This window comes from Bufo bufo, chromosome 1 (genome assembly GCF_905171765.1).
Source record: "Bufo bufo chromosome 1, aBufBuf1.1, whole genome shotgun sequence".
Classification (NCBI taxonomy): domain Eukaryota; kingdom Metazoa; phylum Chordata; class Amphibia; order Anura; family Bufonidae; genus Bufo; species Bufo bufo.
Window position 1 is genome coordinate 388,507,428 of NC_053389.1, and position 144,179 is coordinate 388,651,606.

General features: G+C 44.6%; 1 long non-coding RNA gene across 1 annotated transcript; it reads left to right on the top strand.

Annotated features, from left to right (window-relative positions):
• The first annotated feature begins 137,694 nt into the window (after positions 1-137,694).
• On the top strand, positions 137,695-139,247 carry LOC120987311. Its single transcript, XR_005775984.1, has 3 exons — positions 137,695-137,804; positions 139,055-139,060; positions 139,238-139,247. It is a non-coding gene; the product is annotated as an uncharacterized LOC120987311 (long non-coding RNA).
• The last annotated feature ends 4,932 nt before the right edge of the window (positions 139,248-144,179 follow it).

Sequence of the window (144,179 nt, forward strand, 5' to 3'; positions counted from 1 at the left end):
TCTTGGGATTCTCTAAAAATAATAAAAGGTCGTCCGCGAAAAGGGCATGCTTTATGGTGACATTACCAATTTTTATACCCTCTATGTCATTGGTCTGGGCTAATTTTCGGGAAAGCGGCTCAATGGCTAGGTTAAATAGCAGGGGGGATAACGGACACCCCTGCCTGGTTCCTTTACGTAATGCGAAGGGAGGGGAAACAAATCCCGGAGTGTGGACTCTAGCTTTCGGGTCAGTATATAGGGCAGTTAAGTATTGACAAATGGGCCAGTTATTCCCATGTTTTCCATCACGCCGCCCATCCATCCCCAGTCAACGTTATCGAAAGCTTTCTCAGCATCTATTGCTACCATTGCTGGGGATGGATGTGCACCCGGATGCATTTTAATCTCCTCTAAGACCCCCAACACCTTGCGAATATTAGTGACCCCTGCCCTGCCTTGGACAAATCCCACTTGACTGGGGGAGATTAGTTTAGGAAGTATAGACGCTAACCTATCTGCCAGAATTTTAGATGCTAACTTTATATCCACATTAATGAGCGAGATTGAACGGTATGAGGAAGCTAGGGTGGGGTCCTTGCCTGGCGTTGGCAGGACTTTGATATGAGCAGTGTTTGTATATGTCAGAATAATTTTCCCCTGCATATAGCCGGTGTAAATGTTCAAAAGAGTGGGGGCTATGTCATGAGCTAGTATGCGATAGAATTCTCCTGTGAACCCGTCTGCGCCTGGAGCCTTCCCTAAGGTGAGAGATTTAATCGTTCGTAACACCTCCTCCGTAGTTATAGGAGAATTAAGCATGAACCTATCTTCCTACGTTATCTTTGAAAGTCTAACGTCCCCTAACCACTCCTGAACTCCTCTATTTTGGCACCCTGAAGTATCATATAATTTAGTATAAAAATCTTGCAGAATCCTATTTATCACCTTGGGATGTGAACACATTTTGCCTGCGCTATCTAGGAGACTGTGTATGAGAGTCTGCCCCCTCTGCCCCTCAGCTAGTCTAGATAAAAGCGTCCCCGCTTTATTTCCGTACCTAAACAAGTGTGCCTCCCATTTAGATTGTGTTAGCTGTTCCCATTGGAGAAACCATGACTCGTACGTCTGCTTTGCTTGACGCCATTTTTGTTGCGAGATTGGATTGGGATTGCTCTGGAAAGCTGAGTACGCTGCTCTCAACTCATCACTAAGTTGCATCAGTTTTGTTCTAGTTGTCCGCTTTTTTCTATACATATACGCCATGACTTTTCCCCTGACAACAGCCTTCCCTGCGTCCCACAGCAATTGGGGGTCTGAGGTATCCTTATTATCTTGCTGATATTCCAGCCACCATCCATGGAGCATGTCACAGAAATTTTCATCCTTCACTAGGCACGTTGGGAACCTCCACAAAAAATCTGATCCCCTCGGTATTCCATCCTGGAATAAAATCGAGATAGGAGCATGATCAGAGATCACCATATCTTCAATTCTCGATTCTGTGAAACGCCCCAAGGAGTCCCTGTCTGCTAGAATGTAGTCGATACGGGACCACGATTTATGGGCTGCAGAGAAAAAGGTGAACTCCCTTCCCTCTGGATGAGCCAGGCGCCAGGTATCTACAAGATTCGCATCAGCCAGAAGTCGCGTTAAGTTTGTGTCCACCCCTCCTCTCCTACTAGACATGATTGAATCTCTTTTCCTGTCTTCAACTTGGCTAACTACGGTGTTCATATCTCCACCCACTACTCTTAATGCTACAGGATCCTTGGATAACCGTTGTCTCAGGGCATCAAAAAAAATTGCATTCAAATCATTTGGCCCATGTACATTATAAATGCTTAAGTCCCCCTTCACTGAAGTAAGATGTAGGTGTGACACTCGCCCTCTCTCATCATGGTCATGATTTAATACCGTATATGGTAGGCCTTTTTTCAATAAGGTGAGGACACCTGCCTTTTTCCCTTTGGCCTCTGACCTGAAAATCTCCCCTACCCACATCTTCCTCATGCGACAGAAATCCTGAGCTGTTAGATGCGTCTCCTGTAATAGTGCTATATCAACCCTTAATCTTTTAAGGTGCCTCAAAATCATCATGCGTTTACCCGGTGATCTCAACCCTTTTATGTTCCAGGATACGATTTTCAGTGCACTAGCCATTAGAAAGCAAATCTACGTGTTTGTTATAAATCCCCACGAATCCGAAGTGTACACCTCCCAGACTTTTAAAAAATCCACAATTTCGCAGTTTTAACAATGCGGTTTTGCAGTAGAAGGATATCGTAATACATGCAGACAGTCTTTAAGCAGTTTTAACAGTTCCTTGGCCCAATAGAAGCAATAAACAGTTGGGGCTCATTCACAATAGGCAATCCACAATAAAGCAGGGTTTTGCAGGTTTTGTTCTCACTTTTGCCAATTTCAATTATTACTCACGGTTATGTCGTCCCTGGGCAGGCCCGCATAAGTGAAAAGGAGATCGGCACAAGAATTCTCTGGGGCACACTCTGGTGTAAGGGACACAGGCCATTTGGTGGTTTGAGGTGCCCTTGGTGGTGTGTATTAATGTGCCTATGGCAAGGTCCCTTGTAGTCGTGACGCCAGTACCTTTTGTATGGAGGTACAACCATTTACTATAGTGTTAATAGAGGAACTTGAGTCTGAGGCAAGCAGGATGGAACTCAAAATGAACTTTACTGAAGATTACATTTGATAACAATGCATCGGAAGCATTTAAAGGGATTCTGTCATGACATTTTAGGCCTATAACCTAAACATATGGCCAGGTCCGTCCAAATAGCATGAATCCGAAACTGTCCTTATTAAATGTGCCTGTGGCTCTATTAGCACATAAAACAGGTTTTTATAACCTGTCATTCACCTACCTAAGGTGTCCAAGGGGACGTCGCTTCATACAGGGTGCACGGCTGCAGCCATCTCCGTCTGGTGCCCAGCGCCGCCTTCCCAGTTGAAATCGCCGCCTTCCTCACCTCAGCCCCGCCTCCGCAATCGTCCGGTCCCTCAGGTTATGCCTAGTGCGCAAGCGCGGGATCTGGCATAGGGACCGGACAATTGCGGGGCTGAGGTGAGGAAGGCGGCGATTTCAACTGGGAAGGCGGCGCTGGACACCAGACGGAGGCTGAACTGGCTAGGCCTGAGCTGAACTATATATATGGGTGGTATTATCACCCCCTAGTGGTAAGCTCAGTGTGAATGCATTCTAATACACCTGTTAGCAGGGATTATGCATAAGGACACAATGCAGAATAAAAACAGGCTATATAAGGTATTATAAGTACAATACAACAACTTTGCATTACCCATGAGGGCAGGGCCGGACTGGCCTGCCGGGATACTGGGAAATTTCCCGGTAGGCCGGCAGGCCTGAGTGCCGCAAGGCCGCGGCCCTGGTGACAAGTGGGGGGGCGACCGCGGCTGGCGGCAGGGCAGAGCAGGAGATGAGCGCCTCCATTGTGGAAGCGCTCATCTCCATAGTCATCTGTATTGCCGTCCTCAGGACGGCAATACAGATGCCTGTGCTGCGGCAGAGGAGGGAGAGGTGTGTCCCCTCCTGTTCCTCTGATAGGCTGCCGGCCTTGTACTGGCAGCCTATCAGAGGCCGGTGCAGGCGGCGCGATGACGTCATTGCGTCGCCTGAGCCGTATAGCGAGGGACACAGGCCGGAAGAGGCGGCCTGCATGACCATCGCATCACATCGCTGGAGGTAAGTATAAGTGTTTTCTTTTTTTTTTATATATAGGTACAATACTGGGCTGGCACATGATAAGGGGGGACTACTGGGCTGGGCTCGCACATGATAAGGAGGGCTACTGGGCTGGCACATGATAAGGGGGGACTACTGGGCTGGCACATGATAAGGGGGGACTACTGGGCTGGCACATGATAAGGGGGGACTACTGGGCTGGCACATGATAAGGGGGGACTACTGGGCTGGCACATGATAAGGGGGGACTACTGGGCTGGCACATGATAAGGGGGGACTACTGGGCTGGCACATGATAAGGGGGACTACTGGGCGGGCACATGATAAGGGGGACTACTGGCACATGATAAGGGGGGCTACTGGCACATGATAAGGGGGACTACTGTCACATAAGGGGGGCTACTGGCACATAAGGGGGGCTACTGGCACATAAGGGGCGGCTACTGGCACATAAGGAGGCTACTGGCACATGAGAAGGGGGTGCTACTGGCACATGATAAGGGGGGACTACTGGCACATGAAAGGGGGGGCCACTGACACATGATATGGGGGGGCTACTGGCACATGATATGGGGGGCTACTGGCACATGATATGGGGCACTCTGGCTACTGGCACATGATATGGGGGCACTCTGGCTATTGGCACATGATATGGGGGGCTCTGGCTACTGGCACATGATGGTGGGGGGGCTCTGGCTACTGGCACATGATTGGGGGCATCTATGGGGGCACATCTTACTGGCAGATTATTGGGGGGCACTATAGGGGCATCTACTGAGGCTAAAAATAAGGGGTATTTTATATGGGGTACTATGGGGAAGGGGGGGAGGAGCACTATGGGGGTCATCTACGGGGGCACTGAGAAGGGGTATTTTATATTGGCACATTATGGGAACATTAGCTCAACTGGGGGCATTACAAAGGGGTATGTTTTGCACATTATAAGGAGAATTATTACTACTGGGGGGGCATTATGGTGGGCTTTATTACTCCCCCATGGTATGACCCCCTAGTAGCAGCACCAGCCTCTCCCTTCTCTGCTATCCCTCTGCCCCTTCTCCAAATCCTTATTATGAAATCTTTCTCATTAGGATAAAACACAACATCAGCTCCGCCGAGCCCCCGGCCAAAGTGTTGAAGTGGCGTCCGAGATCCCCAAGGGCCAAGTCAAGTAATTGTACGTTTTTATGGGGGTTCTACAAAAGAGCTATAGTGGGGCAAAGTTCATATTCGTGTTTACACACGTGTTTTAAAATGAATGCTTTCTCCTATTATAAACAAGTAAATAATGACGCAATGCTGTGGGGCTGGTATGCAACTTTTTCCAGGGCTGGTTTTTATCCCCAGTCCGGCCCTGCATGAGGGTAGTGGGATGCTGCAAACACACTTACGCAACCCCGGCCACCAAAATCTGCGAGAGATGAGATCGACAGTCGATCTGCTCCCAGGGTACCCAGCAAGCACCATACAGTGATGTTCCCCGAGCACCTTGTGACGTAATTCGGAGGGAACAAACAGGAGGACAAGAGTCCGGAGCATCCTCCTGTGCCTCCAACACCCTGGCCTCGAGATCAGGATAAAGAGCGGATATGACTACTACCCCTTCAGATAAAATGGGACTAGGGTCATTAAACTCACCATCCCCCCAGGAAAGCTATGCGACAAAGCATCCGCCTTGACGTTCTTAACCACAGGGCGGTAAGTGGTGATGAAGTTAAATCTGGTAAAAAACAATGATCATCTAGCCTGCTTTGGGTTCAGTCGCTTAGCCGCCCCCAGGTAGGCCAGATTCTTGTGATACGTAATTACAGTAATAGGATGAATTGCTCCTTCCAACCAATGATGCTATTCCTCGAACACCAACTTAATGGCCAGCAATTCTCTATTCTCCACATCATAATTCCTTTCAGCAGTCAAGAGTTTTTTAGAGAAAAATGCACATGGGCGCCATTTACTGGTTGAAGGACCCTGCGACAAGATTGCTCCTACCCCTACCTCAGACGCGTCAACGTCAATAAATGGCTGAGACACGTCTAGTTGCACCAGAATAGGGGCCGAAGCAAAACATTCTTTCACAGCAGAAAAGGCCTATAATGCTGCATCAGGCCAGATAGAAATATCAGCACCCTTCCTAGTCATGTCTGTTAAAGGTTTAACCACCGATGAATAGTTCAAGATAAATTTACGGTAGTAGTTGGTAAACCCCAAAAACCGCATAGGCGCTTTCAGATTTTAGGGTTGAATCCAGTCCAACACGCCACCCACGGACCTTCTCGTGATCCATATGAAAACCTGAGGATGAGAGCAGGTAACCCAGAAATTGTACTTCCTGTACAGTAAATACACACTTTTCCATCTTAGCATACAAATTATTCTCTCTTAGGATCTGTAACACCTGTCTCACATGATCCTGATGAGTCTCCATATTAGGCGAATAAATTTGTATGTTATCAATGTATACAACGACAAACCTCCCCACCAGATGATGAAAGATGTAATTGACATAGTGCTGAAAAACCACAGGAGCATTGTTTAACCCAAAGGGGCATGACCAGGTTTTCAAAATGACCCTCAGGGGTATTAAATGCGGTCTTCCACTGATCCCCCTCCTTGACCCTTACCAGATTATATGCCCCCCCAGATCCAATTTAGAGAACACCTTGGCACCGACAATCTGACTAAAAAAATCTGGAATCAAAGGAAGGGGGTAAGGGTCAAGGACGGTAATACGATTGAGCTCACGGAAGTCCAGGCATGGTCTCAGGGTACCATCCTTTTTCTTTACAAAGTAAAACCTAGTAGCCCCTGGAGACTTGGATGGTTAATATGTCCCTTTGCCAAACTCTCGGTGATATACTCATGCAAGACCTTCCTTTCGGGTTCCGAAAGATTATATAACTGAGATTTGGGCAATTTAGCTCCGGGAATAAGATTGACAGAACAGTCATACTCCCGGTGCGGAGGCAACTCCTGATTGCCACTCTCAGAAAACACATAGAAAATTCAGAAATGAACAAGGGTACAGATTTAGTGGTAATCAAAGAGAACGATGCATTAAGATAGTTGTCCATGCAAAAATCACTCCAATCGAGAGTCTGTCTCGCTTGCCAGTCAATGGTAGGGTTATGTTTGCTTAACCATGGTAGACCTAACACCAACGGAGCAGGCAGACCCTCCAACACATAACAGGAGATAGATTCCTGATGAAAATCACCCAATCTTAAATGAATGTCATTCACTACCTGCGATAGGCATTTTTGGGTGAGAGGTGCTGAGTCAATTGCAAAGACAGAAATCTTTTTCTCTAATGCATTAGTAGTCAACCCGTGAATGCGAACAATCAACTTAACTCCTCCCCTACTGTCGATAAATGCTTTGATTTTCACAGTTTTGGGCTCTAGCGCCACCCTGGCAGACAGGAGAAAACGGGTACTACCAGTAAAAGGCAAAAGTAGGTTTTCTTGCTCCCCACCCACACCACCAATAGTAATTTGGTGATTAAACGTCTTTTTCTTTTTGTTTACACCTTGATGCTGCAAGTACGGACAAATATACATGACCCAAGCTTTTGTCAGTAGTTCCAGGAGTAGCTCCTTCTAACTGCATAGGCTTATAACAAGGCGCAACCACCAGTGTCTCTTCACCATAAGTGTCAAAGGAAGCAGTACCCTTGTTGTACAGCACGTCCTAAAGGTGAGGACCCCTAGATCTCTCCCTCAGGGTCTATCAAGACGTACAGCAAGGGACATAGATGCTTCCAATGACTCAGGATTTTCATGAAAAACCAACGCGTCCTGCAGCCTCTCAGAGAGACCCTGACAGAATTGCCTACGGAGAGCAGGATTGTTCCACTCTGTATTGGTAGCCTATCTCCTAAATTCAGAGCAATAGGTCTCCACCACCGGAACCAGCAGCCTGGGGACTCTGAATCTGCAAGACCATCGCGCGGAGGTCTGCTACCTCCAAAGTCAGATTCTGCAGCTGTTCGACCAGTGCATACATAGTATCCATAGCTGCACAGATCAGATATGGATAATGTCACGGATGTAATAGGGGAGAACACCAAAATACAACAATAAGGAAGGGGAAAGACACTAGGCCTCACCGCTAGGGAAGAAAAAGGGTCACCACCTATAAAACCCTGCTCCTGGCCCTATCTCCTATCCATATGGGCACCTCTAGATGGCAGAGATGCCATACACAGGAACCTAGGAAACCCTGGTGACCCTCGGATGCCCTAAAGGTAATGATAGGGCAGAGACAACCCTGCTGAATAAACCAGCTTCTTGCCTAGTAAACAACCGGGGGGGGGATACAAAACACAACAAGCGGAACACTTTACTTCTGAGGATGATGGATGAACAGGACTTCAACAAGAACTACACTCCAGCATTTCCAAAACCAAATGAAGCTTTCCAGAGCAAGGAGTGGTGGGTAAAGTCAGACTAAATAGGGGGGAGGTAAAGCTCAAATGATGCACACCTGAATAGGATGTGTGGACATACCAGCAACACACAGACAAAGAAAAACCAAAAGAGGCTGTAAGATCACTCATGTGCAGCCAGTCTTTCAGACCTTCTAACACATGTCACAGGTGTGACATTATGGTAGGGTGGTAATATTCAGTCATAATATGGTGGCTATGCTAAATGTTAAATTTAACAAAAAATGGAGTGGCTCTACTGCTCCGTAGGGTGGAGAGGTGCTCAATATCTAGGTGTAAACTCCAAACACCAGAAAGTAAAAGATTCAAATAATATTGGAGATATGGCACTCAATATCTGGAAATTTTGCTCAAAACAAGTCACTTTATTGATACAATATAATACTTAAAATGTCATACAAAGTACGTAGTTTGTACAGAAATTAAATAACATAATGATAAAAAGTCACAATCGACAATATAAAATCACTTATAGTGTATATATAAACACACATCAGACAGCAAATGGGTACTTGTCTGTAATCTGATTGAATAGGTCCAGAAGGTTAAATTCTCAACACTAGAGCACTAAATATATTTGTTGCTCAATAGTTTTCAATAAGAAATGTCACCATTGATTCGGTATAAATCACCGATTATTATTATTGTAGTGCAGTCGCAGGATTTTCTGATTGAATAATAGAAGTTATTCCGAATATGTATATATCACAGTTCATGAAACTTATCGGATTAAAGTTCAGAAAATGTTAGCTCTAGGTGGCGTCCCACCCTTTTATCAAGCTATTTCGATCCCTTACCTCCACTTCTCAATGCGGTTTTTTTCAATCACCGTTTCCTCAACGTCCCAAATATTCGATTTCTCCTTACTTGTAAATCAGAATGTCTCACTCTGAGGAGTTTTCGAACTTGATGTAGGACGAGTTTATCACTTAGGAGGTTCTTGGTAGGGGAGGTGTAGCTGTAGATCTCCTTGCGTACGCCAAAATGGTGGTAATGTGGGGTCCAGGTTCCTCCCAGACGCGTTTCGAAGTCCCAAGGGGTGCTGACTTCTTCCTCAGTGGTGACCTGGCTCCCCCTAAACCACCTCTTTTTATACCATCTTTGTTAATTGGTTCCAAATATCCCAAAAATCAGTCCTGGATCACAATCCAGGTACCATAGTGACAAAATCTGGTCTGGATTATTACAATGTACTATATTCAAAAATGGAATATTTTAATGATAAAATAAATTCAATCAGCAATATAGCTCCCACATTTCTTCCATCAGTATAATACATCAAAATCTTACTATTTTTGAAAAAAACGCATATGCGGTAATGATGCGGTTTCCATGCGTTTTTTTTTTTTTTTTTTTTTTTTTTTCAGAAAAGCTGCTGAAATTACATCCTTAGTCATTTACCTAAGGGATTTAATGTTATTTGCTTCCTTACTCTCATTATTCACAATAACATGATTTAAAATACATAAATGAATATAAAAAATATTTAATTGATAAAAAATGTAACAAATAAGTGCACCTTCGCATATTTTTCAAACTGACACAGTCTAGCATGGAGGACTGTTGTCAGATTAGATGAACACGAGATTGTGGCTGAAAGGGCGGTGGGTGCCGTCCACCAAGGCACGGTCAGATGTACGTAATTAATATACCATCTGACCATGTGTCGGTGGAAGGCAACCACCCCAGGCTTTAATCTACTACAAGAAGCCAAAGATTTCTAACTCTGCATTTAATCCATGTGGTATAAGGGTGTCCAGTTCAAAAATCCATCTCGATTCTATTCTGGACATTTTCTCCACATGGTTACCTCCTCTCCAATCTACTTCCACTTTCTCTATCGCTGCAAAACATAGATCTGTTTGTTGACCATGATGTTCTTTGAAATGTTTTGACAGTGGGTGGTCCATGTGGCCTTTCCTGATATTGTTGAGATGTTCTGCAATTCTTTTCTTTAATGTTCTTTTTGTCCTTCCCACATAGATTTTATTGCATGGACAACTTATTATATAAATAACACTTGTAGTATTACATGTGAGGTATTCTTTTATTTTATGTCTGAGTTGGTTAGTCGGGGATATTATTTCCTGTGTCTTTCGTGGGAACTTGGTCGATCGGCAGTTGATACAGGTGCCACATCTATAGAAACCTTTGATATCTAACATTGCCTGTATCGTGGGTTTGTTGATTTTCTCCTTTTTTATTGTAGGGGCTACCTTTAATCCTAAATTGGGGGCCTTACTGTACACAATATGTGGTGTGATCGGGATCAATGAGCCTATCAATCTATCTTCTTTAAGAAAATGCCAATGTTTTTTAATTATATGTTGTATTTTTCGGTATTGGGCATTAAAGGGTAAGACCATTCTCATAGTCCCCTCATCTTTATTTTTCTTTTTCACTTTAGTTGGATTGAAGAAGGATTTTCTGTCTAATTCTCTCACCTTATTTAGTGATGAGTCTACTAAAATTTCTGGGTATTCTCTAGTTACAAATTGTTCCTTCATTTTACATGCTTCCTCTTCAAATTGCTCTTCTTTAGTGCAATTACGTTTTATGCGTCGGAACTGTCCATATGGTATATTTAGCAACCATCTAGGTAGATGTCCGCTGGTATAGGGGATCATACTGTTTTTCGCAACCTCCTTCAGAAAAGTATTACAAATTACTTTCTCTCCTTCAATTTGAATATTTAAATCCAAGAATTCGATGTTTCCATCATATATCTTGGATGAAAGATGTATATTTCTGTCATTCCTGTTTAATCCATCTATGAAGGAGGCTAGCGAACTAGTGTCTCCATTCCATACTAAAATAATGTCGTCAATATACCTATACCATAGCACCAGGTCCGTCCCCAGTCGCGATAAAAAAATACCACCTCAAAAATCCTGTGGAGAGATCAGTGACGGTCACACAAGAATATACCCACACGGATTTAAAAAAGAAATCTAAGAAGTATCCTTTACAGGAATTAAGTCAGGAAATCATTGCTTTTCGTCAATCAGTTGAATATGATCTAAGAAAGATCAAAAACAATAATAGGGGATGCAATATTTCGAATCAGGAAATAAAAGCTATAAAGGAACTACAAATGAAAGAAAAAATAGTGATTAGATCGGCAGATAAGGGAGGAGCCATTGTTATTTGGGGTGAGGAAGATTACAACAAGGAATGTCTTAAACAATTGGAGGATGAGAGTACATATATGAGAGTAAAAGTTGATCCGACTAAAGTCTATCAAGAGGAGTTGAAACAATTGTGTGAAAGAGGACTCTCCCAAAATATAATAAATAAACAAGAGTATGAATTCATATGTGACACACAGGCAAGAATGCCAATGTTTTACTGTCTGCCGAAGTTACATAAGAACCCAACACAACCACCCGGCCGACCCATAATTTCCGGAATTGGTTCAATCACAAGTAATTTGTCAAAATATATTGACACCCATCTTCAGCCGACAGTAAAAAATATGAAAACTTACATCCGAGATACGACACAAGTTATAGACATTCTAGAGAAGTTAAAATTTGACCCCAAGTGGACAATGTGCACATTAGATGTACGGTCATTATACACAATTATTGACCACCAACAAGGGACGATAGCTATGAAGGATCAATTATTAATGGAAGGTAGACTCAAAAAAGAACAGATAAGCTTCCTAGAAGAAAGTGTTAATTTCATTCTGTCTCATAATTATTTTTGTTTTGGCTCAAGTTTTTATGTGCAAAAGTGCGGTACTGCCATGGGCGCCAGGTTCGCCCCCAGTTATGCGAACCTCTTCATGGCAGATTGGGAGGAGAGGTGTGTTTTATCGCGACTGGGGACGGACCTGGTGCTATGGTATAGGTATATTGACGACATTATTTTAGTATGGAATGGAGACACTAGTTCGCTAGCCTCCTTCATAGATGGATTAAACAGGAATGACAGAAATATACATCTTTCATCCAAGATATATGATGGAAACATCGAATTCTTGGATTTAAATATTCAAATTGAAGGAGAGAAAGTAATTTGTAATACTTTTCTGAAGGAGGTTGCGAAAAACAGTATGATCCCCTATACCAGCGGACATCTACCTAGATGGTTGCTAAATATACCATATGGACAGTTCCGACGCATAAAACGTAATTGCACTAAAGAAGAGCAATTTGAAGAGGAAGCATGTAAAATGAAGGAACAATTTGTAACTAGAGAATACCCAGAAATTTTAGTAGACTCATCACTAAATAAGGTGAGAGAATTAGACAGAAAATCCTTCTTCAATCCAACTAAAGTGAAAAAGAAAAATAAAGATGAGGGGACTATGAGAATGGTCTTACCCTTTAATGCCCAATACCGAAAAATACAACATATAATTAAAAAACATTGGCATTTTCTTAAAGAAGATAGATTGATAGGCTCATTGATCCCGATCACACCACATATTGTGTACAGTAAGGCCCCCAATTTAGGATTAAAGGTAGCCCCTACAATAAAAAAGGAGAAAATCAACAAACCCACGATACAGGCAATGTTAGATATCAAAGGTTTCTATAGATGTGGCACCTGTATCAACTGCCGATCGACCAAGTTCCCACGAAAGACACAGGAAATAATATCCCCGACTAACCAACTCAGACATAAAATAAAAGAATACCTCACATGTAATACTACAAGTGTTATTTATATAATAAGTTGTCCATGCAATAAAATCTATGTGGGAAGGACAAAAAGAACATTAAAGAAAAGAATTGCAGAACATCTCAACAATATCAGGAAAGGCCACATGGACCACCCACTGTCAAAACATTTCAAAGAACATCATGGTCAACAAACAGATCTATGTTTTGCAGCGATAGAGAAAGTGGAAGTAGATTGGAGAGGAGGTAACCATGTGGAGAAAATGTCCAGAATAGAATCGAGATGGATTTTTGAACTGGACACCCTTATACCACATGGATTAAATGCAGAGTTAGAAATCTTTGGCTTCTTGTAGTAGATTAAAGCCTGGGGTGGTTGCCTTCCACCGACACATGGTCAGATGGTATATTAATTACGTACATCTGACCGTGCCTTGGTGGACGGCACCCACCGCCCTTTCAGCCACAATCTCGTGTTCATCTAATCTGACAACAGTCCTCCATGCTAGACTGTGTCAGTTTGAAAAATATGCGAAGGTGCACTTATTTGTTACATTTTTTATCAATTAAATATTTTTTATATTCATTTATGTATTTTAAATCATGTTATTGTGAATAATGAGAGTAAGGAAGCAAATAACATTAAATCCCTTAGGTAAATGACTAAGGATGTAATTTCAGCAGCTTTTCTGAAAAAAAAAAAAAAAAAAAAAAAAAAAACGCATGGAAACCGCATCATTACCGCATATGCGTTTTTTTCAAAAATAGTAAGATTTTGATGTATTATACTGATGGAAGAAATGTGGGAGCTATATTGCTGATTGAATTTATTTTATCATTAAAATATTCCATTTTTGAATATAGTACATTGTAATAATCCAGACCAGATTTTGTCACTATGGTACCTGGATTGTGATCCAGGACTGATTTTTGGGATATTTGGAACCAATTAACAAAGATGGTATAAAAAGAGGTGGTTTAGGGGGAGCCAGGTCACCACTGAGGAAGAAGTCAGCACCCCTTGGGACTTCGAAACGCGTCTGGGAGGAACCTGGACCCCACATTACCACCATTTTGGCGTACGCAAGGAGATCTACAGCTACACCTCCCCTACCAAGAACCTCCTAAGTGATAAACTCGTCCTACATCAAGTTCGAAAACTCCTCAGAGTGAGACATTCTGATTTACAAGTAAGGAGAAATCGAATATTTGGGACGTTGAGGAAACGGTGATTGAAAAAAACCGCATTGAGAAGTGGAGGTAAGGGATCGAAATAGCTTGATAAAAGGGTGGGACGCCACCTAGAGCTAACATTTTCTGAACTTTAATCCGATAAGTTTCATGAACTGTGATATATACATATTCGGAATAACTTCTATTATTCAATCAGAAAATCCTGCGACTGCACTACAATAATAATAATCGGTGATTTATACCGAATCAATGGTGACATTTCTTATTGAAAACTATTGAGCAACAAATATATTTAGTGCTCTAGTGTTGAGAATTTAACCTTCTGGACCTATTCAATCAGATTACAGACAAGTACCCATTTGCTGTCTGATGTGTGTTTATATATACACTATAAGTGATTTTATATTGTCGATTGTGACTTTTTATCATTATGTTATTTAATTTCTGTACAAACTACGTACTTTGTATGACATTTTAAGTATTATATTGTATCAATAAAGTGACTTGTTTTGAGCAAAATTTCCAGATATTGAGTGCCATATCTCCAATATTATTTGAATCCTATGCTAAATGTTTAATTGCAATTACAAAAGTATTCAGATCCAGATGCTGGTTTGAAAACTGAAGAATATATTTTGTTAGACAACTCACTTAATTGAATGATGGAATTAGGACCCACATTAAATCCTTGGGGTCTGTGCAGTCATGTCTAGAGGAATAATGATATGACTGTTCGTCACCTTTGCTCATGGTTCTCTGCACTCACCTAGCATGTTTTCCAGGATCTGTACAAATCCACATAAGAAAATATTAGGATCCTGAATGTCATGCTGAGCTGCTGCAAGTAATGGAATCGTAATGAAGCAATTTCATCGTTAATGAGGTGGATGCTTGGAGATGGGGTGGAGGCCACAGTTTAAGCAAGTCAAGGTTATATTCATACATCTCCTTCTAATGACAAGGGATGGGAAAGAACTGTGACTTCTCACTGTATTAAATGGTTTTATATTATTCATGATGAGAAACCTATTACATTTCATATCACGGTAATGGCAGCAATAGGGACATTTAAATAGTGCAGATGATAGACAATTTCCAGAAAATGGCCTCAAGTTGTTTTTATTGTGACAGATTTCATATTGCTGTGGACATGTATACTTTTATGACATGAAACCTGATTCCCAAAGGTTTGGTCAGTATTTTACATCAGTATTTGTAAGCCAAAACCAGTAGGTTAAGGACACACAGACAGGGGCGTAGCTATAGGCTCATTGGCCCTGGTGCAAGAATTCAGTTTGGGCCCCCCCTACCCTCAATACCATTTCCTAACACCACCAGACCCCTGCACGCCCACCGTGCCCATGCCCATATTGATGATGATGATATAGCTGCCGCATGTGCTGGGATCAGTCTATGGCCGAATGCACATGGCCGTGAACGGTCCGTGGTATCCCGGACTGGATTCCTGCTGACAGCAGGAGCGCACTGACGCCGTGCACTTCATGCCGCCACTGTACTACAGTAATACACTTGTATAGATCATACGACTGTATTACTGTAGTGCAGCGGCGGCATGAAGCGCACGGCGTCATAGCAACCAATGACGCCGTGCGCTCCTGCTGTCAGCAGGAATCCAGGCCGGGATACCACGGACCGTTTACATAGTTCTTAATTTTCCTTCACTTATCCTTTCAGTTTGCTTCATCATATGCCAGCAGGGCTATTAACATCGCCGCCAAGCCCGCCATTATTGCTCACACAGGGCTGGTCAGCACTGGAAATATGGGATTGCAACTGCAACCCCTATGGATGCAGTGACTGTCACCATATTGCCGTGAGTGACTGATGATATAGCTGCCGCTTGTGCTGGAATCATAAGTCACTCACGGAAATATGGTGACAGTCACTGCTCCCATAGGTGTTGCAGTTGCAATCCCATATTTCCAGTGCTGACCAGCCCTGTGTGAGCAATAATGGCGGGCTTGGCGGCGATGTTAATAACCCTGCTGGCATATGATGAAGCATTGATGATGATATGGCTGCCGCTTGTGCTATGAATGTGATGTTCTATGGGCCATAGACCATCACATGATTTATAGGACTCTGCTGTGACATCTACCAGTACTTGTAGGATAGCAGTAGTGGGTCCTCTTACTTGCAGAGCTTGCTTGCAGCTGCACATGTGGCTAGAACGGTGCTAGTAAGAGGACCCACTACTGCTATCCTATGTGATGCTAGTGTAAGTACCCAACTGCCAGAGCAGAGACTGTCTCCGAGTCTCTGCCAGTCACGTCGCCGCGGCCGCCCTCACCTCACTCACTCGGGCGGCACGCATCTTCTCCTCCGCCAGTACTCCCAGACTTCTCCTCCACTTCCGGCCAGTACTGCCAGACGGGACCACTCCCTCTCCACGGCTGCACGCACGGCTCTGCCTCCGCCCCCCCTGTGAAGTTAGCCGCGGGCAAGTACTGTAAATCAGGGGCCAGGGCTTCACTCCGTCTTGTCTGGGGGGCCCCTGCGACCGCTGCGACCCCTATAGCTACGCCACTGCACACAGATATTCAGTTTAACTTTTTCTCTGTAACTTATGCTCTTGGTTTTGGATTTGAAATATTAACACAAATTACTGACCAGAATATGGCCTTAGTAGTCTAAAATAAACATATAAATAACACATCATCAGGTAAGTGCCAAGGCCCCTTGAAACCACAAGTTAGTAGAGGTGCCAATAGTCAGACCTCCACTGATCTGACAATCAACCTTAGGGTAGCCCATCAATGTTCTGAACCTGGAAAACCCCACTTAAGGCCTCATGCACACAAATGTATGTATTTTGCAGTCCGCAAAAAACGGATCAGCAAAAAATACGGATGGCGTCCATGTGCATTCCGTATTTTGCGGAACTGAAAAGCTGGCCCCTTATCCTTGTACTATCCTTGTCCATAATGCGGACAACAATTGGACGTTAGATTTTTTTTGCGGAACGGAAATACGGACATGCGGAAACGGAATGCACACAGAGTAACTTCAGTTTTTTCTCCGGAATGAATAATTCTGCATACGGTCCACAAAAAAAACGGAACGGACACGGAAAGAAAATACGTTCATGTGCATAAGGTCTAAGGATGCAGCCAAGTTACTTAAGGGTTTTCCAGGGCTTGGAGATTGATCAATTTCAGATCATTGGGGGTCTGACACCAAAAATATTATAAAATATTGGGGATCATTTTGTTGGATGCGTCATTACAGATGTGGTCATTTATCTTTCTAACCAATTAGATGAAATGGATACTACTGATAGCGGCATTTAAAGGGTTAAACTTCTGAAACTGGTTTAATCTATTTCAGATCCTGGCAGTGAGACAGCGATGTCAGCTGCTCTAGAGCCTGTACCATCACTGCGCCCTAACAGTATGGCAGCTCTCGCTAACTCGCTGCTAGAAGTAAGTACTGCACAGTGCCAGAACACAACAGTACACGGTGTAGTGGTATTTCTTGGGTTACGGCAGCTGATACTCCCATTCAGGTGACTATCCAATACCTTTCTCCCAGAAAACCTCTTGAAGTAGTATGATTCAAGCAGAAAAACAAAACAGAATTACAGCTTTATATACCGTAATTCCTGGAAATAGGTATATGTTTCTATTAGTGTAATTTTCTCCTCATAGTGGTAATGCTCAATCAGGTAATGCTAATTACCCAGGCTTCACAATTAAATACTGAATGGTTTACTTATCAAGCTGGAAAGTGGTTATTTAAGCATAATAACTATTTAACAGATACTGGCTATTAACCAAAACAGGAAGCAAGCTCATTAAGTGTAACAGCCGTAGAAAAATGGAGTCAGATCAGTACTTTGGTTACAGGGGTATAGCTAAGCTGGCTACTGTGGCATGACGGTGCTAGAGAGAGGGTGCCAGGGTGCTTAGATACAGGACTAGAGCATTAAAATGAACCTTTGCTATGCTCCAGCATGTTTTCTTGTCATCACCCACAATCTGTTGCCACATTTTCTAGGGACAGAAACTAAAAGAGATACAATGTGAGTAGGGCAGCAATTCCAGGAGAGGGGGATACAATTGGGGTGATAGTAGTGAGAATGGTGGCTGTCACAGTTAGGCCCTCTGGTGCTCCCCTCAGCCTTTGGGGCACACTGATGGTGGTTCAGGGTGCCCTTGATGGTGATTAATTGCGAGGTGTAAGGCAAGGTCCCTTGGCAGCCAATGATGATATGGCAGCACAGTGTGTCGGTGCAGGCAATAATGACACCAGATTAACAGTTAAATGATTCTTTACTGAAAAATCAATATGCATGGACTGACAGTTCTTACACAAGATTCAATTTCCACATATCCATAGCGGCAGACCATGTGACTGCTATGGGGCCCAGGGCAAGAGGGGGCCCAGTCGTAGTTGGGATTATCTCCTCTTCTACTGGAGAAAACTTGGTCAGGACTCTACCCTCTAAAGGAACAACTTATAGCAAATGAGCCATAAAAATGTCCCAAGGGTCTTTGAAAAGGGTTTAGGCAGAAACCCTTCTGTCCTGGGGGGAGGGGGGTGCCTGGTTTGATCCTTGCTGTGGGGCCCTTACTTCTCTATGTACGCCACTGTATTTCAATATAGTAATTGACCCCCTTAAACTTTTTTTATTTGTGTATTGTTGTGTTTGTCTTTCTTTTGGAAAATTTGGTGTGAACCAAATGACTTCATTGGTTCAGCATTTTTTTGCAAGCTGTATTTAAATGTATGGGGTAATTACAGAAATGTTGGCTAAATGAGGATCCCATGGGAGAAAAAGGCAGAAAAAGCACACTACACCAACATACCTGATACAGTTTAGATTAGTCTTAAATACGATGGAAAAAAGGCCTGTTTTATACAGAACATGCTCCATCGGATGTAGTATATATGTAGCTTTTCTCCCATAGAAGCATTGTTTGGAGTCAAATAGCATCCCCCCACAGCATCATAGCATAGAGAGGCATGGTAATCCTCCTTGCCATGTAAATAACTCCTTACAGGAGTTTTCCAGTATTACTATGGTTTTTAACTGCTTAACGCCAAATTATATAAATGTACTTCATTAGCTTTAAGGGGTTGTATAGAGCAGGTTCACATGCGGAGCTCACTTCATACACTACGGGTTCTGGCTGTATAAGGGTCTTTCGAACAAGCAAGTTTTCCATCCAGATGCGATGCTTTTAGCTAGAGATGAGCATAGTTTTGAAAAATTTAATTTGGCAGCTGCGCTCAAGTTCCACAAGAAATTTGATTAGTTACGAATGAATTCATTATGAATCACTATAAATCAGGTATATCCAGGCCACTCTGCCTTAGGGTATGGCCACATGGAGGGGCCGTGCTGTGGGCAGGTTGCGGCCATGTTGCGGTGAAGAACATCGTGGACAATTAGCCCGCAGCTTTCATTTATTAATGAAGACCGCACTGTTTAGTCGGTCTTTATTGTTAATGGCCGCACGGCACCTTTAATGCATCTTTAAACAGGGGCTGTACCCATTTCTCCAACCCCAGCGCTCTCCTGCCCTACAGATGGGAGCCCTTCTTCTGCCATCTGCTTTTCCTCCTTTTCCACATCATCTAATATCAATGAGAATATGTCATCAGGAACATCCAGCTCCTCTCTCTGCATTTTGCTGACTTTTCTAGGACAAGGAGACTTTGAAGGATGATTTTGAAGTAAAGCCAGCAAAAGATGAGGATGGTCATCATTAACCCTTTCCCGACATGTGACGTAACATTACGTCACATGTGGAGTCTTTAAAGAGCCGGAGTGTGCATGCAGCAGATAGAGATGGCCTTGCGGTTCGCCTGGCGGTTGTTTTGCGGCGAACTTTGCGTGTTCGTGATTTGCCGAACATACGAACATATGGAGAAATTTGCGCCCGCCATATTCTTTTACATTATGAAGAACTTTGACCCATGACACATCCATCAGGTGGTACAGGACAGCCAATTAAGACGTTTCAGCACATGGACATACCCCCTACCTTATAAATAAACCTGATCTGGGCACCATTTTACATTCAGTGTTTTGCCAGTGTAGGGATAGGTTGCTGTGTTGAGCAGGGACAGGCTGTTAGGGACACCAAATGCTAGCTAATAGGGCCACAAAAGTCATTTTAAGGACTGGTATAGGTGTGCTATCGATAGGTGTAATATACTGAGGGGTGTAATATACTTATAATATACTTTCATAATGAGTCAAAAACACATAGATCTATATAGTGATCACCTGGAAGTCTGGGGTCTAGGGGCTTACTAGGGCCATTTTTATGTAGGGTAAGGTTCCGGACGCGGTCGCTCTTATCAGTGCGGGTGGTCTATGGTTAGGCTATCAGGGCCAGAATAGCACCTCCCTGTAGGGCAATATCAGGGACAGTTCTTTGCCCATCCTGTCCTTCAATACCCCATCATCATCTAACCCAGGGATAGATGGTTTTTGCTTTCCCTCCGGGATTCATGGATGTGCACTGGAACCCCCCGGATTGTGGTAGGACATATGGTTTCTGATTTGGTGCTGCCGAGCACCTGATTTAGTGCCGCCGGGCACTTTTTATTGCCTACACATCTATGCTTTTTGCTTAGCTTTAATAATTTTATTTATTTTAATTTTGAGGGATATCTTTTCCATTCACACGTCTGCAAAATGAGTCCGCATCCGTTCCGCAACTTTGCAGAACGGGTGCAGACCCATTAATTTTCAATAGAGCCGGAATGTGCTGTCCGCATCCGCATCTGTGCTTCCGTTTCCGTTAAAAAATAGAACATGTCCTATTCTTGTCCGCAATTGCAGACAAGATTAGGCATTTTCTATTATAGTGCCGGCGATGTGCGGTCCGCAAATTCAGGAAGGCACATTGCCGGTGTCCATGTTTTGCGGGTCCGCAAAACACTTACGGACGTGTGAATGGACCCTCATAGTAAAATTATTGAAGGTTACGTTTTATCTTTATGTATATTCTAATGGATTGCCTTCCTTGTACAATGTTATAATATACTTTCTATGTAAGAAAGTATATTATAGTGCATTTGTATTGTGCGGCAGTTGTGTGCGGTTCTGCTGTGATACTGCAGCTATACAGAGGGACAAGCGTTATTGCAACAAATAATTTCTACTGGTGTGATATACCAGTCGTCCCCCAAAAAAACGGATTGAAGCAGGGGTGTTATATACCAATATACTTTCTTTATAGTGCATTTGGGTACAGTATAGTGCATTTGCGCATGCGCGTACGCGAAAATTATATTGCCGATATTTCACATTGAAAAAAATAATGAATGGAGATCGAGGCACATGCTCCGATTCATTTCTATGGGGAAAACGGCAATAGCCGAGCCAGCGCTCAGCTATTTTCGGCAGCCCCATAGAAATGAATAGAGGGCAGCTGCGCATGCGCAGTGCGCCGTCCTTCACTTTTGGGGCTCCGTTCTCGATATAGGTGGAGGTCCCAGCGGTGGGACCCGCACCTATAGGACAATGGGGTCATATCCTAGCGATATGCCCCCATTGTCTGAGATGAGAAAACCCCTTTAATCATTTTCAGCAACACTGTCCCTAGCACATGAGGACTTGCCACGTCTCTCCCTATGCTCAGCTCAAAGGACAATGGTGGAGACCAAGGGTTTTATAGGGCTGTGACATCACAGGGGATGGCTATCTGCGGATTGGCTGGCTGCACAGCATTATGGGTCATTTTGTGTTCCCGGGCTTGTCTCCTCTACACTTTGATTCGCTTTGAAACACATGCAGCCGCTATTTTTGGAAAACCTGATTCTTTACCATGAAATATGAGGAAATTCGGATTCATTGCAAATTGAAGTTTTCCTAAACTTCAGACCAAATTCCGCTTCGAATGCTTTGCTTCACTCAACACTACTTGTAGTGAATGCATAACATCTGGACTGAATCCTAACCCATTAATTTCAATGGGTCTGAGCACATGAGCATTGTTTTTTGTGCATCATCTCTGCGTTTAGGAAAAATAGCATGTTCTGTATTCTGTGTTTTTCCATAGAAGTTAATGGGGCTTGCATGAAAAATGCAAGGCATCCAGATCCAATGCGTTCTTTACTGATGATTGCTAGGAGATGTAGACTGTTATTCTTCCGTTTTTCTTCATGTATGTGAAAAACCCATCAAAACTGATTGCATGCACGTGGAAAAAAATGCACATACTAAACGCAATCGCAGACAAAACTGAAAGAACTTGCTTGCAAAACCATTAGTTTTTTCCTGAACAGATCCTGACACAATCCGTATTGCTTGTGTGAAAAAGGCCTAATACAGCTGATACCCACTGGCAGTATCCAGAAACAGATGACTCCTATCATGGTTATTTAACACCTCAGATGCTGATGTCAATTGCGACCACGGCATCAGTGGGAATAGACAGAAGGAGGGGGTTCCCTCTGTCCTCCGATCGATGATCTGGCATCATCCCAGTTTTCATCATTTTAATTTTTTTAAAGAAAAGTCTCAGATCACGTCCCTCTTGAAGCTTCAGGTCTTGCTGTAACTTTAGCATATTAAGGTAATTACTCTACCATGCTTCTGAGCAATGTCAGTGCTGACAGTAGATAAATTACTAGCCCTAGAGGCATTTATTTCAGTTCTTCTTGCACAAGGCAGGGACTATTTTTCTTACTGTTATTTTTATCCTCCACCTTTATGCACTCCACCTTCATGATCTTCATTATGTATGATTAGTCACCAAGTTATTCCAATTTTAAAAGTAAAATAGGATATATTGAATGTGGGAATACTACATAGCATATGTAGTCTAGTACTGTATGTAAATTCATACTTGCAGTGTCCATTAACACAGGGTACAACTTCATGCATGTTTGAGGGCTTAGTACAACTTACTGTGTCTGCACTCTGTAGACTCATGGATGCACTAAATTATTGTCTATGTCTGCTATAATGATGCAAAGTAGGTTCTGATTTCTTGCTTTGTAACACCCTAACACTTGTCTCACACAATGGTTTTACATATGCATCTTAGAGTCAGCATTGCAGATGCAAAACCTGGATGCCTTGTAGTTCTGCAACAGATGTAAAACATCATATGGTGATCAGAGTTCGACTGTTGAGTTGACAAATGGAGTGGAACGCAGTCGGTGTGGACCCACTGTGTCATGAATGGATTTGGCTAGGGATTACCCCTAAGAGAGTTATCTAAGTAGCCCCCTCGTTTCAGCCTTCACCACCTCTTGGAATAGTCTCTGTTGAGTGACTGATGACCCAGGCAGGTCAAGGGACACTGGTGCCTGGCACCAAAGGAAAAAATCAGAATCTTCGTCAGTGGATAAGCCCAGGCTGAAGTTGGGTAGAGTTTTTTTCAATTCATTAAACAAACCAAAGATCAGGGCAGGCGGTACAGGTCAGTATGGTTAACAGGCAGTGGTTAGGCACAGAAGATTGGACAACATTAGACACACCTTTGCAGTTACTAGATAAAGAACATTTTGCTCAGTCTCCCTCCTATAGGGGAAGGCACATTAAATTAACATGAAAGGCTAGCCATGGGCTGGGAGCATGCATACTGGGCCTTCAAGAGCTTGAGGGAGTGCACTGCACATGCTCTATGGGCATAGATAACTGCAGACAAGAGGGAAAGAGGCTGCAGAAGGCTAATGTGGAGGGGATAGAGCTAACAGTACTCTGCCACTCTGGGAAAGAGCAGGGAGATGCCAGTGAGTATGAGCTTCTGGGGAACAGAAGGACAAGTGGGCATTTCGGCAGCCATACTCACTGGTAGCATTGAGATACTGGCAGGTATGGACCATCAGCATTACATGGTGGACATGTCAATCTGGACAAGCAGCTGAATATGAGCATAGCGCAATCTAGTAGATGTTTCTGGGATTCAATCAAAATGTGTACGCTGAATTTAGTCATAATTATGGGAAAAAGAGACCGGCATACATGGCTGTTGCACAGAAAAAAGTAGCTTTTTCAGTTGCTCCAATAATAGTCACCCCCCTTTACTCAATAACCGTTTCTGCCAATGTGACCCATGCAAGATTCCTTGGCTTCAATGGTCTGCTCAGTCTGTGACCTGCGAGGTAGCTGTCCCTAATAAATTACTAAGCCAATGCAGAAAGACTTTAATTATATTCAGTATCATTAATGTATAAACCCATCTACTCAGGTGGAGAGAGCGGAGTTTGTTAATTATTAAATTATGATTTATATTCTTCAGTTCATTCTGGAGTATTTAAGGCATCTTATTAAAGAAATTAAGAAGTGAGATGAAAGAACTAGTTAATTATGTTTTAATAGCTTAGATTTATTACTGGAGCTACACCCATTATTCCTTAAATTGAAGAGAATCTATCATACAAATATAATTATGGTATCAATGTATTAAACACATCCATTTATTTTAAACCATTTAGTACATAAATTGTTGTTTTCAACTTTTATATGGGAGGGATAGGCAGAACACACCAGTTAGGCTCTCTTCATACCTCATTTGAGCCTTCCGTTGGAGGATCTTCTGATGTATATGGATGGCTGCAATGTAATGTATATGCATAAAGTAGCATCAATCACACATAGGAACACATAGTTAAAAAAGTCAATTATACTTTTCCATACAATAAAAAGTAATATGCAATGCATGTTGACACAGTGTATGATAAAAGGACATTGTTTGTTTTATTATTTTATTTTTTATTGTATTATTAATTATTACATAACAACATCAGGGTACGCAGACCCTAAAACATTATCACTGAGAAATTGGATATACATAATCCAAAACAGAGCCACTAAACAATGTCACTTACAAAAGAGATCTAGTGACCTCTAAACAATGTCACATATTAATGGGGTACACTCCAGCACATCAATAGAGCATTAATAGAGTTAAAAGTCAGCTTAAAAATCATGTGAAAAACTGAAAAAAGAAAAGACATGAATTGTAAGTTCTCTCCCCCACCCGCCTGAGTAATTGTGCAATTCTCATCCAATTACCCATTAGGGGGCATCCTTTCATGGATCTCTCTGCCCATTTCTGATATCAATCTCCTGTAGGAGCAACCTACCCAGTCTCCCCCTCATCTGCTCCACCAGATACCACTCTGTCAAAGAGAGAGGCTGCATTATATGTTGTATTTCTGAGTCTGACATATATGTAGCAATAAAACTTCTCAATTTCTGAAAAAGTCTCTTTGCATGTCTATCTTTGGATCGCATTGTATCTGAGTACTCAATATGCAACAATTTTTTAGTTGTTCCACAATAGTGGATATTGTAGGCATCTCCGTTTGCAGCCATGTCTGCAATATACATCTTTTGGTCACCATGCAGATCGAGTGGAACAGACGGGGCAGAGACCTCCCCAATCCCTCCCCCTCCTTAAAATGAAATAGAAAAAGTTGGAGGAGTAATTCTACCCTCTGCCCCCATATCTCTCTAACCATCCTCGCCACCCTCTCCGAGAGCTGCTTGCTCTTCGGACATGTCCAGAGCCCATGATATAGGTCGGTGTAGCTTTTGCCACATTCAGGGCAATTTGTTATACGGTCAGGTCTATCTGGATGTGGGGGTATATTAAAACCAAAGATGGCTCTGTGTATAATTCTTAATTGTGTATCTCTCCAAGCTTCATTTAGAATATGACTTCTCACCCGCATCCATCCTTTTTGTATTTTCTGATTTATATTCCCATCTCCTATTTGTTCAGCCCAATTTTTTAATTCCCACTGCCTTTCACTTTGGGTTCTTTCCTTTTGCATTCTATAATAAATAGAAGAGACTGACACCTTACCCTCTCCCAGTTCCAGATTTGTATCTAGGATGCTCTGGTTCACTTCTTTGTGCACTACTACTAGATTCAATATTAAAGCTGCTTTAACCTGGGCAATTTGAATATTCTGGAAGTGGCGTAAAGTAAATTTAGCTATCAGCTCCTCACCACAGAGCCATCTGGGTTCCGAGTCATGAAGCAGATGTCTGACTTGTCTGATACCTTTAGATTTCCACTCTGCAAAGAGGCTATTGGTATGTCCCTGCATGAACTCCGGATTATTCCACAGCGGAAGATGTTTAGATATTCTATAAGAAAACCAGTACCATCTCCTCAGTATTCTCCACGTTGCTTTTATATCTTTTATAAGTATAGACTGCTTGATCCACACAGGAATGCACTGCAATCTAACATGTAAGAGTGCCACTAAGGACCAAGGAGCACAGAAACATCTTTCCAAGGACAAAGCCGAGTAATGACTGGCCCCATTAATCCAATCTGTTATATGTCTGGAAAGGCTACCCCACACTGCTCCCTTGAAGCCATGTTTGTGTAATTTAATTCTTGGACGTCTCGCATGCCAAAGAAACACTGTAAAGGCTTTTGTTAACTTATTGACATCAGTATGCTTGAACAGTAAAAGAATGGTCTGCAGGGGGTATAACAATTTGAACATGGACATAATTTTGAGTAGATGACTGCGCCCCATTAATGATAGTGGGAGGTCATGCCACTGTTGCAGTTCTCTCAGAATTTTGGCAATCAATGGAGCATAATTTAGTCTATATATTGACTCCAAGGTATTTCTTATTTTTATTCCCAGATGGGTAATATAGGAACTAGCTACCGGTATTCCCTCCACATCTGTGACTTGTCCCCCATGGTGTTTAATCTGCATGAAAAGTACTTAACTTTTTGTATAATTGATTCGTAATCCTGAAAAGGACCCGAATTTTGGGCCCTTAATGCGTGCATCACTTTGGCCATATCCTTAATAGGGTCTGCCATGAATAATACTATATCATCAGCAAATAGTGCTAGCCGCATTGTCTGCTTACCCACTGCCATTCCTTCAAAGATATCTGACGAGTCCAAGTATCTGGCCAGTAGCTCTATTGCCAGATCAAACAGCAATGGGGACATTGGGCATCCTTTTCTGGTACCCTTCTGTAAGGGAAAAGGGTCAGATAGACACCCCGCAGTACATATCCTAGCCTCAGGTTTCATGTATAATCCTTTAAGAAAGATTCAGAATAGACTTTTAAAACCCATGGTGTCCAAGACCAGATCTAACCATTTCCAACTGACATTGTTAAACGCCTTTTCAGCATCTAATGTTACAATAGCTGAGTTTATCCCCAGATAGGCAGGTGATCTAGTGACCGACAGCACCAGCAGTACCTTGCGAATATTAGTGACTGTCTATCTACCCTTAATAAAACCCACCTGTCTAGAGGAGACCAGCGTGGGAAGAATATCTGCTAGCCTATTGGCCAGTAAATTGGAAAGTATTTTCAGATCCTGATTTATCAGTGAGATTGGCCTATATGAAGATGGGTCTTCAGGATCTTTCCCCTCCTTGTGTATCTTGAAGGCTGTAACATTCAGATAGTCTGTTCCCTTCTACAATGGAAGTGAATAAAGTGGTGAGTACTGGGACTATCTTAGCACTCATTGCTTTATAAAAGTCAGAAGAATATCCATCTGGACGTGGAGCCTTTCCGGACGGTATAGTTGCCTTGATCTCCATTGCTGTTATTGGGGCATTTAGAGAAGCAAGCAGTTCATCAGTAATCTTAGGCAAAGACAGTGTATCCAAGAATGCTCGTCCCTCTCTTTCATCCCCCCCTCTAAGTAAAACCTAGCCATATAGTCCCTCAGTATACAGTTTATATGTTTGGGTCTGTGCTTCTTGGTCCTATCCCCCTCCTCATACGGTTAATACCCCTCACAAGCAAAGCCAGTAATTTCCCCGATTTATGTCCAAACTTATGTAACTCAGCTTCAAGTCTAGCACTCCCTATACTTTCCTTCCTGTCGGCTCATATGTCAAAGTCTCTCTGGGCCGAAACCCATTTCTCTTTAGTGACCTGGGTCTGAGGCGAGAAAAAGTCCACATACGCCGTTCTCAAAATATTACTTACCTTCTCAAAATTCCCTCTTGTTAGCTTCTTTATAGATGAAACATATGCCATTAGGCGCCCTCTCAGGACAGCTTTTGCTGTTTCCCAAAACAGTGTGGGTGCGTGAATATGTTCCCTGTTACAATCAACATATTTCATCCACCATCCCTGCATTATCTTGATAAAGTCCTCATCCTGCAACAGAAAATTTGAGAATCTCTATATAAAATCTCCCCCTCTAGGGTGCTGATCTTCAATATCGAGAAGCAGAGGAGCATGGTTTGATACAACCATATCACCAATAGCTATAGCTGCTACTCTCTTGAGAGCCGCTGGAGACAAGAATATATAGTCTTTGCATGCGAGTAATGTGTAAATTCCCGCCCCTGGGGATGATGTAATCGCCAGCTATCTCTTAGGGACAGTGTAGTTACAAAGTCTGCTAAACTATCCTGATTACCCTTAGTTCTGTCATACCTTCTATCTTCCTGCGCATTCATAACTAGATTAAAGTCTCCAACGACTATTTCGGTTTGCTGCATGTCCTGTAGTATTCTGGGGCATAGAATATCTAGAAATCCTTTCTGACCTTGATTTGGGACATATACATTATATAAACTGAAATCCCCAAAAGGCCCTGAAATATGTTACCGCACCATCCTCCCTGCACCATCTGCCTTCACTGAGTGTGCAACATGAGAAAGGTGCCATCCTATGAGTATCAGTACCCCCTACTTTCTATCTTCCGCTGCGGAACCATATACTGATCCAACCCACATCTTTTCCATTCTATGGTAGTCTTCCTTTGGAAGATGGGTCTCCGGCAGAAGTGCAACATCTGCCTTTATGTCTCAAGACTTTCATGCGCTTGTTAATGGAGATCCGCCGAATAAGATCCGCCTATCAGCAAGGCGTTGCCTCCCAGCGCAGCAACTCCCCTGCAACTCAGTACCCATGACATGCTACAGTGACACCCCAAAACATGAAAAAACTAAAACTAAAAAAAACATGGAAAAACACCAACTTAGGCCTCATGCACACGACCGTTGTTTGGGTCCGCATTCACTTCAATGGGGCCGTAAAAGATGCGGACAGCACTCTGTGTGCTGTCCGCATCTGTGGCTCCGTTCCGTGGCCCTGCTACAAAAATATAACATGTCCTATTCTTGTCTGCGCTTTGCAGACAATAATAGGCATTTATATTGCCGGCGCCCATTCCGTTCCGCAAATTGCGGAAGGCAACAGGGGCGGCTTCCGTTTTTTGCGAACCGCAAAAAACAGAACGGTCGTGTGCATGAGGCCTTAGACATATCTTTAGACATGACTTTCTTTTTTCTGGTATTCGAAGCAGAACCTCGCCACATCAGTGGTAAAGTGACAAATGTTACCTCCTTAATTGGAACTTAAAAAAGTGTCCATATGACCTTCCAATGTAGAGTCTCTGTTTACTAGAACCTCATGGATATTTTCCTCCAATTAGACTGCAGGTGAAAGAGTGATATCACTTTCCTCTGGAATTTTTAAGGGGTTTCCCATTGAGAGGGTAACATAGTAACATAGTAACATAGTACATAAGGCCGAAAAAAGACATCTGTCCATCCAGTTCGGCCTGTTATCCTGCAAGTTGATCCAGAGGAAGGCAAAAAACCCTGTGAGGTAGAAGCCAATTTTCTCCACTTTAGGGGAATAAAAAATTTCTTCCCGACTCCAATCAGAATAACTCCCTGGATCAACGACCCCTCTCTAGTAGCTATAGCCTGTAATATTATTACGCTCTAGAAACACATCCAGGCCCCTCTTGAATTCCTTTATTGTACTCACCATCACCACCTCCTCAGGCAGAGAGTTCCATAGTCTCACTGCTCTTACCGTAAAGAATCCTCTTCTATGTTTGTGTACAAACCTTCTTTCCTCCAGACGCAGAGGATGTCCCCTCATCACAGTCACAGTCCTGGGGATAAATAGCTGATGGGATAGATCTCTGTACTGACCCCTGATATATTTATACATATTAATTAGATCTCCCCTCAGTCGTCTGTTTTCTAAAGTGAATAACCCTAATTTTGATAATCTTTCAGGGTACTGTAGTTGCCCCATTCCAGTTATTACTTTAGTTGCCCTCCTCTGAACCCTCTCTAGCTCTGCTATGTCTGCCTTGTTTACAGGAGCCCAGAACTGTACACAGTACTCCATGTGTGGTCTGACTAGCGATTTGTAAAGTGGTAGGACTATGTTCATATCACGGGAATCTATGCCCCTTTTGATGCAACCCATTATCTTGTTGGCCTTGGCAGCAGCTGCCTGACACTGGTTTTTGCTGTTTAGTTTGCTGTTTATTAAAATTCCTAGATCCTTTTCCATGTCAGTGTTACCGAGTGTTTTACCATTTAGTATGTACGGGTGACTTGCATTTTTCCTTCCCATGTGCATAACCTTACATTTATCAGTGTTAAACCTCATCTGCCACTTATCTGCCCAAGCCTCCAATCTATCCAGATCCCTCTGTAGTAGTATACTGTCCTCTTCAGTGTTAATTACTTTACACAGTTTAGTGTCATCTGCGAAAATTGATACTTTACTATGCAAGCCTTCTACAAGATCATTAATAAATATATTGAAGAGAATAGGGCCCAATACTGACCCCTGAGGTACCCCACTAGTGACAGTGACCCAATCTGAATGAGTACCGTTAATAACCACCCTCTGTTTTCTATCACTCAGCCAGTTACTTACCCACATACAGATGTTTTCTCCCAGTCCGAGCATTCTCATTTTATATACTAACCTTTTATGCGGTACAGTGTCAAATGCTTTGGAGAAGTCCAGATATACGACATCCATTGATTCGCCGCTGTCAAGTCTAGAACTTACCTCCTCATAGAAACTGATTAAATTAGTTTGACATGACCGATCCCTCACGAAGCCATGCTGATATGGCGTTATTTGCTTATTTCCGTTGAGATGCTCTAAGATAGCATCTCTCAGAAAACCTTCAAACAGTTTACCCACAACAGATGTTAAACTTACCGGCCTATAGTTTCCAGGCTCTGTTTTTGGCCCCTTTTTGAATATTGGCACCACATATGCCACGCGCCAATCCTGTGGGACATTCCCTGTCAGTATAGAGTCTGCAAATATCAGAAATAAGGGTCTGGCTATGACATTACTTAATTCCTTTAGGATACGGGGGTGTATGCCATCCGGTCCTGGCGATTTGTCTATTTTAATCTTTTTAAGCCGCTGATGTACTTCTTCCTGGGTCAGACAGGACACTTTTAATGGGGAATTTATTTTTGCATTCTGCATGTCATCTGACAATTTATTTTCCTCAGTGAATACATTGGAGAAAAAAATATTTAGCAGCTTTGCTTTCTCCTCGTCGCTCTCTGCGACTCCCCCCTCATTACTCTTTAAAGGGCCAACACCTTCAGCTTTATACTTTTTAACATTTATATAATTGAAGAACATTTTAGGGTTGGTTTTACTCTCTTTCGCAATTAATCTCTCGGTCTCTAGTTTGGCCGCTTTTATTTGTTTTTTACATGTTCTATTTTTTTCCTTATAGTTTTTCAGTGCTTCCGTGCAACCCTCCTGTTTTAGTGTTTTATATGCTTTCTTTTTGTCATTTATTGCTTTCTTTACAGTTCTATTTATCCACATTGGTTTCTTTTTGTTCCTTAACCTTTTATTACCATACGGTATGTACCTCTGACAATGAGTTTTTAGGATGTTTTTAAAGATATCCCATTTTGTGTCTGTATTTGTGAGGACTTTGTCCCAGTTAGTTTGGCCTATGGCCTCTCTTAGTTGGCTAAATTTAGCTTTTTTGAAGTTTGGTATTTTTGTTCCTCCCTGTAGAAACACTCTTTTGAATGATAATTGGAAGGTTATTACTTTATGGTCACTATTTCCCAGGTGTCCCCCGACCTGCACGTCTGTTGTTCTGTCAGGTCTATTGGTTAATACTAAGTCCAGTATGGCCGTCCCTCTAGTCGGGTCCTGAACCAGTTGGGAGAGGTAATTGTCTTTGGTTATAGCCACGAACCTGTTTCCCTTATGAGATATACAAGTTTCAGTTTCCCAGTCTATATCTGGGTAGTTGAAGTCCCCCATAATAACCACCTCATTATGATTTGCCGCCTCGTCTATCTCGTTTAGTAGTAGATTTTCTGTGGACTCTGGTATATTAGGTGGTTTATAGTAAACTCCTATTAGTAATTTATTGTTGTTTTTAGCTCCATGTATCTCTACCCATAGTGACTCCACATGTTCATGTCCCTCACTTATATCTTCTCGGACTGTGGGATTTAGACAGGACTTTATATAAAGGCAGACCCCTCCCCCTCTCCGGTTTTGACGATCCTTTCTAAACAGACTGTAACCTTGTACATTAACCGCCCAGTCATAGCTATCATCCAGCCATGTCTCAGTTATTCCCACTATGTCATAGTCCTCCTCACACATCACTAATTCCAGTTCACCAGTTTTATTAGTCAGACTTCTGGCATTAGTATACATACATTTGAGAGGTTTATGTATATGTTTTACCCTACACCTTTCCTTCTGAATTGTTCTAGTCCCTCCTTCCATTCCTCCCCCATTCTTATTACCTTGCCCCCGGTCTCTATCTGCACTATCTTCCCCTCCTATAACGTAATTACCCTCCCCCCCAGTCCCTAGTTTAAACACTCCTCCAACCTTCTAGCCATCTTTCTCCCCAGCAAAGCTGCCCCTTCCCCATTGAGGTGCAGCCCGTCCCTACGATAGAGCCTGTTGCCGATAGAAAAATCGGCCCAGTTCTCCAGGAACCCAAACCCCTCCATCCTACACCAGTTCTTGAGCCACTTGTTAATCTCCCTAATCTCCCATTGCCTTTCTTGTGTGGCTCGTGGTACAGGCAGTATTTCGGAAAATACTACCTTAGAGGTCCTTGCCCTCAGCTTTTGACCTAAATCCCTGAAATCCTTTTTAAGTACTCTCCACCTACCTCTAACTTTGTCATTGGTTCCGATATGGACCATGACCGCTGGATCGTCTCCAGCCCCTCCCAGTAATCTGTCAACCCGATCCGCGATGTGTCGAACTCTAGCGCCAGGAAGACAGCACACTGTTCGGCGATCACGGTCTTTGTGACAGATTTCCCTATCTGTTCCCCTAATAATGGAGTCTCCCACTACCAGCACCTGTCTGGCCTGCCCTGCTCTCCTGGTTCCCTGCTTACTGGAGCTGACATTCCCCTGACTGGCAGAGGAAGTGTCTGGCTGCAGCAGTGCCGTCCCCGGACTGACATCCCCCTCATCTGCCAAACGTGCAAACTTGTTGGGGTGTGTCAGATCAGGGCTAGCCTCCCTGGCACTCTTCCCTCTACCCCGCTTTCTAACTTTTACCCAGCTAGCTACCTCACTTTCCTCAGCCTCCTCTCTGTCACCCTCCCCCTCATCTACCCCAAAGAGTGCTTGCTCGGTGAGAAGCAAACTCTTTTGCAAATTATCAATGCCTCTCAGTGTTGCAACTTGCCCATTTAGAGACTCGATCTGCGATTCCAAACGGGTAATTTGCTCACATCTAGAACAAAGATATACACCCTCGAACGGCTGTTCTAGGACTGCATACATCATGCAAGATGTGCACTGGACTGCGTTGTAAATTGTGCAACACATACTAAATGGGGATTACAACAGTAAAAAAGTAAAACAGTATAAATGATTTAGATTTAGACCCTGTCTGCTGTAGTTGAAGGACCACGTAAAATTAAGCCAACAACACACAAGGAAATTATATCCAACCTTAGTTTCCAAACTCCTTTTCTTAAACACCTTATTTTTTAACTCCACTTAATAAGAAGCCACTTAGTAGAGCAAGCCTCAGAAAGAGCAGGCTCTGAAGAGTATAAGTGGCTCAATTTATAGCACCTGGTTGCCCCAGGCACTCGCCTTAATTAAGCAAAAAAAAAAAAAAAAAAAAAAAAAAAATTTTAAATGCAAGTACAAAAATACAAACACTTAACTTTCAATGATCTCTGCTGCAATCCACACTCAGCCACCTGCAATCACTCCCACAAAACCACACACAGCTCTAGAACACCTTATTTTTTAACTCCACTTAATAAGAAGCCACTTAGTAGAGCAAGCCTCAGAAAGAGCAGGCTCTGAAGAGTATAAGTGGCTCAATTTATAGCACCTGGTTGCCCCAGGCACTCGCCTTAATTAAGCAGAGAAAAAAAAAAAAAAAAAAACAATTTTAAATGCAAGTACAAAAATACAAACACTTAACTTTCAATGATCTCTGCTGCAATACACACTCAGCCACCTGCAATCACTCCCACAAAACCACACACAGCTCTAGAACACCTTATTTTTTAACTCCACTTAATAAGAAGCCACTTAGTAGAGCAAGCCTCAGAAAGAGCAGGCTCTGAAGAGTATAAGTGGCTCAATTTATAGCACCTGGTTGCCCCAGGCACTCGGCTTAATTAAGCAGAGAAAAAAAAAAAAAAAAAAATTTTAAATGCAAGTACAAAAATACAAACACTTAACTTTCAATGATCTCTGCTGCAATCCACACTCAGCCACCTGCAATCACTCCCACAAAACCACACACAGCTCTAGAACACCTTATTTTTTAACTCCACTTAATAAGAAGCCACTTAGTAGAGCAAGCCTCAGAAAGAGCAGGCTCTGAAGAGTATAAGTGGCTCAATTTATAGCACCTGGTTGCCCCAGGCACTCGCCTTAATTAAGCAGAGAAAAAAAAAAAAAAAAAAAAAAAACAATTTTAAATGCAAGTACAAAAATACAAACACTTAACTTTCAATGATCTCTGCTGCAATCCACACTCAGCCACCTGCAATCACTCCCACAAAACCACACACAGCTCTAGAACACCTTATTTTTTAACTCCACTTAATAAGAAGCTACTTAGTAGAGCAAGCCTCAGAAAGAGCAGGGTGTTGTGCTTTTGGCGACCTCTGAGACTTGGGTGGCGACCTTAAAGGGACACAGCTCCATTCCCGACGCCTAGATGTCATATCAGTGGGAGTTGTTGTGGTTCAGAAGTCCCTTCTTCACTTTCTCTGCCTTCTGGGAGCAGTAAATAGGCCCCTGCTTCTCTGGGTCTTCAAACTGTCAGAATGATCCATCCTGCTGCCGGATTTTCAATATGGCAGGATAAGCGAGTTGAAATCAAATCCCTTTCTTATGCAATCCCGAGCAAACAACACTAAAAGCTCTGCCCTTTCTTGTGACCTCCACCGAGTAGTCAGCAAATAGTAGCACTTTGACTCCTCTCAAGATCAGGCGCTCCCGCCACACTCTATGCGCTCTTAGTATGTCTTCCTTATCTGAATAGTCCAAGTACTTGCCTTGGCCTTTGATTTATATTTGTAGGGGCCTTTGTAGGTAGTTCTCTCGGGGGCCCCACACTTTCCTCCTATCCAATAGACCCAGGGCCTGGTGCAGTTCATATTCAAACAAATGGCGGAGATCTTTCTGCGGCACTGATTCATGCACTCCTACCAATCTCAAGTTGCTTCTGCAAGACCTATTCTCCACATTGTCAACCTGGTCACTTAGCCCGTTAGCTAGCTGGAACAGATCATGAAGTTTGGTTGTGACTTCACCAGGGGCATAGCTAAAGGTTCATGGGCCCTGAGTTCAGCTTGGGCCCCCCTTCCATCATTGCTTTGTGGCCAGGGGCAGGGAAGCACATTGCCTTCCTGCTGCCTGAGGCAAAAATTGAAACTGCACCCCCACCATGCCAAATTCTTGACCTAACATCTTCCCTCCAGCCAGCATGCACCTTCTATAAAGCAGGTGTCTTCTCATGTGGTACAAGGGTCTTTGGGGCCCCTCAGGCTCCTGGGCCCGGCTACCTCTGCACCCCCTATAGCTACGCCCCTGACTTCAGCAGAGTCCTCCATCATGCACGCCACACACTGTTCCACTTCTGATAGCCTATGCTTATGAAGCTCAATCTCCTCCCGCAACTTATTTAGCGCTGTTTGCACTGTTAATGAAAAGGACGCAATAATGTCCGACGCTCTTTTGCCACCTCTATGGCTAGTTGTCGTACATATACATTTCCCCCTCCTTTGTCAAATAAGTCCACCTGCGAGTCCGCTTGTCTGTTTTCCAGTGTGTCACTTTCTCTGTGCTGTGGAGTGAAAGGTGGATTGTGCCATCTTGGAAAGCGGGGGGCCTTTATGTCAGTAACTCGGCCCAAGGAGATAGATTTCTGCTCTGGATTAAATAACGCTCCACTCACAGGAGCCGGTAATTTTTGCAGTAATCTTCCGTCAATACAGGAGGATGTAGCGGAACGGGCTGCACTGTGATTAGCGGCGAGGAGCTGGTGTCCAGGGCCGGCATCAGAACCCGGCATACCCGGGGCCCACTGTAAGTTAGGGGGCCCACTCGTTTCCACGGCGCGGCTCCTTTAAAATTTTTACATACTGACTTGTGCAGCACTGCTGCTTGCTGCCCTCTCGCGGTCTCTCCCGGCTGAGCTTCTGTGCGCGTACGCGCCGTGCGGCACGTGAGTACAGTTGGGCACGCCGCACAACAGGCAGCGCACAGACTCTCAGCCTTACAGCCAGGACTCGTCTCGGAGGACACAGGGGGCGGAGCTGATCAGCAGGCGCAGCTGCAGCCTGCAGAAGAAGATTCAGGGCATCATAGCCGATAGCCGAGCGGAGCCCAAGAGGAAACCTTGAGGCTGGAGCAGCAGCTGGAGTTGTTCTATTAGAATTCAGGTCAGGTGAACTACAGTCTACACAGTAATGTGGGGCTATATGTGTAAAACCCAAAAATAAAGCCAAGCCAAGAGAGGACAATTACCATGTATTGCAACTTGCTCAGCTCAATAAGCACTCATCCCTGTAAAACACAATAAACTCCTATAAGAAAATACCAGAACGCATGAAATCAATTATACAGTTTATTGGCAAAAATGTATAAGAGGAAATTTTCCTCTTATGAATTTTTGCCAAAGTGTATTATTGATTATTATTTTCTTATAGGAGTTTATGTTTTAGGCCTCATGCATACGGCCCATGTGCACTCCACATCACACATGCGGACCCATTCACTTGAATGGGTCCGCAATCACAGAGATGCGGAACGAAAGCATGGATCGGAACCCCACGGAAGCACTATGGAGTGCTTCCTTGGCGTTTCTGGCCGTGCCTTTGCACCGCAAAAAATATAGAATATGTTGTATTTTTTGTGGGTGGGATGGATCACGTACCCATTAAAGCTGAATGGGTCCCAATCCGTCCCGGCCGCCGCACGGATATTGCCCGTGCATTGGGGACCACAAATTGCGGTCTCCAATGTACGGAACGGATGCATAACGGCAGTGTGCATGAGGCCTAAGGCATTGCTTAGACTCCATCCCACAGTCTAGCCAGTGCCTAATGGGTTACAGTTTAGACCACCTTCTGGTACATGTTGATAATTCCCTTTTAAACCCCAGTCCATGTCCCATCAGTACTGGGAATCAGTGGGAGTCATATTAGAAGGCAACAAAAGGTTGGAGCATAATTAAAGGTGGAATTCCCTTTTAATGTCCCCTAAAGGTGGCCACACATTAGATAGAAGTTGGTTGACGATTGCACAGGTGTCTGTCCATATGCATGTCTCTGTGTGTGTGTGTCCGTCCGTCCGTCCCTGTGTGTGTCCGTCCCTGTGTGTGTGTGTCCGTCCCTGTGTGTGTCCGTGTGTCTGTCCTTGTGTGTGTGTGTCCATCCCTGTGTGTGTGTCCGTCCCTGTGTGTGTGTATCTGTTCCTGTGTGTATTTGACTGTCCCGGTGTGTGTCCTTGTGTATATGTGTCTTTCCCGCTGTGTATGTCTCTCTCCCTCTGTGTGTGTGTGTCTCTCCCTCAGTGTGTGTGTGTGTCTCTCCGTGTGTGTCTCTCCCTCAGTGTGTGTGTCTCTCCGTGTGTGCCTCTCCCTCAGTGTGTGTGTCTCTCCGTGTGTGTCTCTCCCCCTGTGTGTGTGTGTCTCTCCCTGTGTGTGTGTGTCTCTCCCTGTGTGTGTGTCTCTCCCTGTGTGTGGGTGTCTCTCCCTCTGTATGTGTGTCACCATCACCATGCCCACTGTGTTCCTTTCTCTTGACACAGCTGCATCAGGACATTCTGTGCGGGGCAAGAAGAAAAGGAGGAGGCAGCGCCGCCAGCATGGAGTCCGTGGCAGAGACACAGGGAGGCACACTAAGGACGTAGGTAACACTACCACATAATCTACACTAGTGTTATCTGTGGCTTTACATAGGACTGCAGGTAACACTACCACATTATTAGCACCAATGTCATCTGTGGGTTTAAATAGGACTGCAGGTAACACTACTACCTTTTCTGTACTCAGATAGCCATGACTGCGTTATCTGTGCTGTTACATAGGACTGCAGGTGATATCTACAATATTATCTGTCCTCAGAGAGTTATCACTGTGTAAGGGGGCCCACTGAGACTTTATCGCCCAAGGGCCCACATGAACCTGGAGCCGGCCCTGCTGGTGTCCCTGCGTCCTCACATACCAATGCCGGAACCGGAAGTTCAAGGACATTGTTTTGACCTACACTGGATGAATTGTACTCTAAGGATGCATTCAGTTTATGTGCCATGAGATTTCCTGGTGCATAAGCTAACAATGTCCCAGATTTACTATATCCTATAAAATGGTGGGAGAGAAGGGATGCAAATTAGCTCTTAACAAGCTCTGCCTCTAATATATATATCTATAAAATGGTGTAACCCTAGACAGGCTGTCTAGATCTCAACCAGATTATCACAGGGGCTCAGGCTGGATGATAAATGTGGTACAGGGATAGACACTTTTCTCCAACAATTTTTTTATTTTATTTGTATGACAGAATTGTGGAAAAGTTTTGCATATTAAGCCACTCCTCTTCAAGTCAGAAAAAAGTATAAAAACCCTTGTCGGGCCAAATTTGATCCAATTTGTGACACTTTTTAGACAGATTCTAGGTTCAGACTGTCGAATATCTTCAATATAAAAAGAATCTTCATATAAAAGAGAGGATCAAAAAAATTTTTTATAAAAATTATATGATCCTTCAGGCAGACATTATCGCCTCTGAGTTCTTTTATCGAGTATCTTAATTTGATTTGTGCAAGCAGTGAAACAAAGGCACAATTGTCTATGCAAAAATATATATGTAGTTTATTATACACAATACAAAACAAAGAATATAAAATCAATACAATTGCAAAGACAAACAATGAAGCTGTAAAATAATACCCAAAATATGCCACACGGTGGTGCTAACACACCCCTATCTCACCAGCACAGTACAACTTACAGTATTTATAATAAAATGCAAAAGCTATACTTTTAACAAACAGACCAATGATTTATATACCAGGAGAAACTTAGGATCTTCTGTTTACCAAACAGGCTATAACATTACACAGATTATACAGTAGGAATAAATGTTATCCCTTGACTCTGTTTCCCTATGACCAATCAAAAATATATGATAATAATATGATAAAATATCCAGCTCGGCAATCAGACTATGGAAAATAACTTTCCAAGGGTTTAGTCCTCTTTTCAAATAATATCAGATCTCCCATTAGCAATATGCATCTTTGCTAAGAGAATAATCAGCATTATGGAGGCACCTAACACTATATATTCCCACAGTATCGGGACTTTTGGCTATATACCGAGATAAATATCTTATTAATATCACGAGCAGTAAGCACAGTATACTTTACCGGGTCAGAGGTAGACAGAGTTTCAGATGGGACCAGTTCTCAAGAACCTTTCTAGTAGCCAAAAAATAATCCAAGTTTCTTTTGGTATAATTTTCTTGTGGTCAGTTTCCTTTGTGAGCTTTTCTTTTGGTTTTTGTGAGTGAGCCCCTGATGCTCTGCACACAAGTAATTATTCCCCACATTATCTAAGAATCACCCTCTTCTGGATTAGGGATTTCCAATCAGGTAAGGTAATGATGTCATATTAACCCTTAATATACTAGATGGGATGCTGCCCATCTGACCCCAGATCGCACTGTTGTACTGCAGATGAATATCACAACCTTAAACACTAATTCTAAATACTTAATAATACGTTCACATGACCTTCTTAACCTTTCCAATATACATCAGTAAGGAAGGTCTCTTCCTGACACTTTTAATTACCCATAACCTAGACTTGTTTTAGTCACTGTCTTCTTCTATCTTTTTGAATATATATTAACGGATAACGGTACAATGGCCTTGTTACTCGGCATCGGGACTTGTATACTTTACTTGTCCACATGGATGAATAACTACCGTCTGAAATAACATTTAACTCTTCTCAGAAATCCAATTATCAGAAACTTACTTCAGTGTTTCTGTATCTTCTACAGAATACATTCTAAATGACACATACATGTTACAATGTTTATATAAATCGATATATTGTTACACATAAATAACACATTATATGAATCATTGGTTAAAATATGTTGCAAATCTAAATATACCATACAGAAATATATGGAATATAATTATGAATATATGAATTGGACCTTACACAGCGGATGTGTCTTAAGGATATAAATTCTTATCTTGTCATGGCTTAGCCATGAAACAAACATTGTTCCCTTCAGACAGACATGTCTGGAGAAGCCAGTATATTCCTTATAGATAAACTCATATCTTTAAGCAATAACCTGATTCTTATATAAATTGAACTTGCCATGGACTCATCTTGGCCTCTTCAGCGACATAACAGAACTTTGGTTCAAGCTGATTTCATTCTAAGGGCTCTTTCACACTTGCGTTCTTTTCTTCTGGCATAGAGTTCCGTCGTCGGGGCTCTATGCCGGAAGAATCCTGATCAGGATTATCCCCATGCATTCTGAATGGAGAGAAATCTGTTCAGGATGCATCAGGATGCATCAGGATGCATCAGGATGCCTTCAGTTCCGGAACGGAACGTTTTTTGGCCGGAGAAAATACCTCAGCATGCTGCGCTTTTTGCTCCGGCCGAAAATCCGGAACACTTGCCGCAAGGCCGGATCCGGAATTAATGCCCATTGAAAGGCATTAATCCGGATCCGGCCTTAAGCTAAACGTCGTTTCGGCGCATTGCCGGATCCGACGTTTAGCTTTTTCTGAATGGTTACCATGGCTGCCAAGACGCTAAAGTCCTGTCAGCCATGGTAAAGTGTAGTGGGGAGCAGGGGAGCAGTATACTTATCGTCTGTGCGGCTCCCCGGGCGCTCCAGAGTGACGTCAGGGCGCCCCACGCTCATGGATGACGTGATCGCATGGACACGTCATCCATGCGCATGGGGCGCTCTGACGTCATTCTGGAGCGCCCCGGGAGCCGCACGGACTGTAAGTATACTGCTCCCCCGCTCCCCACTACTACTATGGCAACCAGGACTTTAATAGGGTCCTGGGTGCCATAGTAACACTAAAAACATTTTGAAGACGGATCCGTCTTCAAATGCTTTCAGTTCACTTGCGTTTTTCCGGATCCGGCGTGTAATTCCGGCAAATGGAGTACACGCTGGATCCGGACAACGCAAGTGTGAAAGAGGCCTTAAAGGCAATGAACATTCATTTTGGCTATAATATCATTAGATAATACTGTATACTTATGAAAATGCACAAAAAGACACATTAGCAAATCTGGTACAAAGTGTGAATATAGGCTTACAAAGATTGAATATTTCAAAAGTATCTAATTGTCAAGTATATATTTTTTTTTACTGGGTAGTGTAGTGCACGATGATCTACTATTCTGGCCATAAAAGGACAATGGAATCCTAATAGAAAAGAACTAATGAAATCATAGCATATCCTAAGATATTAACTAAAAAGATGATTATCCTTTATGTTTATAACATCATAATATTCTGCAATGCTTAATACAGAGATGTCATGTAACAATCATCAATTACTCTATCTATGTATCTATCCATGTATTAAAGATTTTTGTGTCCGATTCAGTGAAAGTTTCAAAAAATGTGATTTGTGTCCAACTCAATTTTACTCAAATCAAATATGCTCCAATTGGCCTAAAAATTGGTATATGAGACTTTTTTTAAATTGTTTTTTAAAAGTTTCGCTCCCCCTCTCCTCCTTTAAGTTATTTAATGCAATGACTGCAATAGTAAATAATGTCAGAGTGATGCTGACATATATATAATAGCTATACGTAAATGCATGGTTGATTCTGTTAACAAACTTGTTTAAAAACACACTATAACGATGCATGTGTTGCTTTTTTCATATAGAAACCTTCCAAAATTGTCCCTTATTGGAGGAAGATGGTGTTTAAAAACACACATTGTTATCAGAAAAAAACAGGGGCTTGTTGGGACCAAGCATCCAAAAATTATTTTTTAACAGGAACAGATCACTGCCCCTGTTTACACACATACGTTAATTTCATAATTTCGTAAGTGGCTAGTCCTGCATCAGTGTCCAAAAATTATGCTTTAACGAGGGCAGACAGCCTGCCCGCATTTATACACATACAAGTGTTAATTGTCGGGAGCAGTTGCAGTACAGTGTGGATGTAGAAAAGGTCAGGTGTGTAAAGGTAATAGTGGCAGCAATAGTAGCACCAGCAGTAGCAGAACAGCATGGAACAGACGAGGCAGTAACATGTGCGCACCTGTGTTAGAGTATTATTAGTCATAGTGGTGGCAGCTGTGTAGCGGTAATGGTAGTGGCGTGGTAAAAAGAATCTACCCAACTAGGAGGGGGCAGTGAAGACAGATATAATGCAAGTAAAAGGTTTTTCTGGAGTTGCAAGGAGAAGGAGCAGGAAGAATGTTGTAACTCCTGGCTCCAAGGCACAGCATCAGGCTCAAAGGTGACATCCACAGCATCCTGCTGTGATTGAGAGGAGGAGTGAGTCATCCATTCCACAATCTCATCCTCTTTGTCCTCAATAATAATGTGGTACCTATTGGCAGAGAGGGAGAACTGTTGCCTGCTGCTACTACTAGTACTACTAGCTGCATGGCTGGTGTTGCTACTGCTGTTTGGACTGCTACCCACATTCTGACTCTCGGATGATGAGTCATGTGTTTTTCATTTTGCTGTTTACCTTCTACCACACATTTTATTATGAAACCTATCAAATAAAGTCATGGGTTTGGTAAACAGATTACTAAAAAAAATGCAAGTGTTTTTCTGTAATTTAATCACAGAGGTGGGTAATAATGCAGTTTTTGCAGTATAATGTCTTTAAACTACATGGTAGATGCAGTAATGCATTCACTAACATGAGTAATGAAATTTTTGTAGTAAAATATGAATGAACTACACTGTCTGTTGCAGCAATGTGTTCCATAACATGGGTATAAGAATGCAATTTTTGCAGTAAAATGTCTTTGAACTACATGCAGTGTCCCCACTGCAAGTGGTTAAAGCACTCATGTCATTACATTACATAGGTTGTGAATGGAGACGGAGGTTCCTTAGTGGTTGGGCACTGTCCCTTCCTCTATAGGAATTCATAGAGTCTAAGTCTAATGTGAGCTGCAGACCAGTAAAGAGCTAGGGAGTAGTGCTGAACCAGGGAATCCTTTACCCTGTGGTTCATCCGAGCAAAAAGTGACAATTCATATGTCAGCCCCTGGAGGATTGCAGAGAACTTTGACAGAAAGGTAAATTATTTCAAGGTGACAGACATCTCGCCATGGGGTGGAGTGTTAAGCTTACAGTAGAAAGGACAGAAAAGATCCTCTGGTCAGAGATTGTTTTCCACTGAGGATTCAGGGGTATCTGAATATATCCACAGACAGAGGTAGTGCGCCTCTTAAGCTAAGAAAGGAAAGTTTGTGCAGACTATAAGTAAAGGAACCCAGCCCTCCATCTTCCATACACAGCCTTGGGGATTGTAGGTGCCAGACTGTATTGGATGAATACAGTATTTGCGTAAACATCATGTTCTTATGCTCCTGAAGAAGGGGACTTGCTATTGTCCCTGAAACGCATCAAGATTATTTAAAATCTAATCCTCCATTGAAGTCCCTTTCTACATCATTGGGATACTGAGGTTTACCATACTTTCAAGGAGTGGGTACAAGTGTCTTGAGCTTATCTTGCCCCCCACCCTCCCTGCTGAAGTAAGTCACCTTCTACATTTTTTATTTTACTGTTATGTATGATTGCCATTCCTCACCACTATATGATACTCAATTGAATCACTGTACCGACGGTTATTGGCGCTCCTAGCATATCTTTTACACTTTTATTTTCGGTTTTTACGGCATTTCACCCTTTTTTAGGTTAAATTGACTTTTCAGGTAGCAGCCTATACCAATCGCACTACCAATAGCAGTTTTTTAATCTTTCTATAAGAATTTCTTCTTTTCATTATTATTGGATATCTTAATAGTTCTCTGGCGCTTCCACATTTCCTGCCCCCCACCCTTATTTCTCTTCCCTTGTTTTTCCCTGGTGGCGACCCTAATTTTTATTCCTTTTTTCAATTTGATACGAGGAGGAAAGAAGTGCCTGTAGAGATCAGAGACGGGATTGTGTAGAGGCATAGAGAAGGGTACAAAAGAATTTCTGCTGCACTGAAAGTTTCCAAAAGCACAGTGGCCTCCATAATTTTTAAATGGAAAAAGTCTGGAACAACTAGGACTATTCATAGTGCTGGCTGCCTCACCAAACTATGTAATTGGGGAAGAAGGTCCTTGGTAAGAGAGGTGACCAAGAACCCAATGGTCACTCTAGCTGAGCTCCGAAGATCCTGTGTGCAGATGGGAGAAATTTCCAGAAGGTCAATGCTGCACTCCACCAATCTGAGCAATGGCCCCCATCCAACCTAACAGAGCTTGAGAGAATCTGCAGAGAAAAAGGGCATAAAGTCCCCAAATTCAGGTGTGCAAACTTTCTGATATCATAACCAAGAAGACTGGAGGCTGTAATCGCTACTAAAGGTGCTTCAACTAAGTACCGAGTAAAGGGTCTGAATACTTATGTCAAAGAATATTTTAGTTTGTCCTTTTCAATAAATTAGCAAAGATTTTGAACATTCTGTTTTCTCATTATGGGGTATTGAGTGGAGAATGATGGGAAAAGCTTGATTTTTTATTATTATTTTAGGCCGCAACATAACAAAATGTGAAAAAAGTGAAAAAGTCTGAAGAATATCTTAAATCTCTCTATGTATATATCAGTGTATCTGCTGCAAGCCCAAGATGAGCGTAGCGGAGGATGGAAGTGGTAATGGCTCTGGCAACGACATAAATTACAGTGGCAATCCTCTAGGGCCAGGGCTGATGTCTGATGGTAGTTGGGGTGTCCTTGTTTTTAAGCATTTTGTAAGGGTGTGTCACGGAACCATGAACCAGACGTACAACAAGAGATAAGTGAAAATAAGAAGGCTTTATTGCAAATCAAGCTATAAAGCAAAAGTCCAAACGGATGGTGAAACCGAAGCAGAGTCTTTGCGTAGCCAGAGGTCAGGAAACCGGAAGGGTAGTCAGACGAAGCCAGGATCAGGAACCAGCAGGGTAGTCAGACGAAACCAGGATCAGGAACCAGAAGCAGCAGCAGTCTTAGAAGCATGTGAACACAGGAGGACCAAGCAAGGAACTGACGCCACAGACCTCCTGTATATATGAGCTAGGCATCCAGCTCCTCCCAGTGGGAAGGAGGAGCCGCGGGGTGGAAGGCTACAAGAAACCCAGAAACCAAGATGGCCGCCAGCACATGTCAAACGAGGGAGAACAGCATGAAGGTAAGACCATGACAGTACCTCCCCCTCAAGGGCCCCTCCTCCGCGGAGCAAAAAACGGTTTCTGAGGGAAGCGTGCGTGGAAGGCTCGGAGCAAGGCAGGAGCATGGACATCTGCGGAGGGAACCCAGGAACGCTCCTCTGGACCATAACCACGCCAATGGACCAAAAACTGCACCCGACCGCGGACCAGGCGTGAGTCCAGGATATTGCACACCTCATACTCCTCATGATTGCCCACTTGGACCGGACGAGGCCGAGGAACCAAGGAAGTGAAACGATTACACACCAGTGGCTTCAACAGGGAGACATGAAACACGTTGGAGATCCGCATGCCAGGAGGAAGCGCAAGGGCATAGGCTACCGGGTTTACCCTGCGAAGCACTCGGAAGGGACCAACAAAGCGAGGAGCCAGCTTGGGAGTGGGCACTCGAAGGTTGAGGTTGCGGGTGGACAACCATACACGGTCTCCGACCTGGTAGGAAGGAGCAGGCGCTCGTCTGCGATCAGCCTGGAGTTTCTGGCGCTGCGCAGAGACCTCAATGGACTTCTGGATCTGTACCCAAGAAGCACGTAGGACGGAAAGGTGATCCTCCACAGCAGGAATATCCTGGGGAGAGAATACCTCCGGTAAGACTGCAGGTTGGAACCCATAATTGGCCAAGAAGGGAGACGTCCCAGAGGAAGAGTTCACCGCCGTGTTCCTGGCAAACTCAGCCCAAGGCAGGAGGTCAACCCAATTGTCTTGGTGATCAGAGACATAGCAACGAAGGAATTGCTCCAAGGCCTGATTGGATCGTTCTGCGGCCCCATTGGACTGAGGGTGGTAGGCCGAGGAGAAGGAGAGATGAATCCCCAACTGGGAGCAAAAGGCGCGCCAGAACCTGGACACAAACTGACTCCCCCGATCCGACACAATCTCCTTGGGCAAACCGTGCAACCGGAAGACCTCCCTGGCAAAAATCGTGGCCAACTCTTGTGCAGAGGGTAACTTCTTGAGAGGAACACAGTGGCACATTTTGGAAAACCGATCCACAATCATGAGAATGACCGTATGGCCTCGGGATGCAGGGAGGTCCACAATGAAATCCATCCCCAGGTGTGACCATGGGCGCTCCCCGGTAGCTATGGGTTGCAGAAGCCCCAACGGAAGGTGCCGAGGGGACTTACTCTGGGCACAAACGGAGCATGCCGCTACATATGCGGCGATGTCGGAACGTAGGGAAGGCCACCAGAACAGACGTGAAACAGCCCAGGACAGCTGATTCTTTCCAGGATGCCCCGCGGTCTTGGAGTTATGGTAGGTTCGCAACAACCGAGTGCGCAACTCCTCAGGCACAAAACATCTGCCGTTGGGTCTCCCAGAGGGAGCACCAGATTGAGCCGCCAAAATCTGCTCACCCAGAGGAGAGGTCAGGCTGGTGCGAATGGCGGCCAAGATCTGATTCGGAGGTATGACCGAGGTCGGAATCGACTCCTCCCTGGACAGCTCGGAGTACTGCCGTGATAAGGCATCCGCCCTGATGTTCTTGGAACCGGGTAGGTAGGAGACCACGTAATTAAAACGTGACAAGAACAGAGCCCATCTGGCCTGACGTGGTGTCAATCTCTTGGCCTCAGAAAGGTAGGTCAGATTCTTGTGGTCCGTCAGGATGAGAACCGGAACCACCGAACCCTCGAGCAAGTGCCTCCATTCTTTAAGGGCCTGCACGATGGCCAATAACTCCCTGTCACCAATCTGATAGTTGCACTCCGCGGGAGACAGTTTCCGGGAGTAAAACCCACAAGGAAGCAGAGGACCCTCTGGTGTTCTACGCTGAGACAGAAGGGCGCCTACTCCCGTCTCAGACGCGTCCACCTCGAGGACAAAGGGCAACCCAGGGTTGGGATGCGACAGAATGGGAGCCGACACAAAGGCGGATTTTAGGGTCTCAAAAGCTCGGATGGCTTCGAGCGGCCAGACCTGGGAATTACTGCCCTTCCTGGTTAGATCCGTGAGAGGCTTGGCCAGCATGGAAAAGTCCCTGATGAACTTCCGATAATAATTGGCGAAGCCCAAAAAGCGCTGCAGGGAACGAAGACCACTGGGCTGGGGCCACTGTAAGACAGCCGAAACCTTCTCAGGATCCATGGAGAACCCCTCAGCGGAAATGATGTACCCTAAGAAGGTTACCTGGGATCGGTGAAATTCGCATTTCTCAAGCTTACCGAACAGCTTGTTCTCTCGTAACCGTTGCAACACTCGTCTGACATCCAGAATGTGGGCCTCCATGGATTCAGAATATACCAAGATGTCATCCAAATAGACCACCACACACTGCTGCAACAGGTCACGGAAAACATCGTTGATGAATTCCTGAAAGACTGCGGGCGCATTGCACAACCCAAAGGGCATAACCAAGGATTCATAATGACCGGTCCTGGTGTTAAATGCGGTCTTCCACTCATCGCCCGCCTTGATCCTTACCAGGTTATATGCCGCCCTCAGGTCGAGTTTGGTAAAGACCGTGGCCCCTTTAAGGCAATCGAACAGCTCGGAAATCAAGGGTATCAGGTAAGCGTTCTTGATCGTGATGCGATTGAGACCCCTGTAATCGATGCAAGGCCTCAACTCACCGCCCTTCTTTTTCACAAAGAAAAATCCAGCCCCTGCCGGGGACGAGGATTTGCGAATGTGTCCGCGTGAATGCGCCTCCCTCACGTACTCCTCCATGGCCTCATTCTCCGCTACAGACAGTGGATAGACCTTGCCACGAGGAGGAACGGCACCAGATTGTAACTCTATGGCACAATCGTATGGGCGGTGCGGAGGTAGGGCAACCGCACGCACCTTATCGAATACATCCCGGTACTCCTCGTATTCAGGAGGCAACAGAGAGTCCGAGGAAGTACACAGCAACTTGGCAGGCCCATGGATGCAACTAGCCCCACACTGCGGTGACCACGAGAGGATCTCGGCCGATCTCCAATCGAAAGTCGGATTATGCTTCTGGAGCCAGGGGTACCCCAAGACCACCGAGTAGTGTGGAGACGAAATAACCTGGAGGCAGACCGACTCTCTGTGAACGGCACCAATGGCTATCCCCACTGGAAGGGTCTCATGAGTCACGTGTGGCGGCAGAAGGGGTCTGCCGTCTATCGCCTCAAGAGCCAGTGGGGAACCTCGAGCTTGCAGAGGAATGGAATTGGCGGCAGCGAACATACTATCAATGAACAAACCACCAGCACCAGAGTCCACCAACGCCTGGGTCGTCACCGAGCCCCCGACCCAGGAGAGGACAACAGTGATCAGTGGTTTGTCAACACGGAAAACCGGGGACGAGGAGACTCCACCCAAGATCTGCCCCCGACAGGATCTCAGGTACGAGCGTTTTCCCGGACGGTTCGGACATGCCAACCGAAAATGCCCACCGAGACCACAGTACATGCATCGGCCCTCGCGTCTCCGGAGTGCCCTCTCCCCCTCGGACAGGCGAGCAAACCCCAGCTGCATGGGTTCACCCCCAGACAAGTCATCCCCAGGAGGCGTGGGAGGAGAGGGAGGCACGGGTGGGATAGCAAACGTAGGCGCCAATCTGTTAGAAGACCTCCGCAGGCTCTCCTTAAAGGAAGGTCTCTCCCTGAGTCTGGTGTCAATCAAAATCAGGAAAGAAATAAGAGCCTCGAGCTCCACTGGTAGGTCCTTAGCTGCAACCTCATCCTTCAAGGCATCCGAGAGACCATGAGAGAAAGCAGCGACCAGAGCCTCATTATTCCAGCCCACCTCTGCTGCCAGGGTACGAAACTCAATGGCGTATTCGGCTACGGATCGTGAACCCTGTCTGATGGACATAAGGAGCTTCGCAGCAGAGGCAGCACGAGCCGGCACATCGAATACCTTCCGAAGAGAAGCAATGAAACCAGAAAACTCGGCAACCACCGGATCGTTGTTCTCCCATAAAGGGCTGGCCCAGGCCAAGGCCTTGTCTGCGAGCAGCGAGATCAAGAAGCCCACCTTTGATCTCTCAGTAGGAAAGGCATGTGGCAGCAACTCGAAATAAATGCCCACCTGGTTAAGGAAACCTCGGCACTGAGTTGGCTCTCCCCCAAAGCGCTGTGGAAGAGGGGCAGAACCGGACATACCCCGAAACACCTCAGGAGCAACAACAGGTGTCGGGGTAGACTCTGGCGCAACAACCGGAGCGGCAGTAGGAGCGAAATGAGCCGTGCGTTCAAGCAGGGTTTGCAACGCCACAGCGAACCGACCCAACAGGTGATCCTGCTGATCAAGTCTGGCAACCAGCGTGGGTAGCGAGGATGGCCCTGTACCGTCAGAATTCATGGCTTGGTCCTAATGTCACGGAACCATGAACCAGACGTACAACAAGAGATAAGTGAAAATAAGAAGGCTTTATTGCAAATCAAGCTATAAAGCAAAAGTCCAAACGGATGGTGAAACCGAAGCAGAGTCTTTGCGTAGCCAGAGGTCAGGAAACCGGAAGGGTAGTCAGACGAAGCCAGGATCAGGAACCAGCAGGGTAGTCAGACGAAACCAGGATCAGGAACCAGAAGCAGCAGCAGTCTTAGAAGCATGTGAACACAGGAGGACCAAGCAAGGAACTGACGCCACAGACCTCCTGTATATATGAGCTAGGCATCCAGCTCCTCCCAGTGGGAAGGAGGAGCCGCGGGGTGGAAGGCTACAAGAAACCCAGAAACCAAGATGGCCGCCAGCACATGTCAAACGAGGGAGAACAGCAAGAAGGTAAGACCATGACAGGGTGCAAGGCAGGAGGTGTAGGTGCTGTCGTTGGCGAATGGTGCAGGAGCCAGTAACCAGGCCATTGGTAAAAAGTAAATAAGTCTGTCTTTACTAAAGTGAAGAATGGGAGTTGTAGTACATCCAACGGTATTAAAGCACAGTTCCAAATAAATCACAGTTTATCACAGTATAGTTTATCTATCTATCTATCTATCTATCTACTTCTAGCTCACATCTCTCACATTAATGGTTATCTCCTGGTGCTATAAACGTATATAGATTACATCTTTTATCTGCTGCGTGCAGTGTCATTTTGTTTGTACACTGCCATCTTTACTATTTTATTTTTGCTTAATGAGCAAAATGGAGCTGTGCTCATGATGAATGGGCTGGCGTGGATGTCGAGCACTTTGGACTGCAATGATTGATCTGCTCTGGCTTTGTAGCTGCAATGTAATTAGAGGAAAACTGAAAAGAACACAAGTAAAGTCTACTTCAATATGTATCCGTCTAAATAAGACTTTTCTTTCCGTCAAATACCAGTTTATTAAAATCATATGCAACTACCAAAGAAATGACCTAGAACTGGGTTGTAACAGAATTGATTAAAAGCAGAATAAATTATAAAGCAAATAACTCACCATATTGTTACCTGTGATGGACTAGTATAAGAGGTCAGGGGTCATGAGGTTTATGTACCCTTTCACGACCTTGTTCTAATGGCACACTTTTCTTTCTGAATTTCATTACATCGCCTTGCAGAAAATAATAAAGGTTTCATCAACTCTTTACCCCTCAGGCAAATCATTCTGAACATGCTTTCCACGTTGACTCACATAATTATGCATATGACAAATCTGTAGATTTTATGGTAGAGGGAAAGGGAAAATGGAATGATATTCTGATATTGAGGTCTGAGGCTATTTTTGGCCATGGTGCATCATTACATACTTAAAATAAAAATCTTGAACTGCATTTTGGAACTAACATTTTTTGATCTCCCCAACTATATATTTGTATAATTATTGTAGGGCTATGACTATTGGTCCTGAATTGGAATATATTGATTAATGATTAATCATGGTTTACAAGTAATATTCTGTCAAACCATGCAGTGGAATACTGTGAAAGTATATTATACTGCACTGGGGTATTTGGTTCTGCCATTGCAATATATTGTGCTGCACTGTGGTATTTGGTTCTGCTGGGCCAGTATATTGTGCTGTACTGTGATATTTGGTTCTGCTGGGCCAGTATATTGTGCTGCACTATGGTATTTGGTTCTGCTGGGCCAGTATATTGTGCTGCACTGTGGTTTTTGGTTCTGTTGGGGCAGTATATTGTGCTGCACTGTGGTTTTTGGTTCTGCTGGGCCAGTATATTGTGCTGTACTGTGATATTTGGTTCTGCTGGGCCAGTATATTGTGCTGCACTGTGGTTTTTGGTTCTGTTGGGCCAGTATATTGTGCTGCACTGTGGTTTTTGGTTCTGTTGGGGCAGTATATTGTGCTGCACTGTGGTTTTTGGTGCTGCTGGGGCATTATATCATGCTGCTATGTGGTATTTGGTTCTGCTGAGGCAGTATTTTGTTCTGCACTGTGTTATTTGGTTCTGCTATGGTGGTAAATAGTGGTATTTGGTTCTGCTGCAGAACCAAATACCACAGTACAAAGCAAAATACCTCCACAGAAGCTGCCTCTCTGTGGTTGCCAACGCCATCTCTCACATTCTAGCCTACTCCTTCAGTTGTCTATAATCAAAAACACGTCAAAGCACAGAGCCGGTCCTACTAATAACATGCTGCCTGGTCATACAGGAGAATAAAGCACCACCTGCCCTCCTGTGCCTAGTGAGAGGTACTGTCCTGAGCGTATCCTGGTAATACAACAATTTTGCCTCCCTTTCGGCATTAGAAAAACATTCTTCCATTTTACTTTGATAGTCAGCATGCATTTTGCCTTGCCACCAACTCCTCCTCCATTGGTAGTTTCTGATCTTTATACTCTACCGCTTCCTCATTCATGGGACTTAGGCTACTTTCACACCTGCAATCAGGTGTCCGCTCGTGAGCTCCGTTTGAAGGAGCTCACGAGCGGTCCTGAACGCAGCCGCCCGGCCGCAATGCATTCTCAATGGAGGCGGATCCACTGAGAATGCATCCGCCTGCCAGCGCTCAGCCTCCGCTCCGCTCAGTGAGCAGACACCTGAACGCTGCTTGCAGCGTTCGGGTGTCCGCCTGGCCGTGCGGAGGCGAGCGGATCCGTCCAGACTTACAATGTAAGTCAATGGGGACGGATCCGCTTGAAGATGACACCATATGGCTCAATCTTCAAGCGGATCCGTTCCCCATTGACTTACAATGTAAAGTCTGAACGGATCCGCTCAGGCTACTTTCATACTTAGAAAATTTTCTAAGTTTTAATGCAGACGGATCCGTTCTGAACGGATGCGAACGTCTGCATTATCGGAGCGGATCCGTCTGATGAAACATCAGACGGATCCGCTCCGAACGCTAGTGTGAAAGTAGCCTTAGTCTGTAAGTGTCGCCAACAGCTACCAGACATCAAGCTAGATGTGAAAGCTGTTCTTCTTCCATCGTCCCTTGTTGCATAAGAATGAGCGTTTACTCTAATATAAATATTGAGGAGAGGTGACATCGTTGATGCATCTCTTATCCCTTCCTAAATCTGGTGGACTTTTTGAATAGCCTGAGTATGCAACATGCATCCCTGATGATTTGTCTCTGCCTGAGCTGCATATGGAAGGTGGAATTTCAAGGAATTTTCTACTTGATAGAGATTAGCAAATGATTTTCTGTATTGCTTCTTTCGCCCAGGCTCATCAGTTCTAGGACAGCATGTCAACACTTTAGTTTACACATATGAAAGGAGGGAGCAGAAGTGAAAGCAATGCTCTGCCCTGTTTCTGTTGGGGGAAGGAGGATGCCCATTAAGGAGGACATGGAGGAGGTGGATAAGAGCCCAATACGGGTTTCAAAAATGTGGAGGTGTTAAAAGGACCTGACCTCATTACTGTAGTGCTTCATCAAGGAGGATTTCATCCTTCCCAATTGAAAGATTGAAATCTGTGTCTAATCAACAGCATTTCAGCAACAAAATCAAAGACAAAAATGCACAATGTTTTGTTTTTTATTTTTCTGCAGATTGCAAGCAGAAATGCTAGATTTTCTGATGCAGAAATTCTGCAGCTAATCAGTCACATGTGTACCTACCCTTCAACAATTTAGGTTAAGACCTAGAACTTGTGGACAATTTTCAGCAATGTATTGAGGACAAAACAATTTTAAACAATTTAACAATTAAACATAGTACAGTACAATGTACATTAAGTCAAGCCAGGAGTGCACCTAGCTTTTCTGCTGTCTGGGGCGAAAACTGAAATGGAGCCCCCCTCTCCCCCATGCAAATTCTCAATCCAGATCCTCCCGCTAAATACATATTAAGATAAACATTACTTACAGTCTTTTCTTCACCTTCTCCATTTAGACCAGACTCTCATGCCCAATTATTTTAGCACTGTCTCGTCTCTGCAGGGTTTGCCACACATGCATCATGGGTTCTTAATTTTTTCTCCATTCTTTCTCCCCTAGTGCCCCAACAGTGTTACACTGCTATCAACCCCAATATTGTTGTAATTCTCAATGCGCCTAAATACTATACTACAGAAATAATAGTAATAGGGCTCCCCAAAGTCTCACCAATACTAATTATCTCTTCCAGAGAGCCTTTATTAGTAATAGTGATAATTCTCCCCAAGGGTGCCCAATTAATAGTACTGCCTTCCTATTATGTCCTATAATAATGTCCCCACAATACCCCCAGTACTAATACTGCAGTTATGATGCCTCCCTGTAGAACCCTCAATACCCCTTGTAATTATAATACCCTTCCTACAGTGCACCCAGTAATTTTAATGGCCCCAGTAGTGCCACCAGTATTTAGAATGCCCACCGTAATGCGCTACCCTGTATTTATGATGCTCCCAGTGGTGCCACCAATGTTAATAATGCCCCAGTGGTGCCCCCAGTATTTATATAGGCCCTTGTAATGCACCCAGTATTTATAATGGCCAGCCCTATAGTGCACCCAGCAGGGGCATTGCTAGGGTCTCAAAAGATCTGGGGCCCAATCCCCAATGAATATGGCCCAGTTCTCTAAGTCGACCCTCCCCCCGCACACCGCATTTTACTGTATTTGCTTTACAGCAGCACATACCTGTCCCATCCAGTGCCTCCCAGGTGACGTCTCCTCTGATGTAGATCTTCTTCTTTTGGTCCTGACAACTTCTCTCAGCCGCCTCATCTCTGCAGAGTGTGACACACAGACATCTTAGCTTCCTCACATTTCTATCATCATCCCCCAACCTGGAGTCCCCACAGTGTTATCCTGCTGCTCGCTGTGATCCCCAATACCCCAAAATACTATCCTGAAGGAAAATGAGTGCCCCCATAGTAATAGTGCTCTTCATAGTCCCACCAATAGTAATTCCCTTCTAAAATGCTCTCATTAGTAATACTGCCTCCTACAGTGCCCCCAACAGTGATAATGCTCCCCAAGAATGCCCCATTAGTAATACTGCCCCCTACAGTGATAATGCTCCCCAAGAATACCCCCATTAGTAATACTGCTCCCTACAGTGCCCCCAACTGTGATAACGCTCCCCAACAGTGCCCCAATTAGTAGAAAAGTCCTCCAGTATTAATAATACCCTCACAAAGACCCTAGTAGAAATAAGGCCCCCCTATTGTTCCTCCAGTGGTAATAAAGCTATCTACAGACCCCTCAGTAGTAATAAGGCCCCCCATAGTGCTTTTAGTAGAAATAAGGCGGATCTCTAAGTCCCTCCTATAGAGCCCCAGTAGTAATAAGAACTCCTAATGTCCCCTGGATTTATAATACCCCTACAGTTCCCCCAGTATTTGTACTGCCCCCTACTGTTATAATGGTCACCCTGAAGTGCCCCCAGTATTTATAATGCCCCCTGTAGTTTTATTCCTCCCTCCATCATACAGTCCCATGTAAATAACATCACACCATCTCTTCTGCCCCTCCAAAATGCAGTCCTATGTAAATAACATCACACCATCTCTACAGCCCCCTCCAATATACAGTCCCATGTAAATAACATCCCTCTCTATCTACAGCCCCCTTCAAAATACAGTCCCATGTAAATAACATCACCTCCTTCCCAGCCACCTTCAACATACCGTTCCATGTAAATAATATCAGCCCCTCCCCATCCGCCTTCAACATGCAATCCCATGTAAATATCACCCCCTCAACAGTCGGTCCCATGTAAATAACATCACTCCCTCCCACAGCAGCCATCAACATACAATCCCATGTAAATAACATCGTTGCCTCCCCCAGTCCCCTCTAAAATACAGTCCCATGTACATAACATCACTCCCTTCCACAGCCGTCTCCAACATACAGTCCCATGTAAATAACATCACTCCCTCCCACAGCCGCCATCAACATACAGATCCATGTAAATAACATCACTTCCTCCCCCAGCCCCCTCTGACATACAGTCCTATGTAAACATCACTTCCTTCCACAGCCACCTCCAACATACAGTCCCATGCAAATAACATCACCCTGACCCAGCCCCCTCCACATACAGTCCCATGTAAATAACATCACTCCCTCCCACAGCCGCCATCAACATACAGTTCCATGTAAATACCATAACTGCCTCCTCCAGCCCCCTCTGACATACAGTCCCATGTAAACAGCCGCCTCCAACATACAGTCCCATGTAAATAACATCACCCTGCCCCAGCCCCCTCCAACATACAGTCCCATGTAAATAACATCACTCCCTCCCACAGCCACCATCAACATACAGTCCCATATAAATAACATCACCCTGCCCCAGCCCCCTCCAACATACCGTCCCATGTAAATAACATCACCATGACCCAGCCCCCTCCAACATACAGTCCCATGTAAATAACATCACTCCCTCCCCCAGCCACCTCCAACACACAGTTCCATGTAAATAACATCCCTCCCTTCAGCCCTAACATACAGTAACAGTTAAATGACCACAACTCTCAGTATTTTTCTGCCTCTCCCTTCACTTACCTCTCCTTATGTAGCAGAGGTTACCACAGCTTCTTATCCTCTTCACTGCCATCCTCTACTACAGTGTTCATTTTAGGACAAGGTAAGATATCATAGTCAAATATCATAATAATGCCAGTGTGATACCTGACCCATATAGATGAAGAAAATTCTTCAAGTTGCTGTCTGAAGCTATAGCTCAGTGGTTTAGATGCCTTCTCACATGCAGTGTTTTTGGGTTCAAAACCGTTATCAGTTTTTAAAAATAATTTACATTTTATTGAGCCCTAGAACAAAGACAAATTCAAGTGATGTGTCACCCTGATGTCTGACTCTTCTCTTCTCACTAGTCAGTATCAATATTGCAATGACTTTTAGGTTCATTGTACTTTTAATTTGTTCAATTACATAGATGAAGAAAACCCTTCAAGTTGCTGTCTGAAGCTATAGCTCAGTGGTTTAGTTGCTTGCCTCACATGCAGTGTTCTTGGGTTCAAAACCTCTATCAGTCTTTAATTTTTTTTTTACATTTTATTGAGCCCTAGAAAAGAGACTTTTAAGTTTAATGTGTATTTGTCTTTTGAATCACATAGCTAGAGAAAATCACTACCTGAGTCTACTTTTACACTGGCGTTTTGGCTTTCCATTTGTGAGATCTATTCAGGGCTCTCACAAGCGGTCCAAAATCAGTTTGCATTCTAATGCATTCTGAATGGAAATGGATCCGCTCAGAATGTATCAGTTTGCATCAGTTCAGTCTCCATTCCGCTTTGGAGGCGGACACCAAAACGCTGCTTGCAACGTTTTGGTGTCCGTCTGCTGAGACTGAGCCAAACGGATCTGTTCTGGCACACAATGTAAGTCAATGGGGACAGATCCGTTTTCACTGACACAATCTGGCACAATAGAAAACGGATCTGTCCTCCATTGACTTTCAATGGTGTTCAAGACGGATCCGTCTTGGCTATGTTAAAGATAATACAAACGGATCCGTTCTGAATGGATGCAGACGGATGTATTATCTGAACGGATCCGTCCATGACGGATCAGCACAAAACGCGAGTGTGAAAGTAGCCTAACAATATGAAAACTTGTAGTTTACTGGTGGGTTGTCTGACTCTCAGGCAGTGTCCTAGGGTTTAAAACTAGGGATGAGCGAATCGACTTCAGATGAAACATCCGAAGTCAATTCGCATAAAACGTATGCAAAAGCTCCGTACAGTATTAGAATGTATTGGCTCAGATGAGCCGAAGTTATTACTTTGCGAAGTCTCGCGTGACTTTGCATAATAACTTCATAGATTCATTTTTACTGTAAAAAGCCATACCCTGAACTCGGGTTCGATTCCAAGGTACGTGATTGAGCATATTAAAAGTACAATGAACTTAAAAGTCATTGCAACGCTGATGCTGACGTTGACTAGTGAGAAGAGAAGAGTCAGACGTTAGGGTCACACATCACTTGAATTTGTCTCTTTTCTAAGGCTCAATAAAATGTAAAACATTTTTAAAGACTGATAAGGGTTTTGAACCCAAGAACACTGCATGTGAGTCAAGCATCTAAACCACTGAGCTATAGCTTCAGACAACAACTTGAAGAATTTTCTTCATGTATGTGAGTGAGCATATTAAAAGAACAATGAACCAAAAAGTCATTGCGACGCTGACGCTGACTAGTCAGAATATCAAAGTCAGGCTCAGGTGTCAGAGTCAGGTGTCAGGGTCAGGTGTCACACTGGCCTTATTCTGATACTTGACTATGATATCTGACCATGTCCTAAAATGAACACTGTACTCTCCTGCACTCGTCACATAACTGTGACATCATCGCAGGTCCTTCTCAACCACTGCATGTTTTACTTGGTCACATGATGTCATCACACGTCCTTCAGTTCTTCCAATGCATTAGATTAAATTGTATTGCCGTCCTGAGGATGGCAATACAGTTGTATCTAGCAGGCAGGCAGGACATTTGGGGCCTGGGACAAAACATCAGGGTCCTAGGCCTCGAATGTTTTAACCTAGCAACGCCCCTGGCCCCCAGTATTTCTAATTGCCCCAAGTAATTAGCATTGTCCCTTCTTTAGTGTTCAAGTATTTAGCATAGGCTCTCTTTAGTGTCCCTAGTATTTAGCATGACCTCTCTTTAGTGTCCCCAGTATTTAGCATAGGGTGGCCACTGGCTACTTGCAGAACCACAAAAAGGAGGACATCACACCCCGAAAAGGAGGACATCATACAAGGGACAGTGGGGCACAATAGTTCAATACTACAGCATGCACAATACTACATTATACAGATACTATTATGAACAGAATATAAACATTCTATCTACCAGCATGGTCCATATCACTATATACAAGAAGATGTATAACTTATACCAGATGTCCATATATAATTATATACAGGAGGTACCTAGGTTATACCAACATGCTCCATATCACTGTATACAAGAAGATGTATAACGTATACCAGCTGTACATATATAATTATATACAGGAGATACCCAGGTTATGCCAGAATGGTTCATATCACTATATACAAGAAGATGTACCACTTACAATTGCAAGAAAAAGTATGTGAACCCTTTGGAATGATATGGATTTCTGCACAAATTGGTCATAAAATGTGATCTGATCTTCATCTAAGTCACAATAGACAATCACAGTCTGCTTAAACTAATAACACACAAAGAATTAAATGCTACCATGTTTTTATTGAACACACCATGTAAACATTCAGAGTGCAGGTGGAAAAAGTATGTGAACCCCTAGACTAATGACATCTCCAATAGCTAATTGTAGTGAGTTGTCAGCCAACTGGAGTCCAATCAATGAGATGAGATTGGAGGTGTTGGTTACAGCTGCCCTGCCCTACAAAAAACACACACCAGTTCTGGGTTTGCTTTTCACAAGAAGCATTGCCTGATGTGAATGATGCCTCGCACAAAAGAGCTCTCAGAAGACCTACGATTAAGAATTGTTGACTTGCATAAAGCTGGAAAGGGATATAAAAGTATCTCCAAAAGACTTGCTGTTCATCAGTCCACGGTAAGACAAATTGTCTATAAATGGAGAAAGTTCAGCACTGCTGATACTCTCCCTAGGAGTGGCCGTCCTGTAAAGATGACTGCAAGAGCACAGCGCAGACTGCTCAATGAGGTGAAGAAGAATCCTAGAGTGTCAGCTAAAGACTTACAAAAGTCTCTGGCATATGCTAACATCCCTGTTAGCGAATCTACGATACGTAAAACACTAAACAAGAATGGATTTCATGGGAGGATACCACAGAGGAAGCCACTGCTGTCCAAAAAAAAACATTGCTGCACATTTACAGTTTGCACAAGAGCACCTGGATGTTCCACAGCAGTACTGACAAAATATTCTGTGGACAGATGAAACCAAAGTTGAGTTGTTTGGAAGAAACACACAACACTATATGTGGAGAAAAAGAGGCACCAGGGCTGGTGCAAGAATTTTTGCCACCCTAGGCAAAAGCTAATTTTGCCGCCCCCTTGACTCCTCCCATTGATCTGCCCCTTTATATATCATTGATAATACACGCATCAGCTGCTGCAGAACCTCTTTGAACTCAATGTCTGTTCATCAATGATGGACATTTACCTCACAGCCCCTATTCAAAAAGAAGTTCTGCAGCAGCTTCTAGAGCATACCACAGCCGCTGCAGAACCTCTTTTTGAAGAGGGCCTGGGAGCTAAATGTCCATCACTGATGAACAGACTACAGACATAAAGCTCAAAGAGGTTCTGCAGCAGCTGAGGCTTGTATTAGTAGGTCTCGGAGCTGTGCTGGGAATATAATTGATAATACACGCCTCAGCTGCTGCAGAACATCTTTTGGAAGACGAATTGTGAGATAAATGTCTGATGAACAGACACAAAGCTAAAAGAGGTTCTGCAGCAGCTGAGCCATGCATTATGAGATGTGGAGGCAACGTGACTTATAAGGAAGGAGGGGGGCGAGTAATGGAGGCGGGACCAGGGGTAAGGATCAGGGCGGTGCAACTCTTCACAGGGCAGGAGGGGGGAGGCAGTTAGGAGTGGAACGTTCCTCTGGTGAGAGAGAAAGGAAGACCAGGCAGACGGGCTGGGCGTGGTTTGTCATCAGTGGGCGTCTCTGATTTCTCACCAAAGCCTTTAGTGTGGAATTGAGGAGGCGTGGTCTCAGTTGTTGAGGTAGGCGTGTTTCCAGTGTCATACGAAGCAGTGGTAAGTGTTGGGAATGACGGGGGCGTGTCTGCTGAGAGTGGACAGGGTGTGGTTTTGTTGGCGGCGAGGGGAGGAAGAAGGCACCACTTGCAGGAACCGCAAAGGGGGAGGAGGTAGGAGAATGTGCTGAAGGAGGGGAGAGAGGAAAAAAAAAAAGACAATGGAGCTTGTGTGCGGCTTCGGGAGATTAAAGCTGCCGCCGAGCATCAGAGCGGAGAGCGGCGCCCCCAGCAAGAGTGCGCTCTACGCGGTGGCCTACTTTGCTTATGGGTGGCGCCGGCCCTGAGAGGCACAGCACTCCAACATCAAAACCTCATCTCAACTGTGAAGTATGGTGGTGGGGGCATCATGGTTTGAGGCTGCTTTGCTGCGTCAGGGCCTGGACGGATTGCTATCATCGAAGGAAAAATGAATTCCCAAGTTTATCAAGACATTTTGCAGGAGAACTTAAGGCCATCTGTCCACCAGCTGAAGCTCAACAGAAGATGGGTGTTGCAACGGGACAACAACCCAAAACATAGAAGTAAATCAACAACAGAATGGCTTAAAAGAAGAAAATACGCCTTCTGGAGTGGCCCAGTTAGAGTCCTGACCTCAACCCGATTGAGATGCTGTGGCATGATCTCAAGAAAGCGATTTACACCAGACATCCCAAGAATATTGCTGAACTGAAACAGTTCTGTAAAGCGGAATGGTCAAGAATTACTCCTGACCGTTGTGCACGTCTGATCTGCAACCACAGGAAACGTTTGGTTGAAGTTATTGCTGCCAAAGGAGGATCAACCAGTTATTAAATCCAAGGGTTTTTCCACCTGCACTATGAATGTTTATATGGTGTGTTCAATAAAAACATGGTAACATTTAATTATTTGTGTGTTATTAGTTTAAGCCAGTGTTTCCCAACCAGTGTGCCTCCAGCTGTTGCAAAACTACAACTCCCAGCATGCCCGCACAGCCAAAGGCTGTCCGGGCATGCTGGGAGTTGTAGTTTTGCAACATCTGGAGGCACACTGGTTGGGAAACACTGGTTTAAGCAGACTGTGATTGTCTATTGTTGTGACTTAGATGAATATCAGATCACATTTTATGACCAATTTGTGCAGAAATCCATATCATTCCAAAGGGTTCACATACTTTTTCTTACAACTGTATACCTGCTGTACATATATAATTATATACAGGAGATACCTAGGTTATACCAGCATGGTCCATATCACTATATACAAGAAGATGTATAACTTATACCAGCTGTACATGTATAATTATATACAGGAGATACCTAGGTTATACCAGCATGCTCCACATCACTGTATACAAGAAGTTGTACAACTTATACTAGCTGTACATATATAATTATATACATGAGATGTCCAGGTTATACCAGCATGCTCCATATAACTATATTGAAGAATATGTTATACGGTATAACATCTTGTATATAGTGATATGGACCATGCTGGTATAACCTGGGTATCTTCTGTATATAATTGTATACGTACAGCTGGTATAAGTTATATATCTTCTGATACCAGAAGAGGACAGATGTATAACTTATACCAGTTCATATACAGTTGCAGGAAAAAGTATGTGAACCCTTTGGAATGATATGGATTTCTGCACAAATTGGTCATAAAATGGGATCTGATCTTCATCTAAGTCACAACAATAGACAATCACAGTCTGCTTAAACTAATAACACACAAAGAATTAAATGTTACCATGTTTTTATTGAACACACCATGTAAACATTCACAGTGCAGGTGGAAAAAGTATGTGAACCCTTGGATTTAATAACTGGTTGAACCTCCTTTGGCAGCAATAACTTCAACCAAACGTTTTCTGTAGTTGCAGATCAGACGTGCACAACGGTCAGGAGTAATTCTTGACCATTCCTCTTTACAGAACGGTTTCAGTTCAGCAATATTCTTGGGATGTCTGGTGTGAATCGCTTTCTTGAGGTCATGCCACAGCATCTCAATCGGGTTGAGGTCAGGACTCTGACTGGGCCACTCCAGAAGGCGTATTTTCTTCTGTTTAAGCCATTCTGTTGTTGATTTACTTCTATGCTTTGGGTCGTTGTCCTGTTGCAACACCCATCTTCTGTTGAGCTCCAGCTGGTGGACAGATGGCATTAAGTTCTCCTGCAAAATGTCTTGATAAACTTGGGAATTCATTTTTCCTTCGATGATGGCAATCCGTCCAGGCCCTGATGCAGCAAAGCAGCCCCAAACCATGATGCCCCCACCACTATACTTCACAGTTGGGATGAGGTTTTGATGTTGGTGTGCTGTGCCTCTTTTTCTCCACACATAGTGTTGTGTGTTTCTTCCAAACAACTCAACTTTGGTTTCATCTGACCACAGAATATTTTGCCAGTACTGCTGTGGAACATCTAGGTGCTCTTGGGGAAACTGTAAACGTGCAGCAATGGTTTTTTTGGACAGCAGTGGCTTCCTCTGTGGTATCCTCCCATGAAATCCATTCTTGTTTAGTGTTTTACGTATCGTAGATTCGCTAACAGGGATGTTAGCATATGTCAGAGACTTTTGTAAGTCTTTAGCTGACACTCTAGGATTCTTCTTCACCTCATTGAACAGTCTGCGCTGTGCTCTTGCAGTCATCGTTACAGGACGGCCACTCCTAGAGAGAGTAGCAGCAGTGCTGAACTATCTCCATTTATAGACAATTTGTCTTACCATGGACTGATGAACACTAAGGCTTTTGGAGATACTTTTATAACCCTTTCCAGCTTCATGCAAGTCAACAATTCTCAATTGTAGGTCTTCTGAGAGCTCTTTTGTGCGAGGCATCATTTACATCAGGCAATGCTTCTTGTGAAAAGCAAACCCAGAACTGGTGTGTGTTTTTTATAGGGCAGGGCAGCTGTAACCAACACCTCCAATCTCATCTCATTGATTGGACTCCAGTTGGCTGACACCTCACTCCAATTAGCTCTTGGAGATGTCATTAGTCTAGGGGTTTACATACTTTTTCCACCTGAACTGTGAATGTTTACATGGTGTGTTCAATAAAAACATGGTAACATTTAATTCTTTGTGTGTTAGTTTAAGCAGACTGTGATTGTCTATTGTTGTGACTTAGATGAAGATCAGATCACATTTTATGACCAATTTGTGCAGAAATCCATATCATTCCAAAGGGTTCACATACTTTTTCTTGCAACTGTACATAATCATATACAGAAGATACCAAGGCCAGATGGTAACTTGTAGCAATACCTGGGCCTAATGCCTTGTGGACTGTCTGTATAGATTGGCTGCTGTGCTGGCTCAGGCTGAATCAACTTGCTGAAAGCAGCCTGAATGCTGGAGGCAGGTTGGGCTCAGTGTGAGGCTGGCTGAGTCAAGGGAGGCTGGCTGAACTGAGTGCCTGAGAGTGCTGCTGCCTGGACCTGGCTGGCTAGCGAGGGTGGTTTCAACAGTCGGGTGAGTGTCTGAGAGTGACTGAGTGCGTGTACACTGTACTGTAGTCTGCACAGACACTGTAGATGGAGACTGAGCAATGCACTACATGACAAGACAGACACATGCCTCTGATACACAAGACAATTTTCATTAATGGTAGAAAAATTGCAGCAAGTTTTTTGGAAATAAATACAGGCCCAATTGGATGTCACCTGAGAGCAACCAAACCATATACTGCTATTGACACAATAAAATATTCTTATTTGCTCACTTATAAATGGTGGAAAAATTGCTACAGTTTTTTTGGGAAATAAACACAGGCCCAAGTGGATGTCTCCTGAATATGACTAGAGATGAGCGAACTTCTGTTTTAAGTTCGGCGTTTAAAGTTCGGCTTCCGGTTAGCGGAGGATCCCGATATGGATTCCGAATTCCGTTGTGGTCCGTGGTAGCGGAATCAATAATGGTCATTATTGATTCTGCTACCACGGACCACAACGGAATTCGGAATCCATATCGGGATCCTCCGCTAACCGGAAGCCGAACTTTAGACGCCGAACTTAAAACAGAAGTTCGCTCATCTCTAAATATGACCAAACTATACACTGTTATTGATGCAATAAAATACGATTAGTTGTGCACTTATAAATAGTATAATAATTGCAAAATTTTATTTTTTAATACAGGTCTACGTGGATGTCCCCTGAGTATCATGAAATCATACAATGCAATTGATGCATTAAAATATGCGTATTAGAGCACTTTAGAAACTAGAATAAAACAGGTTTTTGGGAAACAGAAGGCATAATTGGACGTCCCCTGTGTGTGACAAAAATGTACGCTATCACTCTGCTAAAATACACTTATTGCATACATATAAGCTTCGAAGCTTTGCAACAGGTTTTTGTAAAGACAGCGAAATACATCATATGATGGTGATACTGGAAAATATACCTACTGCCCAAATGAAATGCAAAAGTTTTGAACAGGTTTTTGGACATAAAAGTCTTTTTGAGAGCTCATCTCTTGTACAGTGAAGTTATGTGTTATTAGTTATTAGTTGTATGAAGTTACGAACAGCCCTGCCCCTGGCTACAGACACACATTACACTAACTGCCCCAATCCTGTCAATAATGACTTTCAAACTAATAATTTCGGGAATGCCACCAGATGTAAGTCAGTGTTCAGCTCTTTAAATAATCCTTGAGACATGACTCACAATATCTGTAAAAGAAAAATTGCAGACTTTCTAGGGGGAGTCGCCAGATAAGGCTAGGATGTTGTTGGACTCATGTTGTGAATATGATGATGAGTCAGGCTGACTGCAAAGCATTGTGGACAAGTCTGCTGACCAGGGCCGTACCCAGGTTCATGTGATCCTCTGTCTTCATCTTCACTGCCATGTTTCATTCACTCGTGTACTGAATTTTAAATGTGAAATGGCAGGTGCCGTTTTGTATAATTAGTCTGAAGCAAATCACCAAAACTTATAAGTTTTTTGGGGGTGAAATTTGTGATGAATCTGGTTCATTTAGAATCGATTAGCTCATCTCTAATGTCAAGTTAATAATAAAAATGCGCTGGCTACTTTAGAACTACTTTGGACATACTGGGCCTCATCTGTCTTGGCCCTACATATGTATCTTTCAGTGTTTTCTATTGTTATTATAATTGTATAGTTATAATGTACAGTTGTGGCTAAAAGTTTTGAGAATGACAAAAATATTAGTTTTCACAAAGTTTGCTGCTAAACTGCTTTTAGATCTTTGTTTCAGTTGTTTCTGTGATGTAGTGAAATATAATTACACGCACTTCATAGGTTTCAAAGGCTTTTATCGACAATTACATGACATTTATGCAAAGAGTCAGTATTTGCAGTGTTGGCCCTTCTTTTTCAGGACCTCTGCAATTCGACTGGGCATGCTCTCAATCAACTTCTGGGCCAATTCCTGACTGATAGCAACCCATTCTTTCATAATCACTTCTTGGAGTTTGTCAGAATTAGAGGGTTTTTATTTGTTCACCCGCCTCTTGAGGATTGACCACAAGTTCTCAATGGGATTAAGATCTGGGGAGTTTCCAGGCCATGGTCCCAAAATGTCAACGTTTTGGTCCCTGAGCCACTTAGTTATCACTTTTGCCTTATGGCACGGTGCTCCATCGTGCTAGAAAATGCATTGTTCTTCACCAAACTGTTGTTGGATTGTTGGAAGAAGTTGCTGTTGGAGGGTGTTTTGGTACCATTCTTTATTCATGGCTGTGTTTTTGGGCAAAATTGTGAGTGAGCCCACTCCCTTGGATGAGAAGCAACCCCACACATGAATGGTCTCAGGATGCTTTACTGTTGGCATGACACAGGACTGATGGTAGCGCTCACCTTTTCTTCTCCGGACAAGCCTTTTTCCAGATGCCCCAAACAATCGGAAAGAGGCTTCATCGGAGAATATGACTTTGCCCCAGTCCTCAGCAGTCCATTCACCATACTTTTTGCAGAAGATCAAGCTGTCCCTGATGTTTTTTTTGGAGAGAAGTGGCTTCTTTGCTGCCCTTCTTGACACCAGGCCATCTTCCAAAAGTCTTCGTCTCACTGTGCGTGCAGATGCGCTCACACCTGCCTGCTTCCATTCCTGAGCAAGCTCTGCACTGGTGGCACTCCGATCCCGCAGCTGAATCCTCTTTAGGAGACGATTCTGGCGCTTGCTGGACTTTATTGGACGCCCTGAAGCCTTCTTAACAAGAATTTAACCTCTTTCCTTGAAGTTCTTGATGATCCTATAAATTGCTGATTGAGGTGCAATCTTAGTAGCCACAATATCCTTGCCTGTGAAGCCATTTTTATGCAACGCAATGATGGCTGCACGCGTTTCTTTGCAGGTCACCATGGTTAAGAATGGAAGAACAATGATTTCAAGCATCACCCTCCTTTTAACATGTCAAGTCTGCCATTTTAACCCAATCAGCCTGACATAATGATCTCCAGCCTTGTGCTCGTCAACATTCTCACCTGAGTTAACAAGACGATTACTGAAATTATCTCAGCAGGTCCTTTAACCACCTCCGGACCGCTGTACGCACAGACGCGTCCTGGAGGTGGTTGATTCATTCCGCCTGGACGCATATACGCGTCATCTCGCGAGACGCGAGATTTCCTGTGAACGCGCGCACACAGGCGCGCGCGCTCACAGGAACGGAAGGTAAGAGAGTTGATCTCCAGCCTGCCAGCGGCGATCGTTTGCTGGCAGGCTGGAGATGTGTTTTTTTTTAACCCTAACAGGTATATTAGACGCTGTTTTGATAACAGCGTCTAATATACCTGCTACCTGGTCCTCTGGTGGTCCCCTTTGTTTGGATCGACCACCAGAGGACACAGGTAGCTCAGTAAAGTCCCACCAAGCACCACTACACTACACTACACCCCCCCCCCGTCACTTATTAACCCCTTATTCACCCTTGATCACCCCTGATCACCCCATATAGACTCCCTGATCACCCCCCTGTCATTGATTACCCCCCTGTCATTGATCAACCCCCTGTAAAGCTCCATTCAGACGTCCGCATGATTTTTACGGATCCACTGATAGATGGATCGGATCCGCAAAACGCATCCGGACGTCTGAATGAAGCCTTACAGGGGCGTGATCAATGACTGTGGTTATCACCCCATATAGACTCCCTGATCACCCCCCTGTCATTGATTACACCCCTGTCATTGATTACCCCCCTGTAAAGCTCCATTCAGACGTCCGCATGATTTTTACGGATCCACTGATAGATGGATCCGATCAGCAAAACGCATCCGGACGTCTGAATGAAGCTTTACAGGGGCATGATCAATGACTGTGGTGATCACCCCATATAGACTCCCTGATCACCCCCCTGTAAAGCTCCATTCAGATGTCCGCATGATTTTTACGGATGCACTGATAGATGGATCCGATCCGCAAAACGCATCCGGACGTCTGAATGAAGCTTTACAGGGGCATGATCATTGACTGTGGTGATCACCCCATATAGACTCCCTGATCACCCCCCTGTAAAGCTCCATTCAGATGTCCGCATGATTTTTACGGATGCACTGATAGATGGATCCGATCCGCAAAACGCATCCGGACGTCTGAATGAAGCTTTACAGGGGCATGATCAATGACTGTGGTGATCACCCCATATAGACTCCCTGATCACCCCCCTGTAAAGCTCCATTCAGATGTCCGCATGATTTTTACGGATGCACTGATAGATGGATCCGATCCGCAAAACGCATCCGGACGTCTGAATGAAGCTTTACAGGGGCATGATCAATGACTGTGGTGATCACCCCATATAGACTCCCTGATCACCCCCCTGTAAAGCTCCATTCAGATGTCCGCATGATTTTTACGGATGCACTGATAGATGGAGCCGATCCGCAAAACGCATCCGGACGTCTGAATGAAGCTTTACAGGGGCATGATCAATGACTGTGGTGATCACCCCATATAGACTCCCTGATCACCCCCCTGTAAAGCTCCATTCAGATGTCCGCATGATTTTTACGGATGCACTGATAGATGGATCCGATCCGCAAAACGCATCCGGACGTCTGAATGAAGCCTTACAGGGGCGTGATCAATGACTGTGGTTATTACCCCATATAGACTCCCTGATCACCCCCCTGTCATTGATTACACCCCTGTCATTGATCACCCCCCTGTAAAGCTCCATTCAGATGTCCGCATGATTTTTACGGATGCACTGATAGATGGATCGGATCCGCAAAACGCATCCGGACGTCTGAATGAAGCCTTACAGGGGCGTGATCAATGACTGTGGTGATCACCCCATATAGACTCCCTGATCACCCCCCTGTCATTGATCACCCCCCCTGTCATTGATCACCCCCCCTGTCATTGATCACCCTCTGTAAGGCTCCATTCAGACATTTTTTTGGCCCAAGTTAGCGGAATTTTTATTTATTTTTCTTACAAAGTCTCATATTCCACTAACTTGTGTCAAAAAATAAAATCTCACATGAACTCACCATACCCCTCACGGAATCCAAATGCGTAAAATTTTTTAGACATGTATATTCCAGACTTCTTCTCACGCTTTAGGGCCCCTAGAATGCCAGGGCAGTATAAATACCCCACATGTGACCCCATTTCGGAAAGAAGACACCCCCAGGTATTCCGTGAGGGGCATATTGAGTCCATGAAAGATTGAAATTTTTGTCCCAAGTTAGCGGAACGGGAGACTTTGTGAGAAAAAAATAAAAAATATCAATTTCCGCTAACTTGTGCCAAAAAAAAAAAATTTCTATGAACTCGCCATGCCCCTCATTGAATACCTTGGGGTGTCTTCTTTCCAAAATGGGGTCACATGTGGGGTATTTATACTGCCCTGGCATTCTAGGGGCCCCAAAGCGTGAGAAGAAGTCTGGTATCCAAATGTCTAAAAATGCCCTCCTAAAAGGAATTTGGGCACCTTTGCGCATCTAGGCTGCAAAAAAGTGTCACACATATGGTATCGCCGTACACAGGAGAAGTTGGGGAATGTGTTTTGGGGTGTCATTTTACATATACCCATGCTGGGTGAGAGAAATATCTTGGTCAAATGCCAACTTTGTATAAAAAAATGGGAAAAGTTGTCTTTTGCCAAGATATTTCTCTCACCCAGCAAGGGTATATGTAAAATGACACCCCAAAACACATTCCCCAACTTCTCCTGAATACGGCGATACCACATGTGTGACACTTTTTTGCAGCCTAGGTGGGCAAAGGGGCCCATATTCCAAAGAGCACCTTTCGGATTTCACAGGTCATTTACCTACTTACCACACATTAGGGCCCCTGGAAAATGCCAGGGCAGTATAACTACCCCACAAGTGACCCCATTTTGGAAAGAAGACACCCCAAGGTATTCCGTGAGGGGCATGGCGAGTTCCTAGAATTTTTTATTTTTTGTCACAAGTTAGTGGAAAATGCTGATTTTTTATTTTTTTTTTATTTTTTTTATACAAAGTCTCATATTCCACTAACTTGTGACAAAAAATAAAAACTTCCATGAACTCACTATGCCCATCAGCGAATACCTTGGGGTCTCTTCTTTCCAAAATGGGGTCACTTGTGGGGTAGTTATACTGCCCTGGCATTCTAGGGGCCCAAATGTGTGGTAAGGAGTTTGAAATCAAATTCTGTAAAAAATGACCTGTGAAATCCGAAAGGTGCTCTTTGGAATATGGGCCCCTTTGCCCACCTAGGCTGCAAAAAAGTGTCACACATCTGGTATTGCCGTACTCAGGAGAAGGTGGGGAATGTGTTTTGGGGTGTCATTTTACATATACCCATGCTGGGTGAGAGAAATATCTTGGCAAACGACAACTTTTCCCATTTTTTTATACAAAGTTGGCATTTGACCAAGATATTTATCTCACCCAGCATGGGTATATGTAAAAAGACACCCCAAAACACATTCCTCAACTTCTCCTGAATACAGAGATACCAGATGTGTGACACTTTTTTGCAGCCTAGGTGGGCAAAGGGGCCCATATTCCAAAGAGCACCTTTCGGATTTCACAGGTCAATTTTTACAGAATTTGATTTCAAACTCCTTACCACACATTTGGGCCCCTAGAATGCCAGGGCAGTATAACTACCCCACAAGTGACCCCATTTTGGAAAGAAGAGACCCCAAGGTATTCGCTGATGGGCATAGTGAGTTCATGGAAGTTTTTATTTTTTGTCACAAGTTAGTGGAATATGAGACTTTGTATGAAAAAAAAAAAAAAAAAAAAAAATCATCATTTTCCACTAACTTGTGACAAAAAATAAAAAATTCTAGGAACTCGCCATGCCCCTCACGGAATACCTTGGGGTGTCTTCTTTCCAAAATGGGGTCACTTGTGGGGTAGTTATACTGCCCTGGCATTCTAGGGGCCCAAATGTGTGGTAAGGAGTTTGAAATCAAATTCAGTAAAAAATGACGAGTGAAATCCGAAAGGTGCTCTTTGGAATATGGGCCCCTTTGCCCACCTAGGCTGCAAAAAAGTGTCACACATCTGGTATCTCCGTACTCAGGAGAAGGTGGGGAATGTGTTTTGGGGTGTCATTTTATATATACCCATGCTGGGTGAGAGAAATATCTTGGCAAAAGACAACTTTTCCCATTTTTTTATACAAAGTTGTCATTTGACCAAGATATTTATCTCACCCAGCATGGGTATATGTAAAAAGACACCCCAAAACACATTCCTCAACTTCTCCTGAGTACGGCAATACCAGATGTGTGACACTTTTTTGCAGCCTAGGTGGGCAAAGGGGCCCATATTCCAAAGAGCACCTTTCGGATTTCACAGGTCATTTTTTACTGAATTTGATTTCAAACTCCTTACCACACATTTGGGCCCCTAGAATGCCAGGGCAGTATAACTACCCCACAAGTGACCCCATTTTGGAAAGAAGAGACCCCAAGGTATTCGCTGATGGGCATAGTGAGTTCATGGAAGTTTTTATTTTTTGTCACAAGTTAGTGGAATATGAGACTTTGTAAGAAAAAAAAATAAATAAAAAAAAAATCATCATTTTCCGCTAACTTGTGAGAAAAAATAAAAAGTTCTATGAACTCACTATGCCCATCAGCGAATACCTTAGGGTGTGTACTTTCAGAAATGGGGTCATTTGTGGGGTGTTTGTACTGTCTGGGCATTGTAGAACCTCAGGAAACATGACAGGTGCTCAGAAAGTCAGAGATGCTTCAAAAAGCGGAAATTCACATTTTTGTACCATAGTTTGTAAACGCTATAACTTTTACCCAAACCATTTTTTTTCTACCCAAACATTTTTTTTTTATCAAAGACATGTAGAACTATAAATTTAGAGCAAAATTTCTATATGGATGTCGTTTTTTTTGCAAAATTTTACAACTGAAAGTGAAAAATGTCATTTTTTTGCAAAAAAATCGTTAAATTTCGATTAATAACAAAAAAAGTAAAAATGTCAGCAGCAATGAAATACCACCAAATGAAAGCTCTATTAGTGAGAAGAAAAGGAGGTAAAATTCATTTGGGTGGTAAGTTGCATGACCGAGCAATAAACGGTGAAAGTAGTGTAGGTCAGAAGTGTAAAAAGTGGCCTGGTCTTTCAGGGTGTTTAAGCACTGGGGGCTGAGGTGGTTAATGACAGCAATGAAATGCAGTGGAAAGGTTTTTTTGGGATTAAGTTAATTTTCATGGCAAAGGAGGACTATGCAATTAATCTGATCACTCTTCATAACATTCTGGAGTATATGCAAATTGCTATTATAAAAACTTAAGCAGCAACTTTTCCAATTTCCAATATTTATGTAATTCGCAAAACTTTTGGCCACGACTGCCATTTTCATAACTAAAATTCAAAAGCCAAATTAGGCAGAAAATTGACAGTTTTTGAGATTTATTAAACAAAAAGTATTTTGTTACAGCAAGATAAGAAATAGTGCTAAGGACAAGTATAAAAGACAAACGGGGATTCGGTATATGATGTCATTGTAGGCGAAACCTTGGGATCTAGTGATCACCAGTCAGTGTGGTTTAATATAAGAACTGTGAAAGAGTCCCACCACACAAAAACAAAAGTTTTAGATTTTAGAAAAACAGACTTTTCAAAAATGAAATTAGTCATAAATGAGTCCTTATCAGACTGGAACGGATTACATGGAGTCCAGGAGAAATGGGACTACTTAAAAGGTGCATTATTGAAGGCAACAGAAAATTGCATTAGACTTGTCTTGATTAGGCAGAGAGAGGCCAAGCAAGTTATAAGAACTTCTAAAGCGCAGGCAGAAGAAAAACTAGCTCAGTCTATGAAAAAAGGGGATAAGACATTCTTCAGATATATAAATGAAAAAAGGAAATTAAAACAAGGAATAACTAAATTAAAAACAAAGGACGGAAGGTATGTAGAAGAGAATAAAGGGCTAGCCGACTGCCTTAATGAATACTTCTGTTCAGTTTTTACAAAAGAAAAAGGAGAAGGACCTCCACTAGAAAGAATGACTAATAAATCGTTTGATGCATGTATCTTTACAGAGGAAGATGTTCTAAGTTTGCTGTCTAAGGTGAACACAAATAAGTCACAGGGGCCTGATGAGATACACCCAAAATTATTAAAAGAGCTTAGTGGTGAGCTGGCAAAACCGCTAACAAATTTATTTAACCAATCATTAGTAACAGGAGTCGTCCCGGAAGATTGGAAATTGGCAAATGTCGTGCCCATTCACAAGAAAGGTAGTAGGGAGGAATCGAGCAACTATAGACCAGTGAGTCTGACATCAATAGTAGGCAAATTAATGGAAACCCTATTAAAGGATAGGATTGTGGAACATCTAAAATCCCATGGATTGCAAGATGAAAAACAACATGGGTTTACTTCAGGGAGATCATGTCAAACAAATCTTATAGATTTTTTTGACTGGGTGAATAAAATAATAGACGGTGGAGGTGCAGTAGACATCGCATATCTAGATTTTAGTAAGGCTTTTGACACTGTCCCACATAGAAGACTTATCAATAAACTGCAGTCATTGAGCATGGACTCCCATATTGTTGAGTGGATTAGGCAGTGGCTGAGTGACAGACAACAGAGGGTTGTAGTCAATGGAGAACATTCAAAACAAGGTCATGTTACCAGTGGGGTTCCACAGGGATCTGTACTGGGACCGATTTTGTTTAATATCTTCATAAGTGATATTGCAAAAGGCCTCGCTGGTAAGGTTTGTCTTTTTGCTGATGACACAAAGATATGTAACAGGGTTGATGTTCCTGGAGGGAAACGCCAAATGGAAAAGGATTTAGGAAAACTAGAAGAATGGTCAGAACTCTGGAAACTGAAATTTAATGTGGATAAGTGCAAGATAATGCACCTGGGGCGTAAAAACCCAAGGGCAGAATATAGAATATTTGACACAGTCCTGACCTCAGTATCTGAGGAAAGGGATTTAGGAGTAATTATTTCAGAAGACTTAAAGGTGGGAAGACAATGTAATAGAGCAGCACGAAATGCCAGCAGAATGCTTGGATGTATAGGGAGAGGTATAAGCAGTAGAAAGAGTGAAGTGCTTATGCCGCTGTACAGAACACTGGTGAGACCTCACTTGGAGTATTGTGCGCAGTACTGGAGGCCATATCTCCAGAAGGATATAGATACTTTGGAGAGAGTTCAGAGAAGAGCTACTAAACTAGTACATGGATTGCAGGATAAAACTTACCAGGAAAGGTTAAAGGACCTTAATATGTATAGCTTGGAAGAAAGAAGAGACAGAGGGGATATGATAGAAACTTTTAAATACATAAAGGGAATCAACTCGGTAAAGGAAGAGAGCATATTTAAAAGAAGAAAAACTACCACAAGAGGACACAGTTTTAAATTAGAGGGGCAAAGGTTTAAAAGTAATATAAGAAAGTATTACTTTACTGAGAGAGTAGTGGATGCATGGAATAGCCTTCCTGCAGAAGTGGTAGCTGCAAATACAGTGAAGGGGTTTAAGCATGCATGGGATAGGCATAAGGCCATCCTTCATATAAGATCGGGCCGGGGGCTATCCATAGTATTCAGTATATTGGGCAGACTAGATGGGCCAAATGGTTCTTATCTGCCGACACATTCTATGTTCTATGTTTCTATGTTAAAAAGAAAGGAACCAAGGAGTGCTCTAGTATGTGACACTGCGGGTCATGTATTATTAGTGCTGTTTTTATTACAGTTTTGTTTTAATTGTGGTGCTTGTAACTCTACAGCACATTTTCATTGAATGTGGCTATTAATATTAATTTCAGCATTTCCTTTCTGTAGCCAATGTCTTTTTTCAATGCTATAATCTAATTCTGGTTCCAGGTTCACATCTTAGCTCATCTATTACTTTACCAAATGTTCTAGTACATGTTCTAAGCAAAAACAAGGGTTCCATCAGTTCCCTACTCCTCGGCAATGTATATGTAATGTAAATGTTGTACACCTGCTTAACCAGTTCATCAAGAGAGTCCTATATCAGAAGCCTGTCTTAGGCACCATGTAGGTGTCCGTGTCCATATTTCAGTCCGCAAACAACGGATCCTCAAAATATAGATACCTTCCATGTTCAGTCTCTCTCGCATCATTAGAAATGACTATTTGGCACGAACAAGCGGGTGTGAACCCACTGTGCCACGTAGACTTTTCCAAGGGGAACACCAGGTCGCTACCTCTTGAGGAGGATAGGCACACGAGGCAGCTGGTCCAGGCGGACCAGGAGGTACCTGAGAAAGGTACCAGAATTACAGGCATTGTCAGCAGGCGTTACCAGGAGCAACAGTGCAGGACCGAAGGATGAACACAGGAACACAAGCAGATATCAGGAACCTTAGCAGGACACAAGGACCTTGACACTGAGGCATCTGGGAAGGGGGCTGAGCCACTTATATATGTGCAGGAGGGCTAGGATTGGTTGACGAGGTCACATGATCCAACCCATAAAACGCAGGAAGTGACGCTCGCCGACCCTTAAAGGGTTTCTACCACCTCGTTTGGACATATTTAGCTGTCAGACACTAGCGATCCGCTAGTGTCTGCTCTACCAAACAATGCTATTATAATAGCTTTTTGTTCAGCCGTTTCCATAAAAAATGAACTTTTATCGATATGCTAATGAGCCTCTAGGTGCTATGCGGGCGTCTTTTCAGCACCTAGAGGCTCGGTCTACCTTAACAAAATGCCGCCCAGCGCGTCCCTCCAGCCCGCCCATGATCCTCTGGAATGCGATCCTCCCTCTGAGTCAGCGGACGAATTCTCTGGCATGCGCCGTGTGCGTCTGTCTTCGGCGCAGGCGCAGTTAATGTCTGACCGCTTTCTGCACAGACATCTCCACTGCGCCTGTTCCTTGGAGCACTATGACGTCATCAGCGCAGGCGCAGTGGAGATGTCTGTGCAGAAAGCGGTCAGACATTAACTGCGCCTGCGCCGAAGACAGGCGTGCACGGCGCATTCGCGAGAATTCGTCCGCTGGCTCACAGGGAGGATCGCATTCCAGAGGAGATGGGCGGGCTGGAGGGACGCGCTGGGCAGCATTTTGTGAAGGTAGACCGAGCCTCTAGGTGCTGAAAAGACGCCCGCATAGCACCTAGAGATAAAAGTTCATTTTTTATGGAAACGGCTGCACAAAAAGCTATTATAATAGCATTGTTTGGTAGAGCAGACACTAGCGGATCGCTAGTGTCTGACAGCTAAATATGTCCAAACGAGGTGGTAGAAACCCTTTAAGGAAATTCTGCAGAAAACAAGCAGCAAGCATGCTGGGGCCAGGGCTGAAAGGAAACACTGGCAGCAGATCACCACTGAACACGGTGCCCGGGACCGCGGCGGTAAGCAGGGTAACAGCGGCGCACAGTAGCCGCTGTTACACTATTCTTGTCTGCAATATGGACAAGAACATGACATGTTCTATAATTTGTGGAACGGCCACACAGATTTTAAAAGTGCAGATAGTTACATGGCCCCACAGACATGATCAGTCAGTGTGCTAGCAACAAAAAATTGGGACAGCACATGGATCTGCTACTTGCCTCCTCCAGCAGTCCATGCTCCAGAATGCTGCTGCAAATTTCAGTCATTACTTACGCATGTTTCCATGTCCTAATTTGAGGAACCTCTACTAAAGGGGTGTTCTAGTAGTAAATTGTTGAGGATAGGTCATTAATATCTGATCTGTGGGTGTCTCACTCTCTTGGCGCCCCTGCTGATCAGCTATTTAAAGAGACCATGACATTCCAGTAAGTGCTGTGTCCTCTTCCTAGGACAGTGATGTCACATTCATCGGTCATATGGCCTACAGTATGTGCAGCTTAGTCCCATTCAATTGAGTGGGCCTGGGCTGCAATACCAAGCACAGCTGCTATACAGTGTAAGGCACTGAGCTTGGTATGCTGTGAGGGAGGAATGCCGCAGCCTCTTCAAACAGCTGATCAGTGCTGGTGCTGGGTATCAGACTCCTTTAACATGTTGTTCTAGTGAGATAGAAAATGTATTTTATTGTTGCAGCTGTCATTAGTTATACTGATAATATTAAATTGTGACTTACGGGCATTCTTTACTCCTTCCCTAGATGCATATTATCTGTGCTTTTCAAAGTCATTTAAAACATCACAGTTCTTTTAGCTCTTGTGTATGACTTGCCTTCCTTACCCTCAACCCTAAGGAGTTATTGGGAATTCATGCAAATGTCTGAGATTGACTGTGCTGGATTGGCACTCCGCTTTCTATTCTCCTGGGCAGGTCTACAGAAGGATTGAGCAGAGATAAGAAAAGTCTTTGGCTATAACCTTTCCGAGACCTCTTTAGGACCCCCGAGGTTTGATTCCTGAAGGTTAAGAAGAAGCTTTCTAAGTATCTTTGAAATAGTTGCTTTCATATGTCTAAAACCTACAGCAAAGACAGACACATAATGTAAAAAGATTTGGGCTCTAGTCAGCCCTTTAACACAGGCAGATTTTCTGCCCATAACAAGTGCCAACAGATGACACAGCAAATGGATCATGCCTATTACCTGCCAGTTACATGCAGCAATTATGTAACTGTATGGCAACAAAAGATTATTAATACAGCTGTTCGTCCCAACGCAGTTTGCATAGTGTCAGCAGCAAAACCCTGTTTACTTGGGGAGATGTTCCCACATAAAACAATGAGATTTATGCCGACATAGAATATGCAATCAGTTGGGCATATTCAAATGAGACGCAAATGGTCATGAATAAATGTTTTCTTGAATATTCGCTAAGCTGATAATAGGTCCATGTAAAATGGTCTTACGATTGCCGAGCAGAAATAAGGCAGCAAGAAGTTGACTAGGAGGGTGATTTATGATTAAGAACATTTTGCAGGAGTTTGTGTTGTTCTGATTTGTGCTGTGCCAGAAAAGTGCAGTGACTTTGCCTGTTTTGTTGATGGCGTAGGCATTTCAGGGTGGTTTGCACCATGCCTAGCAGTTTTGTATTTACTAAGGGGTGGCTACATTTTTATGCAGATTTATCATTGTAACCAGTAGCATACCTTCAATGGAGACATACAGTCAGGTCCATTAATATTGGGACATAAACATTTTTTTTTTTGCTCTATACACCACCACAATGGATTTGAAATTAAACGAACAAGATGTGCTTTAACTGCAGACTGTCAGCTTTAATTTGAGGGTATTTACATCCAAATCAGGTGAACGGTGTAGGAATTACAATGGTTTTCATATGTGCCTCCTACTTGTTAAGGGACCAAAAGTAATGGGACGATTGTCATCTCAGCTGTTCCATGGCCAGGTGTGTGTTAATTCCTCATTATTCCAATTACAATGATCAGATAAACGGTCCAGATTTATTTCAAATGTGCTATTTGCTTTTGGAATCTGTTGCTGTCAACTCTCAAGATGAGATCCAAAGAGCTGTTACTATCAGTGAAGCAAGCCATTATTAGGCTGAAAATACAGAACAAACCCATCAGAGAGATAGCAAAAACATTAGGTGTGGCCAAAAAAACTGTTTGGAACATTATTAAAAAGAAGAAACGCACCGGTGAGCTCAGCAACACCAAAAAACCCGGAAGATCACAGAAAACAACTGTGGTAGATGACCGAAGAATTCTTTCCCTGGTGAAGAAAACCCTTCACAACAGTTGGCCATATCAAGAACACTCTCCAGGAGGTAGGTGTATGTGTGTCAAAGTCAACAATCAAGAGAAGACTTCACCAGAGTGAATACAGAGAATTCACCACAAGATGTAAACCATTGGTGTGCTTCAAAAACAGGAAGGCCAGATTAGAGTTTGCCAAACGACATCTAAAAAAGCCTTCACAGTTCTGGAACAACATTCTATGCACAGATGAGACCAAGATCAAGTTGTACCAGAGTGATGGGAAGAGAAGAGCATGGAGAAGGAAAGGAACTGCTCATGATCCTAAGCATACCACCTCTTCAGTGAAGCATGGTGGTGGTAGTGTCATGGCGTGGGCATGTATGGCTGCCAATGGAACTGGTTCTCTTGTATTTATTGATGATGTGACTGCTGACAAAAGTAGCAGGATGAATTCTGAAGTGTTTCGGGCAATATTATCTGCTCATATTCAGCAAAATGCTTCAGAACTCATTGGACGGCGCTTCACGGTGCAGATGGACAATGACCCAAAGCATACTACAAAAGCAACCAAAGAGTTTTTTAAGGGAAAGAAGTAGAATGTTATGCAATGGCCAAGTCAATCACCTGACCTGTATCCGATTGAACATGCATTTCACTTGCTGAAGACAAAACTGAAGGGAAAATGCCCCAAGAACAAGCAGGAACTGAAGACAGCTGCAGTAGAGGCCTGGCAGAGCATCACCAGGGATGAAACCCAGCGTCTGGTGATGTCTATGCGTTCCAGACTTCAGGCTGTAATTGACTGCAAAGGATTTGCAACCAAGAATTAAAAAGTGAAAGTTTGATTTATGATTATTATTCTGTCCCATTACTTTTGGTCCCTTAACAAGTGGGAACTGTTGTAATTCCTACACCTTTCACCTGATTTGGATGTATATACCCTCAAATAAAAGCTTACAGTCTGCAGTTAAAGCACATCTTGTTCGTTTCATTTCAAATCCATTGTGGTGGAGAATAGAGGCAAAAATTTTTGAATTGTGTCGATGTCCCAATATTTATGGACCTGGCTGTATCGTGCTATGGGGCCTCGGGGAAAGCAGGATCCGACGCAAACCTCCTTATCTTCCGATGTGAAAACATTGCATTTCCATGCAATTGCCACTGGGGGAGTCCAGTGCAAGCAGGCTATTATAGGTTCCTTTTCAGCTCCCCCTATATTGGTGGCTGTAGGCAGCCAGCTTTTAAATAGAAGGGAAGCACAAAATTTATCATTGCGCTTATGCCAATTGTCTGAGAAATATGATGTTCAGTATGAGGCCTATTGCACACGACCATATGGCTTTTTCAGTATTTTGCGGTCCGTGTGCATTCCGTTTTTTTGCGGAACGTAACAGCTGGCTCCTGATAGAACAGTACTATCCTTGTCCGTTCAGCGGACAATAATAGGACATGTTCTATCTATGAACGGAATGGAAAAACGGATATGCGGATCCGTACTTCCGGGTCCGCAATTCCGATCCTGAAAAAAATAGAACATGTCCTATTCTTGTTTGCAATTGCGGACAAGAATAGGCATTTTCTAATAAGTGCCGGCGATGTGCGGTCGTCAAAATGTGGAACGCACATCACCGATGTCCGTGTTTTGCGGATCCATGGATCCGTGGATCTGCAAAACACACACAGACGTGTGAATGGACCCTAATTGCAACTTTAAAAAATATTTTTAAGCAGTATGACAACAGTGTTAGGCCTCTTTCACACAACCGTATGGCTTTTTCAGTGTTTTGCTGTCTGTTTTTCACAAATCCATTGTTCCGTTTTTTGTTTCCGTTGTGTTTCCGTTTCTGTTCCATTTTTCCGTTCCGTTTTTCCATATGGCATATACAGTATACAGTAATTATATAGAAAAAATTGGGCTAGGCATAACATTTTTAATAGATGGTTCCGCAAAAACGGAACAGATACGGAAGACATACGGATGCATTTTAGTATGTGTTCCCCGTTTTTTTTGCGGACCCATTGACTTGAATGGAACAACGGAACGTGATTTGCGGGCAATAATAGGACATGTTCTATCTTTCAACGGAACGGAAAAACGAAAATACAGAAATGGAATGCATACGGAGTACATTCTATTTTTTGGGGGGAACCATTGAAATGAAATGGTTGTGTGAAAGAGGCCTTAAGATGCAATCTGCAAAATACATGGCCGAGTCACATTATTATGACTAGTTGCTATTCTTGACATCAGCAGTGCGTAACTCATGAAGGAAGTCACATGTTGTGAACTGGCTTGGTGGGTATTAGTGTTGAGCGAAGTTTTGAAAAATTCAATTCAGCTGCTTTGCTGAATTTCACAAAGAAATTTGCTTTCTGATTAATTACTTCAACACGAAGTGCATTTCTTTGGAAGTAGCGGGCATAATGACGGGGAACGGCGATTGCACGACCCCATCATTGAACCCCTCAGATGCCGCATTCATCACTGATCGTGGCATCTAGGAATAATAGTGAGGGCTTCAGGGGTCAATCTGGTAAAAAAAAAATTCACCTTATTTGAGTGAAAAGAGGCCAACACAGCCATCTTGACTAAAATCTTTTTTATTTTACCTCCATTTCAGGGAAAATTGATTTGTTACCATGCAGCACAAGGAATTTCAGTGGCTCCATTCAAGTCAATGGGTCCGTATAAAAAACGGAATGCATACGGAACACATGTCCGTATGTCATCCGTTTTTTGCGGATCCATGCAGTAAAAATGCTATGCTCAGCCCATTTTGCACGTGTTTGGGGTTTGCAATGATTGCAAAGTTCCTGTTTTTGCAGAAAACGGAACGTAAACAGAACATAAACGGAAACACAACAGATCCAATAAACGGAACAATGGATCCGTGAAAAACGGACCGCAAAACCATACGGTTGTGAAAACAAGCCCTTAGGCCCCAATTACACGTCCGTAGTGTGTTTTTCAGATCCACGGATCCGCAAAACACGGACACCAGCAATGTGTGTTCCGCATTTTGCGGACCGCACATTGCCGGCACTAATAGAATATGCCTATTCTTGTCCGCAATTGCCGACAAGAATAGGACATGTTCTATTTTTATCGAGAACAGAAATGCAGACCCGGTAGTGCGAGTCCGCATTTCCGGAGCCGGGCGCACATCGTGTGGCCCCTTAGAAATGAATGGGTCCACAATTCCGTTCCGAAAAATGCGGAAAGAAATTGCGGATGTGTGAATGGGGCCTTAACCAGAGGACTACCAGACGTGTTTCTAAAACAACAGTTTAGCAAACCCTACTGTGTATGGGGCTCCAAAGAAGACAAATGATCACTGCTAGAGTTGAGCGGACACCTGGATGTTCGAGTTCGATGAGTTCCGCCGAACTAGAAAAAAAAATTTGGGTTCGGGACCCGAACTTGACCCCGAACCCGAACCCCATTTAAATCAATGGGGACCCAAACTTTTGGGCACTAAAATGGCTCTAAAATAGTCCTGGAAAGGGCTAGAGGGCTGCAAAAGGCATCAAAATGTGCTTAAAAACATGACAACTGTTCTGCAAACAAATGTGGATAGGGAAATAACATAAAATACAAGAAAATTACAAATAAAAATCTGGATCTAGGAGTAGGAGGTTGAGGAGGTGGTGGATGGGTGGATGTGGCGGTGTAGGTTGACGTGGCAATGTAGGTGGAAGCGGCGGTGAAGGAGGAATAGGTAGCCAACACTGATTTGTGTTAGTTTTAAATTGGGGTATCCCCAAAATATTGGGACATATAACAAAATAAAACAAAGAATAAGTGCACTTGAATACAAGAATGGATGGTTGAGGCTGGTATAAATGTCTATTCTGCACAAGGTACGGACAAGTCCTGTGGGATCCATGCCTAGTAAACGTAAGCTTGTCCACATTGGCTGCGGCCTGTGATAATGCTCTCTGCCGTGCTAAACACACGTTCACACTAAACACTGGCTGCAGGGCAGGTCAGCACCTCCAAGGCTGACAAAGCTTTTCCACATTTGGGCCATGCTAACCCTGCCTTCTCAGGTGCTGGTGGTGCCCCAGCTGCGTTGGCGACCTCTTCCTCCTCCTCTGCCTTCGCCTTGTGCTTCCACTGTGCCCCCGCTGTCAGGTGGGAATGCAATCAGCAGCGTGCGCTTGTAGTCGCGCATCTTCCAATCAGTTACAGATGTTTTCACTAAATTTAGGCCCCTGTCACCCAGGCACAGCAGGGGTTCATTCACGGCAAAAGAGGGTTCATGTCACCCAGCAATACAACTGAGGATTTTTAGATATTTAGGCCCCTGTCACCCAGGCACAGCAGGGGTTCATTCACGGCAAAAGGGGGTTCATCTCACCCAGCAATAGAGCAGAGGATTTTGAGAGTTTTAGGCCCATGTAATCCAGGCACAGCAGGGGTTAATTCACGGCAAAAGGGGGTTCATGTCACCCAGCAATAGAACATAGGATTTTGAGAGATTTAGGCCCCTGTCACTCAGGCACAGCAGGGGTTCATTCACGGCAAAAGGGGGTTCATGTCACCCAGCAATAGAACAGAGGATTTTGAGAGATTTGGGCCCATGTCACCCAGGCACAGTAGGGGTTCATTCACGGCAAAAGGGGGTTCATGTCACCCAGCAATAGAACAGAGGATTTTGAGAGATTTAGGCCCCTGTCACCCAGGCACAGCAGGGGTTCATTCACGGCAAAAGGGGGTTCATGTCACCCAGCAATACAACTGAGGATTTTTAGATATTTAGGCCCCAGTCACCCAGGCACAGCAGGGGTTAATTCACGGCAAAAGTGGGTTCTTGTCACCAAGCAATAGAACAGAGGATTTTGAAAGATTTAGGCCCATGTCACCCAGGCACAGCAGGGGTTCATTCACGGCAAAAGGGGGTTCATGTCACCCAGCAATAGAACAGAGGATTTTGAGAGATTTAGGCCCATGTAATCCAGGCACAGCAGCGGTTCATTCACGGCAAAAGGGGGTACATGTCACCCAGCAATACAACTGAGGATTTTGAGAGATTTAGGCCCCTGTCACTCAGGAACAGCAGGGGTTCATACACGGCAAAAGGGGGTTCTTGTCAAACAGCAAAAGAACAGAGAATTTTGAGAGATTTAGGCCCCTGTCACCCAGGCACAGCAGGGGTTCATTCACGGCAAAAGGGGGTTCATGTCACCCAGCAATACAACTGAGGATTTTTAGATATTTAGGCCCCTGTCACCCAGGCACAGCAGGGGTTCATTCACGGCAAAAGGGGGTTCATCTCACCCAGCAATAGAACAGAGGATTTTGAGAGTTTAGGCCCATGTAATCCAGGCACAGCAGGGGTTAATTCACGGCAAAAGGGGGTTCATGTCACCCAGCAATAGAACATAGGATTTTGAGAGATTTAGGCCCCTGTCACTCAGGCACAGCAGGGGTTCATTCACGGCAAAAGGGGGTTCCTGTCACCCAGCAATAGAACAGAGGATTTTGAGAGATTTGGGCCCAAGTCACCCAGGCACAGCAGGGGTTCATTCACGGCAAAAGGGGGTTGATGTCATCCAGCAATAGAACAGAGGATTTTGAGAGATTTAGGCCCCTGTCACCCAGGCACAGCAGGGGTTCATTCACGGCAAAAGGGGGTTCATGTTAACCAGCAATAGAGCAGAGGATTTTGAGAGATTTAGGCCCCTGTCACTCAGGCACAGCAGGGGTTCATTCACGGCAAAAGGGGGTTCATGTCACCCAGCAATACAACAGAGTATTTTGAGAAATTTAAGCCCATGTCACCCAGGCACAGCAGGGGTTTATTCACGGCAAAAGGGGGGTCATGTCACCCAGCAATAGAACAGAGGATTTTGAGAGATTTAGGCCCCTGTCACCCAGGCACAGCTGGGGTTCATTCACGGCAAAAGGGGGTTCATGTCATCCAGCAATAGAACAGAGGATTTTGAGAGATTTAGGCCCATGTAACCCAGGAACAGCAGGAATTCATTCACGGCAAAAGGGGGTTCATGTCACCCAGCAATAGAAGAGAGGATTTTGAGAGATTTAGGCCCCTGTCACCCAGGCACAGCAGGGGTTCATTCACGGCAAAAGGTGGTTCATGTCACCCAGCAATAGAACAGAGGATTTTGAGAGATTTAGGCCCCAGTCACCCAGGCACAGCAGGGGTTAATTCACGGCAAAAGTGGGTTCTTGTCACCCAGCAATAGAACAGAGGATTTTGAAAGATTTAGGCCCATGTCACCCAGGCACAGCAGGGGTTCATTCACGGCAAAAGGGGGTTCATGTCACCCAGCAATACAACTGAGGATTTTGAGAGATTTAGGCCCCTGTCACTCAGGCACAGCAGGGGTTCATTCACGGCAAAAGGGGGTTCATGTCACCCAGCAATAGAACAGAGGATTTTGAGAGATTTAGGCCCATGTAATCCAGGCACAGCAGCGGTTCATTCACGGCAAAAGGGGGTACATGTCACCCAGCAATACAACTGAGGATTTTGAGAGATTTAGGCCCCTGTCACTCAGGCACAGCAGGGGTTCATTCACGGCAAAAGGGGGTTCTTGTCACCCAGCAATAGAACAGAGGATTTTGAGAGATTTAGGCCCCTGTCACCCAGGCACAGCAAGGGTTCATACACGGCAAAAGGGGGTTCTTGTCAAACAGCAAAAGAACAGAGAATTTTGAGAGATTTAGGCCCCTGTCACCCAGGCACAGCAGGGGTTCATTCACGGCAAAAGGGGGTTCATGTCACCCAGCAATACAACTGAGGATTTTTAGATATTTAGGCCCCTGTCACCCAGGCACAGCAGGGGTTCATTCACGGCAAAAGGGGGTTCATCTCACCCAGCAATAGAACAGAGGATTTTGAGAGTTTAGGCCCATGTAATCCAGGCACAGCAGGGGTTAATTCACGGCAAAAGGGGGTTCATGTCACCCAGCAATAGAACAGAGGATTTTGAGAGATTTAGGCCCCTTTCAGCAATGCAGAGCAGGGGTTCATTCATGGAAAGGGGGTACATGTCACCCAGCAATAGAACAGAGGATTTTGAGAGATTTAGGCCCCTGTCACCCAGGCACAGCAGGGGTTCATTCACGGCAAAAGGGGGGTCATGTCACCCAGCAATACAACAGACGATTTTGAGAGATTTAGGCCCCTGTCACCCAGGCACAGCAGGGGTTCATTCACGGCAAAAGAAGGAGGAGGAGCTGTGTTTCTGCCTCTGTGCTGCACTGTGAGAGGATCGAGTGCCTGACATCGTGTGCTGGGGGATACGCTGCCCTTTCCCCAGGGGGTGGCGTGTTCTCCAGGTATGGATCCTCGAGCCCCTGACTGCCGCCGTTTATCTACACGTGCCGGCAGCCATAGTGGAACCCCGCGTGCGGCAGGAAGACCCCCTGAAACTGGAGACTTACCTCCTGATTCTCCAGCATCAAGAAACAGCGGCAATGTGACAGTGGAAAGCCTCAGAGAACCCCGCAACGTACGGCTGCAAAGCCGCAGGGAACAGGTGACAGCCCCACTCAGACTGCGGGCAGGAGAGGAGCAGCAACCAGGAGCAGCAGAGATCCACTGCAGGAATCCCTGTGTGACTCCAGCAATGCACCGGGCGGGGTCAGGAGAGGTCCTGGGAGGAAAACAAGCCTAGGATCCTCTCTGAGCTCCTCTTCAGAGCAGATAATTCTGCACCCAGGAAAGCTGGATGAAAAAGAAAGGCCCGCTGCTGAGCAGGCAGCGGGTGAGCAGAGAGCAGAGCCGGCGGGTCAGGTTGCTGAACAAGCAGCCTGCAAAGTCTCTGGACCAGGAAAAGCTGCAGGAATGGAGCCTGGAACCCCAAAGGGTGAGGTATGTGAAGCTGGGAGTAGTGTTTCTGTGCCTCAGCCCAGAAGGGGTGCTTCAGGTGTAACTAGCAGTGACTTAGCTCCTGGTGTGGTTGCTGGTGTTTCTGGCTCTTCTCCTGGTATCTCCTCTGGTGTACAAGCTGGAGAGGCCAGGAGACTGTTTAATTGGGGTGTCATGAGCCCCACTGAAACCCCCTCATTATACTCATCAAGGGTGGCGTATTTTTTAAACCAGTATGAGGAGGTAAAGAAGCAATTAAAACAACTTAAATTGCAGTATAAGAATGTGAAAGTTCAGGACAACATGTTACCAAGAAGTAAAAAAGCGGTCCTCTCCTCCAAGCTGGAGAAGCTGGAGGAGGAGATTGCGACTTTGGAGGAAAAGAGGGCCTCTATAGTGAAAAATGGAGGGCCGTTTATGGAAAAATTTAAAAATGACTGTCGGTTTGAAAGCATGTCTGGCTCCAGTCCGTTAGGGCTGCGGTCTGGAAGCCAGAGGAAGGTGAAGGAGTTGGTGGTGGAATCAGAGGTGGACTCATTACCGGGTGGCCAAGGGGACCCCTCTGAACCAGTTATGTCATCCTCTGGGGATGAAGGCAGGTCTGGGGGGAGACTAATGGTGGAGATCAGGCAGCTGGAATCCCCAGTGGGCAAATTGTATTTCGGTGACGAGGAGGTCCCGGAGGACGAGGTGGTAAAAGAAAAGAAAAAGAAGATCATAAAAGAAGAAGTATTACGTTTTGTGCCTTCTGAACCCATTGCTGAGCCCAGCCCGGTTCCTGTAGTGGAATCAGGCCAAACAGCACGGGAGAATGAATCTGAGATGGTGGCAGAAGGTGTCCCCCTTTCCTGCAGTGGAAAGGAGAACACAGGAGCAGACAGGGTTAAAACCCCTGACAGTGTTGCGGACAAGGTGAAGGATGGAATGGCTGCGGACAAGGCTCAGAAAAAGGCATTAGAAAGGGCCAGGGCAAAATCTGGACGGTTTATAAAGACACCAGTAAAGAAACCATTAAAGTCTGTGGAGGTTGCTGAATCTTCAGGGACTGTGCGGGCTGCAGAGAGGATGAGGGGTGTGGAGGATAAGAGGTCCTCTGCAGTTCCTGAAATGGGGGGCCCTTCAAACCCTGCCCCCAATGACGCCAGTACTTCTCTAGGGAACCCGACCAGTCTGAGGGGAGTGAAGAGCGATGGGATTGTAAGCAAGGTAAAAGATGTTGCGAGTGGTAACTTAGGAAGAGACGCAAATGAGAGTATGAATGAGAGTATGAATGAGGACATTGTTACAAATAAGGATGGAAATAGTGAAATGAATGGCGAGGCAAATGAAGATATAACTGGTGAGAGTATGAACGAGGAATTGGTAGCTGCTTATGCAGCAGATACGGAAGTCGAGGAGGAAGAGGCTGAGGAAGAGGCTGACGGGAGGAGGCAGGTTGCAAGGGAAGCAGGGGATTGTGTAAGTCCAAATAGGAGATCATATGCTAGTGTGGCTGCAGGTGACTCTTTGCCCAGGGAATCAGGTAATGGTAACTTGCAACGGCGCCTCTTGGAGGCTTTGAGGAAGGGGAAAGAGACTTCCATGCAGGTGGAGGGTGAACCGGTTAACCTGTCTTTTTGGACAGAGAGACATGGTCTGAGAACCTTCCGAGAGGAAAGAGCGGGAGAGACCGTTTGGTCTCTCCCTACATCCGGGGGGAGCCCGTCTCTCTTGGAGGAGTGAAGAAGCAGCGCCTTCTAGGAAGGACGTTGTAGAGCTTCTCCTGGGGTTGGGCTTTGTGGCAAATGACATCTTTGCCCTAATACATCCCTACGGCACCAAGAGTTTTGATGTTAGTTTTGTTAGACCAGAGGGGCTTGAGCTCTTCTGCTCTAAATATGAACTGGCAAAGAACACCCCGGCCTGGCGGGGATTTTCTGTCCAGGCTATAACCCGCCAGACGATGGTCAAGAAAGTGACGGTATTAACCTGTAACGAATCACTTTCTAGCGTGGACATTATGACATGGCTCAGTCGTTATGGCGAGGTTGGACAATTCCCCGCCAAAGTTTTGGATGATCACGGCATCTGGTCAGGTGCCTGGACCTTCAGCGTAAAGCTGAGGGCACAGGGCAACTCAGTTGCTCATATCCCCTCCTCTGCTTTCTTGGGTAGAGATAGAATTATGGTTTTCTATCAGGGACAGCCGAAGGTCTGCTATAGGTGTGGTAGTCCCACCCACTTTAGCGCACAATGCGACGTTCGCAAGTGTGCAAAGTGTGGGGACATTGGCCATCTTGCCGCATCCTGTAGACGGATTCGGTGTAACCTGTGCGGGGACCTGGGTCATCCCTTCAGTCGTTGTCCGCTTGCCTTTTCCAACAAGGCTCAGGGCCGGGCCCGGACTCAAGCGGATGCTAGCCATGAAGCTGGGTCTGTTGTTGAAGAAGGGCCTGCTGCCGGGACTGGGCCGGTTGGTGAAGGGACGAGTGCCGGTGATACCAGCACTGGAAGAAGCAGACAGGGTACAGTTAAGAACTTAAGGCCTTCCAAGATTAAACGGCAAGAAAAACGACGTAGAGATAGGGAGCAGGCGGCAGCTGGTCCCTTGGTTGATCCTCTGGCAGGCCTTTTGGCTGGGGATCCAGGTTGTAGCGACCCAGGGTACAGCGATGAGGAGGGAGGACCTGGGGTTCAGCCTGAGGAAGCCAACCCCTCTGCTACATCCGCATCCTCATACGGCGAAAGCATGGATGAGGATTACAGGATGTGGTTGGGGGATAGGAGGAACAAACGGAGCAAGAGGAAAAAGAAAGGAGAGGGTCGCAAGCCCTCTCTGGAGTGGGATTCATCTGTCCCACTCACCCTTGACCAGATGCCGGAGGAAGAATTAGTCGGGGCCCCTCCTGTGGATCTCTCCAACCGGTATCAGGTCCTTGACGAGGATCCCCCAACTCCAGTTGGGGAGGAGGAGGATGTGGTACCGGAGGGCGCAAAGGCCTCCTCGCAGGTTGCCGGGCCCTGCCCTCCTTCTTCTGGAGGGGGGTCTAAGCCTGATTCCGTGGGCAAACAGAACGGTATGGATGTATCAGTGTGTCTGAAAAGGCAAAAGGAAAATGAAGGATCAGGAGATAATGATGAGGAGAGTGGTGGTGGAGGGGGGAAAAAGAAAGCTATCCAACTCGATCATGTATGATGGCGGAACTCACCCTGTTGACGCTAGCAAGTATTAATGTTGCTAGCATTAAGTCAGACGTGGCCCGTTTTATGGCCTTTGATTTTTTCAGCCGTATTGATGCTGATATTTTATTTTTGCAAGAGACCTGGTTAACAAGTGTTAAGTTGCTGGCGAAAGCCAAGCAGGAATGGCGGCTCGGTCCGTCATTCTGGTCTCTTGCGGCCGAGCCACGTAGCGGGGTGGCGGTTCTTTTTAAAACCGCCGAAAGAGTAGAATGCAGGAGGATTATCGAGTTGGAAATGGGAAGGTGCCTGATTCTAGATGTCCTCATGGGAAGACAAGAATTAAGATTAATCAACATCTATGGACCACAAAGTAGGTGGGACCGTAAATGTCTTCTTATGAGGATTAAGCCTTTTCTTTTTACCAGCCGACAAGTGATCTTTGGAGGAGACTTTAACAATGTGACTAGAGTCTGTGATAGGGGGGTCCCCAGAGGTGGGCTGGATGCTGATGGCGTCGTCTTGAGTAGAATAGTTGAGGAAGCTCGTCTGGTGGATGCTCATTTACGGCACAAACCGGATCACGTGGATTTCACCTTTAATCAGGGAAATCGTAGGTCTAGAATAGATAGGTTTTATTTGAAGGAGGAGGCTGTTTTTTCGGCTTTACAAGCTGAGGAAGTGGAATTCTCCGATCACTGTTTAATTAGTTTCTCTCTGAATGTTACAGAGACTCCCCGCATGGGAAAAGGAATATGGAAGTTGAATTCGTCTCTCCTGGAAGAAGCGATGGTAAGACAATCCTTTGAGGATTTCCTTCAGAGCCAGGTACCTTTGGTGGACATGTGCAACAGTAAGTCGGAGTGGTGGGAGATGTTTAAAAAAAGGACGGCAAGGTTTTTCCGAAAGCTCTCTAACCTCAGGAGCTGGGACAGATACCGTCTGTACCAGGAACTGAGGAAGAAACTTGAAAGACTTGTGTCGACGGGAGATAGCCGCGAGGATATCTCTCGTGTGAAATCCTTGCTCAAGAGGTGTCAGTATGATATGTACGCCTCTTTGGTTACCGAGAGGGATTTCGGGAAATACCGCTCGCCCGACCCTTACGGGAACTGTAAGATGGCAGTAAGAAGTAAACTAGTGTTGGGCCTGGTTGACAGTACGGGCTCCCTGAATAGGTCCAAATCAGGGATCCTGGAGGTCGTCAGGTCCTTCTACTCTCACCTCTTGGGTAGGAAAGAACTAAATCGGGACAGTCTTTCAGCTTTCTTGGCTGGGGCGATTCCCAGGGCGGGAATGGAGCCCTCTCTTGATATTTTGACAGAACCTATCAGGGAAGAGGAAGTGAGACTGGCCATTGATGGGCTTAGGCCCAAAAAATCGCCAGGTCCGGATGGCTTAACATCCGAGTGGTATAAGACTTTTAGGGAACAATTAGTTCCTCTCTTGACCGAGGTGTATAATGAATGTCTTTCCTCGGGCACTCTGCCAAGGTCAATGGGTAAGTCCGCCCTGATTCTTCTGTCAAAGGGTAAGGATCCGTCCCGCATTGAGAATTGGAGACCCATATCGCTTCTCAATGTGGACAGAAAGATTTTGGCAAAGATACTCTTCTGCAGATTGGCGAAATTTGCGCCGAAGCTTCTTTCGGGGTCCCAGCATTGTTCAGTTCCCGGGCGGAGCGCTTTTAGCGCCGTTCTCAGTGTCCGAGAGGCCGTGGAACGGGGCAGGGCGGGTCTTTGGAAGGGGCTTTTGTTATCCCTGGATCAGGCTAAGGCTTTTGACCGAGTGAATCAAGAATACCTGTGGTCTGTCCTCTTGTGGTATGGTCTACCCGGGAGGTTTGTAGATTGGCTAAAAACCTTGTATAAAGGGGCCGAGAGTTTCCCGTTGGTTAATGGTTGGCTGGGTCGTCCTTTTGAGGTGGCTTCCGGTGTCCGCCAGGGATGTCCTTTAAGCCCTCTGCTGTACGTGTTTGCAATCGATCCTTTCATCAGAAGGGTAGATCGTGGACCGTTGGCGGGGGTGAGGATGGAACTGGCGGTGGGGGGGCCATCCCTGAAGGTGGTAGCGTACGACGATGATGTCTCTATTTTTACCTCTTCAGAAGAGGAGGTGGGATGGGTGATGTCGGAGGTGAATCGCTATTCAGAAGTTTCCGGGTCCCAGATTAACCGGGACAAATGTGAGACTCTCTGGCTGGGGGAAGGGAATCCTGTCTTCGATCTCCAGGGCACTCTTCCAGAACCCCAGAAATCAGTAAAGATCTTAGGCATCAACTTTGGCCAAGATGAGGATTATCATCAACAAAATTGGGAGGGTAGACTGAAAGATGTCGCCTAAAAGGTGGACCGCTGGAAGGGGTGGTCTTTATCCCTCAGGGAAAGGGTTCACTTGTGCAAAGCTTACCTGATTCCTGTGCTTTTATATCTGAGCAGTGTCTGTGTCTTGCCAGGCTCTCTCTGGGCAACGGTCTACAGCCTCTTTTTCCAGATGTTATGGGGAAATAGGCTGAACCTAATCAGGAGAGAGGTGACTTACCGCACAAGGAGACTAGGCGGGTTGGATATGGTCAACCCAGTGGTATTTTTAACAAATACCTTCTTGAAAATAAACATTGCAAACCTCTGGAAAGAGAGGGCTCCTTTGTGGGTAATTTCCTGTAGGGAATGGTTCCGGCCCTTCTTCCAGGAATGGGAGACAGGAGGGCGTGTGAAAGACCTGCGTGCGTCACATGGACATCTCCCGGCTTACGTTGCCCCGGTTCTGAAGATCATAAGGCGGTGGGGCCTGAGAAGGACTGAGATAGAGACCATGTCGAGGGGTTCCCTTGACAGGGGGGTCCTGTCTTCTTTCTTCCAGGCGCCGCTGGCCTTGAAGGATTGCCCAAGTCAGGATCTGGAGGGTGGGCTACTTTTGCTTAATTCAGAAAGGATCCCTAAGAAGGTTTGGGATGTGACTTGGCGCTGCTTTCATGGAAAGCTATATGTAAGGGATAATATGAAGTGCAGGAACCCCGAGGAAAGGGGTTGTCCCCGGGAGGGGTGTGGGGGCGTGCTGGAAAGCATGGACCACTTCCTGCTTCACTGTCCCTTTAATATAGAGGTGTGCAAAAGGGTAGGGGCTTCCATCGGTTGGCCCAAGCTGGCCGCCTTGTCTTATGCGGAATGGGCCTATGGCGCATTCAAAGACCTTGGTGGGAGGGACCGTCGCACTTTATTTTTAGTCAGTGCAGTGGTTAGGCATCACATCTGGTGTGCACGGTGTCTAGTGTCGACGAGTCGCAAAATCCTCCCAGTGGAAACGGTACATAGGAACATTAGGGGTGACCTGGTGAAGGTGCGCTCTCTGGAGTATGAAAAGTGGGGGGACCCCAAGGCCTCTCGCCTGTGGAGGGGCTTTTGTTTTGGGGTTCCCTGACTGAGTAATACTCCTTGTCCTGGTGGTGGGCTGATCTAGAAGACACAGTTAGAGTTTTGTTTTGTTTTAAGAATAGGATGAAAAGGCTTACAGGCTACTGAACCATAGCCGACAAGTTGTGGGAAGTGTTCGGTGTTGTAGATTTTGGAAAGTAGTTAATTTGTACTGTATTATATTATATTAAGTTATGTTGTAATAATATGTTGTATTATATTAGTAGAGGTGTAGTGGGGCTTAGTTAGGTTGGGAGGGGGGTGTGGGGGGAGGAGGTGGGGTTTATGTATATATGTGTATTTAAGGGGGGGATATATATATATAAAAAAAAATAAAAAATTATAAAAGGAAAATATATATAAAAAAAAAAAATGTGTGTGTATGTATATGTATATATATATGTATGTGTATGTATATATATATATATATGTATATATAAAAAAAAAAAAATAATAATTGTGTGTGATACAAACTGGTCGACCCCAGTCCAACTGGGGATGAACTTATGGACTGACAGAGCTCAGGGTTTTCTTTTCCCTTTGAACTTTGAGGGTGGTCAGTTTGTCCGTTTGCAGTGGGGGTTGGTGAAGGGTTTAATAGTTAGTATTTAAGTTAAGGTTTCTGCTTGTGTTTTGTATATTTGTCTTTTATATACGGCTGGCATATAATTATTACATTTTGTATATATGTCTATATATATGTTTTGTATAAATGGATTTTAGATGAGCATGAAAGCATTTTAATATGTAAATATGTAAAATAGGGGGTTTTGGGGTGGGAGACTGGTCGGGTAAGGGAATAGTATTTTTGCTAGACTCTGTGTTATGTCACTTGTTTGGTTTATTGCTATGTTTGGATAAGTTTTCCATTATGTAAGTTATTTATTTATATTTTAATAAAAAAAGTCCAGCAATAGAACAGAGGATTTTGAGAGATTTAGGCCCCTGTCACCCAGGCACAGCAGGGGTTCATTCACGGCAAAAGGGGGTTCATGTCACCCAGCAATAGAACAGAGTATTTTGAGAAATTTAAGCCCATGTCACCCAGGCACAGCAGGGGTTTATTCACGGCAAAAGGGGGGTCATGTCACCCAGCAATAGAACAGAGGATTTTGAGAGATTTAGGCCCCTGTCACCCAGGCACAGCTGGGGTTCATTCACGGCAAAAGGGGGTTCATGTCACCCAGCAATAGAACAGAGGATTTTGAGAGATTTAGGCCCATGTAATCCAGGCACAGCAGCGGTTCATTCACGGCAAAAGGGGGTACATGTCACCCAGCAATACAACTGAGGATTTTGAGAGATTTAGGCCCCTGTCACTCAGGCACAGCAGGGGTTCATTCACGGCAAAAGGGGGTTCATGTCACCCAGCAATAGAACTGAGGATTTTGAGATATTTAGGCCCCTGTCACCCAGGCACAACAGGGGTTCATTCACGGCAAAAGGTGGTTCTTGTCAAACAGCAATAAAACAGGGGATTTTGAGAGATTTAGGCCCCTGTCACCCAGGCACAGCAGGGGTTCATACACGGCAAAAGGGGGTTCTTGTCAAACAGCAAAAGAACAGAGAATTTTGAGAGATTTAGGCCCCTGTCACCCAGGCACAGCAGGGGTTCATTCACGGCAAAAGGGGGTTCATGTCACCCAGCAATACAACTGAGGATTTTTAGATATTTAGGCCCCTGTCACCCAGGCACAGCAGGGGTTCATTCACGGCAAAAGGGGGTTCATCTCACCCAGCAATAGAACAGAGGATTTTGAGAGTTTAGGCCCCTGTCACCCAGGCACAGCAGGGGTTCATTCACGGCAAAAGGGGGTTCATGTCACCCAGCAATAGAACATAGGATTTTGAGAGATTTAGGCCCCTGTCACTCAGGCACAGCAGGGGTTCATTCACGGCAAAAGGGGGTTCATGTCACCCAGCAATAGAACAGAGGATTTTGAGAGATTTAGGCCCCTGTCACCCAGGCACAGCAGGGGTTCATTTACGGCAAAAGGTGGTTCATGTCACCCAGCAATAGAACAGAGGATTTTGAGAGATTTAGGCCCCTATCACCCAGGCACAGCAGGGGTTCATTCACGGCAAAAGGGGGTTCATGTCACCCAGCAATACAACTGAGGATTTTGAGAGATTTAGGCCCATGTAACCCAGGAACAGCAGGAATTCATTCACGGCAAAAGGGGGTTCATGTCACCCAGCAATAGAACAGAGGATTTTGAGAGATTTAGGCCCATGTAACCCAGGAACAGCAGGAATTCATTCACGGCAAAAGGGGGTTCATGTCACCCAGCAATATAAGAGAGGATTCTGAAAGATTTAGGCCCATGTCACCCAGGCACAGCAGGGGTTCATTCACGGCAAAAGGGGGGTCATGTCACCCAGCAATAGAACAGAGGATTTTGAGAGATTTAGGCCCCTGTCACCCAGGCACAGCAGGGGTTCATTCACGGCAAAAGGGGGTTCATGTCACCCAGCAATAGAACAGAGGATTTTAAGAGATTTAGGCCCCTGTCACCCAGGCAAAGCAGGGGTTCATTCACGGCAAAAGGGGGTTCATGTCACCCGGCAATAGAAGAGAGGATTTTGAGAGATTTAGGCCCCTGTCACCCAGGCACAGCAGGGGTTCATTCACGGCAAAAGGGGGTTCATGTCACCCAGCAATAGAACAGAGGATTTTGAGAGATTTAGGCCCATGTAACACAGGAACAGCAGGAATTCATTCATGGCAAAAGGGGGTTCATGTCACCCAGCAATAGAACAGAGGATTTTGAGAAATTTAAGCCCATGTCACCCAGGCACAGTAGGGGTTCATTCACGGCAAAAGGGGGGTCATGTCACCCAACAATAGAACAGAGGATTTTGAGAGATTTAGGCCCCTGTCACCCAGGCACAGCAGGGGTTCATTCACGGCAAAAGGGGGTTCATGTTAACCAGCAATAGAGCAGAGGATTTTGAGAGATTTAGGCCCCTGTCACTCAGGCACAGCAGGGGTTCATTCACGGCAAAAGGGGGTTCATGTCACCCAGCAATAGAACTGAGTATTTTGAGAAATTTAAGCACATGTCACCCAGGCACAGCAGGGGTTTATTCACGGCAAAAGGGGGGTCATGTCACCCAGCAATAGAACAGAGGATTTTGAGAGATTTAGGCCCCTGTCACCCAGGCACAGCTGGGGTTCATTCACGGCAAAAGGGGGTTCATGTCATCCAGCAATAGAACAGAGGATTTTGAGAGATTTAGGCCCATGTAACCCAGGAACAGCAGGAATTCATTCACGGCAAAAGGGGGTTCATGTCACCCAGCAATAGAAGTGAGGATTTTGAGAGATTTAGGCCCCTGTCACCCAGGCACAGCAGGGGTTCATTCACGGCAAAAGGTGGTTCATGTCACCCAGCAATAGAACAGAGGATTTTGAAAGATTTAGGCCCATGTCACCCAGGCACAGCAGGGGTTCATTCACGGCAAAAGGGGGTTCATGTCACCCAGCAATAGAACAGAGGATTTTGAGAGATTTAGGCCCATGTAATCCAGGCACAGCAGCGGTTCATTCACGGCAAAAGGGGGTACATGTCACCCAGCAATACAACTGAGGATTTTGAGAGATTTAGGCCCCTGTCACCCAGGCACAGCAGGGGTTCATTCACGGCAAAAGGGGGTTCATGTCACCCAGCAATAGAACTGAGGATTTTGAGATATTTAGGCCCCTGTCACCCAGGCACAACAGGGGTTCATTCACGGCAAAAGGTGGTTCTTGTCAAACAGCAATAAAACAGGGGATTTTGAGAGATTTAGGCCCCTGTCACCCAGGCACAGCAGGGGTTCATACACGGCAAAAGGGGGTTCTTGTCAAACAGCAAAAGAACAGAGAATTTTGAGAGATTTAGGCCCCTGTCACTCAGGCACAGCAGGGGTTCATTCACGGCAAAAGGGGGTTCATGTCACCCAGCAATACAACTGAGGATTTTTAGATATTTAGACCCCTGTCACCCAGGCACAGCAGGGGTTCATTCACGGCAAAAGGGGGTTCATCTCACCCAGCAATAGAACAGAGGATTTTGAGAGTTTAGGCCCATGTAATCCAGGCACAGCAGGGGTTCATTCACGGCAAAAGGGGGTTCATGTCACCCAGCAATAGAACATAGGATTTTGAGAGATTTAGGCCACTGTCACTCAGGCACAGCAGGGGTTCATTCACGGCAAAAGGGGGTTCATGTCACCCAGCAATAGAACAGAGGATTTTGAGAGATTTAGGCCCCTGTCACCCAGGCACAGCAGGGGTTCATTCACGGCAAAAGGGGGTTCATGTCACCCAGCAATAGAACAGAGGATTTTGAGAGATTTAGGCCCCTGTCACCCAGGAACAGCAGGAATTCATTCACGGCAAAAGGGGGTTCATGTCACCCAGCAATAGAAGAGAGGATTCTGAAAGATTTAGGCCCATGTCACCTAGGCACAGCAGGGGTTCATTCACGGCAAAAGGGGGGTCATGTCCCCCAGCAATAGAACAGAGGATTTTGAGAGATTTAGGCCCCTGTCACCCAGGCACAGCAGGGGTTCATTCACGGCAAAAGGGGGTTCATGTCACCCAGCAATAGAACAGAGGATTTTAAGAGATTTAGGCCCCTGTCACCCAGGCACAGCAGGGGTTCATTCACGGCAAAAGGGGGTTCATGTCACTCAGCAATAGAGCAGAGGATTTTAAGAGATTTAGGCCCCTGTCACCCAGGCACAGCAGGGGTTCATTCACGGCAAAAGGGGGTTCATGTCACCCAGCAATAGAACAGAGTATTTTGAGAAATTTAAGCCCATGTCACCCAGGCACAGCAGGGGTTTATTCACGGCAAAAGGGGGGTCATGTCACCCAGCAATAGAACAGAGGATTTTGAGAGATTTAGGCCCCTGTCACCCAGGCACAGCTGGGGTTCATTCACGGCAAAAGGGGGTTCATGTCACCCAGCAATAGAACAGAGGATTTTGAGAGATTTAGGCCCATGTAACCCAGGAAGCAGGAATTCATTCACGGCAAAAGGGGGCTCATGTCACCCAGCAATAGAAGAGAGGATTTTGAGAGATTTAGGCCCCTGTCACCCAGGCACAGCAGGGGTTCATTCACGGCAAAAGGGGGTTCATGTCACACAGCAATAGAACAGAGGATTTTGAGAGATTTGGGCCCATGTCACCCAGTCACAGCAGGGGTTCATTCACGGCAAAAGGGGGTTCATGTCACCCAGCAATAGAACAGAGGATTTTGAGAGATTTAGGCCCCTGTCACCCAGGCACAGCAGGGGTTCATTCACGGCAAAAGGGGGTTCATGTCACCCAGCAATACAACTGAGGATTTTTAGATATTTAGGCCCCTGTCACCCAGGCACAGCAGGGGTTCATTCACGGCAAAAGGGGGTTCATGTTACCCAGCAATAGAGCAGAGGATTTTAAGAGATTTAGGCCCCTGTCACTCAGGCACAGCAGGGGTTCATTCACGGCAAAAGGGGGTTCATGTCACCCAGCAATAGAACAGAGTATTTTGAGAAATTTAAGCCCATGTCACCCAGGCACAGTAGGGGTTCATTCACGGCAAAAGGGGGGTCATGTCACCCAGCAATAGAACAGAGGATTTTGAGAGATTTAGGCCTTTGTCACCCAGACACAGCAGGGGTTCATTCACGGCAAAAGGGGGTTCATGTCACCCAGCAATAGAACAGATGATTTTGAGAGATTTAGGCCCATGTAACCCAGGAACAGCAGGAATTCATTCACGGCAAAAGGGGGTTCATGTCACCCAGCAATAGAAGAGAGGATTTTGAGAGATTTAGGCCCCTGTCACCCAGGCACAGCAGGGGTTCATTCACGGCAAAAGGGGGTTCATGTCACCCAGCAATACAACTGAGGATTTTGAGAGATTTAGGCCCTTGTCACCCAGGCACAACAGGGGTTCATTCACGACAAAAGGGGGTTCATGTCACCCAGCAATAGAACAAAGGATTTTGAGAGATTTAGGCCCTTGTCACCCATGCACAGCAGGGGTTTATTCACGGCAAAAGGGGGTTCATGTCATCCAGCAATAGAACAGAGGATTTTGAGAGATTTAGGCCCATGTCACCCAGGCACAGCAGGGGTTCATTCACGGCAAAAGGTGGTTCATGTCACCCAGCAATAGAAGAGAGGATTTTGAGAGATTTAGGCCCCTGTCACCCAGGCACAGCAGGGGTTTATTCACAGAAAAAGGGGGTTCATGTCACCCAGCAATAGAACAGAGGATTTTGAGAGATTTAGGCCCCTGTCACCCAGGCACAGCTGGGGTTCATTCACGGCAAAAGGGGGTTCTTGTCAAACAGCAATAGAACAGAGGATTTTGAGAAATTTAGGCCCCTGTCACCCAGGCACAGCAGGGGTTCATTTACGGCAAAAGGGGGTTCATGTCACCCAGCAATAGAACAGAGGATTTTGAGAGATTTAGGCCCCTGTCACCCAGGCACAGCAGGGGTTCATTCACGGCAAAAGGGGGTACATGTCATCCTGCAATAGAACAGAGGATTTTGTGAGATTTAGGCCCATGTAATCCAGGCACAGCAGCGGTTCATTCACGGCAAAAGGGGGTACATGTCACCCAGTAATAGAACAGAGGATTTTGAGAGATTTAGGCCCTTGTCACCCAGGCACAGCAGGGGTTCATTCACGGCAAAAGGGGGTTCTTGTCAAACAGCAATAGAACAGAGGATTTTGAGAAATTTAGGCCCCTGTCACCCAGGCAGAGCAGGGGTTCATTCACGGCAAAAGGGGGTTCATGTCACCCAGCAATAGAGCAGAGGATTTTAAGAGATTTAGGCTCCTGTCACCCAGGCACAGCAGGGGTTCATTCACGGCAAAAGGGGGTTCATGTCACCCAGCAATAGAACAGAGTATTTTGAGAAATTTAAGCCCATGTCACCCAGGCACAGCAGGGGTTTATTCACGGCAAAAGGGGGGTCATGTCACCCAGCAATAGAACAGAGGATTTTGAGAGATTTAGGCCCCTGTCACCCAGGCACAGCTGGGGTTCATTCACGGCAAAAGGGGGTTCATGTCACCCAGCAATAGAACAGAGGATTTTGAGAGATTTAGGCCCATGTAACCCAGGAAGCAGGAATTCATTCACGGCAAAAGGGGGTTCATGTCACCCAGCAATAGAACAGAGTATTTTGAGAGATTTGGGCCCATGTCACCCAGTCACAGCAGGGGTTCATTCACGGCAAAAGGGGGTTCATGTCACCCAGCATTAGAACAGAGGATTTTAAGAGATTTAGGCCCCTGTCACCCAGGCACAGCAGGGGTTCATTTACGGCAAAAGGGGGTTCATGTCACCCAGCAATAGAACAGAGGATTTTGAGAGATTTAGGCCCCTGTCACCCAGGCACAGCAGGGGTTCATTCACGGCAAAAGGGGGTACATGTCATCCTGCAATAGAACAGAGGATTTTGTGAGATTTAGGCCCATGTAATCCAGGCACAGCAGCGGTTCATTCACGGCAAAAGGGGGTACATGTCACCCAGCAATAGAACAGAGGATTTTGAGAGATTTAGGCCCTTGTCACCCAGGCACAGCAGGGGTTCATTCACGGCAAAAGGGGGTTCTTGTCAAACAGCAATAGAACAGAGGATTTTGAGAAATTTAGGCCCCTGTCACCCAGGCAGAGCAGGGGTTCATTCACGGCAAAAGGGGGTTCATGTCACCCAGCAATAGAGCAGAGGATTTTAAGAGATTTAGGCTCCTGTCACCCAGGCACAGCAGGGGTTCATTCACGGCAAAAGGGGGTTCATGTCACCCAGCAATAGAACAGAGTATTTTGAGAAATTTAAGCCCATGTCACCCAGGCACAGCAGGGGTTTATTCACGGCAAAAGGGGGGTCATGTCACCCAGCAATAGAACAGAGGATTTTGAGAGATTTAGGCCCCTGTCACCCAGGCACAGCTGGGGTTCATTCACGGCAAAAGGGGGTTCATGTCACCCAGCAATAGAACAGAGGATTTTGAGAGATTTAGGCCCATGTAACCCAGGAAGCAGGAATTCATTCACGGCAAAAGGGGGTTCATGTCACCCAGCAATAGAACAGAGTATTTTGAGAGATTTGGGCCCATGTCACCCAGTCACAGCAGGGGTTCATTCACGGCAAAAGGGGGTTCATGTCACCCAGCATTAGAACAGAGGATTTTAAGAGATTTAGGCCCCTGTCACCCAGGCACAGCAGGGGTTCATTCACGGCAAAAGGGGGTTCATGTCACCCAGCAATACAACTGAGGATTTTTAGATATTTAGGCCCCTGTCACCCAGGCACAGCAGGGGTTCATTCACGGCAAAAGGGGGTTCATGTTACCCAGCAATAGAGCAGAGGATTTTAAGAGATTTAGGCCCCTGTCACTCAGGCACAGCAGGGGTTCATTCACGGCAAAAGGGGGTTCATGTCACCCAGCAATAGAACAGAGTATTTTGAGAAATTTAAGCCCATGTCACCCAGGCACAGCAGGGGTTCATTCACGGCAAAAGGGGGTACATGTCACCCAGCAATAGAAGAGAGGATTTTGAGAGATTTAGGCCCCTGTCACCCAGGCACAGCAGGGGTTTATTCACAGAAAAAGGGGGTTCATGTCACCCAGCAATAGAACAGAGGATTTTGAGAGATTTAGGCCCCTGTCACCCAGGCACAGCTGGGGTTCATTCACGGCAAAAGGTGGTTCATGTCACCCAGCAATAGAAGAGAGGATTTTGAGAGATTTAGGCCCCTGTCACCCAGGCACAGCAGGGGTTTATTCACAGAAAAAGGGGGTTCATGTCACCCAGCAATAGAACAGAGGATTTTGAGAGATTTAGGCCCCTGTCACCCAGGCACAGCTGGGGTTCATTCACGGCAAAAGGGGGTTCTTGTCAAACAGCAATAGAACAGAGGATTTTGAGAAATTTAGGCCCCTGTCACCCAGGCACAGCAGGGGTTCATTTACGGCAAAAGGGGGTTCATGTCACCCAGCAATAGAACAGAGGATTTTGAGAGATTTAGGCCCCTGTCACCCAGGCACAGCAGGGGTTCATTCACGGCAAAAGGGGGTTCTTGTCACCCAGCAATAAAACAGAGGATTTTGAGAGATTTAGGCCCCTGTCACCCAGGCACATACACGGCAAAAGGGGGTTCTTGTTAAACAGCAATAGAACAGAGAATTTTGAGAGATTTAGGCCCCTGTCACCCAGGCACAGCAGGGGTTCATTCACGGCAAAAGGGGGTTCATGTCACCCAGCAATACAACTGAGGATTTTTTGATATTTAGACCCCTGTCCCTCAGGCACAGCAGGGTTTCGTTCACGGCAAAAGGGGTTTCATGTCACCCAGCAATAGAACAGAGGATTTTGAGAGATTTAGGCCCATGTAATCCAGGCACAGCAGGGGTTAATTCACGGCAAAAGGGGGTTCATGTTACCCAGCAATAGAGCAGAGGATTTTAAGAGATTTAGGCCCCTGTCACTCAGGCACAGCAGGGGTTTGTTCACGGCAAAAGGGGGTTCATGTCACCCAGCAATAGAAGAGAGGATTTTGAGAGATTTAGTCCCATGTCACCCAGGCACAGCAGGGGTTTATTCACAGCAAAAGAGGGTTCATGTCACCCAGCAATAGAGCAGAGGATTTTGAGAGATTTAAGCCCCTGTCACCCAGGCACAGCAGGGGTTCATTCATGGCAAAAGGGGGTTCATGTCACACAGCAATAGAACAGAGGATTTTGAGAGATTTAAGCCCCTGTCACCCAGGCACAGCAGGGGTTCATTCACGGCAAAAGGGGGTACATGTCACCCAGCAATAGAACAGATGATTTTGAGAGATTTAGGCCCCTGTCACCCAGGAACAGCAGGGGTTCATTCACGGCAAAACGGGGTTCTTGTCAAACAGCAATAGAACAGAGGATTTTGAGAGATTTAGGCTCCTGTCACCCAGGCACAGCAGGGGTTCATTCACGGCAAAAGGGAGTTCATGTCACCCAACAATACAACAAAGTATTTTGAGAGATTTATGCCCTTGTCACCCAGGCACAGCAGGGGTTCATTCACGGCAAAAGGGGGTTCATGTCACCCAGCAATAAAACAGAGGATTTTGAGGGAAAAAAAATAACAAAAAATTACAAATGATTAACCTGCAACTCAGAAAAGGAGGTGGATATGGAGTCGGAGGTTGAGGAGGCGGTGAATGTGGTGTTTTAGGTGAAGGCAGCAATGGAGGAGGAGAAGGTAGCCAACAATATTTTTTTATATTTTTTTATTGGGGTAGGTAGCCCCCAAAATATTGGTACAAATAAAAAAAAAGAAAACAAAGAATCATTGCACTTGACTTGAGTACAAGAATGTATGTTTGATGGTGGTATAAATGTCTATTCTGCACAAGGTACAGACAAGTCTTGTGGGATCCAAGCCTGGTTAATTTTAATGAACGTGAGCTTGTCCATGTTGGCTGTGGACAGGCGGCTGCGTCTGTCTGTAATGACGCCTCCTGCCATGCTAAATACACGTTCAGAGAGTACACTGGCTGCAGGGCAGGCCAGCACCTCCAAGGCATTCAGGGCAAGCTCTGGCCATGTGTACAATTTGGAGACCCAGAAGTTGAATGGGGCAGAACCATCAGTCAGTACGTGTAGGCGTGTGCACAGGTACTGTTCCACCATGTTGTTCAAATGCTACCTCCTGCTAACACGCTCCATATCAGCAGTTGGGGCCGGTTGTTGCGGCGAGGTGACAAAGCTTTTCCACATGTCGGCCATGCTAACCTTGCCTTCTGAGGTGCTGGCGCTGACACAGCTGCATTGGCGACCTCTTCCTCCTCCCCTGCCTTCACCTTGTGCTTCCACTTGTTACCCGGTGTCAGTCGGGAATGCTCTCAGGAACGCGTCTTCCAGCGTGCTCCTGTAGTCGCGCATCTTCCGATCACGCTCCAGTGAGGGAATTAAGGGCGGCACACCCAGTAGTATGCACATGTTAAAATGTGGACAACTCTGCTGTCGTTGCGCAGGCACTGCAGCATGTAGTCGCTCATGTGTGCCAGGCTGCCCAGAGGTAAGGACCAGCTGTCCTCTGTGGGAGGCGTATCGTCTGCGTCCCTTGTATCTCCCCAGCCACGCACCAGTGATGGGCCTGAGCTGCGTTGGATGCCACCCCACTGTGAACATGCTTCATCCCCATCCTCCTCATCCTCCTCATCCTCCTCGTCCTCCAGTAGTGGGCCCTGGCTGGCCAAATTTGTACCTGGCCTCTGCTGTTGCAAAAATCCTCTTTCTGAGCCACTTCTAAAAGACTGGCCTGAAAGTGTTAGAGATGACCCCTCTTCCTCCTCCTCGTCCTGGGCCACATCCTCTTCCATCATCGCCCTAAGTGTTTTCTCAAGGAGACAGAGAAGTGGTATTGTAACGCTTATAACGACATCATCGCCACTGGCCATGTTGGTGGAGTACTCGAAACATCGCAACAGGGCACACAGGTCTCGCATGGAGGCCTAGTCATTGGTGGTGAAGTGGTGCTGTTCCGCAGTGCGACTCATCCGTGCGTGCTGCAGCTGAAACTCCACTATGGCCTGCTGCTGCTCTCACAGTCTCTCCAGCATGTGCAAGGTGGAGTTCCATCTGGTGGGCACGTCGCATATGAGGCGGTGAGTGGGAAGGCCGAAGTTACGCTGTAGAGCAGACAGCCGAGCGGCGGCAGGATGAGAAAGTCGGAAGCGCGCACTTTACGCAGCAGCTCTGACATGTCGGGGTAGTTGTGAATGAATTTCTGCACCACCAAATTCAGCACATGCGCCAGGCAAGGGATGTGCGTCAAACCGGCTAGTCCCAGAGCTGCAACGAGATTTCGCCTATTATCGCACACCACCAGGCCGGGCTTGAGGCTCACTGGCAGCAACCACTCGTCGGTCTGTTATTCTATACCCCGCCACAACTCCTGCGCGGTGTGGGGCCTGTCCCCCAAACACATCAGTTTCAGAAAGGCCTGCGGACGTTTACCCCTGGCTGTGCTGAAGTTGGTGGTGAAGGTCTGTCGCTGACCGGATGAGGAGGTGGTAGAAGAGGAGGAGGAAGCCGAGTAGGAAGAGGAGGCAACAGGAGGCAAAGAATGATGCCCTGCGATCCTTGGCGGCGGAAGGACATGCGCCAAACAGCTCTCCGCCTGGGGCCCAACCGACACTACATTTACCCAGTGTGCAGTTAGGGAGATATAGCGTCCCTGGCCGTGCTTACTGGTCCACGTATCTGTGGTTAGGTGGACCTTGCCACAGATGGCGTAGTGCACACTTGATTTTATCTGATACTTGGTTGTGCAGGGAGGGCACGACTCTCCTGGAGAAGTAGTGGCGACTGGGAACGACGTACTGTGGGACAGCAAGCGACATGAGCTATTTGAAGCTGTCCGTCTCCACCAGCCTGAATGACAGCATTTCAAAGGCCAGTAGTTTAGAAATGTTGGCATTCAGGGCCAGGGATCGAGGGTGGCTAGGTGGGAATTTACACTTTCTCTCAAAGGTTTGTGAGATGGAAAGCTGAACGCTTCCGTGTGACATGGTGGAGATGCTTGGTGACGGAGGTGGTGTTGTTGGTGGCACATCCTCTGTTTGCTGGGTGGCAGGTGCCAACGTTCCTCCAGAGGCGGAGGAAGAGGCCGAGGCAGCAGCAGAAGAGGGAGCAGGAGGGGCCCTTTCTTGGTTTTGAAGGTGCTTACTCCACTGCAGCCCGTGTCTCGCATGTAGATGCCTGGTCATGCAGGTTGTGCTATGGTTCAGAACGTTAATGCCTCGCTTCAGGCTCTGATGGCACAGCGTGCAAACCACTCGGGTCTTGTCGTCAGCACATTGTGTGAAGAAGTGCCATGCCAGGGAACTCCTTGAAGCTGCCTTTAGTGTGCTCATTCCCTGGTGACGGTGGCCAGTAGCAGGCGAACTGTTTTGGGGACGGCTGCTCTGCTTTTGCACCCTGCTTCCGCTTTTGCTACGCTGTTGGCTCGGTCTCACCACTGCCTCTTCCTCCGAACTCTGAAAGTCAGTGGCACGACCTTCATTCCATGTGGGGTCTAGGACCTCATCGTCCCCTACATCGTCTTCCACCCAGTCTTCCTCCCTGACCTCCTTTTCGGTTTGCACACTGCAGAAAGACGCAGCAGTTGGCACCTGTGTTTCGTCATCATCAGAGACGTGCTGAGGTGGTATTCCCATGTCCTCATCAGGAAACATAAGTGGTTGTGCGTTAGTGCATTCTATGTCTTCCACCCCTGGGGAAGGGCTAGGTGGATGCCCTTGGGAAACCCTGCCAGCAGAGTCTTCAAACAGCATAAGAGACTGCTGCATGACTTGAGGTTCAGACAGGTTCCCCGATATGCACGGGGGTGATATGACAGATATGGGTTTCAGGTGCCACCTGTGCGCCTTCTGCAGAAGACTGGGTGGGAGATAATGTGAACATGCTGGATCCACTGTCGGCCACCCAATTGACTAGTGCCTGTACTTGCTCAGGCCTTACGATCCTTAGAACGGCATTAGGCCCGACCAAATCTCGCTGTAGATTCTGGTGGCTACTGGGACCTGAGGTAGTAGGTTCAGTAGGACGTGTAGCTGTGGCAGAACGGCCACGTCCTCTCCCTGCACCAGAGGCTCCACCAACACCACCACCACGACCATGACCGCGTCCCTTATAAGATGTTTGCTTCATAGTTAGCATTCACAAAGCAAACTAAAAAGTGGTTAAGTCTGTTAAAAATAATTAACTGCCAATAAAAACCCTGATGTAGGGTACTTGTCACGGATGGTGTACAGGAAACAAGACTATGCAATACAATATATGACTCACTGGATCCACAACTAAGGAACAAAAGGGTGACCCCTACATGAGACCTGCCACTCTCCCTAATTGCTCAGCCTATGCGAACACCCCAAAGGTGGATGGGCGCATATCCACGTACCTCGGCTATCTAATACCTGAAGACCCTACAATAGTGAGGGGACACGACCACCGGCTCCCTACACTAGACACGGAGGGAGTCAGGGTCACCTGAAAATCCAGCAGACAGAAAATCACAAATAAAGGAACAGCACTTATCTTGCAGAGGACTGAGGAATAGAAACAGCATGCACACACACTCCAGGAAGTTGTATAAGCCGCACACTACTGCATTCTGGGGAGGAGCTTAAAGGGCAGCAATCAGTCCTACTGCATGACAGCTGAGATAGACTAACGAGATGAGGAACTCAACCAAAACAAAGAAATTCAAGGAGGAGGATCGGAAAGGCTCCTGTCAGAGCTTCTCAACTGTCTGGTTGTGACAGTACCCCTCCCTCTACGAGTGGACTCCGGACACTCAGGGCCCACCTTCTCAGGATGGGACCTATGGAAAGCCCTGATGAGACGAGTGGCCTTAATGTCCGTCACTGGGACCCACATCCTCTCCTCAGGACCATAACCCTCCCAATGAACGAGGTACTGGAGGGAACCGCGGACAAGACGAGAATCCACAATCCTAGAGACCTGAAATTCAAGATTTCCATCAACCATAATCGGAGGAGGAGGCAAAGGCGAGGGTACAATAGGTTGAACATAAGGTTTCAATAAGGACTTATGAAAAACATTATGGATCTTCCAAGTCTGAGGAAGATCAAGACGGTAAGCAACAGGATTGATGACAGACAGGATCTTGTAAGGCCCAATAAACCTAGGACCCAACTTCCAGGAGGGAACCTTCAATTTGATATTCTTGGTAGACAACCACACCAGATCACCAACATTCAGGTCCGGACCAGGCACACGTCTCTTATCTGCCACACGCTTATATCTCTCACTCATGCTCTTTAGATTATCCTGAATCTTTTGCCAAATAGATGACAAAGACGAGGAGAATCTGTCCTCGTCAGGTAAACCAGAAGACCCCTCTCCCGAGAAAGTCCCAAACTGCGGATGAAACCCATATGCACCAAAAAATGGCGACCTATCAGAGGACTCCTGGCGACGGTTATTTAAAGCAAACTCAGCAAGGGACAAAAAAGAACACCAATCCTCCTGATTCTCCGCCACAAAACAGCGCAGATATGTCTCCAGATTCTGATTGACGCGCTCTGTCTGGCCATTCGACTGCGGGTGGAAAGCAGAAGAGAATGACAACCGAACCCCCAAGCGAGAACAGAAAGCCTTCCAGAATCTGGAAACAAACTGCGTGCCCCTATCAGAGACTATGTCTGAAGGAATACCATGCAATTTGACAATGTGGTCAATAAATGCCTGCGCCAGCGTCTTAGCATTGGGCAAACCAGGAAAAGGGATGAAATGCACCATTTTGCTAAAACGGTCCACCACCACCAGAATCACAGTCTTCCCCGAGGAACGAGGCAAGTCCGTTATGAAGTCCATGGACAGATGTGTCCAAGGACGGGAAGGAATGGGTAAGGGAAGGAGAGAACCTGATGGCCGTGAATGAGGGACTTTGGCACGAGCGCAAGTCTCGCAAGCTGCCACAAAACCCTCAACCGACTTACGAAGCGCAGGCCACCAGAATCTCCGAGCGATGAGATCCAGTGTGGCTCTTGCCCCCGGGTGCCCAGCAAGGACCGTATTGTGGTGTTCCTTAAAAATCTTGTGTCTCAAAGCGAGAGGCACAAACAACCTCCCAGGAGGACAAAGATCAGGAGCCTCTGACTGGGCTGCCTGCACCTCTGCCTCCAATTCAGGAAAAAGAGCAGAGACCACCACACCCTCAGCCAAAATGGGACCCGGGTCTTCAAAATTCCCACCTCCCGGAAAACAACGTGACAGGGCATCTGCCTTCACATTCTTAACCCCAGGGCGGAACGTGACAACAAAATTAAACCTTGAAAAGAACAAAGACCATCTGGCCTGTCTCGGGTTCAGACGCTTGGTTGACTCCAAGTAGGCCAGATTTTTATGGTCAGTAAACACGGTAATAGGGTGTCTGGCTCCCTCTAGCCAATGGCGCCATTCCTCAAAAGCCAACTTGATGGCCAACAATTCCCTATCTCCCACATCATAATTTCTCTCTGCGGAAGAGAGTTTCTTCGAGAAAAAGGCACATGGTTGCCATTTGGCAGGAGAGGAACCCTGAGACAAGACCGCACCCACCCCTACCTCAGAAGCATCAACCTCAACTATGAAGGGTAACGAAATATCAGGTTGTACCAGGATGGGAGCGGAAGCAAAACTCTCCTTGATATTAGAAAAGGCCTTACGCGCCTCTACCGACCAGGAAGAAAAATCTACCCCCTTTCTGGTCATATCAGTGAGTGGTTTAACAACAGAGGAATAATTCAAAATAAATTTCCTGTAATAATTGGCAAAGCCCAAAAAACGCATCAGCGCCTTCTGATTCTCAGGAAGCTCCCACTCAAGCACAGCGCGAACCTTCTCGGGGTCCATGCGAAAACCAGAAGCGGAGAGAAGAAACCCCAGAAATTGAATTTCTGGAACCGCAAACACACATTTTTCCAGTTTCACGTATAATTTATTCTCCCGCAGGATGAGCAAGACCTGACGTAAGTGTTCCTTATGAGTCTTGAAATCAGGAGAAAAAATCAAAATGTCATCCAAATACACTAATACAAATTTTCCCATTAAATGATAAAAAATGCTGTTCACGAAATGCTGAAAAACGGCTGGGGCATTCATCAAACCAAAAGGCATAACCAAATTCTCAAAATGGCCCTCAGGGGTATTGAAAGCCGTCTTCCATTCGTCTCCTTCTTTGACCCTGACCAGGTTGTATGCCCCTCTTAGGTCTAATTTGGAAAAGATTTTAGCCCCAACAACCTGGTTAAACAAGTCCGGGATCAGAGGAAGCGGATAAGGGTCACGAATAGTGATACTGTTCAGCTCCCTGAAATCCAGACAAGGTCTTAAAGAACCATCTTTTTTCTTAACAAAGAAAAAACCAGCGGCAACAGGTGACTTCGAGGGTCGTATGTGTCCTTTTCTCAGACTCTCAGAGATATAAGCACGCATAGCGACCCTTTCTGGTTGGGAAAGATTGTATAAACGAGATTTAGGCAGTTTGGCGCCTGGGATGAGATTAATAGGGCAATCGTACTCCCTGTGCGGGGGCAAATCCTGAACTCCACTCTCAGAGAAGACATCCGAAAATTCAGAGAGGAAAGGTGGTACAGTCTTAGTAGAAACCTCAGAAACAGATGTCATGAGGCAATTCTCTCTGCAAAAGTCACTCCAACCATTTATTTGCCTCGCTTGCCAATCAATGGTGGGGTTATGTTTAGTGAGCCAGGGTAGCCCCAACACTAGAGGAGTAGGCAAACCGCTAAGGACGAAACATGACACATCCTCAACATGAGCATCACTCACAATTAAACGAATATTGTGAACTATGCCCTTTAATGATTTCTGAGAAAGTGGAGCGGAATCAATAGCAAAAACAGGAATATCCTTTCCCAAAGTGCATACCTGGAAACCATGAGTTATTGCAAATTGATTATCAATGAGATTGACAGCTGCTCCACTAGCCACAAAAATCTCACAAAAAATGCTCTTGCTCTCTAGCGCCACCCTAGCAGGCAGGACAAAACGGGAACTACAAGCAAACGGAAAACCTTCAATTTCCGCCTCAACCCTGCCAATAGTAACAGACGGAACATTTTTAAAAGATTTTTTCCTTTTTGTTTCTTTATTACTCCCAGAAGACTGCCTGAATCTCCTAGAGGGACAAACATTTGCCAAATGATTTATACCTCCACAACAAAAACAAACCCTCCCATGCGGGCTGAATCTTCTATTGTCAGAGGCAATCAACCCCAGCTGCATGGGCTCCTGCTCAGAAGGGGCTGACAGCGACTGAGACCCCTGCGCACAGAAAGAGACCGCTGCACTGTCCCGGGACTGAGTATGACAGGAAGGAGAGATCTCTCCTCTCTCTCTAAGACGCCTGTCAATACGAACAGCCTGAGACATAGCAGAATCCAAGGAGGTAGGTCTCTCATGAAAGGCAAATGCATCTTTCAATCCCTCTGAAAGACCATGGCAAAATTGACTTCGGAGTGCAGCATCATTCCAACCAGTATCAGCTGCCCATCTCCGAAATTCTGAGCAGTATATCTCTGCGGATTGTTTACCCTGGCATAACAGACGTAGTCTAGACTCAGCCAGAGCAATACGATCCGGATCATCATATATCTGACCCAGGGCTAAAAAGAATTCATCCACTGAACGGAGGGGCCGTGCCCCCTCCGGCAGCGAAAAGGCCCAGGATTGAGCGTTACCCCTGAGCAGCGATATAATGATCCCCACCCTCCGTTCTTCATCACCAGAGGAATGGGGAAGAAGGCGAAAATGGAGTTTGCAAGCCTCTCTAAAACGCACAAAATACTCACTACCCCCGGAGAACGTATCCGGGAGCGAGATCTTAGGCTCAGAACAAACTCCATGAACGCAAGCTGAACCGGTCACTTGAAACTGAGAAAAAGTCTTACGGAGATTAGCTACCTCCAATGAAAGACCGTGGAAGCGCTCAGCCAAAAGTGAAACCGGATCCATGCTTGAGACGGTTTTGGCGGCTTATAATGTCACGGATGGTGTACAGGAAACAAGACTATGCAATACAATATATGACTCACTGGATCCACAACTAAGGAACAAAAGGGAGACCCCTACATGAGACCTGCCACTCTCCCTAATTGCTCAGCCTATGCGAACACCCCAAAGGTGGATGGGCGCATATCCACGTACCTCGGCTATCTAATACCTGAAGACCCTACAATAGTGAGGGGGACACGACCACCGGCTCCCTACACTAGACACGGAGGGAGTCAGGGTCACCTGAAAATCCAGCAGACAGAAAATCACAAATAAAGGAACAGCACTTATCTTGCAGAGGACTGAGGAATAGAAACAGCATGCGCACACACACTCCAGGAAGTTGTATAAGCCGCACACTACTGCATTCTGGGGAGGAACTTAAAGGGCAGCAATCAGTCCTACTGCATGACAGCTGAGATAGACTAACGAGATGAGGAACTCAACCAAAACAAAGAAATTCAAGGAGGAGGATCTGAAAGGCTCCTGTCAGAGCTTCTCAACTGTCTGGTTGTGACAATACTGCACTAAAAGAGTTTTTTTTTTTAACTCTATATGACAGTGGTATTTGTGGCCTAAATTTCACAGTAACTTATGCACGTCTAATCCAGGATGTGCAGTATATCACAGGGTTTTTTCACCCCAGTAACCAAAAATATGTATTTCTGGCCTAAATATGACAGTCACTTATGCACGTCTTATCCCAGATTTTGCAGTATATTAGAGGGTTTTTTCACCCCAGTAACCAAAAAGATGTATTTCTGGACTAAATGTGACTAAATATTTCTGGACTTGCAGACATGCAGAGAGCCTGTGCTGGTGCACTATCGTTGCATAAAATGGCTGCCGATTATGTATTGATATTGACAAACTGAAGTAAAAGAAGTTTGTTTTCAGCAGTAGTTGGCTCAGGGCAGGCTTAAAAAAACACATTTGCTGTAGATCGCTGAGTAAAAAAAAGCAGTTCTTGATAAGATTTCTCCCTAATCTCTCCCTCACAGCAGCTGCAGCCTCTCCCTACACTAATCCGAGCAGAGTGACGGGCGGCGCTACGTCACTCCAGCTTAAATAGAGGCTAAGTCACATGCTGCGGTTGGCCAATCACAGCCATGCCAATAGTAGGCATGGCTGTGATGGCCTTTTGGGGCAATTAGTATGACGCTTGTTGATTGGCTGCTGTGCAGCCTTTCAAAAAGCGCCAAGAAAGCGCTGAACACCTAACCCGAACCCAAACTTTTACGTAAATGTTCGGGTTCGGGTCTGGGTGCCGAAAAACCTAAAGTTCGGTACGAACACGAACTTTACAGTTCGGGTTCGCTCAACTCTAATCACTGCATCTCTGCTAGCAAAGTTGCCTCGGCAGCAATATCAACATTGGACCTCCACTTTTTGGCAAAGGGTTGCCTTCTCTGATGAGTCATGTTTTCTGCTTTATCGAACAGACAGACGTTGGCACGTCACGTGAGAAACATCAGAGAACAAACATCCTGTAACCACTGTTTGAAGAACACAAGCTGGTGTCAGCCTTATGGTCTAGGGAATGTTTTTGTGGCATTCTCTGGGCCCACTCATCCATGTGGAAGGCACTCTCAACAGATTAGGGTATGAATCTATCCTTACAGATCATAAAAACCCTGCTGATTGTCTTCCTTGGGGTGGGTGGGATCTTCCAGCAACACAATGTGACATCACATGGCTAGAAATGTCCAACATTGGCTGAAAGAGCATGGCTAAGAATTCCAAGTAATACCCTGGCCCCCTAATTTCCCAGCCTTGAACCCAATTGAGCATCTGTGGGACCACCTTGATCGTCGCCGTTGCTCTATAGATCCTCCCCAGCTCACCATCCAGCAGCTGTGGGATGCACTGCAGTCAGCAAAGCTCCAGATACCTGTGACAACCTACCAGGACTTTTTGAGTCACTCCCAGCCCGTCTAGCTGCTGTTCGTGCTGCACACGCTAGTTACTCTGGATATTAGCTAGTGGTCTAATAATGTGACTCGTCTGTGTACTGTATATTTAGCCACAGTTATCAGTGTGACATTTCAGCTTCACATTGGAGCTCTTCTCAACACTTTGGAAGGCAGCTAAAGACACCAGCAAGCTGACTGGCATCAAAAATGTCAAAAACCCAGTCTTAATACATTTCCTTCAATTATGTTTTCTGAATTGTAAATATGCATGTGCTTTTTGAACCTTTAGAAATCAATTCCGTCATGGTTTACTAGTGTTAGGCCTCATTCACACATCTGTGAATCATGGATATTTGCTGCCTGTGTTCGACACAGATTCCACATTAACCCATTGACTTTAATGTGTTTTGTTTACACAACCTTGGGTTGGTGGAGAAACAATGGAGACATGCACTAGTTTAGTCTGTGATGTGAACCAAACAGGCCGATTGAAGTCTATGGGCCCATAGCATAGATGCCGCCTTTCATTTTCCAAAGGAGTTCTAAAAATGTAAGGTGGAAACTGATTGGTTGCTATGGGCAACTAAGCCAGTTTTCGTAATGTATCTTTGAAAACCACTGATGGGCCTGGCATGGTTTTCACTGACCATTGGTAAGAGATACTCTGGAAATTCCTTTCTCAGCCTAGCAGTGCATGTGGAATACAGATGACACACGGAGGGCAATAAAAGGACACATGGACCAACAACAGACCCTTTTTAGACATTTTCACAGATGAAAAATTGACCATTGTGTTATGGATGTCATCATAGACACGGACGTGTGAATGAGGCCTTACTGGATGTTAAATTCCTGAATTTTTAAATAACTGCTTTTATCTGCTACATAGAAACAGAAGATGCCATCTAACACAAGCAGTGAAAATACTGCCCCATCTTCAAGCCTCCCACTATGAACAAACAGTTAATTTCTTAATTCTGGCATTTCTCTATTGCAGTAATTAAGAGACTTATTTTAATTTCATTATACATAGGCATTTTGTTCTTCAGTACCAGATTTACAGCATCTTTGGTAGGGATTCCCCCTTCCTTTTGGCAGTGTAAAAACTGTTTTTGCAGTTTCTTTCCTCTCCTATAATCAGCTAGCATTGTTTCAGAAATTGTCTTTTGTCTTCTCAATGAGCTGGCAGAAAGCCTGCTGCCATTTTCCTTTGTGTTTCCAGATGGTGAGAAAGATCACACAAATGAATAAAGCAATTTGCAATATGGAATAGGTGATATGCTAGCACGTTTGCTTTCCTTTTACATATAAAAATAAACAAGCCTGAAAGCTCACATATACAACTGAATACTAAAATCAGCGATTAAAATAATACAAATATACATTTTAATAACCATAAAATAAAACACCATAAACAATAAAAAATGTGCAGGATTTAATTTTAAAACCCACTGCTTAAAATGTAGAACACTACTCAAATAGGCAGATCCATCAGGGCAATGTATCATTCAAGAGTATTCTAATGTAAAAAAGTTAAAAACTTTCAGAGAATTTATCTTCAGGGTAATATTTGAAGTCAGATTTGCTTGAGTCTGTGTTGGAGAACTTTATGCCACATTTATCAAATTTCGCATGTTGTTTGATAAATTTGTCTCATTCTTAGGGCTCGTTCACACGGCCGTATGGCTTTTTCAGTGTTTTACGGGCCTTTTTTAACGGATCCGTTTTTTGTTTCAGTAGTGTTTCCGGTTAAGTTCCGTTTTTCCGTTCCATTTTTCCATATGGCATATACAGTATACAGTAATTACATAGAAAAAATTGGGCTGGGCATAAAATTTTCAATAGATGGTTCCGCAAAAACAGAATGGATATGGAAGACATCCAGAGTATTTTGCGGACCCATTGACTTGAATGGAGCCACGGAACGTGATTTGCGGGCAATAATAGGACATGTTCTATCTTTGAACAGAACGGAAAAACTAAATTACAGAAACGGAATGCATACGGAGTACATTCCGTATTTTTTTAGCGGAACCATTGAAATGAATGGTTCCATATACGGAACTAAAAAAACAGCCCGTATACGGAAAGCAAAAAACGTTTGTGTGAACGAGCCCTTAACCTAACACTTTTGTTTAAAAAAGCAACTCCAGCTTTTCCTTCGTACTGTACTGGGGTGAGACTGCAACTTTTTTTAAAAAGAGTGGAGTGAAACTCATCATTTCCCCACCCATATTTCAAAACTGGAGTGAGTGGTGTAAAAAAGCAAAAAGTCTAAAATGTTGGCGCTAGTGAGCCCAAAAAGTGGCAAAGGCTTTTAGATGCCAGAATTCTGGAGTGAAGGCATGATAAATCAGGACCTTAGGCTGGGTTCACACTTGAGCGTTTTACAGCGCGTTCAAACGCGCTGTAAAACGCTCAACACATGAAAACCAATGCTTCCCTATGGCCCTGGTTCTCACTTGAGCGTTTTACAGCGCGTTTGAACGCGCTGAAAAACGCCCTACGCTCAAACAAGTTCTTGAGCTTCTTTGGGGCGTTTTGACGCGCGTTTGTGGCCATAGGACACTGCAGTCAATCACACAAACGCGCGTCAAACGCGCGTTTACTATTGCAAAAAAAGGCGCATAAAAACGCGCGACAAAAACGCGCGTTAAACGCGCATATCAAATACGCTCAGGTCTGAACCCAGCCTAAGTGTTTGCAACCTTTTTTAATTCCACTTGCACGAAAGTTTTTGTGCAAGTGGTGTTTCCCCTCAGCCCTGACAACTTGCCTGGAAAGGGGGCCTGGCGACAGTAGGGCCAGTGGTCACGGCATATTTATCTATTTATTTAACTAGGGGCTGGCATAGATTTCAGTTTAGACAGATGGCATAAATTTGGTGCAGCCTCCAGCAAGATTTCTGACAAATCAAAAAGTGGAAGCAGTTTAAAAAAAAAAAAAACACTTGTACTCTCTCTCACTTGACTATTATTCCAGAAAAAGTGTTAAACAGAAAATTGAGCTTTCTCTGCAACTGCTGTGTCATAAACACTTTCCACAGTGCCAGACAGTGAAAACAACATCACACCTGCCTGGCCCTGTCAATAAAAGTACAAAGAGCAGCAGTTACAGCGAGAGCGGAGCCTCTAGATGTAACGGCAATGCCTCTGTTGCTCCTAGAGGCTCATTTGCATATATTAAAACATCATTTTTCTCAGCAATGCAGGCACATATGTACATTGGACCTAAACAGGTGCCTTCAGCTGCCAAGTGCACATGTAACAGGTCAGCCAGCTTCATAGGTAGAAATCTGCTGCCAGATACCCTTTAAGTTCCGGACAAGTTCTCTTCAAAATGTCAAATCATGTGATCACTGAAATGTATAAAGTACCATATAATAGATTCCATTGATGATATACCAGAAGTAGATACATTGGAGATATACAGTCGTGGTCAAAAGTTTTGAGAATTACATAAATATTGGAAATTGGAAAAGTTGCTGCTTAAGTTTTTATAATAGCAATTTGCATATACTCGAGAATGTTATGAAGAGTGATCAGATGAATTGCATAGTCCTTCTTTTCCATGAAAATTAACTTAATCCCAAAAAAAACTTTCCACTGCATTTCATTGCTGTCATTAAAGGACCTGCTGAGATCATTTCAGTAATCGTCTTGTTAACTCAGGTGAGAATGTTGACGAGCACAAGGCTGGAGATCATTATGTCAGGCTGATTGGGTTAAAAAGGCAGACTTGACATGTTAAAAGGAGGGTGATGCTTGAAATCATTGTTCTTCCATTGTTAACCATGGTGACCTGCAAAGAAACGCATGCAGCCATCATTGCGTTGCATAAAAATGGCTTCACAGTCAAGGATATTGTGGCTACTAAGATTGCACCTCAATCAACAATTTATAGGATCATCAAGAACTTCAAGGAAAGAGGTTCAATTCTTGTTAAGAAGGCTTCAGGGCGTCCAAGAAAGTCCAGCAAGCGCCAGGATCGTCTCCTAAAGAGGATTCAGCTGCGGGAGTGCCACCAGTGCAGAGCTTGCTCAGGAATGGCAGCAGGCAGGTGTGAGTGCATCTGCACGCACAGTGAGGCAAAGACTTTTGGAAGATGGCCTGGTGTCAAGAAGGGCAGCAAAGAAGCCACTTCTCTCCAAAAAAAACATCAGGGACAGATTGATCTTCTGCAGAAAGTATGGTGAATGGACTGCTGAGGACTGGGGCAAAGTCATATTCTCCAATGAAGCCTCTTTCCGATTGTTTGGGGCATCTGGAAAAAGGCTTGTCCAGGGAAGAAAAGGTGAGCGCTACCATCAGTCCTGTGTCATGCCAACAGTAAAGCATCCTGAGACCATTCATGTGTGGGGTTGCTTCTCATCCAAGGGAGTGGGCTCACTCACAATTTTGCCCAAAAACACAGCCATAAATAAAGAATGGTACCAAAACACCCTCCAACAGCAACTTCTTCCAACAATCCAAAAACAGTTTGGTGAAGAACAATGCATTTTCCAGCACGATGGAGCACCGTGCCATAAGGCAAAAGTGATAACTAAGTGGCTCGGGGACCAAAACTTTGACATTTTGGGTCCATGGCCTGGAAACTCCCCAGATCTTAATCCCATTGAGAACTTGTGGTCAATCCTCAAGAGGTGGGTGGACAAACAAAAACCCACTAATTCTGACAAACTCCAAGAAGTGATTATGAAAGAATGGGTTGCTATCAGTCAGGAATTGGCCCAGAAGTTGATTGAGAGCATGCCCAGTCGAATTGCAGAGGTCCTGAAAAAGAAGGGCCAACACTGCAAATACTGACTCTTTGCATAAATGTCATGTAATTGTCGATAAAAGCCTTTGAAACGTATGAAGTGCGTGTAATTATATTTCCCTACATCACAGAAACAACTGAAACAAAGATCTAAAAGCAGTTTAGCAGCAAACTTTGTGAAAACTAATATTTGTGTAATTCTCAAAACTTTTGGCCATGACTGTACATTAGGGCATGGGATCAGCTGCACTCTATTTCTGCTACTTACAGACCAGAGTTCAATAATTCAATTCAGCAAAAGGGTGTACAACTTTAATGAATTCCACCCACAGATTTTCCATTTGGATAAGGATGTGAGCTGCTTCAGGGGAAGTTACAGTTAAAAAAAAACTTGGTTATGTTTTTAGTTCAATTTCTGCCAGAGGACATCCTCTTAATTAGTTAATTGATTCTAAGCAGAAGATGGAGATCCACTAATTGCTTTTAAAATGATACACCAAGGACTGAAAGAAAGAGATAATAAGTAGATGAGAGCAAGCAAGATGAAAAGGAAAGAAAATGCACATGGCATCTTGGGAATTAGGATGGAAATGGGACAGTTTGGCTGTAAAAGACAAGAAATAAGGGCTGAGGGAGAAACAAATAGGTGACACTGAAAAGAAAATGTCATCGTGACATGGTAAACAGAAATTATTTTTCATAGACTTATAGTTCAGTCGAAAGAGTAACTTGACCTGAACATACAGCACATACGTTACTATCCATGACAGCTGATAGTAAATGATTATATGTATTGTTATTATACATATACATTCATTTTCGCTTTTTGTGCATCTATCATGAGTGAATTTAACTTTTTGTGTAGTTGTAGTGAAAGTAAAGTCATACAATGACATTATCTAAATCTAATTTAATCATAATAATGTGTTACTTTTTTGTTGTGTTTTTGACTATCCATATTAATATTTCAGAGAGGAATTGTGATGGCACACTCGCATTTTGTTTAAGCCAGTGGTCGGCAAAGTACGGCTCGCGAGCCACAAGCGGCTCTTTAGACACTTCAATGCGGCTCTTTCCCACGGCGACCCATCCTGCACTACAGAGGAATCGAATCTTGCGCATTTGCGTTCCACAAAGCAAGCACACCCGCATCACAGTAGGGCCTACTGTGATGCGCGTGCGCTAATACTAGTTAGCAGACACGCCCTCTCTTGCTTTGTGGAACCACAGCCAAGATAACAGTGGCGTAACTATCAGGGAAGGAGCTGCTTCGGGGCCCGAGCTCAGAAGGGGCCCGGGAGCAGTCACTGTACTTCGTCACCCCGGGCCCCTGTCAGAGCAGCTGACTTCTCCTGCACTTGCACCTCTGACCTGACATCAGTGACATTGCTCCGCCTCTCCCCTCCTTAGTTCTTATGATGGACAATGACCAGCAACAGGACGGCCCGATGTGGGCGGAGCTATAATAGCCCCGCTTCCTTTTCTACCCGCGATTCCTGCAGCCTGAACCTTCCCTGCCCAGCATGCTGAATATCAGTTGGATTGCCACAACTGCACCAGTGATGTGAGTAGCAGGGGAATTACTGCGGTTATATTCAGCTTTCCCAGACTAGGCACATGTGACCTGCAGTACAGTAGGAAAGCTGGGTGAATTATATCATGAAATGTCATCCAGCTTCCCTGCTATCCTGCATGGCACAAGTGCAGAGGCACTCGGGTATGAGGGAGAGGCACAGCAGGAAAGCTGGGTGTCTATATATGTGTATTGTATATGTGTGCGTCCATGTATGTGGTGACTGTGTGCATGAATGCATCCATGTATGTGGAGAGTGTGTGTATCAGTGCGTCCATGTATGTGGAGAGTGTGTGTATGAGAGCGTCCATGTATGTGGAGAGTGTGTGTATGAGTGCATCTATGTATATGGTGAGCGCATGTATGAGTGCGTCCATGTATGTGGAGAGTGCGTGTATGAGTGCATCTATGTATATGGTGAGCAAATGTATGAATGCATCTATGTATATGTTGAGTGCGTGTATGAGTGTGTCCATGTATATGTTGAGTGTGAGTATGAGTGTGTCCATGTATGTGGAGAGTGTGTGTATGAATGCATCTATGTATATGTTGAGTGTGTGTGTATGACTGCATCTATGTATGTGGAGAGTGCGTCCATATATGTGGAGAATGCGTGTATGACTGCGTCCATGTATGTGGAGACTGCGTTCATGTATGTGGAGAGTGTGTCTATCACTGCGTCCATGTATGTGGAGAGTGCGTGTATGACTGCATCCATGTATGTGGAGAGTGCGTGTATGACTGCATCCATGTATGTGGAGAGTGTGTATATGACTGCGTCCATGTATGTGAAGACTGCGTTCATGTATGTGGAGAGTGTGTCTATCACTGCGTCCATCTATGTGGAGAGTGCGTGTATGACTGCATCCATGTATGTGGAGAGTGTGTGTATGACTGCATCCATGTATGTGGAGAGTGCGTGTATGACTGCGTCCATGTATGTGGAGAGTGCGTGTATGACTGCGTCCATGTATGTGGAGAGTGCGTGTATGACTGCGTCCATGTATATGGAGAGTGCGTGTATGACTGCGTCCATGTATGTGGAGAGTGCGTGTATGACTGCGTCCATGTATGTGGAGAGTGCGTGTATGAGTGCGTCCATGTATGTGGAGAGTGCGTGTATGACTGCGTCCATGTATGTGGAGAGTGCGTGTATGACTGCGTCCATGTATGTGGAGAGTGCGTGTATGACTGTGTCCATGTATGTGGAGAGTGCGTGTATGACTGTGTCCATGTATGTGGAGAGTGCGTGTATGACTGTGTCCATGTATGTGGAGAGTGCGTGTATGACTGCGTCCATGTATATGGAGAGTGCGTGTATGACTGCGTCCATGTATGTAGAGAGTACGTGTATGACTGCGTCCATGTATGTGGAGAGTGCGTGTATGACTGCGTCCATGTATGTGGAGAGTGCGTGTATGACTGCGTCCATGTACGTGGAGAGTGCGTGTATGACTGCGTCCATGTATGTGGAGAGTGCGTGTATGACTGCGTCCATGTATGTGGAGAGTGCGTGTATGACTGTGTCCATGTATGTGGAGAGTGCGTGTATGACTGCGTCCATGTATGTGGAGAGTGCGTGTATGACTGCGTCCATGTATGTGGAGAGTGCGTGTATGACTGCGTCCATGTATGTGGAGAGTGCGTGTATGACTGCGTCCATGTATGTGGAGAGTGCGTGTATGACTGCGTCCATGTATGTGGAGAGTGCGTGTATGATTGCATCCATGTATGTGGAGAGTGCGTGTATGACTGCGTCCATGTATGTGGAGAGTGCGTGTATGACTGCCTCCATGTATGTGCGGGCTGCATCATGGACCCATTCACTTCAGCATGCGCTTCCTTCCTATCTATTTTAGGTTTTAAAAATGTGGCTCTCAAAAGAAATTTCAATCGTGGTTTTGGCGATATTTGGCTCACTTGACAAAAAAGTTTGCCCACCACTGGTTTAAGCTAAAAGATATTTATTGTTGTTGATTAAAATGTTGTTTGTTGAGAATAAATATGTAAAAATAGGTAGATGTGAAGTAAAATAAAACTAAATAAAATAATGAATATTAATAAAAATAAATAGTAAAGTGAAGTGACAAATCGTGGTGTTATTTGAGATGAGGTCTGATTGGACTAGGATATATAATCAAATGATCGATGATAAACGGGATCAAAGTGTCCCTGAGAATGCGGCTGATATTCAAATGTTCAAAAAATTCATTCAATAGGTTCAGTGAATATACAGTCCCACAGGTCCTACAGGATATATTGGTTCAGTTCTGTAAAGTAGTGATATTCCTGAAAGGTGTTCAAAATATTTGCATGTGAAAAAGATCCAATATAGTATAGGTCAAATAGCCGTGCAAAAAAAGTGTAAAAAATGCTCAATTGAGTAAAATAATGTGCACAACCAAAATATTAATTAGCATTAATTGGCATAAAAACGATTTTAAGAAAGTTATAAAACATATAAGCAGTGTTCATGTGTTGGAACACTATAGGTTAACTGCAACTGTGAGCGCAGCAGTGTTGAGTCCTGTATTCACCGGGTTCTCAAGTGTTGGAACACACGCCTTTTAAAGAGAGAGCGACTCTCCTGACAGGTTTCCAATTCACTGGAATTCACATGTAGGCTTTCCAGATATTCTTATTGGGTATAGCCGTCTCAGTAGGAGAGTACATATATTAAATTGCGGATGGACAGTAAAGGGTGCAATTTACTTTACCCCTCTTCAGTCTGTTGCAGTGTCCTCCGTCCTGCAAGGACCTGCGTGCGTCACACGGTACCGAGTTCCTGATTGGCCAATCTCATTAGCTGTAAGGAATTTGAAGAATATCGCGGTTGAAAATATATTCTTCTTATGTTTTTTTCAGTCCAAATCCCTGTATTCTTTGTAGTCCTCACTGCTTCCTCAGACCAGACGCGTTTCGGGACACTTTCTGGTCCCTTCCTCAGTGGTCAAGTAATGGTACGTCCAGAGCAAGTGAGGGTTTTTGTGCGGTCTTCTTTAAGGGGGTGTTGCCCTAATTTTGTTTGGGTTGATTAGAAATCATGGAGTCATAGAAGTCATCTCCCACAGTGGCTAACTAATATCCCAACTAATCAATTTAAAAGATTAAAAAGAAATTGCACTATCAATACCAAATTTGAAGAAGAAGCTACCCAAATGAAAGAGAAATTTGCAAACAAAAAATATCCAGACAGGCTACTAGATAACGCACTAAACAAAGTTAAGAAAATGGACAGACAGGAATTTTTCAGGGAAAAAGAAGAAATAAACACACAACAAAAGGAGGAAGCGAGATTGATCCTTCCATATAATGCTCAACATAAAATCATTGCCAAAATCATCAATAAACACTGGCATCACCTACTTAAAGACAAAATTATAGGTCCATTACTCAATATCACACCATCAATTGTCTACACCAAAGCCCCCAACTTAGGACTAAAAATAGCTCCTACAATAAAACAAAAAACAAAAGACACACACAACAATTGGCTTTCTCTGAAGGGCTTCTTTCGATGTGGAAAACAACACAAGATCCTCCACACACAATCCATTCAAATTACAAATAGAGGATTGTCTAACTTGCAACACCTCTGACGTCATATACTTACTGGAATGCCCATGCCGCAAACAATACATCGGAAGAACAAAAAGAGTATCGGAACACATGGCCAACATCAAAAAAGGATATGAACAACATACATTATCCAAACATTACAAAACCCACCATAACAGTGACCCCTCATCCCTGAAATTCATAGCCTTCAAAAAAATCAACAAATCCTGGAGAGGAGGAAATCATATAAACAACATGTCACAAAATGAATCCAAGAGAATCTATGAATTCGACAACTTAATACCTGCAGGTCTAAACGCCGAACTAGAAATTTTCGGATTCTTATAATCTGGGGAGGTGCCTCTTTGGGAAAGAGAAATAGAGGTCCGGCTGTTTTACCAGCACCTCTATCTCCTTTCCTACTGAGGCCCCTCTCCCATACACGCACAACCATTCATCCCGTCACACTCAACAAAAAACAATGAACACTGTTAGAATTACATTATCTATGAAACCAAGAAAATTCCTGAGCAGAACATCAATATAACACCAACTACCAATAGAATGACAAATACCTAGACCCAGAGTAAGAAAGAAAGGAACTTTTAACTCTAAAACAACTTTGACCCCATAAGAAGCCTATAGTCAAAAAAACGCACAACAAACGCAGGGACCGTTTAAAAAACATCAATAACGAGGCCCTTTTTCTATGCACACATATACATATACTCTCAAATAACTGCATTCACCTAATGAACAAAAACAATGCTATACACCACCTACCAGGACAGCAAAAAATTTGAAGTAAGAGATTACCATAAATCTGAAGTAAGAGATTACTAAAATATAAGTCAGGTACATCATCAAACATATTAAGATGAGGTCCTAGCAAGGAATTCACAGTAAAATATGAAATACATATTCTGCATTATTTAATCCAAAAAAAAAACTTTTCAAAAAAATTTGCAAAGAAATCGCACAACAAACCGCAAGCACTGCATAATGCATTTTGTACAACATAAATATTTTTAAGAATCCACTGATAAGACTTGCAACACAGGAGTATATTTATATCTGTAGCATAAAGCATTTAACCCCAAAAAAACTTTCCCCAAAAAATCGCTTAAAAGCACTTACAATGCAACATTTCCTCCAATAAATTTAAAATAAATAATGCCTAAAAAAGAACATTTAGCTGCTAATGAAATCCGTCCCATGATTTCTAATCAACCAAAACAAAATTAGGGCAACACCCCCTTAAAGAAGACCGCACAAAAACCCTCACTTGCTCCGGACGTACCATTACTTGACCACTGAGGAAGGGACCAGAAAGTGTCCCGAAACGCGTCTGGTCTGAGGAAGCAGTGAGGACTACAAAGAATACAGGGATTTGAACTAAAAAAAACATACGACAAATATATTTTCAACCGCGATATTCTTCAAATTCCTTACAGCTAATGAGATTGGCCAATCAGGAACTCGGTACCGTGTGACGTCAGGCTGTATCATCATCATGTGTAGCATCACATGGTAAGGCAAGTGATCACGTGGGACGCTACGCAGGTCCTTGCAGGACGGAGGACACTGCAACAGACTGAAGAGGGGTAAAGTAAATTGCACCCTTTACTGTCCATCCGCAATTTAATATATGTACTCTCCTACTGAGACGGCTATACCCAATAAGAATATCTGGAAAGCCTACATTTTAATTCCAGTGAATTGGAAACCTGTCAGGAGAGTCGCTCTCTCTTTAAAAGGCGTGTGTTCCAACACTTGAGAACCCGGTGAATACAGGACTCAACACTGCTGCGCTCACAGTTGCAGTTAACCTATAGTGTTCCAACACATGAACACTGCTTATATGTTTTATAACTTTCTTAAAATCGTTTTTATGCCAATTAATGCTAATTAATATTTTGGTTGTGCACATTATTTTACTCAATTGAGCATTTTTTACACTTTTTTTGCACGGCTATTTGACCTATACTATATTGGATCTTTTTTACATGCAAATATTTTGAACACCTTTCAGGAATATCACTACTTTACAGAACTGAACCAATATATCCTGTAGGACCTCTGGGACTGTATATTCACTGAACCTATTGAATGAACTTTTTGAACATTTGAATATCAGCCGCATTCTCAGGGACACTTTGATCCCGTTTATCATCGATCATTTGATTATATATTCTAGTCCAATCAGACCTCATCTCAAATAACACCACGATTTGTCACTTCACTTTACTATTTATTTTTATTAATATTCATTATTTTATTTAGTTTTATTTTACTTCACATCTACCTATTTTTACATATTTAGTCTCAACAAACAACATTTTAATCAACAACAATAAATATCTTTTAGCTTAAACCAAATGCGCATGTGCCATCACAATTCTTCTCTTTAATCTTTCAGACCCCTATGGTGATAGAGCACCTCTATCCATATTGACCATTGACCAACTGGTGAGCCACAGAGGCACTCTAATTCCATATTAATATTTCAGTTTTCCTATGAGTCACCATCTTTTTGTGACTCTTAACTTTTCTGCTTTTCTGTGTAGACTGGAGCAAAGCATCACTACTGTACTGCTGTAGGCCCAGATAAAGCAGAATAGCAACATTATACATTTTGCTTCACCTCAGTTTCTGCAAAAGGGGCATACTCTATCTCTTTCTGGAGACTGGTCTATTGTCACATTTGATCATAAAGGCCATAGGCACATGATATGCCTACTGCCTGTACGGAGACCCATTGAGTATCTGTGACTCTGCATTGCAGAGCTGCCAGCACTTCATGTGCCTTTGTATGGTACCTCCAATTATGGTATTGTTCTGTAACCTGTAACAGGGGTTGCAGAAAGAGCAGACAATTTTTTGCTGAATGAGTTGTATATTCCTGCCTGTCAGGTTTCCTAATAGAAATACAAAGATGGCAGACTAGGGGGTCTTCATTAGGCCATTGACTGCCATGGAGACTCAATATCTCAATGCAGAGATGACAATGGGATGACAAAGGGAGCCCATTTCCCCTGTCTGACCTCTTAGATGCCACAGTTACTAGTGACCGCACAATCTAAGGTGTAAAATTTCCTGAATTGGAGAAAGCTCTGATTTCTGCCTTCGCAGCAGTGTGTAAAGGTGCAACGGGCACAGCTTCAGTGTTAAAGGGAGTCTGTCACCTACTTTGAGCTTTTTAGACTGGTCATATCACATTATAGCACAGTTGCCCAACATAGAAATATTACCTTTATTGTGTCTGTCCTATGTCCAGAAGCTGAAAAAAACACTTTAGAAAGATTTACAGAATAAGTCCCTCAAGTGCCCAGGGGCTGCATTATGACAGTACGTGCCCAGGCCCCTGTCTGATGTGCTAGCAAAACTGCTCCATTTGCAGTCCTCTGGCCCGCCCTCCTCTCCTACTTCATCCTTCTCCTCTGGCTTAGAGATCTCAGTGCGAGCGCTGGTCACCACAGGCCCCACACATGCGCACTGTTAAGATCGGTGCCACTGCCCATAGTGGGCAGAACAGTGTGCAGGTGCGGGCCCAGCAGTGAACGGCGCTCACACAAGATCTCTAGATGTGCCTAGCACTGAGCTCGATGATGTCACCTATATAGCTGGGTGCGGGGTGTAGCTAAGGGCTCACGGGCCATAGTGCTTTGTGGCAAGGGGCAGGGGAGCACCCCTAGCCTTTCTGCTGCCTGGGGCAAAAATTGAAACAGCACCCCCCTCCCTATTGTTAAAAACATACTTGGAAAGCATTACATACAGCGCTACAAAACATGCAGGGCCACATACCTCTTACATCCAGTGACGTCTCCTCTGATGTAGATTTTCTGTTTCCTCATCTTATCCTCTCAGACCAGACCGCCATGATGATTTCTTTCAGCCATCTCTTGTCTGTGCAGAGTTTGACAAACAGACATCTTAGTTTTCTACTTTTCCATCATCCTTCCTACCTTCTCAACACCCCGTCCTGCCACCCCCAATACTGTGCCCACTATGCTCCCCAATACTGTGTGTCCCCTTCAATAATTATTGGTACACAGCAGCCTAAAAATAACTGTGCCCAGCAAATAGTGTCCATGACACTAATAGCATAAACATAATGTCCCCAAAAAAATGTTTGTGCTAAGCTGATAGTGTGCCCCCCACAGTATTAGTGCTCCTCAAAGGAGGGGTATTCTGGGAGTTGGAGCCTCTCTGCTTTGATATTGATGGCCCATCCTGAAGATAGGTCATCAATATCCTGACACCATAAAACCCCTTTAACCAGTTTAAGACCAGGCTATTGCCTTCCTTCCTGACCAGGCACATTTTCTGTTTTATTTTTTAGTAAATAAAAAAATAATTGTGCCATTTTTCATTGATACATGAGGCTTTGTTTTTTATGTGAATTTTATTTAAGTATTTTTGTTTTTTATAAAAAGGAAAAATGTAAAAAAGGGGAAAAGTAACTTTTCACATTTTCTGTTAATACCACAATATGCAAAAAAATGTTTTTTTTATTATGTTATTTTAATATATGGGATGGATGTGTTATGGTCACTGGGGGTGGGTCTAGAAGCTGCGGTGTGGCGTGTGGTGTCTTTTTTTTAATAATTCTTTATTTTGTTTTATTTTTTTTAATTTATAATTTGTACCCCCCCTCCCCCATAAACTTAAACAAGACCTTTGAGGGACACCTTAAAGGGGTTCTCAGGGAATTCATAAAATATAATTACTGAAAATATGACTTTGTTATAAATAAATTCCCCAACACATTAGTTACAATGGCTCATTTTGTCTAGGGAGTAATCAACACAGAAAATATAATGGCCACCATCCTATTAGTACACACAAAACCTGTCCTAATCGCACAGTAGGACAAGTAACTTCAGAACACTGAGCTAAAGAGCTGCCTCAGCCTCCTCTCTGCTTTGCTTGTCAGGGATTATGATATAATGGAGTTTATGAAGAGATGGCTGAATTACAGAGAGGATAAACAGGACAGACTGTTGCAATATGGCAGACTGCATACAAGTGCTGCTGCTCATTAGTCACACCCCCACTCTTTTCATTGGACTTCATGTCTCCTCATGAAGTCTATTCCTATACAGAGTCAGCTGAAGATCTTATTAAACTGTATTCAGGATCATAATTCCTGACAAGCAGAGCAGAGAGGAGGAGGAGGCAGCGCTTTAGTTTAGTGTTCTGAAGTAACTTGTCCTCCTGTGTGATTAGGACAGGTTTTGTGAGTACTAATAGGACAGCAGCCATAACAAATGAAAGCTATTTGTGAATATATTTATAATACAGTAATAGTTACATATTTTCAGTAATTTTATTTTAGGAATTCCTGGAGAACCCCTTTAAGATGTGCTAAAATTTTGTGCTTACATCTTGTGTGGAAGTGTTTTACATCTACTGTTCAAGTATAAAATGTCAGTTAAACTTTTCATCTCTGGTCTGGTCTCCTGGCTGTCATTCTGCACCTCACCACCAAAAGCACCCCACCGTCCATTGGCCAGGAGACTTCTTACCTTAGGATAAACAATCACTACTCTTAGCCCCGTCATCATTGTCCCAGCTGTTGGAGTGAGGGAGGAGGACCCAACCACAGTAAATACCATAACAACTACCACTCATATCCTTTCCGCACTCCCACCAGGTTTCTGCGTTTCTCACATTGCAAATACTAGATTCATATCTTAGTGGGCTATCATGCTACCTATTGTTTATCCAATGTATCTAGAAGTGTTAGAATAATGGAGTTATTATCTTATTAAATGCAATATTCAGTTAAGGTGAGATCCAACATGTTCACAATGCATTTTACTTTTGTTACAGTGACAGCAAATGTCTCATAACTTTCAGACTGTGATTTTTACACATTAAAAAACTCTCCCTTTCTTAGAGCTCCTGTTCTAGGGTCACCACTTTCCCTTATTAACTTCAGCATATATATTTTTTATGTCACTGCCTGAACATTGTTTACTAACATTCTGGTCTGGTGTAAGAAATCACATATGTGTTGTTTCTAAAATCAAAGTTATATGAGAGAAAATGTTATGGCCACAAGCAGAATATCTGGCTAAAATCTGCAGTAGCAAAATCTGCACTAAAGTAATGTGAATTCATTTCTGAAAGGATTTCCTCATCAATATCGGCACCATTTGATGCAGATTTTGCTTCTCCTACTAGCAGATCTGCTGTGGATTCTCTGCTGTCATGTGTGCTCATATCTCTACAGCCACTCATAGGTTTTCTGATGTGTAAATCATTTGTTGAAAAAAGAGGATCCCTCAAAAAACATATGTGCTGCCTACCAATTCTGTCAGTTGCTTCTTAGCAACAGATGACAAACTACCACCTACTGTTACTAGGAGATCAGCAGTTTTGTGTCTCTGCTAGGAAGAAATTGAAGCTGTCATCCACTTCAGACAATTCTTTTTTGTTAGAAGAGTAAAATGATAATCTCCCAGTGCTCTGACCTGAAACAAGTGGATGGTCTGCTTGTCTCTTCCAGGATGAGAGACACTTTTGAAGTCATTCTTCACTGTGGCTAAAATGCATTAAATGGGTCCTGAATGGGTTAACCACAACTCATAATGTGCATCAATTCTACACATATTTAATTTGTTATGAATTTCCCAAACTATTCTAGTTTTGGTGAGGTTTCCAATTGTTTAAAATGGCGCTAACCAATTTACAGATTAGGAGACAGAGAAGAAGGCATCTGCCATCTAATCTCCCCTAACAGGTCGCAGTCTGCTCTGGCCTGTAAGGCCTCTCCTCCTACTGGCAGCAGCAAGGTGTTTCCCCTGAAGCAAAGTCCAGATCCTTGTGTAGGGGTTAAAGAGTGGAAACCAGGGGCCTTTCAGGATACTGCCTTTTGGGATTAGCCTAAAGCCAAATCTGTTTACTTCCGTAAAAGTTTGTTCAGGCAATGGAACCCACTGAACCACCCAAGATGGACCTCTCTGAAAAATATAAGAATATGACTATGCAGGGAGGTTGCCAGCTTGGACACTTTGACTACTGCAGCTCCAGCAGTGTCTGTACGACCACCTCTGCCAGTCACTGTCTCAAGTGCCTGCACCTTCCACTCCCCCCACATTATAAGGGGCAACCCAAGTCTTGCCAAGGCTTCCTGAATCAGTGCACCTTGCACTCTGAGCTACAGGCCCAACAGTTCTCTAGCGACCAGTCTAAAATTCTTCCTAGTCTATCTGCTGTCTGGTGAAGCCAGGCATGGGATTCAGCCGGTTCCCTCAGGTTCTCCAGATCCGGTTGTTAAAATTGCAGCTGGATCGGAGAACTGTGTTACCAGCTGAATCCCGATCCAGTGCTCTGGCGCCGGCAGCTGGAGATGAGTGCCTCCATTCCATAGTTTAGCTCCTTAGGCTTTTTAAAAGTTGGGTGGTAGAGTATGTGTGTGTAGTGTATATAGGGTGTATTTATGTGTAGAGATGGCCTTGCGGTTCGCCCGGCGGTCGGTTCACGGCGAACTTTACTCATTTGCGGTTCGCCAAACATGTGAAGATATGGCGATATTCGCCGGCGCTATATTTTTTTACATTGTGAGAACTTTGACCCATGACACATCCATCAGGTGGTACAGTACAGCCAATTAAGACGTTTCAGCATATGGAAATATCACCTACCTTATAAATAGACCTGATCTGGCTGCCATTTTACATTCTGTCTTTTGTCAGTGTAGGGAGAGGTTGCTGTGTGGAGCAGGGACAGACTGTTAGGCCTCTTTCACACGGGCGTTGCGGGAAAATGTGCGGGTGCGTTACGGGAACACCCGCGATTATTCCGCACGAGTGCAAAACATTGTAATGCGTTTTGCACTCGAGTGAGAAAAATCGCGCATGTTTGGTACCCAAACCCGAACTTCTTCACAGAAGTTCGGGCTTGGGATCGGTGTTCTGTAGATTGTATTATTTCCCCTTATAACATAGTTATAAGGGAAAATAATAGCATTCTGAATACAGAATGCATAGTAAAATAGCGCTGGAGGGGTTAAAAAAATAAAAAATAATTTAACTCACCTTAGTCCACTTGATCGCGATGCCCGGCATCTCCTTCTGTCTCCTTTACTGAACAGGACCTGTGGTGAGCATTCATTACAGGTCAAGGACCTGTGGTGACGTCACTCCGGTCATCACATGATCCATCACCATGGTAAAAGATCATGTGATGGATCATGTGATGACCGGAGTGACGTCACCACAGGTCCTTGACCTGTAATGAATGCTCACCACAGGTCCTGTTCAGTAAAGGAGACAGAAGGAGATGCCGGGCATCGCGATCAAGTAGACTAAGGTGAGTTAAATTATATATTTTTTTTTTAACCCCTCCAGCCCTATTTTACTATGCATTCTGTATTCAGAATGCTATTTTTTTCCCTTATAACCATGTTATAAGAGAAAATAATAATGATCGGGTCTCCATCCCGATCGTCTCCTAGCAACCGTGCGTGAAAATCGCACCGCATTCGCACTTGTTTGCGGATGCTTGCGATTTTCACGCAACCCCATTCACTTCTATGGGGTCTGCGTTGCGTGAAAAACGCAGAATATAGAACATGCTGCGATTTTCACGCAACGCACAAGTGATGCGTGAAAATCATTGCTCATGTGAACAGCCCCATAGAAATGAATGGGTCAGTATTCAGTGCGGGTGCACAATGCGTTCAACTCACGCATCGCATCCACGGGGAATACTCGCCCGTGTGAAAGGGGCCTTAGTGACACAAATCGCTAGCTAATAGGTCCACAAAAGTCCTTTTAAGGACTGGTATAGGTGTGCTATTGATTGGTGTGCAGTACAGAGGGGTGTAATACACTTATAATATACTTTCTAACATAGAAAGCATATTATAGTGGATTTGCATAGTGCAGCATTGTGACTGGTGAGCGGTTCTGCAGCGATACTACAACTACAAAGAGTGACAAACGCAATTAGAGAAAAGTATTATAACTGGTGTGATAGACCAGTGGCCCCCAAAACAACATATTGAAGTGGGGTGTTATATAAGAATATACTGCTCAAATAGTGTATTTGGGTGCTGCAGAAATGTATCCGCTTTCACTGCGTTATCTCTGCTACAATCAGGGATAACATTTAAAGGAAAAAAAAATGTATAACTGGTGTGAAATACCAGTGGCCCCCAACACAACATATAGAAGCGGGGTGTTATCTAAGAATATACTACTCAAATACTGTATTTGGGTACTGCAGAAATGTATCTGCTTTCACTGCGTTACCTCTGCTACACACAGTGAGAAAATTTAAAGGAAAACATTTTTATAACTGGTGTGGAAGACCAATGGGCCCCAAAACAACATATAGAATTGGGGTGTTATCTAAGAATATACTACTCAAATAGTGTATTTAATTTGTGTGCTGCACAAATTTATCCACTTTCACTACTTTACCTCTGCTACACACAGTGAGAAATTTTAAAGGAAAACCTAAACTGGTGTGAAAGACCAGTGGGCCCCAACACAACATATAGAAGCGGGGTGTTATCTAAGAATATACTACTCAAATAGTGTATTTGTGTGCTGCAGAAATTTATCCACTTTCACTGCGTTACCTCTGCTACACACAGTGATAGAATTTAAAGGAAAATATTTTTATAACTGGTGTGAAAGACCAGTCTTTCCCAACACAACATATAGAAGCGGGGTGTTATCTAAGAATATACTACTCAAATAGTGTATTTGCGTGCTGAAGAAATTTATCCGCTTTCACTGCTTTACCTCTGCTACACACAGTGAGAAAATTTAAAGAAAAAAACTAAACTGGTGTGAAAGACCAGTGGGCCCCAAAACAACATATTGAATCGGGGTGTTATCTAGGAATATACTACTCAAATAGTGTATTTGTGTGCTGCACAAATTTATCCGCTTTCACTGCGTTACCTCTGCTACACACAGTGATAGAATTTAAAAGTAAAAAAAAAAACAACTGGTGTGATTATAGACCAGTTGACACCAAAACGACATATTGAAGCAGGGTGTTATATACCTTCTTCCACATACACTGCGCTTCTCTATAGACTTTTGTCACTGGGCCATTTAAAAAATGACAGGCAGAGGAAGAAGCAGGCTCTTCCGCAGGGGTGGTAGGGGTAGGGGTAGGGCAGGAGCACCAGGCCGGAGTCAAAGTGGGAAGTTGCATAAGGTGCGTTCAATTTCGTCAAAGGACGCACCAGACTTGGTTGAGTGGCTCACTCAGCCTTCCGCTTCTGTACCCTCCTCATCCTCTCTATCTGCACCCTCTTCACTCTCTGCTGTGTGCACCCCCAAAGACACCACCACCAACACCACCACCACCACCATATACCCTCCACTTGAGTCACAGGAATTATTTTCCGATCCATCACAAGACATTTCCGATGCGCAGCCATTCTTGGCATCGGATCAGGAAGAGGAGGTAGCAAGTGCAACAGCCACCACTCAGCAGTCTGACGACAGTACCCAGATCAGCCCACGAAGGTTGGTCCCCGCTGTTGCTGCCTACTCCGAGATCTCTAATGTTAGTGGTGGGGAAGGTGACGTTGATGATGACGTGTCTATGGACGTAACGTGGGTGCCCACAAGAGAGGAAGAGAGGGGAGTTCAGAGGGAGATATGGACCAGCAGATAGGGAGGAGAAGCAGGCCGAACTTACATTGAACAGAAGGGACAACCAGACTACTAATGTATCAGGAGCGAGCCATCAACGATGTACGGTCACATCTGGCGCTCCCAGGACGCCTGCACATGGCTCCGCAGTGTGGACTTTTTTTAATGTGTCAGTGGCTGACAATAGTGTTGCCATCTGCAGCCTTTGCAGTCAACGCATAAGTCACGGAAAGCCCAAAACTCACCTAGGGACGACCGCCTTAAGAAGGCACCTGGCCTCACATCATCGAGCCCAGTGGGAGCAACGCCGTCAGAACCCACAAAGCCACACTCCAGGCTCTCACCGTCCAGCCTCTACTCCTTATCCTTCTCCTCTCTCCTCCCAATTGTCCTCCACTCCACCTTCCATCATGCCGTCCTCACGTTTGTCAGGAAAAAGGCAGGCTTCCATGGCTCAAATGTTCGAGCGTAAAAAAATTATGACGCCGGATAACCCTCTTGCCCAACGGTTGACCGCTGGCTTGTCGGAACTGATAGCCCGTCAACTACTGCCATATAAACTTGTGGACTCGGAGGCCTTTTGAAAATTTGCGCCCATTGGAACACCACAATGGAAGGTCCCAGGAGGGAAATATTTCTCTATATCCCAGAGCTATATGGTCACGTTCAGCGGCAAGTGAATGTATCTCTGCCACACAGTGTCGGTGCCAAGATACATCTTACCACAGACACGTGGTCTAGCAAACACGAGCATGGAAGGTATATAACTTTTACTGCCCACTGGGTGAACCTTCTGACGGCCGTCAAGCATGTAACCCGTGGCATCCGTGTAGATTTGCAGGCCTGCCTCTTCTTCTCCTCCTCCTACTCTATCCTCCCTCTCCTCCTCGGCTGACTCCTCCTTTTCCGCTGCTACCGTCTCTTCCGCTGCGCCAACCAAGATCCCCAGAACCTATTCGACACGCCAGGTTAGACGTTGCCATGCTGTGCTGCGTCTGTTGTGCCAGGAAGCCAAGAGCCACACCGGTCCTGCACTCCTTTCAGCTTTGAGTTCACAGGCAGATCAGTGGCTAACACCGCTCAATTTGACAGTTGGTAATGTGGTGTGCGACAACGGTGCCAATCTGCTGAGTGCGCTGAAACAGGGCAAAATGACACACGTGGCGATTCTTTGTCAAATACCCCGGGGTCCAGGACGTCTTGCGGCAGGCCAGGAAAATTGCGGGCCATTTCAAAAGATCTTACAGGGCCATGGCTCGCCTTGCTGAAATCCAGCGGCGACACAACCTGCCCATCAGACGTCTTATTTGTGAGTGCCCGACGCGATGGAACTCAACCTTGTATATGCTCGATAGGCTGTTCCACATAAACGTGCAGTTAACGTCTACCTGTACGAACTCTGCGGCAGGACAGGTTCTGGGGAGCTTGTTTTTTTTTCACCGCGCCAGTGGCTGCTCATGCGCGATGCATGCAGACTTCTGCGGCCATTTGAAGAGATCACCAAACTGCTCAGTCACAGCCAGGGCGCCATCAGTGACATTGTAACTTACGCCTTCTTTCTGGAGCGTGCATTGCGTCGTTTCATTGATCAAGCCGTCGAGGAGCGTGTGCGGGAAGATGAGGAAGTAGCAATGCTGGATGAATTCCCAGGGGGGGCTACGCCATCTGAGACAAGTCAACAACAGAGGTCTGAAGAGGAGTCAGAGGAGGATGGTGCCGGGGAGGAGGATCAAGAAGAGCATGCTTTAAACCTTTCTGGGATCCCTTGTGTTGTCCGTGGATGGGGGGAGGAGAACGAGGACGACATTATCCTGGATGATGAGCAGGAGCCAGGCCACTATAACGCTTCCAGTTTAGTGCAAATGGGGGCCTTCATGCTCCAGTCTTTTAAGAGGGACCCCCGTATAAAAAGCATCAAGGGCAAGGACCAGTACTGGGTGGCAACGTATTTTGACCCCCAGTACAAACAAAAAATGGCGGAAATGTTACCACCATCACAGAGGGCTGTCAGAATGCAGCACTTCCAGGCCTTGCTTCAAGAAATGCTGCATTCTGCTTTTTTAGGCACTGGAAGAGGAGTTTCCACTCACAGAGAAACAGTTGTGGGTACCAATCCAACTGCGCCTGCAAGAAGAGGGCGGTTTAAAGATGTGTTGGTAACTTCTGAAATGAGAACATTCTTTCAGCCGACCCATCGACAGGTGTCCTCCGGATCCAGCCTCAGGGAACACCTAGACCGACAGGTGTCCGACTACATCGGGTTAACGGACGATTTGGATGCTCTGAGAAGTGATGAACCCCTGGACTACTGGGTGGGCAGGCTTGACCTCTGGCAAGAACTTGCACAATTTGCAATGGAACTGTTAGCTTTCCCCTCATCAAGTGTCCTATCCGAAAGGACTTTCAGCGCAGCTGGTGGGATCGTGACCGATAAGCGGACTCGCCTAGCTCACGACAGTGTTGACTACCTCACAATTCTAAAAATGAATGAGGCATGGATCTCGGAGGAATTCAACACATGTGAACAGTAGACCATGTTTGTTTGAAATTCCTCATGACAGCCCATATCCGCACCACCCATAACAATTTATGGTCCCTGTCTTCGGTAAATACAGTGGCATGAAATGCCTTTTATGTCCGCTGAATGCCTAATTATTGTGGCCTGTAATGGCCAACACTTACTTCTGTATCCTGTGAATGCCTAATGTACCACCAGCAACAGGATACAAAGTAATTTGCTGTCAGGGAACGCCTGTCGGCCAAGTTTTGGGGCCTGTTATGGCCGACACTTACTTATGTATCCTGTGAATGCCTAATGTACCACCAGCAACAGAATACAAAGTTATTTGCTGTCAGGGGAACGCCTGTTGGCTAATTTTTGTGGCCTGTAATGGCCGACACTTACTTCTGTATCCTGTCAATGCCTAATGTACCACCAACAACAGAATACAAAGTTATTTGCTGTCAGGGGAACGCCTGTCGGCTAATTTTTGTTGCCTGTAATGGCCGACACTTACTTCTGTATCCTGTCAATGCCTAATGTACCACCAACAACAGAATACAAAGTTATTTGCTGTCAGGGGAACGCCTGTCGGCTAATTTTTGTGACCTGTAATGGCCGACACTTACTTCTGTATCCTGTAAATGCCTAATGTACCACCAACAACAGAATACAAAGTTATTTGCTGTCAGGGGAACACCCGTCGGCTAATTTTTGAGGCCTGTAATGGCCGACACTTACTTCTGTATCCTGTGAATGCCTAATGTACCACCAGCAACAGAATACAAAGTTATTTGCTGTCAGGGGAACACCTGTCGGCAAATTTTTGAGGCCTGTAATGGCTGACACTTACTTCTGCGGACACATTTAACAGACGTGTGAATGGACTCTATATGTATTTGACATGTATTTACCGGCTGCTATCAGTTCTGGCTGATTTAGGCCGAGCTGTTACAGTAAAACCAAGCAATATTACAAAAAACACAATACACGTTATAACTGTACAAACGATTTATATAACTTAGTAGAAAAAAAAAAAATTAAATTAAGGCAATTTCTCCAAAAGCATGATAATCTCATGCACCTCTTTCATGGCCTTGCGTTGCCTCTCCTCCATGCCCTTCAAGCGCTCATGAACGGCCCGCATATCATGGAGATGCGCCCTTTGCAGTTTGGCAAATTTGGCCTTCAATGTTTTCATTCCTGTTTGAAAAAAATAAAAATTAACATTATTTGCAACTCTTATTAAACTTTAATTTGTGGTGCATATGACTTTATGATCGCTTGCTATTATACCTTTTTGTGAGAAAAGCTGTCCATAAAAATGCCTTTTTTAACAGTTGTACATTTTTGTTTAAAAAGGTGTCCAACTAAGGGGTTATTTGGTATGAAATATTTAGACAGCTGGTTGTTAAAGGTGCGGCCAAACCTACTATTTTTCCTTATTTTATAGTAAATCGTTTTTTACACAATAAAAGCATTGTTGAACCAAAAACAATTCATGTTTTACTGTCTCCATATTTTGAGAGCCAAATTATTGATTTTATGTGGCAATTGTCTAACGGTTGGGTCTAATTTTTAGCAGAATGCACTGACCGATTGTTACTATTTTGGGGGGCATATGCCTCTTTAGCTAGCTTGGTGTTGCACTTTTAGTGATGTTAGGTTGAATAAATTCATATTTTCGTTAACTTTTTTAATTTTTCTTTTAATTTAAATTGTTCACCGGAGGGGTAATATCATATGATATTTTTATATAGACAGTCGTTATGTAGACGGCGGTACAAAATATGTCTGTTTGTCTATTGTTTACCTTTTTATTTTATTTAAAGTCTTTATACACATTGACAATTTAAATCTCAATACGTTAGTTAGTGATCTTTATGATCATTATATGGTATATTAGTTAGTTATATTTCAGTATATTATAATTTTATTTTGTTTATTAGTTAATGATAATTCAATTGAGTTTAATATTATTTATTTGTTAAATCAATAATTTTAAAGTAGATTCAAGAGTTATTGGCCAGTGTTCTTGATGTAAAGATATTCCAATATGGAGGGATCTATATATAATTGCAGTGGCTGCCAGCTTTATGATGCATAACTCAATCCAAAATTAAAAGTATGAAAAAAGACATCCCCTCCGCAGTGTCTTGATGAAACAATAGGGCGAGAGGAGACCCATGGGATGGGTTTATCTCCTCAGTGTATCATAGGATGATATAATTCTCTACACCAGAGTCGGCTACTTCTTAATCCCATTACTAACACAATAGGACAAAGGGACAAATAAACCAACACATTCATTTGGAGTTAACCCTTATTGCGTTTATGGATTCACACCATGCTACTTTAATGGGGAATACGAAAAATGTGGCCTATAAACTCAACCAAAAATTCATGGTTTATAGTTCCCTCTCAACCAAATAGGTCGGAGTGGGTGTCTCCATAGTCCTGTGTCCAAAGCCTGTAGGAAGGAGGCTAGGCCTCAGGCTTCTACTGCAGATACTGTGATGGCTCAGTCCATCACTTGTCTGGCACAAAGCCAACAACACATCACATCACCCAAAGAACATCATCCCCACAATGAAACATGGTGGTGGCAGCATCATGCTGTGGGGATGTTTTTCAGCAGCCGGGACTGGGAAACTGGTCAGAGTTGAGGGAAAGATGAGCAAAACCAGTCCCACTCTGTGCGTGATTTGAGGCTAAGACGGAGGTTCAGCTTCCAGCAGAACAATGACCCCAAACACACTGCTAAAGCAACACTTGAGTGGTTTAAGGGTAAACATATAAATGTGTTGGAATGGCCTAGTCAAAGCCCAGATCTTAATCCAATAGAAAATCTGTGGTCAGACTTAAAGATTGCTGTTCACAAGCGCAAACCATCAAATTTGAAGGAGCAGAATCACTATTGCAAGGAGGAATGGGCAAAAACGCCTGTGGTAAGATGTGGCAACTGCTCATAGAGACTTATCCAAAGCGACTTGGAGCTGTGATTGCCGCAAAAGGTGGCTCTACTAAGTATTGACTTTAGGGGGGTGGGTGAATAGTTATGCACATTGACCTTTTCTGTTATTTTGTCCTATTAGTTGTTTGCTTTAAAATTAACCAATTTAAAAGAAGGTTAAAGTTGTGGGCATGTTCTACATATTACATGATGGAAATCCTCAAACAATCCATGTTAATTCCAGGGGGTGAGGCAACAAAAAAAAGAACGAAGTCAAGGGGGTTGAATACTTTTGCTTAGCACTGTATACATTACAGAGTGTTGGCAAAACATAAAAAAGTTATTTACGTATGTATGTACCTGGGCATTTTTCGTCCCGGATTATTTTAATGAAACGGGGCTGCCTTCTTTTCATGTCTGATCCTTTTTTTTAAATGGCCAGACGGCGGTGTGTGCGACCCATTTTGCTTCACATTTTATAGGCCAACTCCCGCACGATCTTCTGTTTCTCGGCGTGGGATCGGGTGCTGTCGTAGCCCCGAACCAACATCCGCTGCAAGAGAAAAATACAAGCATATAATCCCCATTTTTAACAATAATAGAATGGAAAAAAATGTAGTCAAGTAAACGGAAAACAGTATTTAATGCTTTGAGGTGGAAATATTAGATTTAGGCCGCATGCACCGCCAGTATTTGATGGTTCATTTACAGTTACCCAGGATGCATCCCGTGGAGATGAACCAGCTGTACACCCCATACCGTACCGTTACTTCACTAGACTGGTACATCTCTGCTTAGCTGGACAGTATCTGATAGCTCAGACCCCACCCACATACAGTCGTAATACAATCCCATCTTCTAACCGTAACAGTAAGGCTGCATGCACATGGGCGTGTTTTTTCAAAACTACGGACCATACAGACCCGTCCTGCCGTCCTGCAGAGTGGACAAGCGCACAGCATCATTGGTTGCTATGACGACGTGCGCTTCCAGGCCACCCCCGCTGTACTGTGATACACTTGTATGATCTATACAAGTGTATTACTGTACAGTGGTGGCGGCAAGAAGCGAGTTAGCATTAGCAACCACTCTGCCACTCTGCAGGGTAACCTAACATAGTGGGTGTAATGTCAATAATATCTAGGGAGACCTTATAAAATGTGAAGTTTGATGCACTTAAGAAAAATTTGAATTGCAGAAGGTCGCACTGGCGATTTTTTTATAACACTCTTTATGCATATAAAGCGATTGTTCAGACATGCAGGTGAAATGTAATCAAATACACTACTTTAATGTAAGATTACTTACAGTCACCAGTTCTTCCTCTTCGTCATTGAACTTCGTTCCAACCATCGCATTTATCTAATTGCTAGTCGGTGTAAACCAGTTCCTGTACGCCACGCCTTCAGAACGCATGTGATCTTGCGATTAATACTTTGCCGAAATTTCGCCGATAAACAAAAAATGCTTGCAGATCTTTAAATCGCTTAATACTTCTGGTATGTCAGTGTCCATGTTGTGGGACTATGTGTGCACATTTACTAAGTATTTTGTGACTGCAAATATGACCTGGAGGTTTCTCATGTTCGCATGCCATTAAAATGAATGGGACCCGCTGCGAACCTGTGAACCGTCCCATCTGATGTTCGTCCATCACTATTTATGTGTATGTGTGTAGTGTATATACGGTGTATTTAAGTGTATGTGTATAGTGTATATAGGGTGTATTTATGTGTATGTGTGTAGTGTATATAGGGTGTATTTATGTGTATGTGTATAGTGTATATAGTGTGTATTTATGTGTGTAGTGTATATAGGGTGTATTTATGTGTATGTGTATAGTGTATATAGGGTGTATTTATGTGTATGTGTATAGTGTATATAGGGTGTATTTATGTGTATGTGTGTAGTGTATATAGGGTGTATTTATGTGTATGTGTGTAGTGTATATAGGGTGTATTTATGTGTATGTGTGTAGTGTATATAGGGTGTATTTATGTGTATGTGTGTAGTGTATATAGGGTGTATTTATGTGTATGTGTGTAGTGTATATACGGTGTATTTATGTGTGTGTGTGTGTGTGTGTAGTGTATATAGGGTGTATTTATGTTTATGTGTGTAGTGTATATAGGGTGTATTTATGTGTATGTGTGTAGTGTATATAGGGTGTATTTATGTGTATGTGTATAGTGTATATAGTGTGTATTTATGTGTGTAGTGTATATAGGGTGTATTTATGTGTATGTGTATAGTGTATATAGGGTGTATTTATGTGTATAGTGTATATAGGGTGTATTTATGTGTATGTGTGTAGTGTATATAGGGTGTATTTATGTGTATGTGTGTAGTGTATATAGGGTGTATTTATGTGTGTGTGTGTGTGTAGTGTATATAGGGTGTATTTATGTTTATGTGTGTAGTGTATATAGGGTGTATTTATGTGTATGTGTGTAGTGTATATAGGGTGCATTTATGTGTATGTGTGTAGTGTATATAGGGTGTATTTATGTGTGTGTGTGTGTGTAGTGTATATAGGGTGTATTTATGTGTATGTGTGTTACATATATATGGTGTATGTATATGAAAACACCTGGGACACTCCCCTCTGGAAACACAGTGACTCACTAATTGGTAACCTCTAGGATTTCTTGAATACATTTCACTAAGTATTTGAAAAACCTAGTCTTACCACTTCAGCAACCTCATCCCTTTGGCACCTCTGCCAGATCAACTTCACATTAACAATATGTGTATGCACTGAAGAGGCAAGGGGAATTACATTATGATCTGTCCTCACAAGGTGTGAAATTCCACTACATAGAGCCAGTTGGAGAGGCAACCCTGAGCTATCACCCTGTCATGCAGTAATGTCCGGTTTACTGAACAGACCTTCCTGGATTCCGGTTCAACAGGTAACTTCCTGCACCATGCCTTGGTGATCCAGCACTGCATACCCAGCATGCATCTGGAGAAGTCTTTGGTGGTGACAGAACATATCCAGTATGCCGCTGTGCCTTTGGATCTCCAGAAGGGGCTTCTGAGAAAATCTCTTTTTACCTCCTACTCAAATCTCCCTCTCCCAAAGTCAGCACTCTCCTGTTGGGGCTACCCTGGCTTTACCTTCATAGTGTGATCAACTGGGACAATGGGGAGATTCTTTGTTGGGGCTTACAATGCCAGTCGTGATGCTTCACTACTGTGCTTCCAATCCAATGACCTCAGGTTCCATTCAGCCTGCAGAGCCTGCCCGTAATGTATCACATAGTGTGGAACAACATCAATATATTGAGTAGCATTCATGTCACGGGGTTCCGAAGGTGCACTCGGTCCCCCATTGCCCGCAGAACTGTTGCTTAGCTTTTGGAATGAGGTTCTGTGTTTGACCTCATTCCCAGGGCGGCTTTACTAGCTGGGTGGCTCCCTGCTCCTATTCTGCCTTGAGCGCCGAGCTGATCACTCGGTGCTCGACTGGTTGGTCTGTCGGTCATGTGACGCTGGCCACGTCACATGACCCTCACTCCCCACTATAAATACAGGCAGCCTGCTGGCTACAGGTTGCCTGTTAATTTCTAGGTTCCTGGCTATTTGTTGGACTGCTGAATACTTACCTGATCCTGTTTCCTGACCATCCTTTTGCCTGCTCCGCCTGTACTGCGCATCCGTCCTGGTATTGTGACCTCGGCTCCCACCTGACTACTCTCTTAGGACTCCTCTTGTACTTCTCTGCTCTCCTGGTATTTATGACCCCGGCTTCTCCTGATAATTCTCTGCTTGCTCCATTTGTACTTTGCAGGTTTCCTGGTATTGACTCGGTCCTTTCACGTCCTGTTGTTTGTCTGTCTGTCATCCCTGCACTTATTCCAAGTTAGGGATTGCCGTCCAGTTGTCCCCTGTCATTAGGACTCGCGAGGCAAGTAGGCAGGGCCAGGGGTAAGGGTGGAGCACAGTGGTCACTTCCCTCCCCCCTGTGTGTACGCGACCGTTACAGATTAACAGGCCCAATAACCACTGTATTATGAATCTTCTGGTGACCCTGACTGACCATGTCTCTAATCTGACGCAGAGGGTGCAGGAGTTAGGGGAAAAACTCAGTTCTTTTGAGTTAGGGCAAGGTTCTTCCACTCCTCAGGCCTCTAGTCCGCATTTTGAGCCCCAGATTAAGCTCCCAGAACCCTTTTCTGGAGACCGGAGGAAGTTTCTCTCTTTTAAGGAGAGTTGCAAACTTTACTTCCGTTTGCGCCCCGTGTCCTCTGACCCCAAGAGTCAACGCGTGGGCATTATCATTTCCCGATTACAGGGCGATCCCCAGGACTGGGCGTTCTCTTTACCTGCTAGCACCAGTTGTTTATGTTCTGTGGAGGGGTTCTTTCAGGCCTTGGGTACCCTCTATGATGAACCAGACAGGGCTCTAGTAGCCGAGACGGCTCTAAAGGCACTGGTTCAGGGCAATTTACCAGCGGAGGATTATTGCACCCAATTCAGAAGGTGGTGTGTCCCCTCAGGATGGAACGAACCAGCCCTGAAGAGTCAGTTCAGGTCAGGTCTGTCTGATAAATTAAAGGATCTTCTGGTCAGTTATCAACTTCCAGAGACCTTAGAGGAGATGATGACCCTTGTTGTCCGACTT